This window comes from Acomys russatus, chromosome 20 (assembly GCF_903995435.1).
Source record: "Acomys russatus chromosome 20, mAcoRus1.1, whole genome shotgun sequence".
NCBI classification, from domain to species: domain Eukaryota; kingdom Metazoa; phylum Chordata; class Mammalia; order Rodentia; family Muridae; genus Acomys; species Acomys russatus.
Window position 1 is genome coordinate 2104516 of NC_067156.1, and position 132697 is coordinate 2237212.

Here is a 132697-nt window from a genome sequence, read left to right on the forward strand (position 1 = left end):
TGATTGACTGTTACTATGAACGAGTCACAACGTATCTTTACCCCAATAGCTTTGTACCTCTAAATAGAATGTGTGTTCTTAGAGCTTTGCTGTATGTGTGTCTTACTGATTTGTTCTCAGAATTATACATGATCCTCCCATGTATGAATGTCAGCCATCTGCCTGGTTTTACAACATGTGTGTTTGTGAATGACTGTAAAATCAGGAATGTTTCTAGTGTCTGGTTCAGTACAGTGCTGCATTTCATATCACTCCAAAAGCTAAAGCAATACTTTTTTTCCCCTCAGTGCTAGGGATTGAACCTAAGTTCTTGTACTTGCTCAGCAAACACTTCTTTTCTAAGCTACAACTCTTATTCCCTGCATACTTATCATTACTACACATGTATTTACTTACCATGTAAGTGAGTGTATGTGCTTATATCCCTGCATGTACATGTGGGAGTCAGAAGCCACCGTGTTGAAGCCAGCTCTTCCCCTCCTTCCCCTTCCAGGGATCAAGCTCAAGTTGTCAGGACTAGAGGCACTTCTACTTGCTGATCCGTCTTGCAGCCCCGCCCCCCCTTCCTTTCTTCTTCCTTCCTTCCCTTTTAGAAACAAGGTCTTGTTATATAGCCCAGGCTGGCCTTGAACTTGGGATCCTCCTCCATCTCTGGAGTGCTGGGATTATAAGTCTGTGCCAGTACAGCTGGCCAGTAATTTTACAAGGGTAAGTGAATACTGACTGGATGATTATAAACCTTTTAATATTACTAGAGCCCTTTTTACTTTAACATAAATCATGCAATTACTCCTTCTTGCATGGAAAAACTAAAAATCTGCCTGGAAATTTACCCCATATGACGGCCAAATAACTGACCCTCCTTTCCCCTCTGGATATAGGATCTCACTATGTAGTTCTGGCTCTTCCTGGAACTCACTGCGTAGACCAGGCTGGCTTTGAATTCTTAGAGATCCGCCCAATATGCACCTCCCACGTACTGAGTAAAGGAGTGCGCTGCTCTCTCCAGGATCTTCTTTCCTCACTCCTTCTCAACTTCAAGAAATTCTCTGAATGATTGCTTGTAAATAGATTCAGGAACCTTGGAAATAGCTGGGCTTCTGCTTTCATCCTAATTTCAAATTCTATAAAGGTGATTCCAGGAAATGACTTTATGTTGCAATCTGTCACTTCAGGTATTTCAGCAACCCCCCTATGTAAGGAAAGAAGAAAGGCCGACGAGAAGTGTGAAGCCCGGTGAGCAAGATGAGCGTCTCGGGAAGCAGCTGTGGAAGCCCTAACGCTGCAGATGTATCCGCTGACTTCAAGGAACTCTGGGTAAAACTCAAGGAGTATCACGATAAGGAAGTACAAGGTACAGTCTGCTTACGTGCTCAAGGCTATGATGGTAGAAACTAGCTTTGATTATTTTATATATTTTCAGAGAGAAATAACCTTATTTAGGGGCAAACGTCTCACCTTCAAGGAGCATTTACTATTGTAATGCTTTATGATTTGTTTTATTGATGAAACAGTTGCTTTGTAACTACAACTACTACAGAATAAAGGCTTTTTTAGCTTTTAAAATATTTTTTAAAAATTTGATGTGTGTGTGAGCCTGCATATTTATATACAGTGTGTTTTCAGGAGCCCATGGAGGCCAAAAGAAGCTGTCAGGTCCTGTGGAACTGGAGTTTAGGCAGTGAGCCACCATGTGGGCACTAGGAACTGAACCTTGGTCCTTTCAGGGGCAGTGAATGCTTTTAACTGCTGAGTCATCGCTCCAGCTGCTAGAACACAGTTCTTACACAATTTGTCATTTAAAGAAAGCAGTAGAATTTATTGACTGAAGACTTAGATTTGAATTGTAATTTCATCTTCCTGTTGGCTTTGTAATCTTAGCTGTTAAAAACCTTTTACCCTTTTTTCTACTGTTATTTGCAGGATTACCTAGAGATAGGAGTACTATGTCTGTAATCTGACAAGCCTTTCAGGATCTCTTTGTTTCCTTCCTTCCTTCCAGATTTATTTATTATGTATACAGTGTTTCACCTGCATGTACACCTGCATTCCTGAAGAGGGCATCAGGTCTCGTTATATAGATGGTTGTGAGCCACCATGTGGTTGCTGGGAATTGAACTCAGGACCTCTGGAAGAGCGGCCCATGCTCTTAACCTCTCAGCCATCTCTCCAGCCACAGGATCTGTTTTCTACTGAACACCCATACACAAAAGTGAATGGCAGTTTACTCTCAAAGTTCCTGTAGGCTGTCAGAGACAGTCATGGAGACAAACAGTCATGCACAGTGCAGTGAAATAAGAGCTAAAAAAGATGTGTATGAAGTGCAGTGGATGCTGCACAGATTACGTAGTTGTATTTAGAATGAGTATATAAATATTTGTATCAGAGATACTTTAGGGATGTAGCTCTTTTTGTTTTGTTTTGTTTTTGAGACAGAGTTTCTTTGCGTAACAGTCAGTGGCTGTCCTGGACTCACTTTTTGTAGACCAGGCTGGCCTTGAACTCACAGTGATCCACCTGCCTCTGCCTCTCAAGCGCTGGGATTAAAGGCGTGCGCCACCATGCCCGGCTTTGCTTCCCTGGCTTCTACAGAGCCTTGAGTTTAATCCCCCAGCCCCACATAAAACATGCTGTGTCACTCACTTGGAATCCCAGCTTCTGGGATGGGAGGCAGGAGGATCAGAAGTTAGGCTGTTTTGTTTTTTCAGATCTTTAGTGCGTGATAGATTGTCCTCATAATGTGAGAAATGTTTCCTATTGCAAATTTGTTCTTTGCACTGATGCAAAGGAAGGATGCCAAGGCCTCCTGTATGTTGAGTGAGTGCCCTCCCAGAGAGTCAGACTTGGTTGCCTACTGCGACCATGTGTTCCCATTACAGTGCACCTCAGCTTTAACATACACTGCAGTACATTACAATCTGATCCACCTGATTCAGCTCTCGCCTTAATTGTGGGGATGTATTGAGTCTTTTCCATGGGAAATTTAGTTTCTTGCAAAACCTTATGGTAATAGCCTGAATAGATTCTAAAGTAGGAACTTCAAAATAGTCCTGTAAGTCCTAGTGTACATAGAGATACTTGCTCAAAGCATTGCTGTACGACAGAATTTTAATGCAATGTATTATGTTTGGGAAGATAAAGGAAGGACCAGTATGTGTGTGTGTGTGTGTGTGTGTGTGTGTGTGTTTTCCTCTCAGACCAGGCATTACAGTTGTGTACATCTAGGCAATATGGGTGGTAGGAGGATGCGGGAGATTCCCTGAAAAGAATAAATTGGAGATAAAAGCTTGAATTTCCTCCCCACCCCCAAAGAATTATAGACAATGGATATATTTCTAGGTGGAAATGTGATGACAGTCCATTAGGTAATATACAGTGCTAGGAAAGCAGACAGGCTCAGGTTAGCAGTGTGTATATACTGAGGAGATTCTCACCAGCTTTAATCTTTAGGATTTTTTTTTTTTTTTTTTTTTTTTTGGTGGTGGCATTGAGACAAGGTTTCTCTGTGTAGCTCTGAGTATCTTGGAATTCACTCTGTAGACTTGAATTCAGAATCCTCCTACCTCTGCCTCCCATTGGGATTAAAAGCGTGGACCAACATGTGTAGCTAGGATTAGCTCTTGAGTTCCAGTTGTTGATTACGAATTGATTATTCAAATGGTGCCATATTGAGAAAGAGGCCCGAGATATAGTGGTGCAGTCTGTAAGTTATAGATGGAACTACAGATGTCTAGAAGCTATCTGCTTCATCAGATTTGAGGAGATGGCGACTATAGCTGGTCTTTGTTACTCTTGGGTTCTTTTCCCACCCTTTATTCCCCCCCCCCCCACCCCATCACTAGATAGGAGAGAAAGGAGGATAGAAAAAAGGGAAAGATAGAACCCTTGTATCTGATTTCTTTCTTCTTGTTTCTTTGAGCATGATTACTAACAAACTGCAACCAACTCCCTGTATGACCGACAACCACCCACCTCACCTATTGGGACTCTAGCATTTATGTACCCTCTGAAAGTTCCCAGAGTTCCAAATGTCACACAATCGCAGAAACTATCTGCAGTTGCCAAAACCATGCCCCTGCTAGAGAGCATGAGGCAAATCATAGTCAAGCCTGGCCCAGATTCCTTATGTAGCCCAGGCTGACCATGAACATGAAATATCTTTGACGTTCTATAATGCTTTTTCAGGAAGATTTTATAATTTTTAGTGTATTAGTCTTTTGTCTCCTAAGCGTTTTCCTTCCATGTTGTATCACATAGAATCATTGCCTCATAAACATTTGAGACCGTGTATGATGATGCGCCCTAGGCCTGGCCTGATGCTCCCGCCTCTGTCTCCCAAGTGCTGTTTAAGGCTGATTTGCTTTCTTTGTCTATAATTTATTTATGTACCTTGTTAACCTTTTTCTGAGGTTGTTGGTTTGTTGGGGGTGAGGATGGGCAGTTGGAGCAGGTGTCACTTAGCTCAAGCTGATTTTGACCTTGCTGTGTAGTTATGGTAAACTTGAACTCCTGCTCCTCCTGCCTCCACCTACGTAAGTGCTGGTGTTATGGGTATACAGCCATGCCCTGCAGTTGTTAGCCTTTTTCCTATCTCTGTTCAGGAGGTACTTACATATAAAGCACCTAGATTAGTTGAGGTCAGAGACAGCTTTGGGAGATGGTGTTCTCATCCCCCATGTGAATTCGAGGGATTGAACTCTGGTCATTAGACTTGGCGACAAGCACTTGCACTTGTTGACCCATCTTGCCAATCTAATCTCTGCTTTTTCTAATTTCAAGTATTTTATTATTAACCCTAGAGAGTTGAATAACACACCTGTTTAAAGTTTTAATTCTTGTCTTATTCTAACAGTGAAATATATTTTGACAGGTTTCTTTTTTTATGTTCTTCTGTAAACAGGGTTGTCAGGAGACCTCTATTTTATAATGAAGTAGCATTAAAAAAATAAATAGGACTAGAGAGGTGGATCAGTGGTTAAGAGTACTGGCTGCTCTTCCACAGGTCCTGAGTTCAGTTCCCAGCAACCACATAGTGACTCACAACCATCTAGAATGGGATCTGGTGCCCTCCTCTGATATGCAGGCATACATGGAGGCAGAACAATATATATGTAATAAATAAATGAATCTTAAAAAAAAAAAAGGATGCTCTGTTGTAGAATAGAGAGCTAACTTATATAAAAAAGAAAATAAAAAATATATTATTTGAGAGCAAAACTATATGTTTATTATAAAATCTGACAAATACTACATAGTAGATAGCTTACCCTTATTTTGTAGTAGATAATTCTTTTATATTGTGCGATCCATCCTTGTTGCTGTTTCCTAATAGGATTCATGGTCCCAGGAATGTTAGTGTGCTATAAAAGCATTAAGAAGGTGGAGCATAAGAAGCAGACTTGTGGCCTACTTACACAGTTTTTGAAGGCCTTAAATGATTGTTGTTTTTTTTGTGTGTAAGACTATTTTAAAAAGCTTGCAGTTTACCAGCTGCGTTGTTTGCACGGGGTGATTGTAGAGGTATTTGCACTAAGTTTTTAACCTTAGCATAGTTGTATCCTCTAAACACATGTGCAGCACAGGCTGGTCTAGAAATTGTAACGTAGTGCCAGCTGGCCCCAAAACCCAGCCCTCCAGCTTCAGCCTCCTAGTCTGGGATTACAGGTGTGTACCACGCTTAGCACAGTGAACACTGTTTGTAGAAAATTGATGTTATTTAAAAATTAGTTTGGGTTACTGAATATTTTCCAAACAAAAGAGGGCTTTTGTCTTATTAGTCCTTTGTCAGTGTTCACATAGTTCCATATAGAACTAGACCCTCTGACTATGTAGTATCAAAGACCTGCCTGGAGGGGACTTACTTTTAAAAAGATGGCTGAGGAATCTATTTAGAAAAACCAATACAAGAGACTCTTTGCAAGACATCAGTATAGGCTTGTCTGGACAGTGCAGGTATTGAAGCATATGTAGGAATCAAAATTGACTCATTATTTCTTAAAGCTTCATGTCCGTAAAAGACAAAGGAGAAACGTTAGGAAGAGTAAGCAGTACTTGAGATGCATAATTTTTACATACATACATAGACAGCCAAGGAAATCTACCATAAGAAATTAGTGCAGCTGTGCATCCTGCTATATATAGCATTTGGGTTTCTTGTTTGCTTCATTTGACCAAAACATAATGAAACGATAGCAATAATATGCCATACACAAAACAGCGTGCGCACTGACCATACTATAACACGCTAGCCACATGCATTTCTTTTAAAACTAAGAAAGAATAAATGGTCTCCCATCATAGGCTGAATATCAGCAGTTTATAAATTACATTGTTTGCAAGGGGATAATTGTGGAGATATTTGTCGCTAAGCTTTTAGTCTTAGTATAATTGTATCCTTTCATTGACAGTTTTTATGCTTTGAGTTCAGAATAAGAGGATTTAACTTGGGCAGTGGTAGCACTTGCCTTTGATTCTAGAACTTGGGGAGGCAGGGACAGATGGATCTCTGAGTTTGAGGCCAGCCTGGTCTATAAAGCAAGTCCAAGACAGTCAAGGCTACACAAAAAAACCCTGTCTTGAAAGAAAGAAAATAAACAAACAAAAAGCATAACAGATTTTAATAGAATTTTTAGAATTTTAATAGAAGTTTCACAATTCTTTATATTTCAAAAGTCGTAAGGGTATATTGGGTAGGATTTTTATTTTTGTTTTTGTTTTTAATCTCAGCATCAGGTTTATTATTAAAAGCACTGGTAATAAAATAGAATTTAGAATATTTGTTTTCATACCATTTTACACAGTTCACTGTCGACATTAGGTTCTGTTATATCTCAGCTAATGAAATCTCTGTGTTTCATAAATCTGAACCATTTTCATAGAGAGCTAGGAGGCAGCTTTGGGGGCATCATTGCAACTGCTTTAGAGACCCGGGACAGTGCGGAGGCTCTAACATGACATCCCCACTGCCCCTTCAGTTCGCTTTTTGATTGTTCCAGATGTCTATTATTCGGCTTATTCTCACGTGTTTCGTCAATATTACAAAAAAATACTTATGTGAAGACTACAAAATCAACAGTTTTGGTTCATAGTACCTGTGCCTATTCATGAAGAGCTCTCTAAGTGGCTCTCATTTATTATTTTATTACTTAGATTCATAACTATTATAAATTCAGAGAAATTCACCACACTTATTTTATTTCGAAATAATTAAATATTAAGCAGAGTACATATACATTAGGTATAACTGATTTCATAAGTATAAAGTTTTAGTTTAGAGTAGAAATAATTCATTGTATAGTTAGAGATAGTAAGATTGCTTTTTGGTAAAGTCAAATTACTTGCTCTATAGATAAAGTTCTACTTGTCAAGAAAAGTGATACTAGTTTAATCATTTCTAGTTCAAAAACACAAGCAACTGAAGCAACAGTAGTTACTATACGTGGCTTTTATCTGAATAAAGAACTGAAACATGAATTAGTAGCAACAATTACTGTTTATACATCATAAATTGAACTCTCGCCTCATTTATGAACTAAACTTGTTTAGTGTAATATAGGAGCATGTACCTGCCCTTGATTCCCTCCAAAATCCGTAGAGTAAATAGACGTGGTTAATTGATGTCCTGTAGCGCTTAATCTTTTGTGCACGGTTTCCTCAGTAGGTTCTCAGGTTGCCGCTGTTACAGTGGCCAACACTGTGAGCAGGCTGCCTGTTCATACAGGAGCTGCGGTGTTGTACAGCCTCATTCCTTCAGATGGGTGTGGAGCAGGATTAAAGCACATTTATAGGGGTTCTAATTGCAGACACCTAATTGACTTGCTGAATAGCAAATACTAAAATTTAAACATACACATATGCTCGGGCAAACCCGTTTCAGGGCTGATCTACGTGACAGGACGAATGCCTCACAGGTGTCGAACGCTTATAAAAGAGTACTTTTTCCATATTTCCCAAGACTTTTCTTTTGAAGTCTATGTGGATTTTCCACTTCATTGTTTCTTTTCTAAAAAATTAAGAATCTTTATTTCATGGCAAGAATCCATTTCACCTTTGGCTGCTTTTCGCTTGTAGAAGCAGACCTGAGTTTTAGAAGTCAGCCAAAATTAAAAACAAGAAAATCTGTCAGCAAGTAAAATTCCCCACATTTTGAGAAGAGACAAAAACTGCTGACTCTAGTCTTTATTCTAGTGGGGTCATAAGTTCTGAATTCTGCCAGAACAATGCTTCGCCGAGTGCTTGCAAGGACTCTTCAGTTTGTCATCATTACCCAAAGAGAAAGAAGCCGCTGGGCTTAGGAATTTGGCAGCTTCAAAGGGTTATTATTATTTTTAACCAAATGCACGCCCGTTTACTTTTACCAGCTGTAACACAAGCTTTCCCATTTTATTGTTTTGCAAATATTTTGAAGTAAATTGTTATTTTCTTGTTATTGCCTTTTATTTTAAGCTAATCGTAGAGTTACATGTAATTGTAAGAAAAAGCGCAAAAGGGTTCTCATGTAGGTTTTCCTATTCATAAAATATTGTATATTTTTTTTTCCTTTGGGGGGTGTCGTTGAGACAGGGTTTCTCTGTGTAGCCTTGGCTGTCCTAGACTTACTTTGTAGACGAAGCTGCCCTCAAACTCTCAAGGATCCACCTGCCTATGCCTCCCGAGTGCTGGGATTAAAGTTGTGTGCCACCACCGCCCGGCTTAATTTTTGTTTTCTTGTTTTTGAGCTAGGAGCTCTAACCAGGTTGGCCTTAACTTATGGCAGTCCTCTAGCCTCAGCCTCCTAATGCTAGGCTTAGGAGTTGAGCCGCCATATCTGGTTACACTTTATTTTATTTTATACATATTTATACATTATCACAACAGAAATTTTTATGGGTATAATCTATTATACCCATCACATCAATTTTATATGCATACTTGTGTATGTGTGAAACCTAGACTTGTGTGTTTGGTTCTGTACAATTTAGTTATGTATACATTGTGTCTACCACTAAAGATTCTATGCCACTAATGTAAGTCCTTAGCCTCCTTTGTCCCATCCTGCCCCTCCAGTCTCTTACCATCAATAATGTGTTCTTTATCTCTAATCTTTTCATTTCAGGAATGTCATAAGTCATACAAAAATGTAACCCTTTGAAATTGGCAAATTTTACTCAACTGTATCCTCTCTGTGATCTGTCCAAATGGTGCGTGTGTCAGTAGTTAACTGCTAAGGAGAGGCTCTTGCTGTGCAGCACAAGGTAGCTTCAACTTTGCCATGCTGTCTCTGCCTGAAGTGCTCGAGCTGTCGCTGCACCTCTCCACCTGGCCTAGGTCACTTCTTTTTGTTGCTCAGCAGTGTGTGTGATGATGCTTCCACTACAGGTTTTTATTGTTTCTAGATTTTTATTGTTGTTAGATGTTACTTATGCCAAAGCATATTGGGTGGTTTCTAATGTGTACCTGCTACATTAAAGCTACTGTAATGTCTATGATGTTTTGTGTTTTCTTATTAATAATACTTTATTTATTTAATAGGTTGTATGTAGAGCCAAGGGTAAAATATATCGTATTAGTTAAACATGTCCTGGGGCAAATTCAAGAGAGAGCAAGACGATAACACTACCACCCCCCAAACACATCGGAGAATTCATTTTGGGTTTTTGTTGTTGTTGTTTTTGGTTTTACTTTCCAAGACAGGGTTTGTCTGTGTAGCCCTGGTTGTCCTGGATTTGCTTTATAGACCAGGCTGGCCTTGAACTCACAGAGATCAGCCTGTCTCTGCCTCCCTGAGTGCTGGAATTACAGGTGTGCACCACCATGCCCAGGTTCATTTTTTATTTCCTGCATCATTGGGGGCAGTAAGCAGAATAGACAGCCTTCCCCAGTGATGTCTAATGACAGTGATTAGGAAATATGAGGAGATTTTAAAAGTTTCTTTTTTTGTTTTTTTGAGACAGGGTTTCTCTTTGTAGCTTTGGCTGTCCTGGACTCACCTTGTAGACCAGGCTGGCCTTGAATTTACAGCTGTCCACCTCCCTCCTCTGCTTCCTGTGTGCTGGGATTAAAGGTGTGTGCCACCACCATCCAACGTAGATAATCTTTATCTAGATTATGTTATCTAAGATTGTAGTGAATTATAGATGCTAAAAAAAAATATCCTGTTTTCAGAGGTAAGTGCATTAGCGTTTCTAGATATACCATGTTGGTGTAAATATGTAACTTATTAGTGTCTGCAAACTACCAAAGGCAGATAGTAAATAATGTTTTATTAAGAAGTCTCTGATGGGGTTGAAGACCAGATATTTTAGTCTTAAAATTAAACTTAATTGTTAGTGGTTAAGATGTTATTAGGTCTAGATAGATGTTTCAAATTAATAAAGATGAGATATGATAGATACTGATTTTCATTCAGCATTTTAGACTCACCGAGATAGGAAAGATATTTTTTTCAGGTTTGCCAAATACAAATAGCCACATCACGGATAATGTAACATTTATGTAATTCCTGATTATTTTGTGGTTCTTTATGTTGTATGTAGTTTATTTTATTTATGTGAAATAATATGTGTATGTAAGAAAAAGAAATAAAATAAAAAAGGAAGTCATTCAACTGATAACTATTTCTTCAGGACTAATTCTGTCTAATAAAAGATAATCTTAGCCAGACATGGTGGAACACACTTGTATTCTCAGCAGTTAACAGGCTGAGACAGGAGGGTTGAATCTGAGACCAACCTGGGCTATCTACAGAGTGAGTTTGAGGCCAGCCTGGCAACACAGGGCCATGCTGCTTTGTTTTAAATTTTTAAGTATATTTTATTTTATGTATATGAGTGCTTTACCTTAATGTATCTGTGCCTGCTGCCCATAGAAACAGAAAAGCACATGAGCTCCCCTAAGAATGCAGTTATAGGCAGTTATAAGCAGCCATGTGGGTGCTCAGACTTGAACCTGGGTTAGAATAACCACTGCTCTTAAACACTCATCCGTCTCTCTAAACACAGTTGTTTTTTTTAAACATGAGTGTTTTGCCTGCATGCATGCATATATGTGGTATCATGCCTGGTGCCCATAGACGTTAGAAGAAGGCATCAGATCCCCTGGACCAGGAGTTACAGTGTCTGTGAGCCACCATGCGGGTGCTGGGAATCTAACCCTGCTCCTCTGAAGAGCAGCCAGTGATCTTAGCCTCCTGAGCCATCGCTCCAGTCTGGGAGACCCAATTTTTAAAAGAAACGAAATGAAACTCTTAGAGAACATTAACAATTTCTAGGCAATTTATTTTTAAAGTATTTATAATATTTGTAGTTGAAGAATTACAGAATAGTATAAACTTAACTAGGAATCAAAATAAATGGAAAGTCCTTTTACTCTTATGTTAATCAGGTTTGCAGAGGATGAAGAGAAAAGCCATGTTCAACTGGAAAAATTCAACTGTACGTTTTTTGTTTTTGTTTTATTTATTTTTATTTTTTTGGAGATAGACTCAGCTATGTAAGTCCAGGATGGTCTCAAACTCGTGAGCCTCCTGCGTCAGCCATCTAAGTGCTGATATTACAGGTGTGCATCACAGGGTCCAGGTCAGTGTATGTTCTAAGAGAGTTTGGAGGACTGTGAAGATTGTGTAATATACTCAGATAGTGTGGTTTGTTAAACAGGCTATTATTCCATCAAATGGCACTTTATATTTTATGTAGACATCTCTACTTTACATACTTTTAACATTGCTAAACATTAAATATTTTTGTTGTTGTGCATTTCTACATAAGTTAGAATCCAAGAAATCAGATACTAATGAGAACAACTTTTTTTTTTTTTTTTTTTTTTTTTTTTGGAGACAGTGTTTCTCTGTGTTATCCTTGGCTATCCTGGACTCGCTCTGTAGACCAGGCTGGCCTCGAACTCACAGTGATCCACCTGCCTCTGCCTCCCGAGTGCTGGGATTAAAGGCGTGCGCCAGAGAACAGCTTTTATACATTGCTAAGTTGTTTTCCAAAGGCTACACTAGTTTCAGAAAAGTATGGGTGTATAGTTTCACAACCCCCAACCAGCGCCCAGCACTATAATTTTTATAATAAGTAATTGATTCTTTCAGTTTACAATTATATTTAGTTGCTAATTGTTGTGGGCATTGTTTTGTGCATTTTAGTCATTATTTTTCTATTAGTTCCATGAAAATTAGAACTACCCTACTAGTTTATATGTATTTCTCCTTGCTATTTTGGTTTGTATCAGACTTAATTAAAATAGATAATTACATATGTCTAGAGATAAAAATCCTAGTGCCCTTTGTTAAGTATTTAACCCAGGGCTGCCTGCCACAATCTGGCTTAATCCCCAGAGACTTGAGCCTACAAAAGCACTGTTTCTGTTACAAATATATGGGCCGTGTCAGAACACAGACCTGTGTTTATAGTGAACTGCTAATTATATGTTTGCCCTCACTATTAGAAAGGAAATAACTCACTTTTAATCTACTTGGCTGTCATATAATAGACTAAAAGAATAATGCTGCAGATTTATTTTTGTAGCCTGAGGGTACAAGTAAGGGGAATGCACTGTACATCAAATGGGACCTGGTTCATTATTCAGAAGCCAGTCTAAATTGGCTTAACGGTATAGTATTTGCCTCATAAAGGAATTTAGATAACTGCTTTAGCATTGGTACAACATGTAACAAAATACTGTGCTTTTTTCTTTGTTACTTTGCAGGTTTACAAATAAAAGTAACCAAATTGAAAAAGGAACGAATTTTGTAAGTATCAGTATGTAATGCCAATTTCTTACTTATTAAGTAATTGATACTGATAGCCAGTCTCATTAAAAACAAAACAAAACAAAACAAAAAACCCCCAAACTTCATGTCTTATGTAATAATGAATTAGCTTTGGGCTAATTAACTGTGATTTTTTTTTTTTTAATATTTTAAAGTAAGAAAGCTGATTTCTAAGTACAGCTTTAGTTAACACACGTGTATAGGTATATTTTACTGTATAGTATAATGTAAAATCATCTTTTCATAGAATATTTAATTGAGAACTCTGTGTGTGTGCCAGCCTTTTCTCTGGTATATTAATTCTTGGTACTCAAAGTATTATAAAAAGGGGAGAATAATAATTGTGAGATTTCTAAACTTATAAAAATAGAATCCAGACATGGTAGCAGACACCTGTAATCTCAGCACTTGAGCGTAGGGGCAGGAGGATCATGAGTTCAAGACTAGTTTCTACTACATAGTAAGCTTGAGTCCAGCCTAAGCTACATAAAAATTCTGTCTTAACCAGAGCGAGGTGGGGGTACGGTGGCAGTTCTGTAGTCTCAGCACTTGGGAGATAGATGTAAGAAAATCAGGAGCTCAGGCCAGCCTCATATTTAGAGCCAGAGCCACATGAGAACTTGTCTTAAAAACAACAAAGCCGAGCCTAGAGCTGCACCTATGACCCCAGTACTTGGGAGGTAGAAGCTAGGAAGAGCAGGAGCTGCAGGCAGGTGTGAGCTACATGAGACTTTATTATGTATGTGTATGTATTTGAATATGCACATACATAAAAGAATGAATGCTAATGGGTATTCTGACACTGTCTCTAAGAAGCTTAGAATGACCAGAAGGCCCCTGAATAGCTTTATTATTCAACCAGGAGTTATTTGTGACTTTCCAAGTTTGGAGTAGATTTTACTCGTGGTTATTTAGAGTTTGCATGTTTGAGACTATGAAATAGACAATGCCATAATAGAATGTCAGTCTACATAACAAGAAGCAATGTCCTCATGACAAGTGGCTTTACATTCGCTTTACAGTGTGTGAGCCTAACTTATCTCATGTTTCTAATATTTCTAGACTGTAGCTGAAAGCTAGAATCACTTGCCGTTTATATTTCTCTAAAAAAAAAAAATAGGGACTTTTCTTTACGCCTGGAAAACTATATTAGATAGCAGAGATAGATTAAGAAATGGGAAGAACACAACAACTTTAAGCCTGGGGCTGGAGAGATGTCTTAGTCACTAAACCGTAGTGTTTCAAGAACACTTGTTGCAGCTGGACATGGTGGTGCACGCCTTTAATCTCAGCACTCAGGGAGGCAGAGGCAGGTGGATTGCTGTGAGTTTTGAGGACAGCCTGGTCTACAAGTCAGGTACAGCTAAGGCTACACAGAGAAACTCTGTCTCAAACAACCTCCTTTTCCCCCCAAAATCCAAAACATTTGTTGTTCTTGCAGAGGACCTGGGGTTCAATTCCCAACACCCATGTCATGGTGTATAATCCTAAGTCCAGTTGCAGGGGATCTGATGGCCTCCTCTGACCTCCACAGGCACCAGAGACCCACACTGGTGCATATACAATCATCTAGGCAAATGACTCATACGTATATATGATATAAGTCTAAAATAATATTTTTAAAAACATTAAGTGTTTTGTAATAGATAGTTGTTTGCTGATAACACTTGTAAGTGGTTTGCATTGTTGAAAGGGAGTGTGTTACTTTTTGTTTGTTTTGTTTTGTTGTAACTATGTCACCTTGGCTGGCTTTGACTGCTTCTTTATCTGCCTCCTGAGTGTATACCATGACACCCCGCCCGTATATTCCTTTTTAAGGATGTTGTTTTAAATTGCACACAGTTTAAACTAACCATACAATAAATCATTTCTGTTTCTGTGATGAAAGAGTGTTCAGTTTTCACAGTGGATAGATGCTTACATTAGAAGTTAGTGGGCTTTTTCAGAGTAGATATTTTCTTACTATGCACAGGACAGGCAAGGAAACAGCCAGAAATTACTTTCATATTAAGGAAATTATGTTCTTCCTCATAGAATGCCTTAAAAGGGATATTTTATCATTATATAATCAATGACTCATAAGTCACTAAGGACTCAGACCTTTTTTATTTTTCTTTCTTTGTCCTCTATCATTGTTCGTGTTTCCCTTTCCCTCTTAGACTTGACAAAATGGCAAGATGGCCATGTCATTGTAATCACCTCTTAGAGAGCTTTTTATTATAACATTTGCCAGGACAGACTTCAGCCGACTTACTTTAACTTACTGACAGTAATTTTCCCATCGTTCCTGAATAACTACAGATACGTTAACATGGCTGGTTAAATAAGAGACTTGACACTACTTTATCTGTATTCCAGAATGGTTCAAATAAGTAAGCACAGCATGGACAGTTAGTTAATGCTGCAATTGTCATGCTTGCTATGGTTTTAAGAGAAAGGAGTTAAAAGCCCAGAAAGGGAAAGAATTAAATGAAACTTGGAGTTATCAGTAGGCACTAAATGATATTAACAGAGCTAAGTAGTACAGACGTTGGCATTTCTGTTCATATGGATGAGGACATAGGTCGGTGTTCTAAGATGGCCTACGAAAGCCCTAAAAGCAGGCCCCTCAGTAACCACGAGCACTTCTGTATCTACCTCAGATCCTGATTTCTAAGCAGTGTTTCCCAGTGAAGTAGCCTGTGTGGGCTGATAGATGACTTAGTGTTTACGATCACTTGGCTGCTCTTCCAGAGGACCTGACTTGACTTTTGTAACTATGTCACCTTGGCTGGCTTTGAAGTCTATGTAGATGATGCTTGCAGAGATGGGCTTCTGAGTGCTATCATCAGATGATGGCTTACAACTGTGAACTCCAGGCCCAGAGCATTTGATGCCCTATTTGGCCTCAGAACACAGTGGCACACAGACATATAAGTAGACAAAATCATCACACACATAAAATGAATAAGTAAAAAATATTTTTAAAGGAATCTATATGTTCTTTGGAGAAATGATAATATCCATTTGAGGTTTTTAGAATGGAAGATGTGGTGCCAGAAAAGAAGGACATAGTGAAAGTTAATAAAACGTTGGTCGTGTAGCTCACGTGGTAGAGTGCTTGCTTAACATGTGCAAAGCCCTGAGGTTGATTCCAAGTACCAAATACAAACCAAGCATGGTGATACCTGCTTATAGTCAGCACTTGGGAGGCGGAGGCAGTTCGTAAGCCTTGACTCCATAGTAGTTTGAGGCCAGCTTGGGCTACATGAGACTTTGTCACACACACACACAAAAAAAATTAAAACAAAGGAACAAAGTGAAAAAAACTCACAATAGTAAGTCTAAGACAACTTGAACAAATAAATAATGATAAATTATATTGCCATTAAAATAAAGGGATGATTCTTTATCAGTGGAACTCCAGTTAGTAAAAGTAGAAAGAGTTGTAGACATTGAAAAAGCGTTATTTGGAAAGCTTTACAGTATAAATTGTTAAAGGCAATAGCCATCTATTAGGCCTACAATAAGTATGATACAGTATTCATGAGAAACAGTGTTTGTTCTTCCTGCATGGTGAGAAGGTAGAGAGCACACCGACTGCTCTCCCATAGGACTCAGGCTTGGTTCCCATCACCTACATGGCTGCTCACAATAGCCTGTAATTTCAGTTCCAAGGGATCTCTTCTGGTCTCTGGGGTTATCAGGCATACACATAGTGCACATTAATATACACGTACGCAAAACACTCATTACCTAAAAAATACTATATATGGACTTTTAAAAGAAGCCATATTTGTATATTTTATAAACTCAAGTGTCTGCCTACATGATTCTAAATACAAAGGATCATTACAACTGAGAAACCCAGCAGACTTCACAAATCAAATTATCAAAGTTAATATCACTAATATTGAGATGTATTTGCCTCAAGTATCTATTAATGTAGTGCATTAAGAAGGGTACAATAAACTGGGCTTGGTGGCACACACCTTTAATCCCAGCACTCGGGAAGTAGACACAGGGGGAACTCTGAGTTCAAGGCCAGCCTGGTCTACAAAGTGAGGCCAGGACAGCCAGGGCTACACAGGGGGAAACCTGTCTCAAAAAACAAAACAAAACAAAACAAAGAGCCACAATATTGCTTTTCTCATATTCTTAAGACAAAACATGAGGAAGCATAGTCAACAAAATACCTGCAGGGTACTTGGCAATGATGTCAGTCTTGTAAAAGACATGACAGAGAAAGTTACCAAACTGGGGGAGACATGACAAATACAGTGTAGGATCCTGGACCAGAGATAGCATATTAAAGGAACAGATGGTAAAATTTAAATAGGGTTTGTAATTAGTTACCACTTACCAGTGTTATTGGTTAATTATTTTTATTTCAATGATTGGGTCTGTATTTACAACTTATTTGTGATTCTGAAATTGTTTCCAAAATGAAACATTAGAAAAGATCAACTTCTCTCCCCAAAACTACTAAGTATTAAAGAAATGAAGATTAATCTTAGCAATAAGTAAACTGGGAAAGTAACTATTGAGTAGGCAACTGCAAATGTTGCTACAGTTAGTGTCGCCAATTCTTAAAGAGGCATTACCAGTGCAGCTCCTGGAGCACGATGCTCCTTATGTGACACATTTTATAGAATTTCATAAACTGACTCTCCCAGAAAAGCCTTTAGTCCCAGCACTCAAGAAGCAGAACCAGGCGGATCTCTGAGTTCGAGGCCAGCCTCGTCTGCAGAGAGACTTCCAGGATAGCCAAGGCTATACAGAGAATCTCTGTCTTGAACCCTGCCCTCTCCTTGCCCCCAAAATTTCATAGTGTCCGGTCTTTTAATGTACTTTAATATAATGGTATTGCCTTATATTTATGCATCATATATATTATAAGTTTAATGATTTATATTTGTGACCTAAGAGAAATGTGTGTAAGTTCTTCCTATGATATACATTACTCCAAAGTTAAATTGCATCATTTTATTGGATGAGACAGAAAAATAGAATCATTTTCTTAATATGTAAAATTCATTTTTCTGTCCTCTTGAAATATAATGTAAATATCTGTTTTACTTAAGAATAAACAAACTTTTCCTGGCTGCTAAAATTTTTTGTTACTTGAATTTTAAAATTATGAAATGCATTTAATACAGTGATTTTTAGTTCCACTTTTGTTTGTGTTGATGCCCTTTATAAACATTGTCAACTAGAATATGAATATGTCAGTAACATATAGTGATTTAATGCAAACCAAATGAAATATCTATATGATTGTGTACTGGAGTTACTTTATACTTCTTTCTTGTGTAATATAGACAAAACTCTATGAGAGTTTTTGTTTGCTTTTACTGTTTTGTTTCATTTTTCTTTCTCTTTTTAAAAAAAAAAGATTTATTTATTTATTAAATATACAGTGTTTTGCTTGCATGCACACCAGAAGAGGGCACCAGATCTCATTATAGGTGGTTGTGAGCCACCATGTGGTTGCTGGGCATTGAACTCAGGACCTTTGAAAGAGCAGGCAGTGCCTCACTCCAGCCCCTTGTTTCGTTTTTCAAGACAGAGTTTCCCTGTGGGGCTCTGGCTGACCTGGAACTCACTTTGTAAACCCAGCTCACCTGGAACTCACAGATCTTCCTGCCTCTGTCTCCCAAGTGCTGGGATTAAAGCTGTGTACCACCCCTGCACAGCTCACTTTTAATTTTTAAAAAGAATTTTATTATTATTATCATTATTTGTATGTGCATTTGTGTTTGGCTTGTGTATATGCCTGTGCACCATGTGTGTGTATGCCTGTGCACCATGTGTGTGTATGCCTGTGCACCATGTGTGTGTGTGCCTGTGCACCATGTATGTGGAAGCCTGTGCACCATGTGTGTGTATGCCTGTGCACCATGTGTGTGTATGCCTGTGCACCATGTGTGTGTATGCCTGTGCACCATGTGTGTGGAAGCCTGTGTACCATGTGTGTGTATGCCTGTGCACCGTGTGTGTGTATGCCTGTGCACCATGTGTGTGTATGCCTGTGCACCATGTGTGTGTATGCCTGTGCACCATGTGTGTGTAAGCCTGTGCACCATGTGTGTGTATGCCTGTGCACCATGTGTGTGTATGCCTGTGCACCATGTGTGTGTATGCCTGTGCACCATGTGTGTGTATGCCTGTGCACCATGTGTGTGGAAGCCTGTGCACCATGTGTGTGTATGCCTGTGCACCATGTGTGTGGAAGCCTGTGCACCATGTGTGTGTATGCCTGTGCACCATGTGTGTGTATGCCTGTGCACCGTGTGTGTGTAAGCCTGTGCACCATGTGTGTGTATGCCTGTGCACCATGTGTGTGTAAGCCTGTGTACCATGTGTGTGTATGCCTGTGCACCGTGTGTGTGTATGCCTGTGCACCGTGTGTGTGTATGCCTGTGCACCGTGTGTGTATGCCTGTGCACCGTGTGTGTGTATGCCTGTGCACCATGTGTGTGTATGCCTGTGCACCATGTGTGTGTATGCCTGTGCACCATGTGTGTGCCTGGTGTACGTGGAGGTCAGAAGAAGGCCTGGATCTTGAAGCTGGAGTTACAGGTGGTTGTGGGTGGTCATATGGGTGCTAGGAATCGAACCGAGTCTTCTAGAAGAGCAGCCAGTGCTCTTAGCCAGAGCGGTCTCTCCAGCTTCAGTGTTTGGCTTTTTCTAATGGTTCAGTGTTTCAGAGTTGATTGTTACAGGATAAAATCTTTTATGTTTCTCTGTGGGTTAGTGTTACAGTTACAAATGTTGCAAATCCTAAAATAACAACCACTATTTCAAAATGCCATCCTTAAAAGTCAAAACGTTGATCATTTTTAAGAAACAGTGCTAAGACCTAGAGATTACTGTGCTTACTATTTAATTATACATTTTAAATTACTTTCATTCACTACATGTTTTTAAAAGAACTTAATTTCATTAAAGTGAATCCTTCCTGGAAACCTATTAATTTTTCTTTGAAACCTATTAATTTTATTTTCTAAAACATTACTATTTTAAACCATAGTTTTAAAGCTATAAAGCAGCATTTTAAAATATATTTTATTAATTTATTCATAAAAGTAGCATTTTTATCTTTTCTTGAATCAAAATAATTTTCCCTGAAAATTGAATTAGAGTTGTAAAATTGGTCTAGATTTGTCTATTTTTAAATGTACTTTTTACTAAAGTATTACTTCTTACTCCAAATTAAACAGCCATATAAAGATGCTTCTTAAATATGTAAATTAGTAATTAAGAGTTTATAGAAATCTGAATAGTAAAGAATGGAAACACAGCTGGTTGTTCAGTAAGGGATAACAACATTTTACTTTGGCTTATAGCTCACAGACATTTGGTCTTTTTTAATGCTTGTGGACTTCAGGTGGATTAGTGTGATAGTGGTTTAGAAGCAAAAATGAGCAGCTAAAATCAAAGGAAAGTTACCCTTTTATTACCTTCTCCAGAGTGTTAGATGGGACAAAGACTTTGTGTTTATCTCCTTTATATCTGTTACTTACCAGAAGAAATAATTGTCATAATGGCCAATTAGTCAATCTGATAATCTTATTACTCTGCCATTACTTAATGAAAGGAAAAAACCCCAAAGAGTGTCCAACCTAATCAGCTGTCTGTCTACCTTTTTCTTTTGGCGCAAGGTGATGTGTGTTCACATGTGGGTGGAGACTGGAGCCTGATGCTGGTGTCTTCTTCAGTTGCCTTCACCGTAGTTTTTAGACTGGGTCTCAAAGGTTTTACTAGTGCGACTGGCCAGCAAGCCCCAGAGATTGTCTGTGTGCCTCCCCGTGCTGTGGTTACAGTGCAAGCTGCCCAGCTTCCCCCAGAAATTCTGCTCTTGATTGCTGTGAATGTGAGCGAGCACTTTACTGTCTGAACCATTTCCCCAACACAGTCTTGTTTTTAAGACCAAATTTTGAATTTATAACATCAGAATTATCTTTACTTTTCCATGGAATTTTTGTTTGTTTTCTAACTTTAGAGATGCACAAAGACTAGAAGAATTCTTCACCAAAAATCAGCAGTTGAGAGACCAACAGAAAGTCCTTCAGGAAACCATTAAAATTTTAGAAGATAGGTAAGTATGAAACTTGAATGAGAAATTACTCTTGTCCCTCAATGGGCGTCGGTTGAGCTTACTTTTACTCATTTCTGGGATTGGAGGTAGTTTTCTCTTACTTAGCCTACTGACACTGAGGATATTCTGTGTATTTTTCCTACTATTTTTAGCAATCATAACTTAACCTATAGATGTTGTCTTTAATGCTAGATGTAGGGGACTCAGGGAAGCAATGCTCTGGCATCCAGTGCTTACAGTTCATTTTATCTCCAAGTATATGGAAACTAATGCATTCTATTTCTGCCATCATTTCTTACTCCGATATCTTTTCTTTTACAGTTCTCTGTCAATGTAGGGATTTTTCCATTTGAATATTCCTGAGATAACATAATCAACCTTCATACATTGACCTTCTTTTACCCACTCAGATGAGTTCAATACTCAGGAATAAAAAACACTTCTAGAATTGGTACTTGCCATTTTTATATAAGTTACCAAAAGGCTGATTTGAGGTAGCACTTTTTCCTTAATGGTGAGATAACGTCTTATTTTGTTTATTTTGTGTGCATGTGTGTGTCTGTCTTGATGTGCATGTGGAGGTCAAAGAGCAGCTGTGGGATCCCGGGAACCAGATTCCTGCTATCACATTTGGCAGCATGTGTGATCTCGTCATTCCAAGATCATGCAGTATGCAAACTGAAGTTGAATGTCTCTTATATGGTAGCTTTGAGGATATCCATCTGCTTGAGTAGACAGCATCTTGTGGGAAAGATACACAAGCTTTGAGATCACATACATATCTTAATTCGAGCTTCACACTGTGTCTTTAAGACTTATCTTAGGTGTTGCTTTAGCGACTTGTAGGAATTCTTTCCTTAGTATATAATGGACCATATATTTAATTGTCAAATTCTGGAAGTAACTCATACAACTAACAATAAAAGGATTTCACATACGAAGTGCAATGGAGAAAATGTAGTGAGGTGGTGTATTTGAGTGACTGTAGGAAGGATGCTTACAGATGGTCAGCGGGTGGCCTTTCTGAGGCAGTGCTATTGAGGTTAAGCCTGGAATACAGGAGTGTAGGAGAGACAGTTATCTGAGGAAGTCAGAGACTATGAGAGACAGCATACATGATTTTTAAGGCAGGCCAGGTGTGATGGATGGCACATGCCCTTAATTCCAGCACTTGGAGGAGGCAGAGGCCCGTAGATCTCTGAGTTTGATGTCAACGTGGACTGTGCATTGAGTTCCAGGCCAGCCAGGGCTGCATATTGATCCTTGTCTCCAAACAAAACTTTAAAAAGATGGAAATTATTTTCAAGTATATGAACATATAAAATCTACTATGGTTGTAACTTAAAGGCTGAGTCATAGTAGGTAAGACTGAACATCTTAATTACATTATCTGTACATGTAGGCAACAAGTTTCGATTTCATTATGATGGAAGCTATTGGAGTGTTTGAGCAGGGGAGTGACAAAGGGTGGGCGGTTGGGTACCAGTGGCACGCACGTGGACATGCCTAGTACAGCACTGTATGTGTATTTCGAGCTCGGTGAATCTCTGAGGATGTTGAACACGTGTGGGAAGAGAATAGATGTGCTCTCAAATTCAGTCCTTTAGCACTAAGTGGTTTAATAAAAAGTAAGAATTTAGCAGAAGATTTTGAGGGAAAACATGCTATTAAAGTGGAGGAAAGCTAGACCTACAGGGGTAATTGGAAAATTAAATGACATAATGAAACCAACATTATATAACAAGTTTAATAAGATTTCTGTTATATCTCAGCTAGTGACTATAACTCCAACCTTGGCATTCTGGTATACTATATAGTACACCCAGATTTAAGCCTGTTTAAAAATTACATAAACCAGTCATTAGTCAGCAGTTCATTAGGAGTGCTGTGGCTTTCTGACAGACCCCTTTTCCCTGTAATGTATTTTTTTTTAAAGATTTGTTTATTTTTTATTATATACACAGTGCTTTGCATATACACCTGCAGGCCAGAAGAGGGCGTCAGATCACACTATAGATTGTTGTGAGCCACTGTGTGGTTGCTGGAAATTGAACTCGGGACCTCCAGAAGAGTAGTAGGACCTCTGGAAAAACAGTCAGTGCTCTTAGCCTCTGAGCCATCTCCCCAACCCCCTGTAATCTATTTGTAACACCATTCATAACCTCTCTGAAATGCTCTAGTAGAGCCTATGGAGTGAAATCCAGCATCAATATCTAAGTCTAACTTTCCTGAGTTTTTTTTTTCAGTGGTACAACTGATGCTATCTTGCAGTCACATTGTCTACAGATGCAAGGCAGCACAACATTTCTTAACAGTTATATCAAAACAAATGACATTTACATTTTAAATACATAAAAGCAATGAGATGAGGAGGAGTTCTACTTTTTAAAGCACTGGCCATCTGGGCTACAGAAGTAATCCTGCTATTACTACATTTATATAACCCAAAGCTCCAGCTTCACCCCCATTTCCTCCCACGGTGCCACAGGCTCCCTTCTCCCCTCTACACCTCTATCCTAAAGGTGGGCTTGCCCTTGGCTTGGACTCAGGCCTTTTAGCCAGTATCAGAGGTGATTTGCAAAAGCTGCATCACTGTGGAAGTTTGGAGAGAATGGTGGATTTAAAACTTCCTATAGGGGCTGGAGAGATGGCTCAGAGGTTAAGAGCACTGACTGTTCTTCCAGAGGTCCTGAGTTCAATTCCCAGCAGCCACATGATGGCTCACAACCATCTATAATGTGATCTGATGTCCTCTTCTGTCCTGTAGGTGTACATGCAGACAGAGTATTGTATACATAAAAGTAAATAAATAAATCTTTTTTTAAAACTTCCTATAGAATAGCTCAGAATGCAATAAAAATTGGCAAATGGGATTGCATGAAATGAGAACATTTCTACACAGCAAAAGAAAATTAGTGAAGAGACAACCTACAGTAGAAGAAATATTTGCCAGTTATTCATCTGACATGGGATTAATATCCATAATATATGGAGTATTCAAATACCAAGAGAGCAAATAACTAATAAACAGACAAGTGAATTGAATGGATACTTTCAAAAAAAGGTAAAATAGCCAATATAGAAATGGAGAAAAAAAGTATTCAACAGTTTTATCTATCAAGGAAATGTAAATCAAGACTACACTGTGGTTCTATTGAAGCCTCAGCCAGAATGGTTATCATCAAGCAGACAGTGAATCCTGGCAAGACTGGAGGGAGGGAAGCCGTTTGCTCTGTTGGATGGCATGGGAACTGATAGGGTCTAAGTGAAAGCCAGGATTGAAGTTCCTTGACAGTGCAGAATAGGGCTGCCATGTAATCCAGTAATACCTTTCCTGGGTCTGTACACAAAATAGCCAAGTCAATATTGAATAAATATAACTACATTTCCACATTTATTATGTGACTATTTGCAGTAGCCACGTTAGGACTTGGGAAGTGGCTCAGTGGCTAAAGTTTCCCTTTGCATGCTAGTGTGGGCTCAGGATCCTCAGAGCAAGCTGACTAGGGAGATTAGCCATATTGTTGGGCTCCGTGTTTGATTGAGAGACCCTGCCTCAATACATATAGATGGAAGAACTGTTGAGAACGATTCCCCACATCAGAATGAGGACACCTGCGCCCCCACACATGCCCACACACATATGCAACATGCACATCTCCCACAGGAAACATGAAAAAGGCAATTTTTAAAGGTCAAATTATGGAATTAACATATATACCCTCTTTTTAAAAAAATTATGGATACAATGTTCTGCCTGCATGTCTGCCTGCAGGCCAGAAGAGGGAGCACACCAGATCTCATTATAGATGGTTGTCAGCCCTTTAACAAATGCATTGTTAGAGAAAATATGTTCTATATACATAGGGGAGTTTTACTCAGCAAAAGAATGAAATTGAATTTTTGCAAGAGAATACATAGGTCCGGAGAAGATCATGTAAAGTAAAGTAGACAAACTCAGGAAAAAAAATAGGCTTTCTCATGTGGAATTTTGCTTTTTTTTTTTTTTCTTAAAGGAGATGCAAGTTGGACGGATAGGAATGGAAATGAAGAGTGAATATTATCATTATACAGTGTATACATGTAGAGAGTGTCATGAAAGTCATTCTGCACAGTGCTAGTAAAATGTTCTCATTTCAAGGCCACACTTGGTGATTCACACCTTTAATCCAAGCACTAAGGAGGCAGAGGCAGGCAGCTCTCTGTGAGTTCACTACATGTGAGATATTGTCTCAAAAAAAGTTGATAATCTTATATAGTTCATTTGTGTTTTGCTATTATACATATAAAAGTTAAAGGATTTATAGTATTTCACTAAATCTAACAGCCATTGTGGTAGAAAAGCAAATAGGATGCAGTTTTAATGTTATATTATTTATGTGTCCATACATGACTCATGTATGTGTGAGCTGTGTCACGAGAGGCGGTCCTGTCCTACCGAGAGTTCTGGGGATCCAACTCAGGTCATCGGGCTACAGGACAAGCACTTGGTACCTGTGTGCTGTCCTACCAGCCCTAGAATGCACCTTAATAAGCACGTAAGAGCCTGGGGATCGCGTCCACAGTAGGTAAGCGCACCTGCTCTGTAAGCATGAGGATCTCAACTTGAATCCTCAGCACCCACTGAACAGTCAGGTGTAGTGCACACTGCTGTACCCCAGCCCCGGGGGCGGGTACCAGGTGGATCCTGAGAGCTCAGTGGCCAGCCAGCTTAGCCAGAACCGAGAGCCTTCAGTTCAGTGAGCCTGGTTCAGATGTAAGCTGAAGGCCATAGAGAAGCACTAGCTTGTTAGTTGGTTGCTTGGTTTAATGCCCAGGCTGGACTCAATTCACTATTCTCCTCACTAGCCTGGGTTTTTTGTTGCTGTTGTTGTTGTTTGTTTGTTTGTTTGTTTTGTTTTTTGTTTTGTTTTTGTTTTTCGAGACAAGGTTTCTCTGTGTAGCCTTGACTATACTGGACTTGCTTTGTAGACCAGGCTGGCCTCGAATTTACAGCAATCCGCCTGCCTCTGCCTCCCAAGTGCTGGGATTAAAGGCGTGCGCCCCAACACTTGGCTTATATTTGGTATCTTAAAAACCATTTTGGCAGTGGTAGAAAACCAAACATTTCAGTTGTAGTTAGGAGGAACATTGACACAAGTAACTAGGTGTTGTATAGTTTTGTATTGTCCTTGTTTGTCTTGCTGTTTGCTCCTCAGGAGACTTTCTCTAACTTGTGAAGCTAGGTTGTCTTGATGCTCCTCTATATTTCTGCTGTCACAGTGTGGGTCAAGGTACTGCGCTGCATAACTGTTTACTGCATGCCGTTCTCTAGTAAACAATGAGTTATGTAAAAATGCGACATTGGTTACCGAATACATTAAAGTAGTATTTATTGAAACCTTATTGAAAAAAAATGACTAAATTTTAACTCATTGGGGGAGTATAACAATTGGGCATAGTTGTTAATGTGCTCAATTTCAATATGTCAACTTAAATACAACATAGACTAAAATCTATAGACAGTCAAGAGTTGACCTCTTTCCTAAGAGTGGCACTTGTTGAGAAGAACTAGATATAATGGACAAGCTAGACAGCGTTGCTGTATTTTGTAACTAACCAGTGGCACTATTTAAACTCCCTTCCGTCTTTTAAAGATTTACTTTTGTTTTCTTTTGAACCACACTACGTATTTTCACATCTTTGTCTTATAATCCTTTCCTTTAAAAGATGTGAAAAGGACTCATGGTGTATTACAGGAAGACACTAATATTTTGCCCTCCTTTTACCTGTCCTAGAGTCACGGTCTGCTTCAACTTACCCTTTAAAACGGAAGTGCTTTTAAGACTGTTACCAGATCTCGCTCTTGAATTGTGTTGATAAGAGATTGTTTGTCTCTGTCCCCTTGTTTTTTAGAGCATATGTTATAGGGTGTGCTAGGCTCATCCCCTAGGTTTTTTGTTTTGTTTTGTTGTGTTTTTATACTACTTTGGGAGATTTCTCACTTGTTTTCCCCTGCTGTTATTTTTAATTTCCAGGATCTGTTACACACCTTTGATATTTCGAGATAAGTCTTGTTGCGTAGCCTAGCTGGCCTGCAACTATAAATGCGGATGAGGCTGTCTTAGACTTCCCTTCTGCCTCACAATTACTAGAAAGTCGTCCGCCTCCACTCCATCGTGTGCTCTTGTTTTGCTTTCATTTCAGTCTTTGTTTGCTTTTTTTTTTTTTTTTTTTTTTGCTTGTTTTTTTTTTTTTTAATCTTTTGTCTCTGTGATCGTTTCTTTCTTTTTCTCTTTCTTCACATAGTTTATATTTCTTCCTAGTTACCCCCATGCCCAGTCTCTCCCATTGCCTTTTTTAATGCCCTATTTTGGTCTCTTCCTAAGCTTGTTTTTGTTTTTTTTTTTTTTTTTTTTTTTTTCCCTAAGCTTGTTTTTAATGCCCTAACAATCGTTTACTCTGTAAGAGTCATGGGTGTGTACATGACACAACATATGTGTGAAGGTCAGGCGACACCTTGCAGCAGTGACTTCTCTGCTTCCACCATGTAGGAACTCAGACTGTCAGGCTTGTCTGTTGAAACTTGCTTATCTGTTTATATCGGAGCAAAATCTGTTGGAGGCTCTGAGTACATGAACAGTGCTGTGGGTAGGGGGCTTTACCACAGCGAGGTCTGGCCAGTCATTTCCTTAATGATGTCTTCGAGTGGTCAGTAGCTTTAGGTCTTAATGCTGCTCAGATTTCTTAGAGACTTAACTTCTTAAGATGTGTTTGTCTTTATTCGTTGTTTATTCATTTATTGCGTGTTTGCATGTGTATATGGATACAAGCATGACCATGCCCAGTGTGAAAGTCAGAGGACAGCTTGTGGCCATTGGCTTTCTCCTTCCACCATGTGGATCCTAGAGATCCAATGCATGGGGTGGAACTTCGCTGCAAGTACATGTGCCAGATGAGCTCTCACTGCTCCTGCTAGAGTGTCGAATGAGGCTTGCTAGTGATGTTGTATCAGGGCCACGGAGATGGCACACACTTAGGCTTGTTTCATTATAGCAATCTTGCCGTTCACTATACCCAAACCAACAGTCATGTACTGCAGAGATAAGTCCACATTTTGTTTCTAGGGATGCAGTGAGTGAGTTACGTGACAACTCAGAATATAGTAAAGAATATGTTGGATGGTATGGTAGTTCATTTCGTTTTCTTTCTTTCCTTATTTTCCTTTCTTTTTTCTCTTTTTCTTTTTCTTTTTTTGGCAGGTTATCTCTAGTTGTCCTGGAACTCACTATATAGACCAAGTTGGTCTCAAACAAAAATCCTTCTGCCTTTACCTCTTGAATGCTGAGATTAAAGGCATACACCATGATACCTGGTGTGGTAATTTCTTAAAACATATTTAAATCAATTCAGTGTTGGCACATTTTTTACGCTTTTGAGGAATGTTTTTTAATTTATTTATTTTTATTTTATGTGCATTGGTATTTTGCTTGCATGTATGTCTGTGTGAGAGTGTCAGATCTTGGGGTTACAGACAGTTGTAAACTGCCATGTGGGTGCTGAGAATTGAACCCTCATCTTCTGGAAGAGCAGTCAGTGCTCTTAACTGCTGAGCTATTTTACTGAGCAAATAGGTTAGGTCAGAGAGGTGCTGCTGTCTGTTAGACGCTGGAGACCCGGCCTGGTCTACAGAGTTAAGTTTCAGGATGGCCAGGGCTACAAAGAGAAACCCTGCTTGGAAAACAAGCCTAAACAAACAAACAAATAAATCTTTAAAAATTTCAAAATTCAGAACACTCTGAAATTCCAGAACTTCTCAATGTTGTGCCAGTATTACAAAAATGTTAGATTTAGGGGCTTTTCAGATTTTAGACTTTGGGTAAAAAAATTTTTTTTCTTTAAGATTTTGGATTAAGTATCTGCAAATAGTGCGAAAGCCAGGAAACTAAAATCTGAAACAGCAGCGAGCGACAGAGGAGGCTTCACTGTGTGTAAGGCAGTGGGTTCGGGCGGTGACAGCATTGCTTGTGTCCGCAGGTTGCGCGCAGGGCTGTGTGACCGCTGCGCGGTGACGGAGGAGCACATGCACAAGAAGCAGCAGGAGTTCGAGAACATCCGGCAGCAGAACCTGAGGCTCATCACAGAGCTCAGTGAGTGCCTTCACTGCCACGTAATTAAAGCACAGTAGCCAGGGAACTGCCTGTAATTACATTAATTGCTAACTTTTTTTTACGTAGGTGTCTTTTATAGATTTAATTTTATTTTAATCGGAAATGAGGTGCAAAGGTGTTCTATATACTGTTTACATTATCCTTTAAAATTTCACCAAGTTTAAGACAAGAAGCATATTTCTAGGCATATCTGTAATTTTTGATTTTTTTGAGTCGGTATTTCTTTCTAGGCCTGGCTGTCCTGGAACTTGCTTTGTAGATCTGGCTGGCCTCGAACTCACAGAGATCTGCCTACCTCTGCCTCCCCAGTACAGGGATTAAAGGTGTGTGCCACCACCGCCCAGCCTCTAATGAGATATTTAAAGTCTTCTTTGACTTTGGTCACCCCTAAAAATCCTAGTTGCCACTCCTACTGGTTCTATATGGAATTCTATTTGTCTCTGTACCACCTGCCCAATGCTGGGATTAAAGGTGTGCACCACCATCGCCATGTTGATTTCATGTTTTTTATGGCTAAGTAATTTACAATTGTGTAAATGTACCACATTTTCACCAGTATTTTAGGTTACTGCTCATTTTTTAAGTTACTGCTTACCTTTTTTTTTTTTTTTTTAAGTTCTAGATTCTCCTCAGAAGGTAATTGATGTACCATAAGAAAATAAGTTTGATCCAAGCTTGGTGGCCCACGCCTGGAATCCCAGCACTGGGGAGGCAGAGGCAGGCAGATCTCTGTGAGTTCAAGGCCAGCCTGGTCTACAGAGTGAGTCTAGGACAGCCAGGGATACACAGAGAAACCCTGTCTCGAAAGAAAAGAAGATCTGTTCAGGTTTATAAGCTGCTCTTGTTTAACAGACTTCTAGGATATGATTGAGCTCTCTTGGTGGAGGCGATTTTGCTGTAACATCCTTTCTTAGATCTAGTCCTCCTAGTCTAGTGGTGCTTGCTTAGCCCATAGTAACATTAAAAAAAATCACTGATAGGACCCTGGGGCTGTCTCCAGTGGAAATTATATCCTATAGTTATTTTTTTGCTTTATAAAAATTAAGTAAGGACAGGAGGACTTGGTAGAGATAGGTTCTAACAGTTAGTACTTATAGTGGGATATATTTAAATTATTCATGAAAGGTATGATAAAGAAGAAAGATTTATTTATAGATGTGCTTTTAAGTATTTTATTAATATTCAGCATTAGTAGTAGTAGTTCAGGCCATCGAACCCAGAGCATTGCGAACACTAGGAAATGCTGTTTTTGTAATTAAATTTATTTCAAGATAAGTATCTCACATAATATTTGAAAATAGGACTGAATAGCTCAGATGGAATTCTTTCTTGTCCCCAGCATGAATAATTAGACTGTACTCCTTAATATTCTTTTGTCCACAAGCATTATATAAAGTTATCAGTTAATCAGTTACACAGAATTGGCAAAATATGAAATGCAGAAATCACTACCCAGGGGCAAGTTAGTTTTGCATAGTAACACTGACCTTGCATAACATTATGTTTAGGATTGGGATGCCAGGTGGCATGGCTCATATCCGAATAGTCCCTTTGAATCTCAAGGTGTTGAAACAGGAAAATTTCTGTGATTTTTGAGGTTATCCTGGCCCTTATACTGAGTTCCAAATCAGCCTGAGCTGCAAAGTAAACCTTGTCTCAAAAAAAAAGAAAGTAAATGTTGACATTTTAAAAGCCTGACCTTGATATTAATATGCTTTTTCTTTCATGTTATTTTTAAGTGAATGAAAAGAATACTCTTCAGGAAGAAAACAAAAAGCTTTCTGAGCAACTGCAGCAGAAAATTGAGTAAGTATTTCCTTTCAGTCATAGCAGAAACATTCCTGTTTTTCCTGCTTTTATTATATTTTCATTGTACAAGCTGAAAGTGCAGTCACAAGTTTCATTTTTTTAAGTATTATGAAGTGCTCTACGTAAGAAATACAAAGAAAATCACTGCATTTCACTGCAGGTTTGTCTATCAGCTTCTTAAAACATTTAAGGTTTTATAATGAAATAAACAGTAGAAAAATTACTTAAATATTTTATATTTCAAATAAATACTTAAGATTTTTTACCTTTTTCCAGTGTTCTAGAGGTTTTATAAGTACTACCTCTTGCAGAATTCTTTGGCAACTTCCCTCTTCTATTTTTGTTTTTTTTTTTGTTTGTTTTGTTTTCTTTCCCTCTCTGTAGAAATAAAAATGCCTTCTACTTTCTGCACCCTTTTCCCCTGGTCTTCTGCTCTGTATTATTTCTAACTTGCAGAGTAGTTTATTGTCCATACTGTACAGGTGAGAGAACCACAGCTCACTAAGGCAAATGACCTCCCTAGGACTTCATCACTAGGGCATAGTATGAGCGTCAGTCAAACTGTGCCTCTGGATTAAAAACAGTGCTCTCTCCACCACGCAGCACCATCTCAAAAATGAAAGATTTTATTTTCTAAAGTGGTCTGACAAAATTGAGAGTAGAAATAGGACTTACTTCTTAGTTCCTACTTTCTGATATAGGCTAGAGTCATCTGGGAGGAAAAAACCTTAGTTGAGAAAGTGTCTCGCCAAATTGGTCTGTACAGAAGCCTGTGGGGCATCTTCTCAGAAAATCAGGATGGAACCTAATGTCTAAAAAAATTAAATTGAGAAGCCGGACAGTGGCACACACTTGTAATCTCAACACTCGGGAGGCAGAGGCAGAGGCAGGTGGATCTCTGAGTTTGATGCCAACCTGATCTACAAAGTGAGTCCAGGACAGCCAAGGCTACACAGAGAAACCCTGTCTCAGAAAACCAAAATAATAATAATAATAATAATAATAATATAACAATAAAATAAATAAATTGGGTAAAACAGAAATTATGCTTCCCCTTGGTGAAGCATAGTTATAGTTGTTTACTTAGCCAGGCACTGCTAGATAGGACTGGTTTGTGTTTGTTTGGGTGATTTTTTTTTTTTTTTTTTTTTTTTTTTTCTCGTGCAATTTCCAACCCCTTATAAATAAACCCTGCCAGGGAATAATTTTCTTCTTGTGAGCCATTTATGTTTCAGGTTGATTTATAGAATAGGAGCACTATTAAGTTATTAAAAATTACATGTTAAATATATTGCACAGAATGGTGACTAAAACAACAACACATTATATATTTAAAGTTTGGTAGAAACGTAGGTTTTCAATGTTTTACTTTATAAAATATGTTTATCAAACGAATTTATTAATTAGCTTAATTTAATCTTTCCACAGTATAAAAATATGATATACACATACATATGTGCGTGTGTGTATATATACACAGTCATTAACTCAATTTAACTAGATATTAGCTCTAAGGTTGTCCTTTATCATATGTTATAGAATTATAAATAATGATATTGATAATTGAGGAAGTTAAAGTATAAATATTAGGAAACATTTTTCTTTGTCTTGGATTGATTTTTATTTTTAAAAATTTAGTGTGTCTGTGTGTGTGTATGAGTACATGTGACATGGTGCACCTGTGGAGGCCAAGAGACAGCTTTGTGTGGTCATTTCTTTCATCTTCACATGGGTTCCGCAGGTCAGAGCAGTTTGCCGTGTTTACATAAGCACCTTTACTTACTGAATCGTCTTGCCAGCCTTCCATCAATCTCTGCTGATCGTAGTTTATAAAATCCTTATGAAGTTGTTTGAAATCATATGAGAAATTATTTTTTAATATATTGAAAATATATGTAATTATTGTAGCCTTATAAAAAATTAGTGAATAAGATCAACAATGGTTTGCCATAGGTCAGTAAGTAACACCGTTGTATCCGAATTTTTGATCAGTGTCATTGGTCTTGAATCAAGTTAGGCAAGAAGAGTTGCTGAGACCAGCACAAATTTCTTTCTTTTGGTGAAACCTGAATATCACATTCATTTACTCATGAAGTCTTTGTGCAGTACCTGTTACACACTTGCTCTTTTAGACGCTTGGGATTCCTCAGTAAGTCAGAGGCCCTTGCCCTTTTAGATCGTGCGTTGTAATTGGCCGTCAGTAACATCACTTGAGTTACACACTTGGTTAAAAGCATTTTTACAGTCGATAAAATGAATAGAACAGAGGAACCAGAAGGAGACTAAGTTGTGGGGCTTTATATACATAAAGTCCTATATACAGCACTTTGGATGCTTCCTGGAGATGTGAACACCCAACAGCGTTGGCAGTTAGCATAACAGCATACCATCCTGTGTGTCATTTGCTGAGTCATGCTGATTCTACTACCGCATTGTTGAACATTGGTCATTTCCTTTCCATCATGGATATTACAGTTCAAACCCTAGGATCTTGCCTGCTCCTTTACAGCCACTGTCTGATTGGCTTCCCTCCTCTCTTCCTAGTCCAGTCAGGCTTGTACACTCTTGTTAAATTAGCATATTCCTTTTTTGCTCTGAAACCTTAATTCTTTTTCTCTTCACTTACGGACCCATTCACTTGAGGTGTTCAGTGTTCCAGCTTACTCGTACACAACACAAGTTTCATATACCTTTCCCATGGTGTGTACAGCACTTTGTATACCTTTCCTCAAGCTGTGTGGATTCTTTGCCATTTGAAATACCTTTAATTTTACTTTTGCTGCAGTATGTACATTCCGTTTCCATCCCAAACATTTCCAGTAGTTCGGGTTAAGAATTGTATTAATATCCCTGCTTTGCTCTGACTGGTTTGCTCACTTCTAGTCCCCGAGTTCGTAACAGTAGATGCAAAGGATAACAGCTCTTACGGCTTTGTGTCTATGTCCTACCATAGCTACACATTATCAAGTAGATACGTTCACACATACTTACAGTAGTCATCTTTTCATTGTCGTTTTGCTTTAGAAATGACCAGCAGGATCAAGTAGCTGAGCTTGAATGTGAGGAAAACGTTATTCCAGACTCACCAGTAACATCCTTTTCATTTTCTGGCATTAACCGGCTACGAAGAAAGGAGAATCTCCATGTTCGATACATAGAGCAAACACATACTAAACTGGAGCACTCTGTGTGTACAAATGGTAAGGATCAAAGTTGTGTTTAGTTACTGGTTCTGTAAAGTATTCACTTATTTGTATGTAACCCAGCTTGGTGAAGGAAGATGGACATTGTTCAGATAAGTAAGGGTGTCACTGTGACTGTGAATTTAAGATCCTTTAGTAAAATGACTAATAAGGTTTTGTTGTTGTTGCTGCTGTTGCTGTTGTTGGCATTATATACAGACATGAACAATAGTTCATCTAAATTTGTGTGTATAGTTTTGTGCATATGTGCCTGTGGATATATGTATGCGCTTGGAGCACACAGAATAGAGTGTTGAGTCCCCTGGAGCTAGAATCATAGGAAGTTGTGAGCTTCCCGCCCTGTGGATGCAGGTAACCAAGCCCAGGGACTGTGCAAAAGCAGCAACTGCTCTTAATGGTTGAGCCATCTCTCCAGCCCCCTATGTGCATTTTTTAATATATATACTTTATGGACTCTTATTTCTTTTCTTTTTGAGACAGAGTCTCTCTGTGTCCTTGGCACTATCCTGGAACTTACTATGTCAACCAGGCTAGCTTTGAACTCATAAAAATCCTCCTACCTCTGATGCAGGAATTGAAGGTGTGTGCCACTATGCCCTGCTTAATGTATCCCTTTTGTTTGTCTTGTTTTGCTTTGTGTTTCTCAAGACAGGGTTCTCTGTCCTGGACCTTGCCTTGTAGACCAGGCTGGCCTCAAACTCAGATCACCTGCCTCTGCAGCACGTGCTCCACCATGCCTGGCTTGTGGAACCTATTCCAGTTTACTCTTTTGGCTTACTGCTTCAAAAACTACTATTTTAGATGGTCTTGTACTTGTAGCATATGTGACATGATATTGTGTGTTTTTTTTTTTTTTAATTGGTGTTTAAAGTAAAGGGCAAAGACTAATTCTTAACCCAACATATTTGAAACATTTGCAAAAAGAAAGTTTGCTAAATTAGCTCTTAAAAATTAAGTAGATCTGTGCAGCTGGAGAAATGGCTTGGCAGTTCAGAGCACTGGCTGCTCTTTCAGAGAGCCCAGGATTCAGTTCCCTCCAAACATGGCATCATACAACTGTCTAACTCCACTTCCAAGAATGCAATGCCGTTTCCTGGCCTCCATAGATACCAGGCACATAGTACACAGACAGTACAGTTACAGGCAGGCAAACACCCATTTTCATAAAGTACAAATAAATCTAGGATCTTTGAGAGATGGCTTAGTGGCTGAGAGCACTTGTTCTTGCATAGGGTCTGGGTTCAGTTCCAGCACCCATATGGTGGTTCACATCCATCCATATGGTCATTTCCAGGGATCTGATTCTAACATGGTGGGCATGTGGTATAAATAGGTATATGCAGGCAATACACGCATACACATAAACTAACATGTAAAATAAATACATGGTTTTTGTTTGTTTGTTTATTTGTTTTTCAAGACAGGGTTTCTCTGTGTAGCCTTGGCTGTTCTGGACTTGCTTTATAGACTAGCCTGGCCTCAAATTCACAGAGATCCACCTGCCTCTGCTCCCTGGGTGCTGGGATCACAGGTGTGCACCACTGTGCGTGACTAAAACAAATATTAAAAATTAATTAGATCTTTATTCTTTGGAAGTGTAAATAATTCTTATAACACTTACACTGGAAGCAAAAGTATAATAGTTAAAAAGAGACGAAGGGGAATTTAGAAGAGGTGAATTAAGCGGGGGAGGGTGGTAAGAGGGCAAGCTAAAGGAGGAAATACAGGGAGGAACAACTAACAGTAAAGGCCTTCTAAAAGACCGTATGGAAATCTACTACTGTAGAAGTTTTCTAAAATATATAAATATGTTAAAGGAAACTAAGAGTCACTTTATAATGAGAGAGACAATGCCTCTAAGTAAAGCTTCCAGTGCTAGGAATGGGTGACATCTAGTTGATTTATTGGCCAAAGGGGTCCCATAGACTACCACCTCACAAAAGTCACAGAGGGTTCACAAGGATATTGTTTTATTTCCCCCCCCCCCCCATAGCCTGGTAAGGCTCTGCTGCTGACAATGCAAGCTTACTTTATCACTGAACATGAAGAAATTGAGATAGTGCTCAACTAGAAGCCTCGCCACTATTGACTAGCATTCATGGTTCTGGAAAGTTCTGCACACTAACAGAGGAGAGAAGTAATTAAATAATTTCACCCATCTACAAGCCCTGTGACGTACAAAAGACACCTACCCACAAAATAGACTGCTGCAATAGTGGCACAGTGTTATGGAAATAACCAACCACTTTTTAGTTGGATTTAAGGCCCACTTCATGTGATGAAGCCACTACCTGATGCTACTAACATAGCCAAGAACCTGTAACTACACAGGCTATGGGCCTAGGGGAAAGCCTACTACTATTATCCTGCTAAAGGAACATAGCAGTAAAATTATTCCTAATGACATATTGCTATACCCATAGAGCAGAGCATTGTTCAGTTCTCTTCAGAGAGTATCTTGGAGTAGGTGATAATTAACAAAGAGCTGTACAACCGAACTACATATAGAGAATGAAGACTTTGAGGCCCTTAGCCCCACATGGATGCCTTCATCAAACCAGTCCATCCCATGGAGGCTCAGGGATATGAACTAAAGAGGAGGAGGAAAGGTGGCAAGGGTCAGGTGGTAGATGGCTCCAAGAAACCGCTTCTTCCAGACACAACAGGACTGATACACATGAACTCAGACTATGACAGTTCACTTAAGACCTGCAGAGGTTAAACCAAGCAAAATCCAAGCCCAGCGCTGAGAGTGGAAAGTGGACACAAAGTTTCACCCCTAATTAAGAAGTTATTTGCAGTTGATACCTGCTAGGAAGGTGTCACAGGATTTATCAACCACACTCCAGGCAGGCCTCATGCCCAGAAGTGTGTGTGACCGCGGGCACACGTGTGGGCGCGCACACATACCTTTTTTTGGTTATGTGAGGAGGCTTTCTTTTTTTTAGTCTTTGGTTTGGCATTTTAAAAGTAATTTTCCTGGTTTTGTTTTTGAGAAAATATGAAGTTGAAATGGTAGGGAGGATTTGGGAGGAGAAAGAATATAGTGTATAAAAAATTTTAATAAAGATTAAAATAAAAAAGAAACTAATCACATCTTTATTTGAAAATATGAAGGTTGGCAGGTTTCTTCATTTTGTATATTTTATCACCATCTAGTGGAGAACAGAAAAAATGTTTTTAAAGCCTTCATCTAAATGGAGCTAAATTAAAGTATAAGATCCTAGATCTTAAATGAACATTTATTGATCTTTAAGTTGCAGATAGTTAGCTATGTATATAAAGTAAATCATGATTAAATCCATCCATATGAATATCCAGAAAAGAACTGCCATGATTTTATTAGTAGTTATTTGTATCCGTAAAGGCTTCTGGCTTATTTCCTAATTGTAGAAAACAAACATAATAATACTTTAAAACTTGGTTTTAATCTTATTCAATTTTTTAATTAAAAAGTAAAAAAAGAAAAAAATTAATGATTCAGTGACTTAACTAGTGTTATTCTCTTTGCCATATATACTTGTCTAAAAGTTTTTAGCACTTTTTAATTTCCAAGTTATAATTAAACTACAACTCTATTCCTTTACCTTATCTTTTGGCTGTCTCTGAACTGTGTATTTAAGCAGTAGAGATATTTCCAATAAAGCCCATTCCAGAATTTCCTTTCAAGACAGATTTTAGAGAAACATGAACCAGTAACATTTTCAGTAAGCTTAGTGCTTTGTCCCAGATAAGAAAAGTGACTGAGTGGTCACTACCTAGGTAACTGAGGTCATAAGAAGCTAACCTGTTCTAGTCTGCTCTCTTCCACTGTGAAACTAAAGAACTGTGAGAATTGTGTCCATAAAATAATGGTTATTAGGCACTAAAGGCTAATTTATATTGACTTGTCAGAATAACTTGATAGCATCTTTTATCATTACTTATTATGTAACCTCTTTTCAGCTCCTGCACCACATAACTCTGAGGAACATGAAATTCTGGTAGCTGACACATGTGATCAGAGTCACTCACCAGTATCTAGTAAGTAAGACAATGAGGCCGTAAGTTTAAAAGTGTGGGTGTTTTGTTAGGCGAAAATGACCACCACTCAGAGTGAGCCAGTATTCTAAAGGTATGTATAATACGAGAAAGTGATGGTATGCCAGAATTAGTTTATGTTAATATCTAATGTAAAATGCTAGTGACTTAAGTAAGAAAGACTGTCATTCAGCATCTGGCTGGGTGGCCTGGTTCTGAGCCCGGTGGGCTGGTCCAGGCGCAGCTTGCTTCCAGACAAGAACAGGGGCCTTGAGATTAAAGGTCCCAAGGCTCCACTTCCTGCTCAGGGGCAGGTCAGAGTGCCCACGATGAGGCTCCCAGCCTTACCATGGGAAGTGGAAAGTGAATGTCCACTGGGTGTGATAGTTTAGCTCTTTTAAAATGAGACTGCAGGTCTCAGAAGGTAGTGGAGACTCATAGCCCCCAAGCTGGTGATGGTACCAAACGTGTCACAGCTCCTTGTTTGCGCTGCTGGACTAAGCACAGCAGAGGAAGCAGTTGGATATCTGAAACTGGCAGACAGGCAGGTCTGGGGAGCTGCAGGCCTGGCAGTACGTCACCAGGGCTCAGCGCTGAGCCTGTAGTGGCAGTGGAGCAGGCCCCAGTGGCTGCAAAGGCAGTTCTACCCTGGAATAAATGGAGTCTCAGCCGGTCATGGTGGAAGAATGGCGCTCGTCAGCCAGTCTTTATTGATAAACCTTGGCAGTGAGGAGGGGTGTTGAGGGCGAATGTGTCTGATTCACTAGGGCTAAGGGTGCTAGGACACTTCATCTACATGTACATGTGCAGAACCTCATTTACACGTAGTAACTCATGGTCCTATCACAAGAAGGGAAGACAGTGAGGCGATGACTTCTAGGTACAGTTAAGGGTCACTTGCTGGAGGCTAGGATCTCCATAAGGTTGGGTACCTCAGGAATTCCCTGAGCTGGCTGAGCAAGTTCCTTATCAGGAAAGGATCAGGTCTATAATCTTCCATGAGGGCTATGTGACAGTCCTTACAAGAACCGGGGTTACCCCACATGAGAACCCCACAGGACAAAAGGGAGTCCACCTTCATACCCCAAGTACCAGTCAGACTTCAACTTTGTCCAGCAGAGTCCCTTAAAAGACTTTATTGTGATTTGTTCCTTCATTCAACAAACGTTTAAGGGTCTGCTATTTCAGACACTGAACAAAGAAAGCCTTTGCCCTTTTGGAACGTTCAGTCTGGTTATGGGAGAAAGAAAACAAATTTATGTCGGTAGAGGCAAGTACTCTGAAGACCATGCAAGGTGACAGGACAGCAGAGAGTCTTCCTAACGTGACACATGAGCAGAGGCTAACGGAACGAGGGACATCCAGGAACAGCACCCTAGACAAAGCACAGTTCTTAGTCTGTGCGGATCACTACGGCAGTCTGTGCCTAGAGCAGCGTACGTGAAGGGAAAGGGAACGTGGCAGAAGGAATAGTAGAGTTGCGTCTTGACAGAAGAGACTGGGAGAGGCAAGCAGGTTGGCATGGTGTGAAGAAGCTTTAAATTCAGGAGTTTGGCTCTGAAACTATTGTTTGAAATTTAAAATAGACGTTCAGATAAGGGAGTTAATTTAAGATTTGGAGTAGGGATGTATATATGAGTCCGTATCTAGAGGAGAAGGTTAGCGAACTAAGATGCAGCTGGAAGTTGCTAACATAGTACCCAAACCATAGGGTTACTGAGCAAGTGTACGTGGAAGAGACAGCTGCAGGCACCAAGGCCTGGGCAGGCCTGCCATTGGGTTAAGCAGTGATTTTTCTTATCTCCTCTATTCTCTTTCTGTTATAGTCAGAATTACCTTTTTATCTAAGTATTTACATCTAGCCTTTCAAAAATATTGGATCTTTCTCTTTTTTTTTTTTTTTTCTTTTTTTCTTTTTTTTTTTTTTTGTTTTTTTTTTTTTTTTGTTTTTTTGTTTTGTTTTTTGAGACAGGGTTTCTCTGTGCAGCCTTGGCTGTCCTGGACTCGCTTTGTAGACCAGGCTGGCCTCGAACTCACAGTGATCCACCTGCCTCTGCCTCCCGAGTGCTGGGATTAAAAGCATGCGCCACTATGCCCAGCTTGGATCTTTTTCTTGTTCACAAGAGAAATTCTTAACTCTTCTAAATTCTTAAGCATAATTTGACCCCCAGTTCATAGGTTTGGCCTCTTGTCCTTCTACTCTCATCTTTCACAATTCAGTTTCTAGCTATTAAATATAGTTCTCTGAAAAGCACTTTTGTTCTGTATATCTGTATCCTTTTAAAGATACCTAAAATCTTACTTCTGCCCCTAATCTCATTTAAATGGCCAGACTTCCCTATTGCAGGATATTTGATCCCATTGTGAACTCTGAGATTGTGAACTGTAAAAACCCCTTATTGTTTGTTGTGGCTGGGCCCTAGCACACACCTTTAATCCAAGAGCTTTCTGTTTGCTTGGTGGGTTTTTGTCTTGTGTTTGTCTTGGGTTTTCAAGACAGGGTTTCCCAAGAGCTTTCTGTGCATGGGATTTAATAAAGTTAACCCTAGGTCAAGAGCAGGAAACCAGCTGACAGGGAGTAATTAGATAGGAGGACTCTGAGAGAGGGGTATTTACGACAGCATGGAGAAGAAGGAGCTCTTTAGCTTTTTGGCTTTTAGCTTTTCCTCCTGGGCTGTCAGCTGAGCTAGCTAACAAGCTTTTAGGTTTTTAACTTTTGGGGTTTTCCTTCCCGACGTGAGCTGAGTAGAAAGGTCAGCTGGGTGCTTTCTGTGACTCTGAGCTAACAGATTTCCACCCTGGCATCTGGCTCCTGAGCAATCTCAGCACTAGGGAGGCAGTTCAAGGCCATCCTGGTCTACAGAGTGATTTTCTTCTTTAAAACAACACTTCCCTTTTCTTAAAGGGTCATGTTAGGCATTAATTTATGTAGTTTGTCTTGATTTCCCAAAGCAGATTTAGGATCCTGCTGTAATTAAACCTTCATTGTGTTTGTTGTTGTTGTTTTCATTCTTCTACAAATTCTTTTTTCCCTCCCTAGAAAATAGTTCTGTTCTTAACCTTTCAGTATAGTGACTAGGCTCTTGAGAAGAAGACATAACTTAAGTGTTATACTCAGTTCATTAAGGAACAGTAGAAAACTTGGATGAATTAAAAAGTTTAACAATTTGGATGCTAAAATATCCGTAACCTATTGCTATTTATTGAAAATATTTTGGACCTTTTGAACAGTTTAAAATTTGTCCACTGTCCTCTTCAAAGTGGTACCTTGGTTTTTTTTTTTTTTAACTAATCTCTGTGGTATGTATAATCTTGATTCTTCTCCTAATCTTTGTGGGGTTTTTAAATATATATCTACTCTCTAAAAGTGTGTAATGAGTGGTTTTTTTCTTCTTTAGAAATATGTGGAACAAGCAGTTACCCCATTGATAAGTCATCTTATAATTTGGATGGTGTTGTTGCTGAAACACTTGGACTTAATGTTCCAGAAGAATCTGTAAGTAATCACTTAGTTTCATGATTATATGAATTATTAATAATTGATAGTCTTCTTGGATCTATTCTTAAAGAATTAAGCAGGAGCCGGTTATGATGGCACAGGCTGGTGGGATACGCTAACGAAGCAGGGCAGAGGACCATGGGGATGAGCAGGAGGAAAACGCTTTTATCCAGTCATGGTGGAAAAGGCCTAGAACAGAACTAGGAAGGCCCATTTACACATCTTTCAGTGCAGTCACAGCAACAGGTTCTTAGCATAGGAATGGAAGGACTTTTGCCAGCTGTCTTTCATGCCTCTTCTTTCATGCTTCCTTCCCATAGTCATTCTAGGAAAACATGCTTTAGATTGAATTCAGAGGTTATTGGGTCTGTCTGACAGCCATTACATTTTCATTGGATTTGAAAAATGACCTGAATTTTAAGAACTACCAATTCACCTAAACATAATCCTTAGAGGTTAAGTCAGAGACTGACCCTACAATTTTGTTTTAATTATTTTAATACTATCCTATGTCTAATTTACTTTTTCCCCCTTAATCTTATAACATAAAACATTGGAATTCCCCAATCTTAAATTCTTGGTATTTGGGGTTTTTATTTTTAGATTTATTTATTTTTATCTATGTATATGCTTATATGTTGGGTGTGTGTGTGTGTGTGTGTGTGTGTGTGTGTGTGTGTGTGTGTGTGTCCCCATAGAGGCTAGGAGAGGTCATCAGATATCCCTGAAACTGAGATGAGTACTGGGAATTGAATCCCAGTCCTCTGCATCACTAACCTGTTTCTCCAGCCCAACATTTTAGGTTTTAAGGCCTCACAAATGCTAGGTTAAGTTCTGTTTCGATACAACTTTAACGAGTGGGGATTTAAATTGGCTCAGAGGCACAGCACTTGTGTAATGTATACCAGGCCCTGAATTTGACCGCTAGTACTACAAAAACAAACAAATGACAGATTTAAAATAGCCCTCCTTTGCTTTTACCAGTAAATATGTATGTGCTCATAGAAAATCCTCTCTCTGCTGAAATTCTAAAATTGAGTTAGTTTTTCATTACCTTTCAATTTTTACTCTTAAAATTCACCCTAAAGTGATAGTGGATAATTTTTATTAGCGTCTGAACATTTAAGTGTGTTTAATAGTTTCTACAGTCTTACTAGCCACAAATGTAGCAAGTTCAGATATGAACTGTATTATAGGAGGAGGGTTTCTTACAGCCTTATTCATATGTCAACAGCATCTTTGTGGGTTATAGACACGGGAATCGCAGATCTGCTGAACTTGTGTTTTAGTGATTCCCAGTTGACTTGTATGCACATTAAATCTTGAGAATTCCCTCTAAAGGGAATTTTATAAAGTATTAAATTATACTTATATAAAGTATTAAAAATAAGTAAATTATACTTATAAAGTATTGGGTTTTTCTCTTCATATTTTCATTATGATAAAATTTAGATAACAAAGTTGGCCATTTTAAAATCTAGAGTACAGAGATATTTATACATTCACAATATTATACAGTTCCCTTCTCTTCTAATTATATAGCTCTTCATTCTGGTTCCTTTTAATTTATTTAGTTTTGAGATTTGTTTGCATTGTAGCATTTATCAACTTTAAGTTTACTTTACTATTGAAGGAACCCCAAGGTCCTACAAGCCCTCTTGGAGATGAGCTCTACCACTGTCTCAAAGAAGATCACAAACAACAGCCTATTGGGGAATCTGCAAGAAGTAGTGAAGATAGTTTAAGGTAATTTTGAACATATAGCTTTTTTGTTTGTTTGTTTGTTTTTTAAATGTAGCTCCATTAACCCTACAAGGCTGAATTTCAGTAATGCTGCACTCCCCCCAAAGTAGCTGCAGGTATTATTTCTAGATCCTGTTCCTGCATTAAGTAGCATTAAGCGCTCTCAGTCTTGCTTTATCCCATTAAAGACACAGTCATTTCTTTGTATCTCTAAAGACTAAATATGTGGATGATGCATTTTATGTTATGTTTTGTGTGTGAGCCTGTGTGTATGTATGTGCACCATGTATTCCCAGGGGTCAGAAGAGCATGTCGGATCCCCCGGAACTGGAGTTCAAGATGCTTGTGAGCCTCCATGTGGGTGCTGGGACTCAACCTGGATCTTCTGCAAGAGTTGTTAGTCCTTTTAACCACGAAGCCACCTTTCTATCTCAATTTTTGGTTTTGTTTTGTTTTTCTCTAATTTCATAGTATTTACTAACTACTTATGGTGATAAAGCATTTTGCTTGCTTGGTTTTCTTAGATGTGTTTCTTACATTTACTTTACATTATGATAATAATGTGTCAAGTGAGTTTTATTACCCTTATCTTGTTTAAGATAGTATAGTTACTGAGAGCATTTACTGAGCTCTGAATTTAGTTCTATGGTTTAAATTGTTTTCATTGGAATTGCTCATAAGATTTAATAAAAGCAAAAGACTTTTGAGTCCTCAGTGGACTTTATTTCCATCTTCATCTTCTATTCTACCAAGTGGGAAGAAACCAACATTTGTGTTAATCATCTGTGTCTAATTAGTAGATAATGCCTTACTGTTCTGTATATTTTTTAATACCGTTTTTACAGTTTTTAAAAATTACTATATATTCTTTCTTTAGATTTTCAAACTCTGCTTCAAAGACACCTCCCCAAGAATTTACTGCTCGGGGGTCATCCCCTGTGTTTGGAGCTACCTCTGCTGTGAAAACCCATTTGGGTTTGAATACAAGTTTCTCCCCTTCTCTTTTAGACATTGGGAAGAAAAACCTTCTGAAGACAGGTCCCTTTAGCAACAATTCTGTTTCTAGATCAGAGAAAGTTAGATCAAAATCTGAGGATAATTCCCTTTTCGCACAACATGGTCTTGGGTCTGAAGTAAACAAGGTCATTAGCCAGTCCTTTCCTAATAAGCAGATACTTACAAATAAAAATGTAAGTGACTCTGTAGATGAGCAGGGTGGTGCTGATCACCTTAAAGATGTTACCACTGATAAATATTTGGTGCCTTTAAAGTCACTTGGAGGCAAAGCATCCAAAAGGAAGAGGACTGAGGAAGAGACTGAGCATGCAGTAAACTGCCCCCAGACTTGTCTGGGTAAGGAGAATGCTCTTCCTTTCCCGCTGGAGAGTCAGTTCTCCATGAATGGAGGCCATATGATGGATAAGCCTCTGGACCTGTCAGATCGCTTCGCAGCCTCTCAGCGTCATGAGAAGAGCCATGGAAATGAAGCTTCTAAAAACAGACTTAAGCAAGCCACCATGTATGATGCTTTGAAGCCTACTCCAAAGGGCTCTTCCTCAGGCCATAAAGCTGTGAGTGGGACCTGCACATCAACCAAAGACTCTTCAGAGACATATTGTGTACAACAGTGTGTACTCCAGTCCTCCAGTAAAGTCTCTCCAGACCATAAAACACCATTACAGATAAAAGAAGAAAACCCTGTCTTCAAAACCCCTCTGTGTTCACAGCAAAGTTTGGAGACAGAGAATCTTTTTGGTGACGTGAAGGTTTGTGTTAAATGCTCAGAGATTTTGATTAATATTGTTTGTGATTTCATCTAGGGGCTAATAATTATTTCTGTTTAGGGCGCTGGTTCTCTTGTGCCAACGAAAGTAAAAAGCAGATCAGTCCATGGAGGATGTGAGCTTGCATCAGTTCTTCAGTTAAATCCCTGTAGAGTTATTAAAGCCAAGTCTCTGCCAGACAACCAAGGTGTGTGCTCCTCTTTTAAACTGGGCAACGTTTAGTTTAGTCTTTAGACAAAAAGTTAGGGGGAAGATCTTATTTATTCCTGCATATATCTGTGCTTGTAGCATTTTTCTTACTGGTTTTATTTTACCTTGGATTTTTCTGCTCTTATTCTTTTTCAAAAATTATTTTAAATATTTTAATACATATTTCTAGATGTTTTTTGTTTTTGTTTTTTATTTTTAGTTTTTTGGTGTTTTGAGACAGGGTTTCTATGTGTAGCCTTGGCTGTTTTGTAGACCAGGCTGGCTTCGAAGTCACAGTGATCCACCTGCCTCTTGCCTCCTGAGTGCTGGGATTAAAGGCGTGCGCCACCACTGCCTGGCGTGTATTGGTTTTGTATATTTATCTATATAGTTCTTTCTTTTTTTTTTTAAAGACTTATTTATTATTATGTATACAGTGCTCTGCCTGCATGTATACCTGCATGTCAGAAGAGGGTGTCAGATCACATTATAGATGGTTATGAGCCCACCTTGTGGTTACTGGGAATTGAACTCAGGACCTCCAGAACAACAGTCAGTGTACTTAACCTCTGAGCCATTTCTCCAACCCGTATAGTTATTTCTTACTTCCTTTGCAAAAGTTTTTTTTTTCCGTGTAAAATATGTTTTATTGTTTTTAAAAGAGCTTAGGATTTGGTTTTAGATTAGGCTGCACGTCATCCATCAGTGCGGCATCTCTCTCACATCTCAACCGGCTTCAGCCAGCAAGACTTCATTAAATCCAAAAGAAAAGGAATAGCTTTAATTTTGAAGGAAAAGGTCCAGTTCTGAGAATAATTAACATTAGTCTTATTTAAGACAAAATGAGGGCTGTTTTATGATGCTTTATATACCTTTCTCCTCACACAGAACCAGGCATGTAATTCTATCTCAGCCAGACACTGATACTGATGGACACCTGCATGCACATAGCCTCACAGGAGCCCTTGGGCTGACACACAAATGCACACACGCACGCTTGCGCGCACCCCCCCCCCCCCCAATTCTGGCATATCAAATGGAAAGGTTTTGCTGGTACTGATCAAAACCCCAGGACGTCAGTCAGTCTAAACCTAGAGGGTAAGGTATTTTGATCTATGCTAAAGCAATCTATTGTCATGTTATTTTATGCATGCAGTGCTACATCCGCATGTGCACTGCCTGCCAGAAGAGGGCATCAGGTTCCTGTGTGCATGCCTGTAAGCCTCCATGTGGTTGCTGGGAATTGAACTCTGGACCTCTGGAAGAACAAACAGTGCTCTTATCTACTGAGCTGTCTGTCCAGTCCTGCAAAAACTTTTTAAAATGTATTTTAACTGTTCAGTTGGTTTTTTGTTTGATTGGTTTTTGTTTTTTAGTGCTTTAGAGGGAGGCAGTACTAGGGATCGAACCCAGGGCCTAGGTAAGCAGCCTACCACTAAGCTCGATCCACAGACCTAAACTATACAGAATGTTTAAAAAATAATTCATTATTCAAAATTTGTTCTTTACCCCTTAGATAGCCTACCTTTTTTTCTTTGCATTGAACGTTTTGTCGGTAAACTTATACAAATTAATAGGTTTTTAACTTCTTGTTTAAATCTTGTACACGTGAGTGTGTGCAACAAGCCCGCGTGCATGTATGTACATGTGCGTGTGCACATTTGTGCAGGTGTCTGTCCACCTTATTTTTAGGTGGTCTCATTGACCTGAAGCTCTCTGTAGGCTGGCTGCCAACAAGCCCCAGGGATCTGTCTGTCCCATGCCTGGTCTTATGTTTAGGGCCTCATGCTTGCTCAGCAAACACATTACCTTCTGAGGTCTCCCCAGCCCCTAAGTGTGTTGTTGAAAAGCAAATTGCCCCAATGTATGCTCTGTTTGCAGTATTTTTTTTTTTAAATCCTTGGGAGGTTAAGTTATGCTTTCATTATTGATTTATTTCCCTTTTTGCCTGAAGCACATCATTTAGTTGTTCCTCTTACAAAGGTTTCAGGCGCTAAGTGAAAATGTTGGGTTTGGGGGTGGTTTCTTTGTTGCTGTTTTCCCCACTGTTCCTATTTTCTTATCTCTTTGTTTGACTTTGTTTTCTTCGCTATTCCTTAGGGATCATACTATACCTGTTACCTTTGCAGCCTACTTGCAATTAGTAACATTTTTCTTCAAAGTCTTAAACTACAGTTTTGTAGTTGTCGTGTGTTATTTACATATAATACTACATTAAAATCCAAACAATTTTAACTTTCAAACAGTTACTTTATTGCAATACAGATCACCGACCATGAAAATGTCTCCTGTGTTCAGCCCATGGTTTGGGTGTGCTTACCAAGTTGTACTGCTTTCTGTACAATCTCAGCTTATCATCTGCTATACGTTTTCTTCCTTTCCAATTCTAGTTATCACTGTAGATTGAAATGTTGTAGAAGTTTTATATGAATAGACCTATTAAATGGGAAATCTGACTTCTTTCCCTTGGCACAATGACTTCTTTTTTTCTTTCTTTCTTTTTTTTTTTTTTTTTTTTTTCCGAGACAGGGTTTCTCTGTGTAGCCCTTGGCTGTCCTGGACTTTGTAGGTCAGGTTGGCCTCGAACTCGCAGCGATCCGCCTGCCTCTGCCTCCCGAGTGCTGGGATTACAGGTGTGCGCCACCACGCCTGGCTTTTTTTTTTTTTTTAAACAGTGATTTCTTTTATCTTTATTTTACTGTTACTATTACACATGTGATGTGTTTCTGTGGGTGTGTAGTGGCACAATATGTGTAGGCCAGGGCACAGCTTTGTGCGTTCTCTCTGTGCTTTCACACAGGTCCCCAGCTCCACACTCAGGTCACTATGCTCGCCTGGCAAGTGCCTTTGCCCTCTGAGCTATCTCTCCAGCACTGGCATTGTGTTTTCAGTTCCTAATCATATTGTAGTATATATCAATATTCCATCCCTATTTATTGCTGAGAAAATTTTATTATATGCCATCATATTTTCATCAGTTAATACCAATTTGCTGTCATTGTTACCTTTAAGAATAATACTGCTATGAGCATTTGCGTACAGATTTTTCTGAAATGGATGTTTTCTCTCTGCCACCCCTCCCTCACCCCACCCACAATTTACCTGGTACTAAAATTGCTGAACCACATATTAGCTCTTAGTTTGACCTTATAAGTATCTACCTATTTCCCAAAGCAGCTATGCCATTTCTCATTAACACTGATTGTGTGAAAGTTTCAAGTTTAGTGGGCATGGACAATCTCATTTTTGTCTTGCCTTTTTCTGATAGCTAGTCATATTGAGCACTTTTTTCATAATGATTATTGGCCATTTGAACTCTCCGGTAAGAATCTTTGCCCACTCTGAATTGGGATATTTATTTATTTTATAGGATTTAAATTTTTTTATGTGTATTTTGCCTGTATGCATATTTGTATCTTGTGTATTCCTTGTGCCTGCAGAGGTCAGAAGGGAATCAGATCTTCTGAACCTAGAGGGATAGACAGTTAAGAGCCACTATATAGATGCTAGGAACCAAACCTAAGCCGTCTGCAAGAAAAGTTAGTGCTTTTAATGGTCAAGCCATTTCTTCACCTCCTGGGGATATTTATTTTGTTTATTGGTTTTTTGAGACAGAGTTTTTTTTTTGTAGCGTTGGCTGTCCTAGACTCACTTTGTAGACCAAATTGGCCTCGAACTCAAAGAAATCTGCCTGCTTCTACCTCCCGAGTGCTGGCTCAGAATATTTATTTTTAGTATGTGCTGTGGTATTCTTTATATGTCCTAGGTGATTTGCAGAACATTTTCTATTCTGTGGGCCCCTAACATTTTAAAATTAAAATGGGTTTGTAACTTGTGCTTCTTCCTCCACCCACCCCTGTTTTCAAGATGTATCCTTTGAGAATATCCAGTGGAGTGTAGATCCAGGAGCAGACCTTTCTCAGTATAAGATGGATGTCACGGTAATAGATACAAAGGTAAGTTTGGAAAGTAGAACTTTCCCGCTTGTTTCTTATTGTATTGAATTATCAGTCCCCTTGAAATACTTTCTTACACGTGTCATTTATTGTGTATGTGTGCATGTACACATAGTGCACACCATGTGCATGTTATTTCATACATGTAGATGTCAGAGCACAGCCCTCAGGATTTGTTCCTCTCCTCCTCTCTTATAAGTCCTAGGGAATCAAACCCAGGTTGTCAGGCTTGTCGACAGGTGCACTTACCTACTGAGTCTTCTTGTCAGCCCAGGATAGCAACTCCTTAACACTTGCATGTGTTCTCTCTCCTTCCTTCTAACCAATGCTAATTTTGAAAGGTTAATAATACTTTCTGATGTTTTAAAGGCCTTTGATGTAAAACATTAGTATTTTTAAATGATAAAAATTATAGTTACATATTCCAAGTGATTTTGCCTTTATCATAAGTCATCCATCATATGCCCTTAGTTTTTTAGATAGGATCTCACTGTACAGCCCAGACTGGCCTCAAACTGACCCTCCTCCTGTATCAGCCCCACAAGTGCTGGAACTGTAGGTGTGTCCCACCATTCTAACAATTCCATCATATGTCTTGATTAGCTTTAATTTTTTTTAGATTGTTTTTATTTATTATATGTATTAGTTTTGCCTGAGGATACCGCAGAAGGTCAGAACATGGTGTGAGAATCCCTGGAATTGGAGTTACAAATGGTTGTGATCACCATATGAGTGATGGGAACTGAACCTGGCCCTCGGCAAAAGCACCCAGTACTTTAGACTAAGAAGCCATCTCTCTAGCCTTCTTGATTAGCCTTTAAAAAAAAAAAAGAAAGAAAGAAAGAAAAAGGAAGAAGAAAAATGTTAGGACATTGTTTTTTTTTTCCAGTTGACTTTTAAACATATAATTTGGGGTGTGTGTGTGTGTGTGTGTGTGTGTGTGTGTGTGTGTGTGAGAGAGAGAGAGAGAGAGAGAGAGAGAGAGAGAGAGAGAAAGTGTGTGTGACTATGTAGCTCTGTATGTCCTGGAACTCGCATGTGTTCCAGGCTGGCCTTGAACTCACAGAGACTGGCCTGCCTCTGCCTCCTGAGGGCTGAAATTAAAGATGTGTGTCACTACACCCAGCGGTGTTTTAGGGGTTTGTTGTTTGTTTTTCATTTGAACTGGTAATGTGTTTTTGCTTTGTGTTCAGGCTCCATATATTTACTAAAATTCTCCTACATGATGGCACATTAGGAAATTATCTAATTTATTAAAGTAACATCTGTCTATAAAAGAAATCACATTTGATTATTAAACTTGCTCTTCATGTGTATTAAAGTTTTTTCCTGCAACACAGATTGGAGAAGGTAGGTAAAGCACAAAGGACTTTAGTGGTAAATAAGTCTCCGTTTCCTTGGCCACAGTTCTCCTTTTCCTCAGATTGATATGAAGTGTTTATGTATTGAGGTAAAAGGTTCTACAGGCAAGAAAACCTAAATCTTTGTTTCTGAGATATAAAGGTAAATATAACTTAATGCTATAAAACTATAAAATTTGCTGGGCAGTGATGGCTCACACCTTTAATCCCGGCACTTAAGAGGCAAGCATATCTCTGAATTCAAGGCCAGTCTGGTCTACAGAGTCCAGGACATCCAGGGCTAAACAGAGAAACCCTGTTTAAATACAAAATAAAAATAAAATATTTTATAAAAATAAATAAAAAAGTAAGATTTTAATGAGTGCTTTAAATCCTTTTTGTGTTCAAAAGATGATGTAAGATTATGAAGGAATAATTGCTAAGCTTTTGGGTTTTTAATATATTTAGGATAGCAGTCACTCACGATTAGGAGGAGAAACAGTGGACATGGACTGTACGTTGGTCAGTGAAACCGTGCTTTTAAAAATGAAGAAACAAGAGCAAAAAGAAAAAAGCCCAAGTAAGACTTGTCTCGATTTTGGTTACTTTAATGAAATGTAGAATGAAATGTTTAGTTATATCATTATAGTGATACGTGCAGTAACTTTGTAAACTAGATTTTAGGACTTTTTTTTTTTTTAAGAATTTTTTTTTCATACATATATTCTAACCACACTTTTCCTCTCCCCCAACTCCTCCAAGATCCTCCCCACCCACCCCATTCCAAACCTTTTTTTTTTCCTCTTAAAAAAAAAAAAAAAAAGCAAAACAAAAAACAAAAAAGGAAAGAACCCACAAAAACAGAAACCAAAATATACAAGCAAAAAAACCAGTGAGACAAAAATTGCCCAAAGTTATATGAGACAAAAAAGTCTACAAAAATACCATTGAGTTCTGTTTATGTTGGCTGACTATTGCTGGGCATGGGGCCTACCCTGAAATGTGGTTAATATACCCAATGAAACTCTGTTAAAGAAAACCAATTTTTCCTTTGCTATTGATTGTCAATTGCAAATGGCTTCTTGATTCGATGTGGGAGCCTTTGTCCACTCGTTCTTTCAGTGCTGCGACCATCTCTGCAGGTTCATGTGTGCGTCTGTCCCTTAGTGTCTGAAAGACAACGTCTCCTTGCAGTCTCTTTGCCTCTGGCTTCTGCACTCTTTCACCTCTTCTCCACACAGCTCCCTGATCCCTGAGGGGAGGTGTTTGGTGAAGACATCTCCTGTAGGGCTGAGTGCTCCAAAGTCTCCCACTCTGCACATTGTTGGTCAGTATATTAGTTCCCATTTCCTGCAAGAAGAAACTGACGTGATGATGAGTCAGCAAGGCACTGACATGAGTGTAGCAAAATGCAGTAAACCATCATCTATTGTTCTTTCCTTTAACAAAACAATAGTATTTAGTTTTTCCCCAGGTCCATGGTATCCAGTCTCTTGGGCACCCTAGCGGTGTCAGGCATGGCTTCCCTCTCATGGATGGGTCCACCACCAGTGTTTAGGGCAGCGTATCTTGAAGGCAGGTCAGCACTGTAGGTCACAGGATCTGTAGCTGTGTGCTTAGGTACCAGCTTGATGTCTTCAGTCCCGTGAGGTACATGAGTGGTTTCCTTATCCGCGTTCACCAATAAGGCCTTCCATCAGCCTGTGGAGAGCCACCTGCAGCCTGGACAGCAGCCTGAGATGTCGAGTTCCATGGCACTCTGTGCCTAACAGCTCAACTGAATGTGCTCCATTCTTGGCACTGGGGGTTCACTTGGTGGTATACATGTCTGCTTGAGTATTGTCTCCCCCACTATTTGGTGACTCCATTTAGATTTTTTTCATATATATTTTAAAAGTCTTTACAGTAACAAGTTTCCAAATGGCCCACACTGTTCTCCTCACATTCCACTCTCCTCCCCACTTGGTCCCCTCACTCCAGTTCCCCTTGTGTGCCCCCAGCTCTGTCTTTCCATAACAACGTATTTCCCTTTCCCTGGAAGATCATGGCCTTGCTGATAATCCCTTACTTTGTACCTAACCTCTGGTTATATGGATGTAGCATGCATATTGAAGGCAAATGCTAACATCTAATCGGCGGGGCGGGGGTCTGAACTGCCTTATTCTAGAGCAGTGGTACTCAACCTGTGCGTTACAACCCCTATGAGGTCACATTTCCGATAATCCTACGTATCAGATATTTGCATTATGACTCATAACAGTAGCAAAGTTACAGCTATGAAGAAGCAAGGAAATAATTTTATGGCTAGACTCAGCACAACATGAGGAGCTGCATTAAAGGGTTTCAGCGTTAGGAGGGTTGGCACCACTGCTCGGAAAGATGATTTTCTAGCTCCATCCATTTACCTGTACATGTCATAATTTAAGTTTTGGTTTTTTGTTTCTTTCTTTGTTTGTTTTGTTTGTTGAGACAGGGTTTCTCTGTGTAACAGCCCTGGCTATCCTAGAACTCAGTCTGTAGACCAGGCTGGCCTTGAACTCAGAGTTCTGCCTCTGCCTCTGCCTCCCAAGTGCTGGGATTAAAGGTGTACACCACCAAGCCTGGCTCCATAATTTAATTTTTTAAAAATAGCTGAATAATATTCCATTGTCTAATTATACCAGTTTTCATTCTCCACTTATTTTTTAATTGGTGTGTTTGGTTTTTTCCCTTTTTGGTAATGTTAGGAGTGGTTTGGTTTTTAGTCTTTGCGACAGGGGTCTTGTTACATAGCTCAGGCTGGTCTTGAACTTGCAGTCTTTCTGTCTCACCCTCCTGAATTCTGACATTACAAGCTTGATCACCATGCCCAATTCCAGCTCTGTTAATGTTACGTTCTTGGTTATTTCAGAAAAAACATCCTTTAGCCATAACAATTTTATTTCAGAAATTCACTCTGTTTTCAGGGGTCAGTAAGGTCTACCCAGTAGTCAATTTGTAAACAGTCTTATTGTAGCGTGGCTTTGTTTGATTGTTGTATTTATTACCTGTGACTGCTCTCTACAAAGGCACAGTTGGTTAATTGATAGAGACGTTATGGCCCCATGAACCTAAAATATTTCCTGTCTAACTTTTTTTTTTTTTTTTAGAAAAATGTTTGCTTAACTCTGGTATAGACAACTTTTAGTATATATTACAGGTGAATCTTAAGAGCCTTTTTAGAATTACAGTTATTTTCTGAAGCAGTTTGATAAGAAGAGGGAATCTGTAGAAACGTATTGGCATAGATTTACAAATTACTACTAAGAAAAGGAAGTGTAGATAAGGAGTTAATCTGCCATATTCTGCCTCTACCAGGAAGAGGACTTAATCAAATCAGAGGCATCTACCTGTTTTGTAGTAAGAAAAATTTGTTAACTCTTTGCCAAAAGTTTTCCAAAAGACAAGGAGGCAACTAGGCCTGGTGGGCACTAACCAAGCATCTCTATCTAAGAGGCACACAGCATGAAGTGTCAGGAAACAAGTATATTATATAAAAGAGTGAGGGCCCACTCAGAAGATAAAGTACTGAAATCAAAGGGATTGCTTAATGATCTTCTGTTAGAAATTGTGAAGGCATTCCATCTGTGTGGCCAGTCTGCGTAATTGTCTACAGTCTACCTCCTTAAGCTGAGAACATTGAAATGTGCAGGTTTTTAAAAAATTAAGTTTATTTTATTTTTATGCGTGTTTTTTCTGAGTGTGAGTGTGTGTGTGTGTGTGTGTGTGTGGTGCCTATGGAGATAAGGATATGGTGTTAGATCCCTTGAAAGGTGAGTTAGAAATGGTTTGAACTACCATGTGGGTGCTGGGAAACAAGCCTTGGTCTTAACCCCTGAGCCATCTCTCTAATCCCTGAAGCACCTAGTCTTACATGTCTTACATGTCTAACTTTGAATCAAATACTCACTTAGTGCTCTAAATGTGGTGAGAAAACTTAGGAGTCCCTTTCTTAAAGTTGCTCCTTAGTAGTGAATAGCAAATTGTGTGGCCAAGCAGGTGCTATCACATCACCCTGCTAGAACAATGTGTGATACACTCACTGTATCTGTTGAAGCCATATTTGAAGAAAAGGACTCGGCCTCATTAAAGTAAGCCTCCTTAATGCAGAAATGAGGTACACCAATAAAATTCTCAACTACTGCTAATATCTTTGTATCCCTACTACATTAGACCTTGCAGGTGCTGTGATAGAAATAACAGAAAGTGTACAGGTATTTCACACTGGTAAGTTAGGCCAAACAGTAAGTCAGCACCTGAGCTCTGTGGTCACTGTAATAGGCACTGAATCTGTGTCTGGTTTTCCTAAATTGGTACTTTTTAAATTGATTGTATAATGGGTCATGTATTGAAATCTGTGAAAATGAATTCAGCACTTTGATGCAGTAGAGTGCGAATTCATTGTTTCTATCCATTTTTAATTACCAAGTGCTAACAGTGATTTTTATTGCTGTTTCGTTAGAAAAATAAGGAAGTAAGTTTAATGTCTGGTATTTATACACTTATTTATATTTAGCATTTTTCATCATATATTATGGTGTATTTTCTTGTTCTCAGTTTCCTTGATAAGAATTCTTTTGAACTTTGTGAATTATACATGAGTTGATAGAAGGGGAAAGTCTTCGGTATTTGTAAGAGATCCGGCTATGTGACAGTAACAAAAACTAGCTTTGTCATCGTAGGACAGCACCTGAAGTCACCATTAAACTTCTATAAATGAGCAGTAACTAACAACTAAGACTTAGGAGTTCATTCCTACCTCATTTGTCCTTGTGAGAATTAAGCCACACTGAAATAATGTTGGCCTAAAAGTCTCTAAATACTTTGGGAGAAAAAAAAATACACACACACACACACACACACACACACACACACAGAGTTTTAGTCACTGATTTCGACTCTTTTAACATTACAGCTTACAAGTAGTATTCTAGAATAATATTTTCAGCATGTCCAGGAATGCCCTTAACTCACTCCATATTCAATAAAACAGTCTTTACAACTAGACCTAAAGTCTATATTATAGTTGTGTTTTGTTTTAAGTATCTTTAAATACTCCATGTACTAAAGTTTTTTCCCACTTAACACTGTCTTTGAGAAGGTGTCATAAAACTGTGATGGTCTTAAAATCATTTTTCACACATGTATCTATGAGCATTTCATATATCCATCTATCTAAAAGAACACTCTTGAAGTTACAGCCTACAACCCACATGTAAGAATCTTCTCTAAAATAAATGCTCTCACAGATTGTATTACATTACTTTGTGGTGGTTACTATTAATCTGTGGTTCACACTGGACTGTATAGAAAGCCAAAGCTTACTTACTGCCTATCCTGTGCTTTTTTGTATAGATGGAGACATAAAAATGAATGACAGCTTGGAAGATATGTTTGATCGGACAACACATGAAGAGTATGAATCCTGTTTGGCAGATAGCTCTCCCCAGGTACCAGATGAGGAAGAATCGTCTGCTTCCACAAAGAAGCCAAGCAGTACGTATAGGCCTAATGTTACTGTGCACTATGTAAAGGTTCAGACGCTGATTTCTGTGCCCCTATATCTAGTTGCAGTCCTTGTTCTTGGAAATCTGCTGTCTAAACTTTGCTCCCCAGCTGTCCCAATATGTCATTTCAGTAAAGCAGTTTAACAGCTTAACTTTGCAGGAGAGAGAATAGGGCTGGACTTCCTGCCAGCCAGGGGAGGAGAAGAGAGGCAGAGGAAGTGGTGATTCGGCCACAGCAGGAGATGTCCAGGAGATACGAGGAGAGAGCAGGTTGAGCAGAGAAAGCCATAAGTGCAAGTATCTCAGGGATATGTGCTGGGAGGAAGCCTGATTGTCCTAGAGGATTAAGACTAGATTAATGCTGCTCAGTCTTGTGCTGGAAAGCTTGTTAAACAAGTATAATAGTTTGGTTTCAATTATTTGGGTGCTAGCTGGGTTAAGAAAGAAACTGCAATACACAATTTTAAAACAACCACTAACAAGTCTGTTTTCTCTTTAATTGTACATTTTCTATTATACTGAGTTCACTAAGTAATCAAGCTAATTAATAGAGGATTGATTAGAAACATTTCAAAAGTTATATGTTTCTTAAATAATGTTTTCAGTAATTAAAAAAATTACTTAGCTAGTGTTCTACAGGAAGTGTGGCAGTAGAGTACTCTGTCTATTTACTTATCTAGTATTTTGTAAGTAGTGTGACAGGAAAGGGTACTCTGTCCACTTAGAACTCCTAAGAAAATAATTGCAAGTTAAAATTCTTGCTAAGTATCTCATGTTACATTTAACACTGTCCATCTCAAAATTTCTTCTCATTAACTTTTTACATTTTTGGTTTCTAGAACTTCCATTTCTCAGAATATTCTTAAGACTTTCCGCCCCCCTCACATAGCATATTTGCTCACAGCTTTTATAGTCATTACTGAAAATTAGTACAAATGTGTATTTCTAGGTTTAGCATTAATGAATCCCAGTATTTGTGGATAATTGTTAAATACTTTTGTGTCACAGCCGGGTGTGGTGGCGCACACCTTTAATCCCAGCACTCGGGAGGCAGAGGCAGGCGGATCACTGTGAGTTTGAGGCCAGCCTGGTCTATAAAGTGAGTCCAGGATGGCCAAGGCTACACAGAGAAACCCTGTCTTGAAAAAAAAAAAAACCAAAAAAAAAAAAAAAAAAATACTTTTATGTCTCAGAAGTTTAAACTATAAATGTCTGAGCTAAGTTCCATATATTTCCTACCAAGTAACTTCTTATTTTTTCAACCACAAGCATAAATTTTAAGGTTTAACTTTTCATTTTCTCAACTCCCATACCAAAGTGCTTACTGATTTTTCTTCATAGAAAAAAGTAGGTTTGGGAAACAATATCAAAAGCTCATTCTGATATATTTTTATTTACTAGACAATTGAATGGTTCTGTTAGTAAACAGTCAGTGTATGTAGCGTTTGAGCAAGAAATCCTGAGTAAGAACCTGGGTGTGGTGGGGCATTCCTTTAATCCCAGCACTGGGGAGGCAGAGGCAGGCAGATTGCTATGAGTTCCAGACCAGCCAGGACTATTATAAAATAACTCTGTCGCGGGGGGGGTGAGGGGGAGGAAAGAAAGAAAAGAAATGAAATCCAGAGTAAGAAAATTTGAGGACAGGGAGTTAACAGCAAGTAGGCCATGGCACTGAGGACGCTCACCAAGGTGTGGAAGGAGCAGAAATGCACTCAGGCTCTAACCTGGCATAGAGCAGCATAAAGTGAGCAGCGTTGAGCCCAGCGGGGGCACAGTGGGGAGAGGCGCTGCGGCCGCTCCTGACCACTGACTTCAGTCCTGCGATCTACATGCTATGGAAGGAGGAGGCAACTCCCAGGATTTGTTCTCTGACCTCCACAGTCATGTGGCACCACAAACATGTACATGCACATTAAGTGAATAAATACAATTTAAAAATACAGGAGGAGAGAGAAAAACATGCACAGATTAACAGAAGCAGCAAAGGAAATTAACATGGTGCTCTGGACATGAGGTAGAAAGGAAATAGTTGTTCTGGAAACCAAGGGAAGATAATTTGTGAACTCATGGCACTCGTCTCCTTAGCACTGCACTAGAACCCTCCGTGGTATTGTTAGGACCAGCTAGACCCTGATACAATCCACTTACAAATTTTTGTTATTTTTCTTTTTTTGTTTTGTTTGGTTTTTGGTTCTGAAGACAGGGTTTCTCTGTATAGCTGTCTGTCCTAGAACTTACTCTGTAGACCAGGCTGGCCTTGAGCTCAGAGATCTGCCAGCCTCTGCCTCCCCAGTGCTGGAGCTAAAGGCATGCACTGCCGCCCAGTAGATTTTTGCTTTTCTACTCTGAGGGTCCGTGTCCTCCTGACTCTCTAGGTTTCATTATCTGCGCAGTGCCCATCTACCCAGTGGCTAAAATTAGAAATAGGAGAATCAATTTTTACATAGTTCATTTTTTATTACCAATCAAAATTAAATATCATATATTATTTATAGATATTATCATTGTTTTGTGATAATGATAAAAGCCCATGAAAGTCAAATTCAACAATGTCAGAATAAATCCCAGAAGCACAAAACTAAAACCTTAATGAAAACTGGAATTATTTGCTGTGGTAGTGGTGGCTTGCCTACCATGTGGAAAAAGTCTGTAAAGATTCTCCCTTACGTAGAAGGACAAATAAAGGTGGTATTGGGGTGAGATTTAGCCCAAGAACCAGAGGTTGGAATGAATGAGAAGTGAGGGTTATATTTGACTTTTTTTGGTTTTTCGAGACAAGGTTTCCCTGTGTAGCCTTGACTGTCTTAGACTTGCTTTGTAGACCAGGCTGGCCTCAAACTCATAACAATCCACTTGCCTCTGCCTCCCGAGTGCTGGGATTGAAGACATACGTCACCACACCCGGCTTGACTTTATTTTTCACCTTATTTTCATGCCCAGTCCAATGCCCTGGAGGTCCGGTCCAGAGCATACTGTACATTACCGTTTCTCTCTGTCCCTGTTCTATGGCCCTGCTATTTCACCTGTTCTAAAATTTCCACAGAATACTAGGATGGCCTTATTTTAAATATAAATTGGATTATTTTATGTTTTCAGCTAGAAATTTTTCAATGAAAAGCTATTTGAATAACCAATAAGCACATGAAGAAAGTGTTCATTATTATTGGGTATCAGGTATTGAATTCACATTTCCTGGGGTGATTAAAAAACACTGACAAACAAATATTAGGGTCCTACATATTGGTGACAAGAATTTAAAAAATTCAGAGGCTCATCATCAGTTCTGTACAGAATTAAGTATATGTCTATCACGGCATTTAACTCAGATAGACAGATAGACAGACAGATAGACAGACAGATAGATAGAGATATATGTTCTAAGAAAAGTGAAAACACTGTGCTTATGATTGTTCATAGCGTTAGGATTGTAGCAATGAAAAAATATTTATAACAGTATAATTTGTAGTAACTTAAAACTGAAAAAGCCTGCATAGCCATCAGCAAGCTAATACATCAAAACAACATAGATAAACCTCTAACTTGCTAAGATGGGAAAATAAAAATGATTTTTAATTGTAAATTATTTATTTATTTAGTATGTAATTGTAAAAGAAGCTATTTGGTGAAAGAATTCAAATTAGTGTTGAGGAAGAGGTGGAAGAGAACACTGCTATATATAAGAAACAAAAGAGTAATAAAGTCAGAAATGATGGGAATTTTTAAAATTTGTCAATTTTCTGATAAAATTATTTCTCTTTATTTTAAATCATGACCTATCTTAAAGATGCATTACACAAATTAATAGGACAAATAAGTGAGATATACTAAAAGATGTCTACTGATACCTCCTGCCAAATGATAGCAGACATCTGGATAGCTCTGTTAATCTGAAGTACTTCATGTGCCAGGTGTGGTGGCACACATGCCTTTACTCCCAGCACTGGGGGCAGGGGTAGGTAGATCTCTACCCCTTGCAGCCAGCCAAGTAGTAGGCCACATAGTGAGGCCCTATCTCAAAGCAAATAAATTAATTAAATATTTCCTGAAATGTAATTTTTAGTTTAGTAACTTTGAGGTAAATCACTACTACCTTTATGTAGGTGCAAAATAGAAAATTTAAATGAATTGCCCACCAGGACTCAAGTGTGAAGATCAGTAAAAAGGGAAATTTTGGTATGTGTTATAGTGCTTTCCAAGCAAACTGATTATTTTTCACCAAGTTCTATATGTGTGAAATTCTCTTGTTTACAGTACATGGTGATAAACATGATAGAGTCAAGCAGAAAGCATTTGTGGAGCCATATTTTACAGATGAAAAGAGGTAAGTGGTCTTACTTAAATTACTATTGTGATTGGAAATAGAGCTGTCTTTGTCATTCTGTAAGCTATTCCATTGTTGCTTTTATTAAAATAAATAATTTATAAGGAGACTGGGACCATCAAAAACTATATAGTTAAAAAAACAAACAAACAAAAAATCCTGCCTCAAAAAAAAAAAAAAAAAAAAAGGGAAACCAGTCCATGGTCATCAATGCTTGTAATGGAGGCAGAGGCAGGTAGATTTCTGAGAGTTCAAAGCCACCTGGTCTACAGAGTAAGTCCAGGACAGCCAGGGCTACACAGAGAGAGACCCTGTCTCAAAAACGAAAAAAGGAGGAAGAGGAGGGAGGAGGAAGAATAAATCACTTAGAGCCAGACTCACATCTCTAATGCCAGCACTGGGAGACTAAGGCAGAACAGTTGCACATTTGAGACCACCCTGGCTATACAGTCTTTGTTTTGTTTTGTTTTGTTTTGTTTTGTTTAACAAAACAAAAACAACAATAAAACATCATCTATGGGGCATGGAGGCTAGGAATAAGCCCAGTGAGTAACAGGCTTGCCTAGCAGACACAAGGGCCTGAGTTCAAATCCCCAGCACCCTCATGAAAGGCCAACCCTGATCAGTGCGAAGGTGGGCCTGGGGGCTTGCTGGGCAGCCAGGGAACTAGCTGAGGTCCAGTTAGAGACCCTGCTGGAGAAAGCCGAGGACACTGTTGGATGAGTAGGAAAGAGGGACACTTAGATCAAAATACACTGCGAAATTTTCAAAGAACAATTGTTGGCTCTGTTTTTTTATAATAAAACTTTATTATACAACCCAACTAGTTTACACAAGAAGGAAAAAAGAGTTAAAGGGACAAAAGAGTGAACCTTCTGGTATCCGTTCCCCGGGACGGGTCTTAGGTGTCTCTCTGGCCCGCCTGCTGGTCCAGCCGGTCAGCTGCTCCCCTCGCTCTCTCGCCCAGCTGACTTTGTTGTTCTCTCCTCCCCAACTGCCTGAGTCAAGTGGGAAGGACCGGCTCCTTCTCCCAGTGAGGGTCAATTAGAAAGACAATAGTCCAGGTGGGGTTCCTAGGTCTGTTTTTTTGAATTTTAGACCTGGGATGGCTCCACTCAGTCTGTCACAAGGTATTCATGGGGTGCCCCAAGGGTAAAGCCCACCAAGACTGCTCCCACCTGTGACAAGGCTTATTCTTTCCCACAAACAATAAAAAGTTTGTTTGAAGGCATGCTGATGTCCACCTGTGACCGCCACATGTGCTCTCATGGGCAAGCGCATGCACGCACATTGCCTTTTACTTGTAAACAAAGAGGCTGGACAAATTCTTGTTACAAGCCTCCTGGGACAAACAGTTCCCTGGATATTTTTTTTTTTACAACTTCTTTGTGTCTGATAGAAATACCTGGGGCTGGGCTGGAGAGATGGCTCAGTGGTTAAGAGCACTGCCTGCTCTTCCAAAGGATCTGGGTTCAATTCCCAGCACCCACATGGCAGCTCACAACTGTCTGTAACTCCAAGATCTGACACCCCTACACCAAGGCACATGAATTAAAATTTAAATAAAATGTATTTTTTTTAAAAAGAAAGAAATCCCTAGGGCTAAGAAGAAGAGCATTTCTCCATGGGACCTGAGTTTGGTTCCCAGCAGCCACATCAGATGGCTCACAGTTGACTGTAACTATAGCTCCAGGGGATCCACCCCCCTGTAGTGGCCTGGGAGAGGCACAGCAAAACACACCTGTGTGTGTGGGTACTCTTCGGCAAGTGATACATGTTATATGAGCCTTTTTCTACTTTACCAATTTTTATTTAATTGTATATCCTAGAAATTAGTTGACTTGTAAATAATGATAGGTTTGTGGGGTTTTTAGCTGTGTTAGGTGACTGTACTGTGACTTCTTCTCCAGCAGTAAACACTGGGTCATCAGTGAGCACCTTGGCTCTTCATCTTTGAGATGTCTAGCTTAATGTGAGGTTACAAAGTAGGAGCTTCTATTTTAGTTGTTTCTAGACATTCACTAATTTTTCAAATATGAGTTGTTTCATCTCTGAAGTTACTGGCTACGGTAAGTGCGTTCAGGTAGCAGGATGGTAAAGGTCTCAGTTATCTTGATTGCTGCTGCTGCTCCTCCTCCTCCTCCTCCTCCTCCTCCTCCTCCTCCTCCTCCTCCTCCTCCTCCTCCTCCTCCTGGTGAACTAATTACTTGTCTCGTTGCTGTGACAAGATACCTAAGAGTAACATGGAAAAAGACAGGGTTTGTTTTGGCTCACAGTTCTAACATGCAGGTCATGGTGGGGTGTCAGAGCAGCAGGAGCGGAGGCAGCTGCAGAGCATGATGGATGCTAGTGCTCAGCTCTCTTCCCTCTGGGCCCCATGGACGGCATCACCCACAGCTACTCAGTACTCCAAGGCACACAGAGGCTACGCTGACTTAGTCCCTCAGAGACGTGCCTGGAAACTGTCTTGAGTGAGTCTAGCCACTGTCAAATTGACAGAATTATACATCAAACCTGGGGCCTAAGCTTTTAAGTAATGCCTTGCTTCTAGTCTTCTAGAGAATTTCTTCTGCCTATATTATAGTCAGAGGGAAGGATATGGTAAAAATGGGCTCTCCATAAACCTGGATTTCATGAAGTCTTTGAAAAAATACTGTGTAGCAATATGTTTACCCATCCTCTCATGCTCTCCCTTCTTTAATTCACACATTACCCTAGAGTTGGGGAGTTCTTAAAAGTTAAAACCCAGAAGGCACCTATAGCTTAGTGTAGTTAGTTAGAAATAGTGTAATTACAGTTTGTTTTGAAGAAAAATGCTTTCCAAGTAAAGGGAGTTAATAATCAAATATTCAGAAGAGTAGGTGTGTCTCCAAGAAAAATCATTTCAAAAGTCATCTTTTATGTTTCTGAGTGTTTATAACTCATCATGTAGTTGTCTTCTATGAACTTAGATTTAAATATGTATGCATGTATGTATGTATGTATGTATGTATACAAAGCACTAAACTAAGAAGGGAACCATTAAGAGGAGATTTTTAAGGGAAGGAGTAGGGAAGTAGAGTAAGCACCTGTGACAGCATAGTGGACAGGGCGCCTGACAGAGAAGACGGCCCAGCAAGCACGGGAAGTGAGGGTGGAGGAGCACTAGAGGAAGGGGGCGAATGAGAGTGTGTGGGAGGTGGCACCGTGAACCTGTTACTCTGTGTGCTGACCTGGTACTAGTATAAAAATTCTTGGAATATAGTAGGCATTTAATAAATACTTGAAAGGAATCATTTGTTTAACTAATATATAGAAGGACATCTCAAGTAAAATGAGTGTTTTGGGGGGATTATTTCTCTTCTGAGTTTTTACAGTTTTAATTCCTATTTTAAACCAAAAATCCTTCTAGTAACAAGTAGGTTAACTTTCATTTCCTTTTTTTTCCTCCAGAGACACTAGCATACAGAATTTTCCTCATATTGAGGTAGTTCGGAAAAAAGAAGAGAGAAGGAAATTGCTTGGGCACACGTGTAAGGAGTGTGAAATTGTAAGTGTTAATGGAGGTGCTTCTTTTGAAGTATGATTTTATAGATTACAAGTGCATGACTTAAAAATCACAGATACAGATCTTATTTATATTCAGAAACCTTGTTTGATTTAGCTAGGACCAGCATATATTAGTTAGATAGGAATAACTGAAAGTGAGTGCCCCCAACTGAGGCCTAACCTAATTCTTTTTAAAGTTGCATTTACTTAGGTAGTATGGAGTGGGGCACATGGACCACAGTGGTCAGAGCTCACCTGTGGGAGCTGGCTTTCTCTTCCCATCACGTGGGTGCTGGGGACTGAGCTCAGGCTCTCGGGCATGGTGGGCAACAATAACTTGCTGAGCCATCCTGCAGAGATCCTAAACATTAATTCTTATGACTGTCTCAAGACATTATGTGCCACTTTCCTTTTCTATAGTTACTTGCAAATGCTGATGTACCTGTACCATTTAGAGAAATTGATACTTGTGCAGCAAACTAACGTTCTTTTCACGGTCAGGAAATAAGGTGTGCCCATGACTTTAAAGAATCAGTACAACTATAAGCCCTGTTTTCCTGAGTTACTTTTTATCTCAAAAATAGTAAAAATAAGCTTTCTTTCATCCTTAGAGCACATATTTTTTTTCCTTTTTTACACTGGCTTCTTATGCTGAAAATGTCAATACTAATTATCCTATTAATATATTGTCTCAGACAGTTTTTTTTATCTTAAAATGTGCTGTTTTTATTTTTTGTCTCACTATCTATCAGCTGTCAGATGCCTCCTTCAACATCTAAGTTTCTCATCTATATTTTCGTATTAACTATAATCAAAGCACATTAAAATAGCATGCATTGGTTACAGTAAGGACTTGGTGAAAACGTGCTCTTACTCACAGCAGGAGTATAGACTAGGACCCTGTTTTGAAAAACAATTTGGCAGTTGTTGTAGTTACTTTCTGTAGCTGTGATGAATCATGATGAAAAGCAGCTGGGGAGGAAAGGGCGTGTTTGGCTCACACTTGAACGCCACAGTTCCTTCACGGAAGGAAATCAGGACAGGAACTCACACTGGCAGGAGCCTGGAGGCCATGGAGGAGTGCTGCTCACTGGCTTGCTCCACCTGCTTTCTAATAGCAGCCAGGACCACACACCCTGGGATGGCCCCTCTCCCGTGGATCACTAATTGAGAAAGTGCCCCAAGGGGTTGCCCGCAGGCAGTCTGATGGGCACATTTCCTCAGTTGACGCTCCTCTTCCACGTGTATTAGCTTGCATCAAGTTAATAAAACAACCAGCTCATCGGTACAAATCTTGTACTTATATCTTGAAATTTCATAGCACAAACATTGTTGATCTGCTTTCCTTCTCAATAATCACTTCCTTTCTTGCTGTTCAGCCATTGAAAATGATTGTTTCTTTCATTTTATGTAGTTCTGCTAGTTATTTACTGTAAAATAGTTTTTTAAATGCTACAAATAAATTAATCAAGGTACAGATATTATGTACTTAAATGTAATCTGTATTTGCTGTTTGTAAATGTATCCCAATGTCTATTCAAAGTGTATTATTAAAAGTGCAGGGTAGTGACCACATACCACATGTGTAAAAACACATGTGTTTCCTACATTCAGTTCTTATGCTTCAGGACACAGTCTCTTACATGTCTGGTTTGGGTTTGCTTTGGTTTTGGTTTTGTTTTTTTTTTTTAAGACTTATTTATTATTTAATACATATTCTGCCTGCATGTGTGACTGTCCGCCAGAAGAGGGCACCAGATCTCATTGTAGGTGGCTGTGAGCCACCATGTGGTTGCTGGGAATTGAACTCAGGACCTTTGAAAGAACAGTCAGTGTCCTTAACCTCTGAGCCATGTCTCCAGCCCCTGGTTTTGTTTTGTTTTTAAGGAAAGATTTTAGTTGCTCTCTATGCTCTTTGCACATATCAGTAACTTATCTTTCAGCACATCCCACTGATTTACCTTCAGAACATTGCCGTCAGAGTCACTTGCTGCTCTCCACACCCACTGCATGTGCAGACCCATCCCAGCCTGCTCTGCCCTTCACCTTTCAGAGCCTGGCAGAACGTGAGCAAGAAGACAGTCCTCATACGCTCACCTCCGTATTTCCCCTTCTTTTCTTTTCTTTTTCTCTTTTTTTTTAATCTCCTATATACAGTGACGGTCTTGTCCATTTTTTCCTACTTTTAGAATAAAAGTTAAATTGGGCCAGTAGTCTGCCAGTACCTTTGACTGTCTTCTCAGCTAAGTAGAACCCAGGCCTAGGGCAGTTTCCTGTCGCTGTGCCAGCAAGGGATGGTGACTGTTAGTCAGGGTTAAGATACAAGCTGCGTCTCACTTATGAATCAAGCAAGCATTTCACATTATCAGCATGGAATGTTTTATTATTATTGTTGTTGTTGTTATTGTTATTATTATCATCATCAGTTACTAAAATACCATCAGTAAGCATTATTTCCTTAGGGTCTTTAATTTAAATACTTTCTTAGCTTCTAGTCTATAGTAAGTAAACAAGCACTCTGTTATTTCTAAATGGAAATTTTTACCTGTTTTTATTGTTAGTATTATGCAGATTTGCCAGCAGAGGAGAGAGAAAAGAAGTTGGCTTCCTGCTCAAGACACCGATTTCGCTACATTCCACCCAACACACCAGAACATTTCTGGGAAGTTGGTTTTCCTTCTACTCAGACGTGTCTGGAAAGGGGTAGGAATATAGATTTCAGTATTTTAGATTTTTAAAAAAAGAAATGTTGTATAGACCTAACTTTGAATATAAACCTATAACTCTCTTTGTCTTGAGCTGTACGTTGGGAGCTGCTTCTGCAGCTTGCAGGTGAGCTCCTGACTAGGAAAGAGGGTCTTTCCCCTGCTCTGTTCGTTTACTTGTCATTGACACTGGTGATAACCACTTTGCTGTGACTTGGCTTGGTTTGTCATCAGATTTCAAAAGCAGTTTCATCCTGAGGTTCGAATGTTGACATGCCGCCAGTTCCTTCAGTTTGGCACTTACATTTAATATGCATCATCAAAGCTAATTTTTGGAGTAGTGATTTTTGCTCCTCACTGTCACCAGTGTCACTGTGTTAAAAATAAATGGCTATACTGAAGTTTTATGAAAAGGGATGTATTTTCCCGAGATATGACTGGCAAGTATAATAATGTTCAGATTATAATTTGACTATGAGGAATATGGCATTTAATTTATTTGTAGACTTTTGGACTTAGGCCAATATTTTAAGTGACATATATCTAAAACCTTTACCCAGAGAAAGATATAACAGTGAACGCGTATCAAATGATAAAATGACCACTAGACTTTCAGTTCAGCTTCACCCTGTTACATTGTTTTCAAATTTACTAAAGATTTACTTGTGACTAGCACCTGAAGGTCACCCTCGCTTTTAAAAAAGCTGCAAATATTTAACTATAAGAAAACTACACAATCAGCTAGGCACTGTGACACACACCTGTAATCCCAGCCCTTGGGAAGTAGACACAGGTGGATCTCTGTGAGTTCAAGGCCAGCCTGGTCTACAGAGTGAGTCCAGGACAGCCAGAAAGAAGTACACAGAGAACGCTGTCTCAAAAAACAAAAAGCAGACCAACCAACAAAAAAACCCAAGTTAATTATGTAATGGATATATGCTGAAAGAAATGTTGTTTTTGTTGTTTGGTGTTTTAAGATAGGGTCTCATGAAGCCCAGGCTGGTTTTGAATTCCTAACCCTCCTGCCTACACTTCTCAAGTGATGGGATTACAGACATGTGCCACCATGCTCATCTGTGCTGAAAGAAATGCATGTTGATAATGTACTGTTCTAAAGTCATAATTTGTTTTTCAGGATACATCAAAGAAGAGTTTGATCTTTGCCCTCGTCCCAAAAGACGGCAGCCTTACAACGCAGTGTTTTCTCCGAAAGGCAAGGAACAGAGGACCTAGATGTTGGAGTAAAAGCATGACAGAAGACCACCTTTCTATTTTTCATTTTAGTTATTTATAGTTAAAGTTGTAATAAATATTGATCTTTGATTTTTTTTTTGATTTATAAATTGATTTATAAATGAGTTTTCTATTAAAAATATTTTAAATGGCATTTACCTACCACACAGTAACTATTTAATATGAGGATGTGTTGTTTTGGGATTGTTTGTTTGTTTGTTTGTTTGTTTGTTTTTCTTTAACACCTTTAAGCAATAAGGCATTTCATTTTGCACTCTAACTTAAGGGTTATTTACTTTATTTGGTAATTGCTTTTGAGATATGGATATGCTACCTATAATTTGTTCTTTATGGGTCTCCTTATCCTGTCTCCTTTGGTGTGTACCTGCAGCGTGCCCTCCTGGGATTCTTCATGGGTTTTCAGTTGTGCATTAACCTGCAGTAGATCATACCAGTTTTTGACATTCAAGTACATTTGGTGTTTTTTGTTTTGGTTGTTGTTGTTGTTTTGGTTTTTTGAAACAGTGTTTCTCTGTGTAGCCTTGGCTGTCTTAGACTCAGTTTGTAGACCAGGCTGGCCTTGAACTTACAGAGATCCATCTGCCTCTGCCTCCGAGAATGCTGGGATTACAGGCGTGCGCTACTGCTCCCAGCTTGAAGTGTTTCTTGTTTTAAAGGCGTGGGCGCTAACTTTCAGTAGTTCTTCTAGCTGTCCAACATCTTCTGTTTCGAGATTATCACAAGTATCAATAGCTGTAAGTAAGCGTATCGTCTGGCCTAATCATAACACTTGTCCAGCAAGTGAGTCTAGCTTGTCACTTGTTCTTTTCACCGTATTTTTTCTATTAGTTTTTCAGGCTATTGGGTGCCTGTTTGCCTGATGCCTCAAATGCACTGTCTGACCTTGCTGGACTGACTAATGTTGTAAAGGAACAACAGTTTGGCCTCAGAGTTTTTTGTAGCTTTATGTTCCTGTAGGTCTAGTGGTGTCTTGAGTTAACTGGCTACGTTCTGTGCCACCTATTCTAGTGGCAGCTACTTTACCTGTGTCTTTTTCTACATTACTGTAACCATATCTTGCTGGTATTTTATGTAAACCAGAGTACAAAAGACTAAAGAGAATGCCGTGTTAAGAGCTAGGTAACCTTGGACATAAACTCTTCTCAGATTTGTGAAAATCTTCTTACTTAGTCTAGGACTGTTAACTCATTGTTTGGCTCTCATATTTTTACGTCACTACGGTGGCTCCTGTTCATCACTTCTTCAACAACTCTGTCCTGTGTTTGCCTTTTTTCCTGTATTAACAGTTAACCATCTTTTTGGTTGATATATTCTAGGACCTATGAGCTTTGCATTAGATTTTCTTTTTTAATTATGTTTGATTGTTTGTGTCTGGTTTTGGTTGGTTGGTTGGTTTTTCAAGACAGGGTTTTTCTTTGTAGCCCTGGCTGTCCTATAATTCACTCTGTAGACCAGGTTGGCCTCAACCTTAGAGATCCACCTGTCTCTGTCTCCCAAGTGCTGGGATTAAAAGTGTCACCACCGCTAGCTTCTCTTTTCATTCTTAAATAACCTGTGAATTTAATAATAATGTTATACTATGGTAAGTAGATCCCCAGACAGCAGTTTAAACAAATGACTAGCTTTTGTCTCTCACCTTTAAAACAATGTCTAAAGAAGGCATGGTCCTTTATGACTCCTGAGCCTGTTAGCCAAAGGCATGGTCCTTTATGACTCCTGAGCCTGTTAGCCAAATTATTTTTCTCAATTTTGAGTCATCTTCAAAACTGATAAAACCCTGCTTCAAACTGTTGATCTTAAAATATTGAACAATTTGGAGTCAGGAACGGAATGATCCCAAAGTCCCATAAAGGTTAAGTCTGGTTAGTATGAAGAGGTGCTACTGTTGATGCAGTCATTGCTCTGAGAGGGCAGCCAGCTAGACACACTACACGCATCTCCTCATGTAACTGCTCACTCTCCAAGTTGAGTCTGTTGGTCCCTTCTAGACATGATACAACTGCAGGCGGTGGTGGTGCACACCTTAATCCCAGCACCCAGGAGACAGAGGCAGGTGGATCTCTGTGAGTTCCAGGACAGCCTGGTCTACAAAGTGAGTCTAGGACAGCCAAGACTACACAGAAACCCTGTCTCGAAAAACCAGAATAAATAAATAAATAGATAAGCAAATGAATAAATGTTGAGAACGCGTCAGTCAGGCTGCTTGAAGTTCTGTAGCACCCTGGAGACTCAGATCTCTTATGGTTTTCTACTTTGTCGTTGTGGCTGTTAAATAGCTCTATGGTATCTAGGATCTTGTTTATGTTCTGTGCAAAAAGAAAAGAAAAAAATATAGGCTATTCGTTTTTGTCCCCTTTTAAAAGTTTTGTAAAGGGCTGGAGAGATGGCTCAGGGGTTAAGAGCACTGCCTGCTCTTCAAGAGGCTCTGAGTTCAATTTCAGCAACCACAACCATCTGTAGTGAGATATGGTGCCCTCTTCTGACCTGCAGGCATACGTGCAAGCAGAACACGATATACATAATAAATAATAATTCTTTAAAGTTTTGTAAGTTACCCATGCCTTTAATCCCAGAAGAGAGGTAGAGGCAGGGGGAGGCCATTCTAGTCTATATAGTGAGTTCCAGAACAGCCAGGACTACCTAAAGAGACCTTGTCTCAACCACAAATAAGTAAATACTAAAACAAAGACTTTTACAGAAAGCCCTATTGTTTGTCAGTGGGCAGAATTGTCACATGTACATGAGACTCCATGGTTGCCTTCTTCCAGAAGCAGAGACATCCGCAGGCTAGGAGTTTGATCTTTGGGTGTAAACAGGGTGCAACAGAAGTGTAGTATCTAGTAGACTTTTCTTTTTAAAAAGCAGCCTTAGCAGAGGAAGGTTATCTGTATGATAACAATGTGACAGCTGTCTAACCCATTAGCAGTTAACTTCTTTAAATTTTGTTGGCTCACCCTGTGTAAGGTTAGGGAAACAGATGTCACTATTCCTTTTATCTATTATCAACCAGCCCTATCTTGAAGTTATCAAGTAAACACTTTTTCCAAAACCACTTGAGCTAAAAGACACCTATTAAGTGCAAGTGAAGTTCATGACACAGTACTCTCTCAGGCTTTTGAAAGATAATGTGAGCCGGGCGTGGTGACGCATGCTTTCAATCCCAGCAGTTAAGAACACTGCTTGCTCTTCCAGAAGACCTGGTTCAGTTCCCAGCACCCACATGGCAGTCCAGAACCATCTGTAACTCCAGTCCCAGGGCATCTGAATCCTCCTGGCCTCCATGGGCACAGGGCACATGGTACACAGACATATATTCGGGCAAACACCTGTATTTTTAAAAAATAAAATTGGGCTTTATATATTTGTAAATGACTTGTGTCTATCAGGTGCTAGGTGGTATTTCTATATAAATATGTTCATCACTCACTGACTCGTAGTTATAGGTAACTTCAGGTTGCCTAGAAGCTTTTTAAAGTTGAAGGACTCTGCTTCAGATGCTGGAAATATGCAGAACCTATTTATGAACACTTAACATTTGAGCAACTTCTGCCTTTGATAAACATATTCTGATTAAACCCCTTGAAACTTAAGATTTTCTATAGCAACTATTTAAATGAGTTAATCAGGAGTACCTAAATATATATAGAAGATAATATTACAGTGATGGGGCAGTGTGTAAAACAGAAAATATTTTTAAAACTACCTGAGCAGTTTAAAAAAAAACTTGTTCTTCAACGACCATCTGCACAGGTTGCTGCTTGAGAGGTCTAAACTTGGTTACGGAGTTAGCACATGAGGCATTCACAGAAAATTTAGTTAAACATCCCCATCCTCCCCCAGTAGTGCACAGAGACACCTTGTTGATAATGTTGTTCAATCAGAGTCAGAGCAGGTGGCAGGCAGTCCTTTGTTCATCCTAGCTTGAGGCCTGGCATGGTGACCAAAGCTGCTTTATAGCTAGAATTCATAAGAATTAAATGCAAGCAATGCAGGAGGGGAAGGGCAGACCTGCAGACCACCATGCCACTCACAGACTTGCCCTCCTGTGAACATGGCACAGTGGGCCATAGACAACCACTTGCCACCAAGCCACACAGCAGGGGCACAGAATGGTACCCAGTGGCCTGCCAGCTGTGTGACCAGCCTGCAGCAGGAGCCACCATAGTGCACAAATGTGTGGTGGACAGATGGGAGAGAAAGAGAAATGGAGCAACTTGAGCATTATGAGGAGAGATGGAACTGGGGACTTGAGGGTGTGGAGCTATTGCGTGTAGCCAGCCCACTCAGCCCGGACCTTGAGGTTCCACCTGAGCTGCTGCTGAGGACCATATCTGGGCCCATGGCTATGCAGCAGCAGGGGTTGGTGTTGATGTCCTATGAGGGCAACCGCCAGGAGGTCCAGGGGATGTGCAGAACTGGCCTCACCCCTCACTAGCTGTGACTCTCTGGGGAGCTGGCCCTGTGCCTCAACCAGACAGCCCAGTGGAGCTGGCCATAGTGGCAATTGTGGATGAGCCAGCCTCAGACTGTGAGAGGAGAGCTGACCCCACCACTCAACTGCCATAGGGTGGCATGGGCACGGAAGTGATGCCCCCCCACCCCACCTCCAGCAGTCGAAGAGCTAGCCCTGCCCTCAACAGCTGTAGCACTGGGGAGACTAGACCCTGCGTCTTACCTGGACAGCACAGCAGAGCTGACACTGGGGTGGGGTGTGTGTGTGTGCAGGTGAGCCAGCCGCAAGGGGTAGAGCTGGCCTTGCTACTCTTCTGCTGTTAGGTGGTGGGGGTGATGTCCTTCCCCACCCTTGCCCCTCACCACCTGTAGCAGTTGGGAGAGCTGGCCCTGGGGTCATGAGAGAGGGTGAGCTGCTCCTGTCAATGGTTGCAGCATTCAGGAAGAGGGGGTAAGTCATCCCCAAGGGCAAGAGCACAGGAGTTGTCCCTACCAGTCATCTACCACAAGGTGACATTGGTGCAGAGTGGTGCTCTCCACACCACCTTGCTACCTGTAGTAGGCAGGAAAGCTGGCCCCAAGAGGAGGAGAGCTAGTCCTGCCCCTTCATTGGCTGTAGCACTTGGGGGAGAGGGCCCTGCATCTCATCTGTGCAACTGGTGGAACTGGCAAAATCAGCTGTGAGCCAACCAACCGCAAGGATGAGTGGCAAGAGAGCTGGCCCAAACCTTACCCAGGCTGTAGCACCTTGCCTGGGCAGCACAGTGACCTTGGCTCTAGAGGCAAGGGTGCAGGTGAGCCGATCCTAACAGAATGAGAGCCAAGAGAGCTGACCCTGCCTCCTGCTAATGGCAGCATGGGGTGCTCTATCTAGTCAGCATTGCTGGAGAACTTACTCTGGTGGTGTGGATAAGGGAGAGCCAGTGTACTGACCAGCTCAGCTACCACCCAGGCCCAGACCCAGAGCCCTGAGTTGGCTCACCCCAAAATCTGTGTCTGCAGACAGTTGGGATGTGTGAAAGGGCCTGTCTTGCTGATCCAGAGCTTCAGGCTCTCCATGACACGGGATAACCAGGAGGAGTCCCAATGAAGATCCAATATTGATGGTGCCAATGATCTCAAACCAGGCCAGTGACTCACTGCAGTGACCATTTGCAAGTGAGGATGTGCGGACAGAGGGACATACTGTGGGACACACTGTGACATGCTAAGTTTCCATGATGAGATGTTTTCTATGCTTTGGGTTTTTTATTCTGTGGAGTTTTGTTTTTTTGTTTTTTTGTTCGTGTGTGTGTGTGTGTGTGTGTGTGTGTGTGTGTGTGTGTTTTGGAAGGGAGGTTGCAGGGATGAAGGGCAGAAATGAGGCGATGGGGAGATGAGTGGGACCGGGGTACATGATGTGAAACTCAAAAATAATAAAAACTTTTTTTTTTAATCAGTTGTGGGGGGCCTGGAGAGATGGCTCAGAGGTTAAGAGCACTGGCTGCTCTTCCAAAAGTCCTGAGTTCAGTTCCCAGCAACCACATGATGGCCCATAACCATCTACAATGAGATCTGATGTCCCCTTCTGGCAGGCAGGCACACTGTATACATAATAAAAAAATAATAATAATTCTTTAAAAAATTCATCTAAGGCAGAAAAAAAATCAGTTGTAGAAAGAAAAATGTTACATAAACCAAATGACACCCCTTCATTCATTTGACAAGTATTTACCAAGGGCTTTATCCTTACCCAACATAGTGCAGTGTCAAAACACAGCCAGGCTTAGTGGCATATGCCTTTAATCCCAGCACCCAGGTGTGAAACCCTGCTGGTAAAGTTGAAGTCTGACATTTCCAGATAGTCTCTGAGCCCAGTCTGTAATGGTGGCTTCCCTTTCTCCAGAGTTCTCTCTTAACCCTGATAAGAGGAGCCCCAGATCTTGTAAGGAGCATCACGAAGCCCACAGGGAGATGACAGGCTCTCCTGATAGAACCTGTTCGGCAAGCACCAGGGAATTCCTGGAAGTACCCCCACCCTATGCTAAGGAGATCCTAGGCTTCAGCAAATGACTTTTAACTGTACCTAGCAGTTCTACCCTCACGCATAGAATAATTAAGTACTGTGTTCTTCAAGTCACAGGACGCCGTGTTATTGCATGTAAATGAGGTACTGTACCACTGCATGTAGATTAAGTATCCTGGCACCTCTAGCCCCAGTGAATCAGACACAGTCACCCTCAAACTCCTCCCCACTGCCTAAGGTTTGTAAGTAAAGGCTTGCTGGCTTGCTCTCGTGCTCCCACCACTCCTCCACCATGGCCATCTGAACCCCATTTATTCTGGGAAAGAATTGACACTAAACACCCAGGACTTGACAGTGAAGGCAGCGATGGCAGAGCTGCCGTGGCAGTGGCTGGAACCTGCTCTGTAACCCCCAGCTATGTGCTGATTGATTGTGAAACGCCGCCGGGCCAGGATCTCAGCAGACCTGCCTTCTGACTGGTCTCAGCCTTCTGCTCAGCACGGCACAAATAACTGTGACATTTTTGGTATTGGCACTGGCATGTGGAGCTCCTCGGTCTCCATTGCTGTCAGATGGCAGCAGTCTCATTCTAAAAGAGCTAAACTGTAACACCCAGGGATTTTCCACCTCCCCCAGTGAGACCCGGAGCCTTGGTGGGCACTGAAGGACATCCAGGAAGCAGAGGCAGGTGGATCTCTTGGCTTCCAGCCCAGTCTGGTCTATAGAATGAATTTCAGGACAACCAGGGCTACAATAGAGAAACCCTCTCTCAGGAAAACAACCAAACAACAACAAAAATACAAAGCTTTCTTTTTTTCTTTCAAAAAAGCAAAGTTTTAAGAAATATGTCCACCCCTACCCAGATCTAGCCAATGGTCAGAACATTCTCCACAGTTGAGTGGAGAGTGGGATATGACTTTCTCGCGTACTCTTGCGCCTCACATTTGACCATGTCCCCTGGAGGGGGACTCAGAGGAAGGACAGCAGGTTACCGAGAAGAGACTTGATACCCTATGAGCATATACAGGGGGAGGAAATCCCCCTCAGGAACAGTCATAGGGGAGGGGAATAAGGGGAAAATGGGAGGGAGGGGAAAATGGGAGGATACAAGGGATGGGATAACCATTGAGATGTAACAAGAATAAATTTTTTTAAAAATTAAAAAAAAAAAGAAAGAAATGTGTCCACTACACAGACCCTGTCTCCAAAAACAGAAAAGAAACGTGTCTGAATATTCTATTTCATTGTTCCTAGCACCTTAACAAGCATGAATTTAATCTGGGAGAAAAAAAAAATGTCACTTGTAAACTAAACATGTGAATTATAACTTATATTTTACATTCAGCTGTGTGTGTTTTTTTCCTTACAAAAGACAACATTTAATTGGGGCTGGCTTACAGTTTGAGAGGGGCAGTCCATTATCATCATGGCAATGTCCAGGCAGAGAATTCTGCATCTTGATCTGAAGGCAGCAGGAAGAAACTAGAACACCCACCGAGCATAGAGACCTCAAAGCCCGCCCCCACAGTGACACACTTCCTCCAACAAAAGGCAAAACCTGATAGTGCCACCCCCACAAAGAGCCAAGCATTCAAACACATAAGTCTATGGGGCCAAACCTATTCAAACCACCACATTCCACTCCCTGGCCCCCACAGGTTTGTAGCCATAACATAATACAAGATGCATTCTGTCCAACTTCAAAAGTTGAACCAAAGCAAGACCGAAAACCAGCTGGGTAAACTCCAAACTGTGCATCTCCATGTCTGATGTCAAAGTGCTCTTCAGATCTCCTACTCCTTTTATCTTTGTTGACTGTTAAAGTGTGTTTTATTTACTTAGTGTAATTGTTGTCTCAGAGACTACTTTCTCTGTCTGCTAACCTAGGCCTAGTCCTGGAGCCTCCATACAATCTAATCTAGGCCTAGAATGTTCTCAGCCTTAGAACAGCTAAGAGTTCAGAAAGGCTCCCCTCCACGCTCACTGATTAAATCTGGCTTCTCTTAGATTCTGACTGAATTGCTCTGCTTGACCTCAAACTAACTCTAGAAAATCTGTTCTGACCTTCTGGCTCCTCACTCTCTGGCTCTTCTGTCTTCACTTGTGATTAGCTTTTTTTTTTTTTTTCCTCTTCAACTTATCTCTGTAAAACTGTGTGCTCTCTCTCTCTCTCTCTCTCTCTCTCTCTCTCTCACTCTCGGTCTCTCTCTCCTCCCCACTCCCTCTCCTCTTTCCCTCCCTTCCTCTCCTCTCCTCTTCCTCCCTCTCTACCTCTCTTTCTGTCTCTCCCTCTTCCTCCTTTCTCTTCCTTTTCCTGTCCCTCCCTCGCTCTCCTCTCCTCTCCTCTTCCTCCCTCTGTCTCTGTTTGTCTCTCTCTCTCTCCTTCCCTCCCTCCTCTTCTCTGCACTGCTCCCTCCTAACTTGCCTTTCTCCTGTCTCCTGAGAGTTAGGTGTCTCCTATTTAGTCAACTCTTTCTCTAATTTGTCACTTTGTCTGCCTCTCACTTAGTCATCACTTTCAAGCATGGATCCTTCTTTCTACAAACTAACCTTATTTTCATTGTTTGGGGTTAAAGGTGTGTGCTAAAGGCATGTCTGTATTCCATCCAGAGTAGCCATGTTGCTGGATTAAAGTCCCACTACAGTTGGCTGCAACACAGTTCTTTCTCTTGGGCTGGCTCCACTCCCTGTTAGCAGCCTTTCTCAGCAGGTATCCCATAGGCCTGACATCTGTAACATCGTGGGGTCTCAAGGACAACCCAGGCTTCACCTTCACAGCTGCTGCTGCTGCCGCTCTTGGTGCTCATCCTCCCATGCTACTGACATCTCCAAAACAGTGGGATTCTCTGATGCAACTAGGCTGCACTTTCACCTGTAGCCTTTCCTAGGCTCTCTTCATGGTGCCAAGCCTGAGCTTCTTCCCATGGCCCGGTCAGTCCTGGGCCTTCAACTGCCACTAAGGCTGGCTGCGCCTTCGCCTTTCTTAGACTCTCATGGTGCCAAGTCTCAGCTGCTCTCCATGACTCCATGCCTTCAAAACCAGTACCACCCGGGGGACTCTATCAAGTCCAACTGCCAGCACAGGGCACAACTTGTGCCACTTCACACACTGGTCTTTCTGGGTCTCCATGCAGGAACACTCACCCCTGCATATTCCTGCCTTCGGTGGCTTCAGTGGAATTTCAGAGGGAAATTCCATCCTTTAATCTATAGCCAGAACCACATGGCCAAAGCTGCCAAGCTAGGGCTGGAACATGGTCCCCCTGTCCCATTACATCTTTGCCAGCTTTCTGTTTTCCATGATTTCCTTCACTGCCTAAGCTTGGCTGTCCTGGAACTTGCTCTGTAGACCAGGAAGGATTTGAACTCAGAGATCTGCCTGCCTCTTTACCCTGGGTGCTGAGGTTAAAGTTGTGTACCACCATGCCTGGACCTAAGCTTTTCTTCCATTCCTTTTCATTATAGATCTTTGTAAGCAAGGCCACTATGCCTCACAATCTGGAGTAAAGGTTCATCCACATCAAAAGCACGTGCCATCCCACCTCAAGATCTGGGCCACAGCTGTGCCCTCCATTTCTGGATTGTAGTTCATGCCAGATACAGTCAAGTTGACAGCTGAGAGCAGCCACCACAATCCACTCCTTGCCCACTTGACACATATTTCCTTATGTCCAAATGAAAACAACAACCAGTCATAGGAAGTCCTATCATGATATACCTATCCCTCATATAACTGCAAATGCAGTACATGTAGAATGGGGGAATGTTTCCCCTTTCAACATCCCTTTCACAAGGTGGAAGCTTAGCTGGGTGGGATCTTGCCCAAGGTCACCACTCCGTTAATTCCATTTAATATCTTTAATCTCTTTATCTCTGTGGACACAGGATTTAGCTCCATTTCACTTTCTGGAGCCCCTTTAACCCTTGAATCATACATTTTGTATTTTTCCTTACTCATTTTGCTATGTTTGATCAAAATGCTGCTCATAAGAGTGAACCACAGGACAGAGTCTATACTAGCCTTTTCTGAGGTTTTCTTTTGCCAGTGCAATTAATCTAAATCTTTTCACCTTAGTCTTAGGCAGACTCTTCAGACAAGGACAAAAAGAGCAGCCACATTTCACCAAAATAACACGAGAACAATTCTCCTCCTCTGAAACCTCTTGAGCCAGGCCCCCACAGTTCAAATCTCATTCGATACCACTGTCTGCCGTGCTTCTACTAGATGGCCCACTTAAAGCGTTCCAGTGCTTTCCTAATCCAAAGTCCCAAAATCCACATTCCTCCAAAACATGGTCAGGCCTATCACCACACCACCCCATCTTTGGTACCAACTGAGGTTTTTATTGGGCGCTCATAGGCAGACATAGTGATGGAGGAGTTGAGAGTTCTACATCTCCAGTTGTATGTGTGTATATGTGTCTGATGTATGCATGATATACATACATAATTTATTTTAATTTCATGTGCATTAGTGTTTTGCCCGCATGTATGTCTGTGTGAGGGTGTTGGATCCTGGAGTTACAGACAGTTGTGAGCTGCTGTGTGGGTGCTGATAATTGAACCCTGCCTGGGTTCTCTGGAAGAGCAGTCAGTGCTTTTCATGGCCTAGCCATCTCTCCAACCCAAAATCTTTTTTGTGGTTGTTATGTTTTTGTTTTCCCAAAATGGAGTGTAAGACTCGTGTTGGGAGAGTCTTTTCCTGGAAGTCCCAATGAGAGACAGAGTACGATATCGATGCAAACGCAAGAGGCTTTTATTGATCTCTACCGGCCTTCGGGAAGGAGGAGACCCCGAGCAGCAAGGGCTGTGGGTTTTTATACCCTTTATAGAAGCCGACTTTAGCAATAGCGATTAGTATAAACTTGATTGGCTAACAGGGTGACTTTAAGCTGACTGGTTGCGTGACCAGGGCTAAGCAAGGGGACCAGGGCCAGACTGCAAGTGGGAATTTTTCTGTTTGTTCTGGTCACTGTGACTTGTAGCTCTGATTGGTTGGTCCTGGGTGCAAGCTCCCAGGAACGGTTGCTAGCTGTGTGTTTGTGGCTTTCCCTGGAACCACCTGGGTCGGGGGTGGGGTGGGGGTGGGGGATGGGGGTAAGGGGTGGAGGTGGGGTTCAGGTGCTCAGGACCTGAACACAAAATTGTGTTGATTTGATCTCTACAGGGGTTTCTCTGTAACAGCTCTGGCTGACCTGGAAGTTACTTTGTAGACCAGGCTGGCCTTGAACTCATAGAGATCTACCTGCCTCTGTCTCTCAAGTACTGGGATTAAAGGCGTGAGCCGCCATGCTCAGCTTCAGTTATCTCTTTTCGACTTACCTACCAATTTAAAAGACTCCACATCTTTTGCTATCTCATTAGAAATTCCCGAGTACATTTTTAACATGAAGAATTTAAATTTAGCAGAATTCATGAAACGGTTGTCTGCTGTCATACCAGCAGAGGTCAGAAGAGAGCTGTTTCTAGAGAAATAAGTTGGAAAGTAGATGGGCAACCGCAAAAGAAAATGTCTAGGGTAAACAGAATCGGTGTGTTTGATACAGTAATGAAAACTTATTGAGCCAAAAGAGATTTCAGTATAGCTATTATTATAATAAAACAAATGAGAAAAGTATGAATTTATGGTCTTGAGAGGAAACTATGTCAGCAAACATATATGTTTGGTGTTTGGAGATATAAAGAAATACAAGAGGTCTAAATACCCAGGGTGAGGAAAGAGTTCAAAGGAATTCACACTGAGTGCCTAAGAAATTGAAAAAAAAAATAATTAGAATTCAGACTGTATCTTGTTAGCTACCCTGGAGAAACAGAGGAAAGGGCAGCACACTCTGTTAAGAGATGAATGTCAAACCTCTCGAGTCAGAAACACCGTTAGGAACAATATAGTTACAGCCTCTCACCTTCTAATAAACTAACAGTAGCCTAAAGAGTTAGTGATGCCAAGGTTCTGAAAAGCTAGAACTAGAATGTGGTACATTTGGGGCCTCCATTGATTCTTTTCTTTTCATAGGTATCAGTACTAGAGTGGAATTCCTAGAACATATTGGTAAGAGAAGTCCTAAGTGTGGGCTTGTGGTGTGAGAGGAGTTCAGACAGAAGTCTGCCAAGTCCACGCTTTCCTTTTTTTGCATGAAATGTATGAAGAACCTCAATATGCAGGTTTTCGGTCTTGAACACTGCGTAGCTGCAGCTGGCCTCACCTCGTCCTCCTTCCTCCATGCTAAGTTCCAAACCCAGGACAAGCACCTCGAAGCCGACCTGGCCTCTCCCAGCATCCTCAGTCCCTACCTGTTACAGGGAATGGCCGGCATACTCCACCCTAACCCTACAGCCCAGGGATTGGGCTGCCCTTCCACCAGAGGCTCGTCCCTATGTAATCCAGACATTTTGGTAACACCCCCTCCTTTTTTTCATCTTTGGCTTCCTGGCTGCTGCACTTGGCTCCCCTCTCTCCCTTCCCTCCCTTCGCTCCTCCTACATGGTCCAGGGTCATGACCACTGTGGACTCTCCCAGATGCGTCTGCCTCTGGCTAGGCTCTCCCACATATCTACAATAAACTTTCTCCTCAACTGTACCTAGGAGCAATCATGTTCTTTCTGTTCCTCTTTGTTTCTTCTTTTCATTGACTCTGTCTCCAAAGTGCTTGGATTAGAGGCATTCACCACCATACCCAGTTGGCACAATGGTACTTTGATGGTATTATTTCATTCGTGTACCCCTGTCACCTAATAAACCCAATTAGAAAGGTTAGATAAATATATAAAAGTGGCAGGTCATCTCTACATTAGCTTCACCATCTAATTTTTTTTCATGTGTTTTGGATGCATATACGTAAATCCACCATATTATACATTGTCCTTGGAAGCCAGATTTGCAATGGGTTGTGAAATCACCATGTGGGTGCTGGAAATTGAGCCCAGGTCCTCTGTACAAGCAGCCAGTGCTCTTAACTGCTGAGCGGTTTCTCCAGCCCCAAGCTTCATTGTCCTTGATAGTCCAGTCAAATGTTTGTTGCACTCCAAACCAATTAAGTCAGAATAGCTAAGAGAAAGACCCAGACATCTGTATTGTTTTCAAGTTTGTAGGTGGTTCTAGAGTGCAGTCAAACTTGAAAACAATCCTAAGACACTGTTACTAGCACAGTGGCATTCGGCCTTTAGCCTAGAATCACCTAAACGGTGTGTTGAATTAAACATTGCATGCCCCCACCTCAAAGTTTCTGATTACATTAGTTCAGGTTTGAGCCCTAACATTATATTATTTACATTTCCAGCTGATGCTGATGCTGCTAATATGAAGGCCACAAGTCAAATTATGGCCAAATATCACCCAGGTATAGCTTCTCAGGCCCCTCCCAAAGGAATTCTGATTCTGGTATATCCAGCATGTCTGTGTGTGTGTGTGTGTGTGTGTATGCATATACACATGTATATACACATATATTTGTATGTGTCTATATATTAGGGTGTATATGAGTTTTTTTTGTTTTGTTTTGTTTTGTTTTCAAGATAGGGTTTCTCTGTGTAGCCCTGGCTGTCCTGGAACTCACTCTATAGCCCAGACTGGTCTGAAACTCAGAGATCCACCTGCCTCTGCCTTCTGAGTGCTGGGATTAAAGGAATGCTCCACCACCGCCCAGCAAGCATTTTATATTTTTAAATAAATCTCCAAATCATTTGTGTGAAGCAAGCTGAGAAATATTTCTATAACAAGAGGGAATGACAGAAAAATAAATATCTTCTGCAATAAGAGACCTAAGCAAAGATGGAAGACTGCTAGGGGACCCTGAATGGAAGCTTTAATAACTGATTATGTACATGAAAGATAAAATTAGTGAATTGAAACATTAGGAAATACCTAGAATGAAGCTAAGAGTTTGGAGAAAGGGAATAGGAAATACATAAGACAATGGAAAAGTTTACTTTGTAAAACTGGAGTCTTAGAAAATGGGCAGATGGGCTGGAGAGATGGCTCAGAGGTTAAGAGCACTGTCTGCTCTTCCAGAGGTCCTGAGTTCAATTCCTAGCAACCACATGGTGGCTCACAACCATCTACAGTGAGATCTGGTGCCCTCTTCTGGGGTGCAGGCATACACGCACATGTGGGCCAAATACTGTATAAAAAGTAAATAAATAAATCTTTAAAAGAAAATGGAGATAAGCAATATTGGAAGCTATATGGAAAAAATTTCAAAACAAAATATAACAACCTGAAAATTCAAGAGGCACTTCAAACCCCAGTCAGCAGAAATGAAAACCAAATCAGTCTAGACACTTAACTCTAAGATGGTGAAAAAATCTTAACAAGAAAGTGAAGCAATGCATTTTAGTCTCTGAAGGGCAGTGTCTGCCAACCCAGACTACTGCGCCTACGTGTAGAAGAACAAAACTAGATCCCTATTTCTCATTCTGGGCAAAAATCAATTGAAAATGGACCAAGTACCTTAATGTAATATTCAAAACCCTGAAACTGTAAAAGGGAAACACCTCAAAATAACAGGCAGACTCTCTGAAATGCAGCAATAGCTCAGGAAATAACACCAAGAATTGATAAATGGAATTTCATAAAATTCAAAATCTGTTGCACAGCAAAGGAAAAAGTTTAGTGAAGCCATAGCCTACAGAATGGGAGAATTCTTACTAACTATATACATCTAACAAAGAACTAACATATAATACAAACAGGGAACTAACAAAAAAGCCTATCAAAATAGTCAATAAGTGGGCCAATGAAATGGACAGTTGCCAAAAATGAAGTACAAACTGCTAATAAGCATGGAAAAATATTTAACGTCCTTAGCTGTTCATGAGTGGAATGCAAATTAAAACTACATTAAAAAAAAAAAAAAAAAAGATTGCTTAAGTGCATTTTCTTCTCTTGCAGAGGACCCAGGTTCAGTTCCCAGCACCCACATTAGGTGTCTCTTAACCATCTGTAACTCCAGTTCCAGAACATCCAACACCTTCTTCTGACCTCCACAGGCACCAGGATCCACAGCAAGCACACAAAACGTCAGGTTCTGCAGCGTGTACTGGAGAGGCAGAGACAGAAAGATCTTTGGCCAGCTAGCCTACGCAAATAAGTCACTGCTAGGCTCAGTGAAAGAACCTATCTCAAAAAAGCAAAGACACTCAACATCAGCATCAAACTCTGGCCCCTACATGCGTGTGCAACACATATACACTACTGTGAAACTCCATCTGTCCCCAGTCAGAATGGTTATCATGAAGAAAACAAAAAAAACCCTCCAAGGATGTAGGGAATATAAACCCTCAGACACTGTTGGCTGGAGTGTAAATCAGTCTGGCCACTATAGAAATCAATTTGGAGATTTCTAAAAAAAAAACTGAAAATGAACACATAACATAGTTACACCACTTCTGGTGCACAGGTTCAGTCAACATCCCACAGAGATGCTCACGCAGTCACTTTTATTGCAGCACTAGTCACTACAACCAAGTTACAGAACCAACCTGCCATAACAAAGGATGAAATTATGTTGTTTGCTGGAAAACGAATGCAATGTGAGATGATCATTAAGCAAAATAAGGCAAACTCAAAAAGGGAAATACCATGTTTTCTTTGTGGAAATAAGATTTTTATATAGACACAAATGGTATGAAAAGAAAGGGTAGCTCGGGGAAAGCAGGGAGACTATCAGCAGTGGAGACAGGAAAGAAAGAGGAAAGCATGCAGGGGGATGTGGCCAAAGCACATGGTACACTTGAAAATAAATTGATGTAATGAAATTCATTATTATGTACAATTATTCTAATAAGTAAATAATTCTCTTACATCAACTAGAAAACAATTATCCTCAAATAATTATTAATAACATTAAGATAGTTGGTTTCTTAAAGTACAGGTAACAATGTAATGATACCTTTAAGTTACTGAAAGACAGATAGATCATGGGTCTTTCTTTCTGGTTTTTCAAGATAGGCTTTCTCTCTGTAGCCTTGGCTGTCCTGGAGCTCGCTCTGTAGACCAAGCTGGCCTCGAACTCAGAGAGATCCATCCGCCTCTGCCTCCCGAGGGCAGAAGTTAAAGGTATGCACCACCACCACTGCCCGGCCAGGTAAAGAAAGTGCTTTCTGTTCACTCATGAGGACCTGAGTTTAGATCAACAGCAGTCACATAGAAATGGGGCACATGAGTCAGTAAGTGTCTGTAACACCAGCACTGGGGAAGGGAAGTCAGGCTCTAGTTTCAGTCAGAAACCCTGTCTCAAAAGAGTAAGGGGAATGAGATAAAGGAAGGACATATGACACCAACCTCTGGCGTCTATATGCACATAAATGTGTGTGCACACGTGTACACTCATACCATACACATGCAAAAACATCGCTTGGAAATAAAATAATTAACAATATAGAATTCTATACACAAAGGATCTTACAAATTGAAATAAAAGTATTTTCAAAGAAAAGCTAATTCCCAAATTTAAACAATATGTATGCTCAAACCCAGTACTACAGAAGATACTAGAAGAAAACTCCTACCAGAAGAGGTTAACTACACTCTAAAAAACACAGGATGTAAATAACTTCACTACAGCAAAACTAAAAGCAGACAAACACATAAACACCAAAATAAAAGGGTCCAACAGTCACTGGGTCATTACTGTCTCTCAACATCAATGGTCTCAGCTCTTCAATAAACAGCACAGGTTATCAGAGTGGATTTGTAAATAGGACCCACATTCTGCTGCATACAAAAAACACACCTCAGCCACAAAAATAGACATTACCTGAGAGTAAAGGGCTTTAAAAAGGTTTTCCAAGCAAACTGACCAAAGAGGCAAGCTGGAGTAGCCATTCTAATATCTAATAAAATAGAATTTCAACTAAAATTAATCAAAAGAGATGAAGAAGGACACTTCATACTCACCAAAGGAAAAATCCACCAAGATGACATCTCAATTCTGAACATCTATGCCCCAAATACAAGAGCACTCACATTTGTAAAAGAAACATTACTAAAGCTTAAATCACACATCGAACCCCACACATTAATAGTGGGATACTTCAACACCCTACTCTCACCAGTCAATAGATCATCAAGACAGAAACTAAATGAAAAAATAATGAAACTAACAGATTTCATGACTCAAATGGACCTAACAGACATCTACAGAATGTCTAACTCAAACACTCAGCACCTCACAGAACCTTCTCCATAACTGATCATATAGTCAGCCACAATGCAAGCCTCAACAGATATGAAAAAACTGAAATAATCCTTTGTATCTTATCAGACCACCATGGGCTAAAGCTGAGCTTCAACAACAACAGAAGTAACAAAAAGCCTACATACGCATGGAAACTGAACAGTTCTCTACTCAATGACAACTGCTCAGGGACAAAATAAAGAAAGAAATTAAAGACTTTCTAGAATTCAATGAAAATTAAGCCACAACGTATGTGAGGAGCCGTGACATACGGCCTACTCATGGATAGCACAACTGCCTCAAGGTGTCACATAATCTTAGCTACAGCAAGCATCTGCAATTTTCCACTGTTGGACCAGAATTGCTGTTTTTCTAATGTTTACCCAATTTCCTCTCCTATCTTGGCTTAGAATAGCTTCAAAATACCCTGCAGCTGGCTAAACATCCTGTTTTTGCGGTTTTACCCAGAACTTGGCTTTCTCCCTATATAAGCTGTCCCAATATGCTCAATAAACAGAGACTTGATCGGACTGCCATCTTGTCTTCATTTCTGGTGTCTCTTGTCTCTCTCCATTCTTATTTCCTCTTCCAAGGTCTTCATTGACAGTCCTGCAGCAGGGACAAACATACCCAAACCTATGGGGCACAATGAAAGCAGAGCTAATAGGAAAGTTTATAGCACTAAGTGCCCTCATAAAGAAATGGAGACACCAAAGCCAGGCGTGGTGGCGCACGCCTTTAATCCCAGCACTCGGGAGGCAGAGGCAGGCGGATCGCTGTGAGTTCAAGGCCAGCCTGGTCTACAAAGTGAGTCCAGGATGGCCAAGGCTACACAGAGAAACCCTGTCTCGAAAAACAAAAAAAAAGAAAGAAAGAAAGAAAGAAAGAAATGGAGACACCTCATACAAGCAACTAAACAGCACACCTGAAATCCCAAGAAAGAAAAGAAGCAGATACACCCGAGAGGAGTAGACAGGTGGAAATAATCAAACTCAAGGTGGAAATCAATAAATTAGAAACAAAGAAAACAATTCAAAGAATCAATGAAACCAAGAGCTGGTTGTTTGAGAAAAATCAACAAGACAGACAAACCCTTAGCCAAATGAACTAAAAGGCAAAGGAAGAGTACCCAAATCAGCAAAATTAGAAATGAAAACACGATGACAGACACTGAGGAAATCCAAAGAATGATTAGGTATTGCTTCAAAAGCCTATATGCCTCAAAATGTGAAAATCTAAATGATATGGGCAATTTTCTTGACAAATTCCACTTACCAAAGCTGAATCAAGATCAGGTAAACAAATTAAATAGTCCTATTTCTCCTACAGAATTTGAAGCAGTCATCAAAAGTATCCCAACCAAAAAAAAACCCAGGGCCAGATGGTTTCAGGACAGAACTCTACTGGATTTCAAAGAAGAGCTACTACCAATACTCCTCAAACTATTCCACAAAATAAAAACAGAAGGATCATTACCAAACCAACTCTATGAAGCTACAATTACCTTGATACGTAAAACACACAAAGACCCAACAAAGAAAAAGGATTTTAGACCTTTTTCCCTTATGAACATTGATGCAAAAAATACTCAATAAAACACTTGCAAACTAAATCCAAGAACACATCAAAAAATATCATTCTCCTTGACCAAATAGGTGTCAACCCAGGCATGCAGGGGTGGTTCAATATATGGAAATCCATCAATGTAATCTATCATATAAACAAACTGAAAGAAAAAATCCACATGATCATCTCCTTAGATGCTGAAAACGTGTTTGACAAAATCCAACACTCATTCATGTAAAAATCTTGGAGAGATCAAGCACATAACTAAACATAGTGAAGCAGTATACTCAAGCCTGTAGCCAATACCAAACTAATAGAGAGAAAGTTAAATCAATTCTACTGAAATCAGGGTCAAGACAAAGCTGTCTACTCTCTCTGTATCTCTTGAATACAGTACTTGAAGTCCTAGCTAGAGCAATAAGACAACTGAAGGAGATCAAGGGGATAGACGTTGGAAAGAAAGAAGTATCACTATTTGAAGGTGACATGGTAGTATGCATATGCCACCCCAAAACTTCTACCAGCGAACTCATACAGCTGATAAACACCTTTAGCAAAGAGGCTGGATACAAAATTAACTAAAAAAAAATCAGTAGCCCTTCTGTATACAAAAGACAAAAGACCTGAGAAAGAAATTTGGGGAACAACACCCTTCACAATAGCCACAAAAACATAAACTATCTGAAAGACTTGTATGAAAAAAAATTTCAAGTCTCTGAAGAAAATATCAGAAGATGAGAAGATATCAGGAGGATAAAAAATAGTAGAAATAGCCATCTTACCAAAAGCAATCTATAGATTCAATGCAATTCCCATCAAAATGCCAACACAATTCTGTACAGACCTTGAAAGAGCAGTTCTCAACTTCATATGGAAAACAAAAAATGCTGGATAGCCAAAACAATCTCGTACAATAAGAGATGCTCTGGAGGTATCTCCATCCCTGATCTGTACTATAGAGCAACAGTAATAAAAACTGCTTGGTACTGTCATAGAAAAAGACTGGTGGATCAATGGAATCAAATTGGAGACCCAGAAATAAACCCACACAGTTACGGATACTTGATCTTTGACAAAGAAGCCAAAACCATACAATGGAAAAAAGACAGCATCTTTAACAAATGGTGCTGGTCTAACTAGATGTCTACATGTAGAAAAATGCAAATAGATCCATATTTATCACCCTGCACAAAACTCAAGACCAAGTGGATTAAAGACCTCAACATAAAGGCTGGAGAGATGACTCAAAGGTTAAGAGCACTGTTTGCCCTTCTAGAGGTCCTGAGTTCAATTCGCAGCAACCACATGGTGGCTCACAACCAACTATAATGAGATCTGGTGCCCTCTTCTGGTGGGGAGGCACACATGCAGGCAGAACATTGTATACATAGTAAGTAGAAAAAAAATCCTAACATAAAGCCAGACACACTAAATCTGTTAGAAGAGAAAGCAGGGGAAAGTCTTGAATTTATTGGCACTGGAGACAACTTCCTGAACAGAACCCCAGCAGCCTAGGTCCTAAGATAAACAATTAATAAATGGGACCTCATGAAACCGTAAGGCAATGGACACTGTCAACAGAACAAAGAGACAGCCTACAGGCTGGAAAAAGAGTTTCACCAACCCTACATCAGACAGAAGGTTAATATCCAAAATATATACAAACCAAACAATCCAACTAAAATATGGAGTACAGAGCTAAACAGAGAACTCTCAACAGAAGAATATCGAATGGCTGAGAAACACCTAAAGAAATGTTCAATATCCTTAGTCATCAGGGAAATGCAAACCAAAACAACTCTGAGATTCCATCTTACAACTGTCAGAATGGCTAAGATTAAAAACTCAAGTGACAGCGCATACTGGCCAGGATGTGGAAAAAGGGGAACACTCCTCCATTGCTGGTGGGAATGCAAAATTGTACAACCACTTTGGAAATCAATCTGGCACTTTCTCAGAAAATTGGGAATAGTTCTACCTCAAGACTCAGCTATACCACTCCTGGGCATGTACCTGAAAGATGCTCCACCACACAACAAGGACATTTGCCCAACTATGTTCATAGCAGCCTTATTCATAATATCCAGAATCTGGAAGCAAACTAGATGTCCCTCAACCGAAGAATGGATAAAGAAACTGGTACTTTTACACAATGGAATACTACTCAGCTATTAAAAACAAAGAAATCTTGAAATTTATAAGCAAATGGAAGGAACTAGAAAAGATCATCCTGAGTGAGGTAGCCCAGACCCGGATATTCGCCAAATAATACAGGATAACCACAGTACAATACACAGACCTAAAGAAGCCAAATAACAAGGAGACCCCAGGGAGGATGCTTAAATCTCATTCAGAGAAGGGCAACTAGAATAGACACCAGACATGCTTGAACAGGACGGGAGCCTACCATAGAGATCCTCTGAAAGATATCATCTGGCAGGGCAGAGAAGCAGATGCTGAGACTCACAGCCAAAGTTTGGGGCAGAGCACAGGGTGAGTTAGCGAAGAGTTGGAGGATAGAAGAACACAAGGAGAACAGCAGAGCCAACACATCTGGGCCCAAGGGCACCTGCAGAGACTGATGCACCAAGCAAGGACCATGCATGGTGAGGACCTAGAACCCCTGCTCAGTTGCGGTCGATAGGCAGCTCGGTCTTCCTGTGAGCCCCATAATATAGGGAGTAGGGGCTGCCTCTGACAAGGACCCTGTTGCTCACTCAATGATCACTTCCCCTTGGTGGGGCAGCCATGCCAGTCCACAGAGGAAGAGGATGCAGACAGTCCTGATGAGACTGGATAGGCTGGGTCAGATGGTAGGGGACAAGGGCTCTCCCCTTCTGAGGACTAGGGGAAGTGGGGAGGGGGAAGAGGAAGGGAGGATGGGACTGGGAGGAGATATGAGAGGCTACAATTGGGTTGTAAAGTGAATAAGTTTAAAATAAACAAACTTAATAAAAATGCTAATTATCAACAGCATGCTTGTACTTTAATACTTTTGTAATTTCTTAATGGGTAAAAACTGTCATAATGAAACCCATTCATTTTTTTTTTACAATTAATAGAAGCTAATAAAAATAAGATAAAATTATTCCAAACAAAATTTCAGAGTTACAGAAGAAAAAACAAGAGCACTGGAGACAGTAAATATTATTGTCAGAAATTTTACTGAATGGATTTTATAAAAATTAGGATTATGCTCAAGGAAGTCACAAACAGGAAGCTATCAGAAGCTACAAAATAGCCTCCTAGCGTGCATTTGATTGACAGATTCACAGTATCAAAGATTACATTTTTTAATGCTAGAACTAATGTAATACATAATAAATAAACAGTTTGGGAGTGCAGGAATGATTGTCATTTCTTTTGTGTACTCTCTTAAATTAGAAATGTGCAGTTACAAATGACAGCCACAGAGTCATGTCAACTTCAGTAGCTGTTTCAATATGTTGGTTGCTTAGCATCGAGTACCTTGATTGATACGGGTAGGTTCTTGCCAGTGAAAGGGTTGTTTGTTCGCTTAGTCTATATTGCGTCACAAAATCCTTATCTAAAGACTTACCTCAAAATCTTGAAGAAAAGCAAGAACAATTACAAGACCAAGTTGAATCATTTGCCATGTGCAGTATCATGTAAGTAGGGCAAGCCTCCAAGTAGACCCATTAATCTCGACTAATATGCATCTCCGTGATAGCAAATGCAATTGGGTTTTGGTTGCTATTTCACTAACTATACTAAGTATATATAGTGTATTAGGTGCACAGTTCTACAAATAGACATGGGTAGACTAAATTTCATCACATACTACCCAGATGAGCCGGGAAGGCAGAGACTGGCAGGTCGCCGGCTGTGAGTTTGATTAACAAGCTCCAGGCCAGACAGGATTGCATACTGAGACCCTATTTCAAAAAGGGAGCAACAAAAGCCCGCAAATTTATGCAAAGATACAATCTTTCTGAGTGATTTCACATTAATGAGAATTTGCCCTGGGATAGCCGGGAAGGCCTTTGTATGAGTTGCCACAAAATCTGAGTCAACTGGGCAGCACAATCTTAATGTGTGATATCCAAATTAAAGAATTTTACTCATGTTCATGATACATTTTAAACTGAAAGAACTCCTAGAGGAGGTGTTGGCAGGCCAGCAGAGTGCTTGACTGTCTCAGGACATAGCATATCTTGTTGCATGAGAGCCAGAAGGATGTGTATTTGCCCAGAGCAGCCGATACTTTCCCATGTTACTTTGGACAAGGTTGTTTTGTACCTTTAGGCAATCTTAGAGATGGGATGCTCTGACCTGTGGTCCTGTCCAGCATCACCCCGCATTTACATAGCAGCACCTCTGTGGAAGAAGACTCGGAAGTGGTTAACAAGACTAGAGCTCCACTTCCAACACCAAAGAGTGCTATGACCGGTGCACTTGCAGTCTGTGAGCGTGTCAAGCTTACACGCAGTAAGGCCATTGTGAGAAGTTAATGAGGTGATACAGGGTCTCTCTACAGTGCCTGGAACATAATAACCTCAGCAGTTAGGTTGTTTGTTCTCAAATCATTGTCACTATTGCAGAGATGTGGGTGCTGGGTCAGAAAGACGCGGAGTCTGAATAGCAGATGGACCTTGACGACCAGATGAAATTTGGGGTGGTTAGGAAGATGTGTCATACATGGTAAGGGGTCACAGGAGCAGAGGCCAGAGGGCCCCAGGAGAGGTGTCATGGGTTGTGGTGGGGGCTGTAGGAACACAGCTCTCTGAGCAGGAGAACCCAGCAGGGTGACCACATATCCTCAGGTTGCACATGCAGAGGTAAGCGCAGCTTTACATTACACAAAGCCACTGTCCCATCAAGACCTTCTTAAGGCCTGCGTCCCCTCCTGCTTTCTGGATGGTCACTCCAGGGGCAGGATGTAGAGCGTTTGCCTTCCTACGGCAGGGTGATGCTAAATGCTGTCGTTTCTGAAGGGCAGATTTTATTCCACATTAACTGACCACTTCTTACTTGCTCATGACGAAGTCAGCAGACTAGAGGCAGGTGTTGAAATCTTCTTGTGCCTGTTTGGAAACTGAAAGGCCAGACTCACACTTGTAGAAAAATACACCTACCCACAAGCACAGGCCTGTTCCGTGTCTCTTGGTGTCTGATACCCTGTGCCACTCAGGACCCTGCCAAGGAGAGAGCCACCTTCAGGAACACTCCCTAGACCCTTCAGTTCCAGAGCCGTGAGGCAAAACAAAACTGTCTACCAACAACAGCAAAGCAATTAGAAAGGCACCTGCGGTGAGAATGTTCCAGCATGCAGAGCCCTGCTTCATAATTCAGGGCCTGAAAGCAGAGCCCGACTGACCCTCTGCACACACTCAGGGCCCTGGGAGCCCTGCTAATGGGCAGGTGTGCATTTCAGGTACAAGGTGTCCCCTGAGCAGAACCACCTGTTCCCCCAAATGTTCCTTTCTGTGCACCCATTTGTTCCACACAGGGTGGAGGGGACTCCAGGTCAAATGACAGAGCTGCTGAATTATCTAAAGATGTTCCCTGGTGCAAGCCTCCTCTGTCCTTGCTCGGCACATGGGGACACCTTCTTCATCAGAAGAACAGCCCAGTAGAGGGCTAGGGACGTGTCCCTCAAATGTTAAAACATGCCCTAAATATGATTAAATGTCGCAAGGAAGAATAATATGGACATGTTAAAAATACCATCTATGACATCAGCTGTATAAACCAAGACAGCTATCGTGATCCTAGTTGTCCTTTGACAATGAATTTTTTCACTCATGAAAAATTAAAAAACCCACAACTTTCGTCTCACAAGGAGAGAGATTACTGACACATACATTTTTATTTCTTTCCTCAGACCATTCAGTTCCTTGGACTTGGCCGTAGCTGAGTAAGCACCTGAGGCAATTTCAGGGGCTCCAGAGTCACCCCATTTGCCTCTAACCCTCACCCAAAACAGTCCTGGTAGAGACTGTTTTCTTTTTAATTCATTCTACCTTAAGAGTCTCTTATTGAAACATGAACACTCCTGTATAACACAAGTATTTTTTTAACATCCTAATGCATGTTCATGTGTGTGTGTTGTGTGTGTGTGTGTGTGTGTGTGTGATATGTGATATGTGTGTGGGCTATGTGTGTGTGTGTGGTGTGTGTGAGATATGTGGGGTATGTGTGAGATATATGGTGTGTGTGTGTGGCCTGGTGTGTGTATATGTGTGTGTGTGTTATGTCATGTGTGTGTGGTATGTGTGGGCTGTGTATGTATGTGGTATGTGTGAGATATGTGGTGTGTGTGTTATGTGTTATGTGTGTGTGTGTGTGTGTGTGTGTGATATGTGGTGTGTGTGTGTACCCATGCGTGTGTGCGTGTGTAGCTCAGAGGACAGTGTGAGGAAACGTGGCTCTCTCCTACCATGTGGGTCCTAGGCACTGAGCTGGAGTGGGCCAGGCTTTGTAATACGCCCCTTTACCCGATCAGTCATCTCACATTCAACAGTCACTTATCTTGGTGGTGGATCCATTGCCCACGTAATTGGTAACCATGGAGAGCAGAGTCTCAAGGAAAGGTTTTCTTGAGGGTGCAGTGTTGGAGAGAAGAAGAAGAAAATGTCTGACATCCGAGTCTCGAGCTTTGCCGGACAGGCAGCAGCATAGCCTGGGGGCACCCACAGTTTACCCTTTAGCCTCCTCCAGTTGCGGATGAGCACAGCACTAGTGGTTACAGGGTCATCCTGAAAGCCGGACACAGCCGCTCTGCACAACTGGGTTCTCTACCATGTGATTCCAGGCAGCTGGAAGCTCTGGGCTCCTGGCGTTGGTGGGAAGAAGCTTCCCAGGGAGGTGCCATGGCCGATGAGGCCAGTCCTGGCTCTTCCTGCAGGCAGAAGTCGTGCCCCTCACAGGGAAGGCGGCGATGCTGCCCAGGGTCTAACAGGGCTGACGCTATAGAGCAGAACCTCAGAGGAGCTGCTGTGCCGGGAGTTTACAGAGTGTCCCTCTGGCTCCCGGAAGCCCGTGCACCCTTTCAGACGGTCTTGCGGGCTAACATGCTCTCTTCCACTGTGTTAACACGTCTGCCGATGACACAGAAGCAATGCTGGGTAGTTCTTGTGCCTAAATCAAAATTAGTGGCCGTTGCATTCCCATTACTAAACACTGCCACCATGGGGAAGGCCGGCTTTTTTTTTTTTTAAACACAGTTACCAAAGTTATCCTAGACTAGGGGAAGCTGATAAGATGTAGCAATTCTGGACATTAGCAGGAAATGATGACATTTGAATAATTACATTTTTGCTGTTTTGTTCATAATGTTTTATAGTGCTAAAGGCCTGGTTTCCCCAGATGATCAAGGCAAGACTTTAAATAGTTACATTTAGGCTAGAGAACTGGCTCAGCACTTGCGTACTTATTGCTCTTGAAGAAAGAGGACCTAGTTCAGTTCCCAGTACCCACATGGCAGCTCACAAGCATGTGGACTCCGCTTCCAGGAGAAATGACAGCTACCTTGTCATAGTCTCTGGATGAGCCTGCATGGTGCAAATACAGAGTCAGGCACTTATACACATACTTTTTTGTTTTTCGAGACAGGGTTTCTCTGTGTAGCCTTCGCTGTCCTGGACGCGCTTCGTAGACCAGGCTGGCCTTGAACTCATAGCAATCCGCCTGCCTCTACCTCCCAAATGCTGGGATTAAAGATGTGTACCACCAAGCCCGGCACACATAGATTAAAAAAAAAAAATCTTTTAAAAAACTTTGTTATACTTTAAGATTCCACATTCCAACTAGCCTTTATAAAAACGGTACTCATTGAATATTACCTTATATTTACGTGAAAATCTGCTCGTTTTTATCACTAAGAAGCTTCTCTGCATTCCTGCAAGTGTTATTCTTGGAATTGCTATGGAATAAAGTCAGCCCTATTCCACAGGCTGTGTCTAGTCACCTGGTGAGATCCTCCCTTCTCTCTCTCTCTCTCTCTCTCTCTCTCTCTCTCTCTCTCTCTCTCTCTCTCTCTCTCTCGTGTGTGTGTATCTGTGGTGTGTCTGTGTGTGTGTCTGTGGTGTCTGTGTGTGTCTGTGGTGTGTCTGTGTGTGTGTGTGTGTCTGTGTGTGTGTGTTTGTGGTGTGTGTGTGTGTGTATGTCTGTGGTGTGTCTGTGTGTGTGTGTCTGTGGTGTGTCTGTCTGTGGTGTGTCTGTGGTGTGTCTGTGTGTGTGTGTGTGGTGTGTCTGTGTGTGTGTGTCTGTAGTGTGTCTGTGTGTGTGTGTGTGTGGTGTGTCTGTGTGTGTGTGTGTGGTGTGTGTGTGTGTGTGTGTCTGTGGTGTGTCTGTGTGTGTGTGTCTGTGGTGTGTCTGTGTGTGTCTGTGGTGTGTCTGTGTGTGTGTGTCTGTGGTGTGTCTGTGGTGTCTGTGTGTGTCTGTGGTATGTCTGTGTGTGTGTGTGTGTGTCTGTGTGTGTCTGTGGTGTGTGTGTGTGTGTGTGTGTGTGTGTCTGTGTGTGTCTGTGGTGTGTGTGTGTGTGTGTGTCTGCGGTGTGTCTATGTGTGTGTGTGTCTGTGGTGTGTGTGTGTCTGTGGTGTGTGTGTGTGTGTGTGTGTGTGTCTGTGTACATCTATTACAACAGCTCCTTCACCTGTGCAATTTGGGACAATAGATATACGAACATCTAGTGACCAGGAAGAACAAGACATCTTTGAGGGCTTAGAGCTGTCAGCCTCACAATTCTGATGAGAGTAGTTGGAGATTTGATTAATTATCAATGATCAATGCTTTAATTGATCATGCTTACCTAATAATCCCTCAACAGAAGTCTTAAAAACAGAGTTCTGAGGGTTTGGGCACTGGCGAGCACATTCCGGGACCCCAAATCCACAGGGACAGAAGTCCATGCGCACGGAGCTTCTGGATCTCACTCACACGCCACACCACTGGCCACTTATTTGTGTCCTTCAATGTCTCTCATAATAAACTGATAAAAATAAGTAAAATGTGTCCCTGTGCTCGGTGAACTTTTAGAGAAAATGGCGAAATCTGGGAAATTTGTAAACACCTGATTATTTTAGTCAAGTAGATGTTTGGGTCTCCTGAGCCCTCAGCCGAGCAGGGGGCAGTAAGTCAAGGGCACAGTTCCATAGGAACATCCATGAGCAGGTTGTGTCTTTACATGGTGTCAGAATTTAGTGAGCAGCTTTAATGATAGCATTTCGTAATAAAGTCCACCAACCTTGGCAGCCTGGCCAAGTCAAATGCATGTTTATTCTGCCCTGGCTTACTGATATTGACTCTCACACCACACGCACACAGTAGACATACCTATATCATCACTGTGCACACATGTGGGCTACAGAATGAAGGCAAGGTAAGGAGGCTGCTGCAGAGCTCAGGAGGTTTCGGATGTGGACTGAGTCGGCCCTGATGAGCTAATGGAGCAGCCGGGTGGGGGAGAGGGATGGAGAATCACTGCTGCTGCCGCTGGTGTCTGGGGTGAGAGGGAAGCTTCAGAGCTCAGCTGGAAGGTAAGAGGCGGGACTAGATCCACATAGCAAATGAGCAGGCTGCGTTGACACAGGGCATGAGCTGTAGAGAGAGTCTCTTGTGTACCTGTCAATAAAAAGCTGATGGCCTCTTAGCTGAGGCAGGAAATCGGAGGTGGGAGTTCAGCAAGGAAGATGAAGTCTGGGATAGAGTCAGAGGGAGATTTCACCCTGGACTCTGAGGAGGACAGACGCATGAAAGTGAGGAGAGGCACACATAGACTAGAATAAAAGGGACCAAGCCAAAGCCTGTGACCCTGACACGTATTCATAGATAACAAGGTCTCGGAGTCATTATTTCTGGAGCTGGGGCAAGGGTGGAAAACTCAGGGCCATGTTGAGAGTGCTCAGTCCTTGTGCACACACCAGGTTTCAGGTGACAGATGAGGTGGGGACTGTTAGGTGCCCATCACTTTGTGGGTGTCAGAGGAAGGAATTTCACCCTTTCCTCAGTCTGACATGTCCACTTAACTCTTGGGCCCCACAATTTAAATTCACCTCAATAAACTTACAGGGTGGCTCCCTCTCTACTTCCAGGAGGACTAAGTCATTGACCATTCTGTGCTGAGTGGGTGATTGACAGGTGGTGCAGTTTCTCAGCCCATGTGGGAGCTGCAGTAACCCTTCTCCCTCAAAACAGAGTGAAAGCTGCTTGTAAAGTCAAGTCTCCTAGGGCAAGAAAGCCACTGTTTTATATAATACGGAGCAGGGCATAGGCTGAGCTCTCAACTGTCCAAAGTCCTGCAACTCCACGTTCTTCCAAAATTGAAGTAAGTTATAGACACCAGTTGGTATTTAGAGAGAACTGGAGACTTGTGTGGTATCGAAAACCTGAATATTTGTAAGTGGAGAGATGGTTTTCCTTTCCCTCTTCTTTGGGGCCTAACACTCTGAGGCCTTGTTGGCTCATATCCGTCTCACTGATCAAAGGTGTCAGCTACAGGTAGGAGCTGCACCATGTGAAGATATGGACTGAGCTGGACAGTTTCTGCCCAGAGAACCTGTTTGTGTTTTGTAGCGACAGACTTAGCAATCAGCTGGGCACAACTGAGAGTGAGTGTCCCTCAGGGATTATTATAGACTCTATAACAGGTGGTAGCTGTGTCCAGAGTATACTCAGATTTCAGATCTCCCAGGAGGCCCCGTGGCTAGGAGGTACAGGAAGGAATTAAGTGGCAGAATTTTGAGTGTCTATGAACGGAAGTCGTGGTAAGTAGACATGGCGAAGGGCAGTGCAGAGGTGGCTGCAGCCCTGGCAATCTTAACATTTCAGCTCCCTGTCCTTACCGTATCAGCAGAGGCCAGCCCTCTACAACTTAGGAAGCTTTCCTAAGCCTGACAAAAGATTTAAAAGTAATTATAAAAGTGTTGTTCATCTCAAGGCCTTTGATTCCATTTCAAGCTTTGATATCACCTAAAAACATTTGCTACAGTGACCTTGCCCTGGTGAACACAGCTCTACCATTTGTTCAAAAGAGCCAAAATTATCTATTTTTCTCGTTAAGAAACTGTGCCTCCCTCACAACTTTTCTCATGATCTGTTTTATTTTCAGCTGTTTTAGGAGATTAAAAAAAACTGACAAAGAAACATGGTGATAGGCCTGTTATTTAAAAATAAATTTTTAATAGCAAATAGTTTTTCCATCTGGGAAAGACTAATCGCTTTCTCAGCAACTAGGCACAAATCAAGATAATTTATTTTCAGCATTTAAAAAAAAAAAAAAAGAGCTTATTCAGACCTATATCACTGCAGCCTCTCAGTTAGAGTGGTATTTCCTGTGCTGAAGGCTAAGCCCTTGGTTGTGTCCTTCATCCTCTGAGGCCACTGTCTCCCAGTGTCAGAGACACTTGGCTTACTAGACCCTGCTCCCACGGTACCTATCACCCCAATCACCCCAGCGCAGGAGGCTATTGTAGCTGGTGGTTTGGCGTCCAGAAGATGCTTTATCAGCAAAACAGCATTCAGTGTCATATCTCAAGAGCCGAGTTTGGGTCCTGGGTCCTATTTCCACAACACACAACCTCTTGTTTAAGAACAAAGAGAAGTCAGGTAGTGATGGAGCACACCTTTAATCCAGCAAGCAGATCTCTGAGTTCAAGGCCAGCCTGCTCTACAGTGAGTTCTAGGACAGCCAGGGCTCTGCAGAGAAATCCTGTCTTGGAAAAGCAAACAAAAGGTGGGGAGAAGAGAGGAGGAGGAAAGGGGAGGAGGAGGGGAGGGGAGGAGGAGGGGAGGGGAGGGGAGGAGGAAAGAGGAGAAACAGGCTGCTTGTTTAGTGAAATCAACAGTTTGGGCTTTCGCTAAACAGCAGGGTCCCATTTTAATCCATTTTGCTCTTGTTTGTCCTACAGAAGAAGAAAAGAACTCTTAGTTAGGAAACATTACTCACAATAACAAACAGGGAGAAGCAGCCCAAATGTCCGTAGGAGCACAGATGGACGAACCAAATGTGGACAGACCCGGTCCAGGGAGTATTATCCAGCTTTAAAAACAGAATGGGAGCTGGGCGTGGTGGTACACGCCTTTAATCCCAGCACTCAGGAGGCAGAGGCAGGTGGATCACTGCAAGTTCGAGGGCAACCTGGTCTACAAAGCAAGTCTAGGACAGCCAAGATAACTTAGAGAAACCCTGTCTGGAAAAACTACCACCGCCACCACCACCAACAACAACAAACAGAATGGGATTTTGACGCGTTCTAAAGTAGATAAGTTTTGAGGCATCAGGCTAAGTGAAATAAACCAGTCATAGACACGTTTTCATTCAAATGAGATACCTGGAATATGGAAATTGAGAGAGAAAGAAACCAGAACAAAGCAGAAGGTTTGCTAGGTGCTGAGGGAATCCGCAGGGGCTTACTGTAGACCGGACACACAGCTTCTAGAAGAGATGCTAGACCGCCCTGAAGACGGATGGCGATGCTGCTGCACAGAAACACGAACGTTGCTAATGCCAGAATGCGTTTTAAGTGGATCGAATAATAAACTTTATTTTAAGTACATTTTACCATAATGTTTGTAATTTTTCCCATTTTTTAAAAAATGTGTACAGATGTGCTGCCTGGATGTAAACGCAGTGCCTGAAGAGAAAGAACAGGGTGTCAGATCCCCTGGGTGACAGAGTCACAAATGGTTGTGAGCAGCCAGGTGGTTGCTAGGAACTTAACCCATTACCTGCTAACGCTTTTCTAGTCTTTTCTCTTTTGTTTTCTTTTGAGGCAGTGTTTGTCTGTGTAGCCCTGACTGTAGCCCCCGTCGAGGGGGGCGGGGCGAGGGGGAGGGGCGGGGCAAAAATGGTTGGCTGTGAATGGAAAGTCTAAGAATGCAGTGTAAGCTCGGTCCACAAGGCTGCATGTCTTGGCTGGTCATCAGCAGACGATGGAATCCCACAGAAGTGGGCTCTAGCGCCCCCGAAGGGGAGACGAGTTAGCAAGGCGAGAGCAAGTAGGCGAAGAGCAAAGGCTTCCTTCGTCCATGTCTTTTTACAGGCTTCCGACCTCAAAGATCTGGATAGAAGTGGATCTACTGACTTCAGATTAAGCAAAAGTCCCTCACTGACATGCCCTCCACTTTTGGATTTTAGTTAACTCTACTTGTAGTCAAATTGACAATCAAGATTAGCCTTCACAGTAACTGATGGAAAAGCGTAGTTCTGACGTGAATTCAGTTAATATTTTTCGAAAACGAGAGAGAAACCATGAAACAGCAAAGACGTCTGCTAAGACATAGCTTTTCTGCAATGATGTGAGTGATCTGTTGGTGTATTAATAATTCCTTTTGAATAACAGAAGACGTGTTCCTTAGTTCTTGGACTATCCACGGTATAGGCTCAATTAAAAACCGTAGTGTGAAGACTTCCATCACCGTGCTGCCACATTTACACAATTAACAAAGTAGTTTAAGCCTTGATTTATATCATTTGCTGATTCCAGCCAATCAGTGTGGCCCACTATTCCCACCTTAGCTGATTCCAGCCAATCAGTGTGGAGGCAGGCTTAGGAAGAAAAACGCAGTTATACACATGTATTTGCTTCTATTGCTGTGATAAGCATCATAACTAAAAGCGACTTGGGGAGGAAAGGGTTTGTTTCAACTTATAGTTTACAGTCTATCATGAAGAAAAACAAGGGTACAGATCAAGACACATATCCAGAGGAAGGAATCAGTGCACAGGCCATGGAGGACTCTATTTACTGGCTTTGCTCTGTTTGCTTTCTTATTATACTCAGCATCTTCTACCCAGAGATTGCCCCGGCCTGCCGGGGTTCGACTAACGCTCAGGAGGAAATTTTTCCTGTATAGGGACAGAACACAAGACACAAAGGGGGCAAGTCTGCATTCTGATCAAACCCCATTTATTGAAAAATTTCACAGAGTTTATATAGGCACAGAGGCATGGGTATTTGCATAAGCAAGGGTTGCTATGGATACCTAACTCTGGAATGCTCCAGCAGGTAGGTATCTACCTTTACAGCTGCTAATTGCTGGAGAGAAATTCCAGGAAAGTCGTGAAGGATCTGGTTAGTCAGGAAAAAGCTCCCGGAACTGCTGCTCACAGGCAGCTGGCCTTTAATCTGATCTTATCAGTAGTCCCAGCGGAAAAGGAGTAGCTCAGGGGTCTGGAATGACCACAATAAATCACAACAGGTGTCTAACTGCTGACCTACAACAAGGTCAGCTAGTTTCTGGTAAATGGCAGACTTCTGGAGAAATAGGAATCTAGGTTCTGACAAGATGGCTGAACATTGGCCATGTAGCCCGTCCCCAACAAGAGATGACATCACCCATAGAGAGTTGGGCCCTTCTCCATCAATCACAGGCTTTCCTCCAGGCCAATCTGTCAGGAGTATTTTCTTAATTAGGCTTCTCTCTTCCAAGAATACCCTAATTTGAATCAAGTTGACAACAAAACAAAACAAAACAAAACAAAAACAAAACAAAAAACCCCAACTAACATTTATGTCTTCTTTGTTTTTGTTTTTATTTTCAGTTATGAACTAGATTTTAATAGTCTCCATTATTTTTTCATAGTTCTTGAGCTTCAGATGGAAATTCTTTTTTTCCTCTCCATTTATTTATTTGTATAATCACTTTATAACCTAATGGTTGCCACCTCTACCCTCTCCTCCCAGACTCACAATCATGCACCCCTCTCCCCATTCTCTTTCCCCTTCTCCTCAGAGAAGTGGAGGCCCACCAAGGGTACCAACCCACCCTGGCACATTAATTCATACTAGGTCAAGGCACATCCTTTCCCACTGAGGCCTGACAAGGCAGCCCAGCCAGGAGAAAGGGATCCAAAGTCTGGCCACGAGTCAGAGACACCCTCTGTGCCCATTGTTGGGAGACCCACATGATGACCGAGCTGCACATCTGCTACATATAGGTACGGGTCTAGGTCCAGCCCATGCATGCTCTTTGGTTGGTAGTTCTGTCTCTGTGAGCCCCATGGGCCCAGGTTAGCTGACTCGGTAGGTCTCCTTGTGGTGTCCTTGACCCCTCAAGCTCCCTCAATCTTTCCTCCCGCTCTTCTACAAGACTCCCCAAGTTTTGCCGATTGTTTGGCTGCGGGTCTCTGCATTTGTTTCCATCAGCTGCTGGATGAAGCCTCTCAGAATATAATTATGCTAGGCTCCTGTCTGCAAGCATAGCAGAGTATCATTAATAGTGTCAGAAGTTAGCTCTCTCCTGTGGGGTGACACTCAAGTTGGGTCAGTCATTGGTTGGCCATTCCCTCAATCTCTGCTCCATCTTCATGCCTACATTTCTTATAGGCAGGACAAATTTTGGGTGGAAGGTTTTATGGGTGGGTTGGTGTTCACCTCCCTGGGCTGGAAGTCACACCTGGCTACAGGAAGTGGTAACTTCAGCCTTCATATCCCTTGCTGCTAAGAGTCTCAGCTAGAGTCAACCCCATAGACTCCCAAGAGCCTCCCTTATCCCAGAGATGCTCCTGCTATCAATTTCCTCTCTTTCTCCCAGTCCTCCCACACGCCCACCCCACCCCCACTCTTCCCTCACCTGATCCACACCCCTGTTACCCACCCACCCCCACTCTTCCCACACCTGATCCACACCCTGTTACCCACCCCACCCCCACTCTTCCCACACCTGATCCACACCCATGTTACCCACCCCACCCCCACTCTTCCCACACCTGATCCACACCCTGTTACCCACCCCACCCCCACTCTTCCCACGCCTGATCCACACCCCTGTGACTCACCCCACCCCCACTCTTCCCACACCTGATCCACACCCTGTTACCCACCCCACCCCCACTCTTCCCACACCTGATCCACACCCATGTTACCCACACCACCCCCACTCTTCCACACCTGATCCACACCCTGCTACCCACCCACCCACTCTTCCCACACCTGATCCACATCCCTGTTACCCACCCCCACTCTTCCCTCACCTGACCCACACCCCTGTTACCTACCCACTCCCACTCTTCCCACACCTGATCCACACCCTGTTACCCACCCCCCCCCCCACTCTTCCCTCACCTGATCCACACCCCTGTTACCCACCCACCCCTACTGTTCCCACACCTGATCCACACCCCTGTTACCCACCCCACCCCCACTCTTCCCACACCTGATCCACACCCCTGTTACCCACTCCACCCCTACTCTTCCCACACCTGATCCACACCCCTGTTACTCACCCCACCCCTACTGTTCCCACACCTGATCCACACCCCTGTTACCCACCCCATATCTTCTTCCACTCAGTTCCCTCCCTCCTTCTACTTTAGATGTTTATTTTATTTCTCCTTCTGAGTGAGATTCAAGCACCCTTCCTTGGGCCCTCCGTGTTACTTAGCTTCTTTGTGTCTGTGAATTGTAGCCTGGTTATCTTGTATTATTATAGCTACTAGCCACTTATAAGTGAGTACATACTACATGTGTCTTTCTGAGCCTGGTGATCTTTTCCTGTTCCATCACTTTGCCTGCAAATTGCATGATTTCCTTGTTTCTAATAGCTGAGTAGTATTCCATTATATAAATGTACACTTTCTTTATCCATTCTTCAGTTGAGGGACATCTAGGTTGTTTCCAGATTCTGGCTATAATGGATAAAGCAGCTACAAACATAGCTGAGCAAGTGTCCTTGTGGTATGTTGGAGCATCTTATGGGTATATGCCCAGGAGTGGTAGAGCTAGGTCTTGAGGTAGAACTATAACCAATTTTCTAAAAGAAATGGCCAGATTGATTTCCAAAGTGGCTGTACAAGTTTGCACTCCCACCAGCAATGAAGGAGTGTTCCCCTTTCTCCACACCTTTGCCAGCATGAGTTGTTGCTTGAGTTTTTCATCTCAAAGTTATCTTGGTTTTCATTTCCCTGATGACTAAGGACGCTGAGCATTTCTTTAAGTGTTTCTCAGCCATTCAATGTTCCTCTGTTGAGAATTCTCCGTTTAGTTCTGAGCCCTATTTCTCAATTGGGTTATTTGGTTTGGTGGTATTTAGTTTCTTGAGTTCTTTATATATTTTGGATATTAGCCCTTTGTCAGATGTAGGGTTGGTGAAGATCTTTTCCCAGTCTATAGGTTGTTTTTTGTTTTTGTTTTTGTTTGTTTCTTCTGTTGACAGTGTCTTTTGCCTTGCAGAAGGTATTCAGTTTCATGAGGTCCCATTTATTAGTTGTTGATCTTAGTGCCTGAGCTGTTAGTGTTCTGTTCAGGATGTTGTCTCCTGTATCAATGCATTCAAAGCTGTTCCCCACTTTCTATTCTATTCTATTTAATATATCTGTATATCTAGCTTTATGTTGAGGTCTTTGATCCACTTGGACTTGAGTTTTGTGCAGGGTGATAAATGTGGATCTATTTGCATTCTTCTACATTCAGTAAGATCAGCACCATTTGTTGAAGATGCTTTCTTTTTTCCATTGTCTGATTTTGGCTTCTTTGTCAAAAATCAAATGTACTTAGGTGTATGGGTTTATTTCTGGATCTTCAATTTTATTCCATTGCTCAACCTGTCTGTTTTTATGCCAGTACCATGTGGTTTTTATTGCTATTGCTCTGTAGTACTGAAATCAGGCATGGTGACACCTCCAGTTCTTTTGTTATTTAGGATTGTTTTAGCTATTCTGGATTTAAATTTTTTTCCACATGAAGTTTAGGATTGCTCTTTCAAAGTCTGGAAAGAATTGGGTTGGAATTTTGATGAGAATTGTGTTGAATCTGTAGATTGCTTTTGGTAAGACGACCATTTTTACTGTTAATCTTACCGATCTATGGGAGCAGGGGACATCTTTCTATCTTCTGATATCTTCTTCAGTTTCTTTCTTCAAAGACTGAAGTTCTTGTCACAGAGTTTTTTCACTTACTTGGTTACAATTACACCAAGATATTTTATAATATTTGTGGCTATGGTGAAGGGTGTTATTTCCCTAATTTCTTTTTCAGCCCCTTTATTGTTTGTATAAAGGAAGGTTACTGATTTTTTTTTTTTTTTAGTTAATTTTGTATCTAGCTACTTTGCTGAGGTGCTTATCAGCTGTAGGAGTTCTCGAGTAGAATTTTGGGAGTCATTTATGTACACTATCATATCATCTGTGAATAGCAATACTTTGACTTCTTCCTTTCCTATCTGCATCTCTTTGGTCTCCTTTAGTTGTCTTATTGCTCTAGCTAGAACTTCAAGTACTATATTGAATAGATATGGAGAGAGTGGGCAGTGTTGTTTTGTCCCCAATTTTAGTAGAATTGTGTTAAGTTTCTCTCCATTTAACTTGACGTTGGTTATGGGCTTGTGGTATATTGTCTTTATTGTGTTTAGTATGGGCCTTGTACCCCTCATCTCTTCAAGATTTTTTAACTTGAAGGAATGTTGGATTTTGTCAATGGCTTTTTTAGTATCTAATGAAATGATCATGTGATTTTTAAATTTCAGTTTGTTTATATAGTGGGTTACAGTGTTGAATTTTCATGTGTTGAACCATCCCTGCGTTCCTGGAACAAAGCCTACTTGATCATGCTGGATAATGTTTTTGATGTGCTCTTGGAATCAGTTTGCGAGTATTTTATTGAGTATTTTTGTATGATGTTCTAAGGAAGACTGGTATGAAGTTCTCTTTTTTGGTTGAGTCTTTGTGTGGTTTAGGTATCAGGTAACTGTGGCCTCATAGGATGAATCTGGAAATGCTCCTTCTGTTTTCCACTTTGTGGAATAGTTTGAGGAGTATTAGTATTAGCTCTTTTTTGAAAGTCTGGTAGAATTCTGTGCTAAAACCATCTGGCTCAGGGCTTTTTTTTTTTTTTTTTGGGGGGGAGACTTTTAATGATTGCTTCTTTTTCCTTGCAGGTTTTAGGTCTATTTAAATTGTTTACCTGAGGCACTCAGGAGGCAGAGGCAGGCAAATCTCTGAGTTGAAGGCCAGCTTGGTCTACAGAGTGAGTTCCAGGATAGCCAAAGCTACACAGAGAAACCCTGTCTGGAAAAACTAGAAACCAACCAACCAACCAACAACAACAACAAAGACAAAAACAAAAAACCTTGCTTACCTGATCTTGATTTAGCACTGGTAGGTGGCATCTATTTAAAAAAAACATCTATTTTGTTTAGATTTTCCAGTTTTGTGACATACAGGCTTTTGAAGTAAGAACTAATGAGTCTTTTGATTCCTTTAGTCTCTGTTATTATGTCACTTTTTAGTTTCTGATTATGTTAATTTGGATACTGTCTCTCTGCCTTTTAGTTAGTTTGGCTAAGGGTTTGTCTATCTTGTTGATTTTCTCAAAGAACCAGCTTTTGGTTTGGTTGATTGTTTGCACTGTTCTCTTTGTTTCTAAGTTATTAATTTCAGCCCTGAGTTTGTTTATTTTCTGCCATCTATTCCTCTTGGGTGTGTTTGCTTCTTTTTGTTTTAGAGCTTTCAGGTGTGCTATTAAATTGCTAGTATAAGATCTCTCCAATTTCACTAAGAAGGCACTTAGTAGCAGGGCATGGTGGCTCGTGCCTTTCATCCCAGCACTCCGGAGGCAGAGGTAGGCGTATTGCTGTGAGTTCGAGGCCAGCCTGGTCTACAAAGTGAGTACAGAACAGCCAAGATAACATAGAGAAACTCTGTCTCAAAAAACAAACGAAAAAAAAAAAAAAAACAAACAAAAGAAGGCACTTGGTGCTATGAACTTTCCTCTTAGCACTGCTTCCATTGGGTCCCATAAGTTTGCATGTATTGTGCCTTAATTTTCACTGAATTCTAAAAAAGTCTCTCATTTCTTTCTTTATTTCTTTCTTTCTTTTTTTTTTTTTTTTTTTTTTTTTTTTTGGTTTTTCGAGACAGGGTTTCCTCTGTGTAGCCTTGGCCATTCTGGACTCACTTTGTAGACCAGTCTGGCCTCGAACTCACAGCGATCCGCCTGCCTCTGCCTCCCGAGTGCTGGGATTAAAGGCGTGCGCCACCACCCCGGCTCTTTCTTTATTTCTTCCCTGGCCCAGTGGTCATTGAGTAGAGAGTTGTTTAGTTTCTGAGTTTGTAGGATTTTTTTGTTTGTTTGTTTGTTTGTTTCCATTGTTGTTGAAGGCCAGCTTTAATCCATGGTGGTCTGATAAGATACAAGGAGTTATTTCAATTTTCTTGTGTCTGTTTAGGCTTACTTTGTGACTTACTATGTGGTCAAGTATAGAAAAGGTTCCATGAGGTGCTGAGAAGAATATATATTCTTTTGTGTTTAGATGGAATATTTTGTAGATATCTGTTCGGCCCATTTGATTCATAATGTCGGTTATTTTCATTGGTTCTCTGTTGAGTTTCTGTTTGGATTACCTGTCACTGCTAAGAGTGGGATGTTCAAGTCTCTGTCTATTAATGTGAGGGGTTCGATGTGTGATTTAAGCTGTAGTAGTAATGTTTCTTTTACAAATGTGGATGCCCTTGCATTTGGGGCATATATGTTCAGAACTGAGATGTCATCTTGGTGGATTTTCCCACTGATGAATGTAAAGTGTCCTTCCCTATCCCTTTTGATTAATTTTGATTGAATGCTATCTTTCTAGATATTAGAATGACTACTCCAGCTTGCTTCTTGGGATCATTTTCTTGGAAAAACCTTTTCCAGCCCTTTACTCTGAGGTAATGTATCTTTGTTGCTGAGGTGAGTTTCTTATATGCAGCAGAATGATGGGTCCTGTTTTCATATTCATTCTATTAGTCTGTGTCTTTTTTATTGGGCGATCGATTCCATTGGTATTGAGAGATACTAATGACCAACAACTGTTAATCCTTGTTATTTTGGTGTTGGTGCTAGCAGTGGTGCATGCGCACCTGTGTGTGCACTCTTCTTTTTTTGGTTTTGCTAGTGTGGGGTTATTTGTTTCTTGTGTTATTGAGTGTGGTTAACCTACTTGAGTTGGAGTTTTCCTTCTAGTATCTTTTTGTAGGCCTTAATTTGTGAATAGATATTCTTTAAATTTGATTTTGTCAGGGAATATCTTGTTTTCTCCATCTACAACGACTAAAAGTTTTGCTCAGTATGATTGCTCGTCTGAATTGGCGTCTGTGGTCTCTTACGGCTTTCAAGACATCTGCCCAGGCCCTTCTGGGTTGAGAAGTTGGTAAAATTCTAATAGCTTTGTCTTTATATGTCACTTGGCCTTTTTCCCTTGCTGTTTTTAATATTCTTCCTTTGTTTTGTACATTTAGTGTTTTGATTTTTATAGAGAGGATTTTCTTTTCTAGTTCAATCTATTTGGTGTTCTGTAAGCTTCTTGTATTTTTATAGGCATCTCTTTCTTTAGGTTGGGGACGTTTTCTTTTGTGATTTTTTTTTTTTAATTATTTTCTGGGTCTTAGAGCTGAGAGTCTTCTCTTTTGTCTATTCCTATTATTCCTATGTTACAACGGTCCAAAAATCACTGAAGGAAGGCCCCGGACTCAAAAAGTATGTGAAAACAAAGAATGTTTATTTTATAGAAACAGCCTGTATGTGGAGGTCAACCATCATTGTAAAATGGCACTAACCCCAACAAGGAGCTTACCGATCTTTTAAAGGCCTCTGTGGGAATCCTATCTGTGGATACATGACTCTAACTGGGATTGGCCAGTGCCTGTGGAGGCAGACCCGTGTTCATTGAGGCTACATGGCTCTAGTTATGGGCCTTTTATCAATATCCAGTCCCCCGAATGTTTAGTGTTTTCATAGTGTTCCAGATTTTTTGGATGTTTTGTGTCAGGAACTTTTTAGATTTATTTTCTTTGACTGGTGTATCAATTTTTTCTTTTTCTTTTCTTCTTCTTCTTCTTTTCTTTTTTTTTTTTTTCCCCCAAGACAGAATCTCTCTCGGTGTAGCCTTGACTGTCCTGGACTCGCTTTGTAGACCAGGCTGTCCTCAAACTCACAGTGATCCGCCTGCCTCGACCTCCCAAGTGCTGGGATTAAAGACGTGCGCCACCAGCAGCTGGCTTTTCATGCCTGAGATTCTCTTCCATCTCTTATATTCTGTTGGTGATGCTTGTGTCTGTAGTTCCTGTTCTCTTCCCTAGGTGTTCCATCTCCAGGATTCACTCAGTTTGTGGGTTTTTTTTTGTTTTGTTTTGTTTTGTTTTGTTTTTAATTGCTTCTATTTCTGTTTCTGGCATATCTGGATAGCCAGCTGAGGTTGGTCTATTATGATAGACTCCCCTTCTCAGCAGAATTCCCTTTCTGAACCCTAGAAACTCTAATGAGTGCCACATAGCCAGCAGGGAAGACTGCAGGCCCAATCCTTTCCTGAGAAGAAACCAATTCAAACAAGCACCTGGAGATTCCTGGAAGACCCCACCCTATGCTAAGGAGATCCTAGCCTTAAGGAAATGACCTTTAATCATACCTAGAAGTTCTTCTGCCACCCATAGAAATAATTAAGTACTGTGTTTTCCTTCTTATTATAGGACCCCGTGTTACTGCATGTAAATGAGGTACTGCACTGCTGCATGTAGATTAAGCATCCTGGCACCCCTAACCCCAGCAAATTAGACACATTCACCCACAAAGCCCTCCCCACTGCCCAAGGCTTATAAATCAAGGCTGGCTGGCTTGTGCTCTGGTGTTCCCACCATTCCTTCACCGTGACCATCTGAGACTCCATTTATTCTTGGGGAAGAACCGCTGTTGGACACCCAGGGCTTGACTGCTGGCCAAGCTCAGTGCTGACCCCTGGTGAACCACCCACAGCGCTACCAGGCCCACATCTCACAGGACCTGACTTCTGGCCAGTTTCACATATCCACCTGCTTCCTCTGCCATGTTTAGCACAGCAATTTGGCAAAGGGTTGTAACACTTTTGGAATCATCACTGGATTGTAGAGTTCCTGAGTCTGTACTGCCATCTAATACCAGTTAATTTTATTCTAAAAGAGCTAATCTGTAACACCCAGTGGAAAAATCATTTCTACCTCCCATAGTGAGATGGGAGCCTTGCTGAGTGTACAGGCTTCACCCTAAAGAGCTGTAGCCATTCCTGAGAGAAACAGGACTTTTGACCTCAAGCTCTATCCATTCTCATCTGGGAGCAAGCCGATCAGATGGCCAGAAGTGGAACCAAGGCCACTTGCTAGATGCCAAACAACACATTTTATTAATTTTCTTCACCTGTTTGATTGGTTTTTTTCCTGTGTTTCTTTAAGAAATTTATTCATTTCCTCTTCACAGACCTCTATCACCTTTGTAAGGTTGGATTTCAGGTCATCTTATGCTTTGGTTGTGCTAGGATATCCAAGGCTTGCGGTAGTAGGATAGCTGGGCTCTGGTGGTGCCATATTGCCCTGGCTCTTGTTAATTGTTCTTACCCTGGCCGTTGGCCTTCTGGTTGTCCCTGGTGATGGCTGGATGTTCCTGATGCCAGCAGGACTCCTTGGGAGGCATTTAGAGCCTTGGGTCCGACAATGGGGCTCAGGGAACAGCCTGATGCTAAGCTATGTTCGATGTGGTCTTGAATGTTCCTGGGGTCCCTCGGGAAGGGGGTCAGAGCTGTGGGCCTGACAATGGAGCTTAGGAGACAGAGCGCAGTTCACCTCTGCTGGCTGTGCCCCAGGTGAACCCTACCGTGTATGTCTTAATCAGTGTTTTATTGCTGTGAAGAGACACAATGACTTGGCAACTCTTATAAAAGAAAAGCATCTAGTTGAGACATGCTTACAGCTTCAGAGGTTTATTTCATTACTGTCATAGTGGAAATCATGGCGGCATGCAGGCAGACATGGTGCTGGAGTAGGAGTTGAGAGTTCGACTTCTGGATCCACAGGCAGCGGGAAGAGACAGACACTGGGCGTGGCTTGGGCTCTTGAAACTTCAAAGCCCACCCTCAGTGACACACTTCCTAGAATAATGGCACAACTACTCCAACAAGGCCATACCTCCTAATCCTTATCAAACAGTTCCACGCCTTATAACCAAGCATTCAAATCTACGAGCCTATGGGAGCCATTTCTATTTAAGCCAACACACTGCACAGCATCTTCGTATGGAGTTTCTTCCTAGAGATGTGAACAACTTTCAGAATTCAGAGACATAGACAGAAATGTAATTAACATAGTTACAAAGTGATGGCCTTTTATACTCTGGTTTCTCTTTAGATTATATAAAACTTTTGCCTTTCACAAAGTGATGAGTTTTGAATATTGTTTTTAATATTTGTGTCATGATAAGTTCATATAATTTAAATCTAAAAGTAATCATATCTAACAATTTGCTTACAAAATTCCTAAGAATTTAATAATTGGGTTTCAGAGGCCAGTGCATATCTAGTTTAGCAAATCATGAAGCCTTATTTCTTCATGGGAATTAAAGGGTCTTGGAAAAGCTTGCCGTGGCAATCCCACAAAGCAGAAAAATTGGGAGATTCCTGTCACATGGGACTCACAATGTACTCTCAGCTCTTCTGGCTTCATTTTCTTCACAGCAGACTCAGCACTCAGAACTGCATTGCCCATAGGCTCTGCTTTCTACATTGTGTCCCTTGCTATGTCTCTTTGCATTACCATTTGTGAGTTACTTCCTCTCCCTTTCACTCCCACTGCACTCCTAGCTCTCCCTCCACTGTGCACTCCTGGCTCTCCCTCCACTGTGCACTCCTGGTTCTCCCTCCTCTGTGCACTCCTGGTTCTCCCTCCTCTGTGCACTCCTGGCTCTCCCTCCTCTGTGCACTCCTGACTCTCCCTCCACTGTGCACTCCTGACTCTCCCTCCACTGTTCATGTTCCCAGTTTCCACCAACCAGACCAACTTCTCTGCTGGCATTTTCCATGGTTTTCTCCAATCCTCCCTTTCTTCTTTTGGCACAAAAGTTTACAGGAATCCTCGTCTACAGAGGATTAAGATGAAATCTGCAGCAAATTCAGCTTCAGGGCATTTTCTTCTGCTTTCCTCACTCAGTGCCGAGGATTCTTATGCATTCAGCCAGCAGAAGAGAGAGATGAACACTATGGGGTATTATTTCATTCTTGTTTACTGGCGTGTTTGTATAGTGCTGGGGATGGAGCCAGGACCTCATGCATGCGAGGCACATGCCTGTCCCGGAAGCATCTTGAGATGCGTCCTTGAAATACCCTTGAAGTGCCTGACCAACAACTGTGCTCTCATCAATAAGAAAAGCGTAAGATAGAGGAATTGGTAGAAAAGCTAGCAAGCCCTATAATAAAATGAAGTATTAAAAACAGATCTCTAAAAGGCTGATTATCAAATAATCTCATTTGAAAGCCCTGATAATATATGGTTATCAAATATTAAGTAATTCATAAATGCTTTTAAAGCAAGATATTGTACAGAGCCTTCCAAGGGAAAGAAGATTCTCATGAACCAGTGGTGGAGATTTGTTGTTTTTATTATGTTCTTAATGACTATAAATATAAAGTAGGCATAAATATAGCCCTCATGTAATCATAAAAACAAATGTAAAAATACCATAGCATTTTAATGAGAAGTATTAATTCTACCTGATGAATGTTGTTTTTAAAAACAAGTTGCCATTTTTAAAATAGTGTGTTAAAAAAAAAGAAGTGTTTTGAAAAAATAATTGATTAAACAATGATTTAATAAATCTCATCCTCATTCACTGCTGGCAACAAATGGCAGTTATGGCATCTCTGTTTTCTCCACCCACAAAATATTGCCACACAAACATCTTCATTGTCATACAAACATTAAAAAATAATGTTTCTTCTCTTCTGGATTCTTTCAGATCTACCACTGTTAATAAACAAAAGAAAAAAAACCAATAAAACATATTTTCTAAATAGCTCATAGATGTCTTCAGTATTTAATTTATAGTTGCCCAAGAGAATTTTTAACTTTCTTTTTTATCTAGTGATTTTTTATTTTTTATTTTATTATTACTATTTTTTTCTTTTTTTCTTTTTTTTTGGTTTTTTGAGACAGGGTTTCTCTGTGTAGCCCCGGCTGTCCTGGACTCACTTTGTAGACCAGGCTGGCTTCAAACTCACAGTGACTGGCCTGCCTCTGCCTCCCAAGTGCTGGGATTAAAGGCCTGTGCCACCACACCCGGCTTATTTAGTGATTTTTATCTCTTAAACCCTACTGTTTTTTTCTGCTCTCTGTCTCTCCAGCTGTCAGTCCTGGGTGGGAGGTGGAGGCAGAGACATGCGTATGATGCTCACACCTTTCCCCGGCCACTTGACCTAGTGACTTCAAAGAAATCATTTAGAGTAGAGCAGTGGCTCTCCACTTTCCTAATTCTGCGGCCCTTTAATACAGTTCCTGGTGGTGTGGTGACCCCAACCATAAAATTATCTGATTGCTTCTTCATAACTGTAAATATGCTCCTGTTATGAATCATAATGCAGATGTCTGATATGCAGGATATCTGCTATGCAACCCCTGGCTCTGCATCTTGAGACCCACTGCAGTAGAAGTTTTGGAATGGGGTAAAGCACAAAGGGTGGTAACAGGAGACACAGCTCTCATACCTGGGCCTGGGGGAAGCAGGAGCAGGCTGACATTGCTGGGTGCTGGGGCTGAAGGACACCTGGCTAAGGCTGTGGTGCCTGAGGTTGGCTGGTGTCGTAAAAGCTGTGAATCTGCTATTATTACTACCAAGGTAATTGGTTACCACTGTGGCAAAAATGGCAGCAAGCACCATACATGCATAAAGGAGATAGTCCCTCCTCCACAAATTCCTGCTAGCATCCTCTGTAGGCAAACCCAAGAGGGATTCAGTTGAAAGAGGAGGACGTGCAGTGATTCCCTGTATTCACATGTGCTATGTTATACCATCCTTTGCCCTCACTCATTCCATTTCCAGTGGATGTCTGGAACAGGAGAAATATCTGCCACTTGTGGGACATACTATGCCTTTCTCTTATATGCAAATATGGGTGATAAAATTTGATTTATAAATTGTGCACACTAAAAGGTTGACAATAAGCTAATAATAACATGAGACAATTATGACAATAGGCTGAACTAAAAATTACACGGCACGCAGTCTTTCTCATAATATTATATTGTACTGTGCATTGACTCTCTGACTGCAGGTGACTGAGAGCATGGGGGGTAAGACTTTGACTGAGAGGAGATGATGGTGCCACGGTGCCTGGGCTCAGTACTGTGGCAGTATATACATGGGTGGGCTGAGCTGATAGACAACTGAGAAACCATGGTACGTACCAGCACTTAGTCGGTGCAGGTGGATGAAGATGCCAAGGAGTTTTTTAGTGGCTTCCTCTGAGGAAGGGAGAGATCAGAGTTTCGGTGAGCTTTGTCAGAGGTGCACCCAGCCTTGACTTTCAGCATCACCCTTAGTTCTGGAGATAACCCTGTTGTTACTGACAGCTCACAACCACGCATCCAGAGAACAGTGTTACCATTTCATGGAGGTAAAAGCAATCAGGATCACAAACTGGTCTTAGCTCGGGCAACACCCTTGTGTGGCAGAGAAGGTATCTGTGGACTAGGAAGCATGCCAGTGGCCACAGATGTTCCCAGAAAGACTGACAATGGGCAGGAGCAGATGGTCTTGGCTGATTTCTGCTGCTTCCAGCACATTCAGTTGTTGATCTGACGTGACTCTCTAGGACAAACACACAAATACAAAGGAAAAGTGGGGCATCTTTGGTGACATCTTTCCCACACCCCAATCTTTCTCCAAAGATAACGGACTGCACTGAGGCTGTGAAAAGACTGTCCTGATGATAAAGGCTATGGTCTCCCAGCCTCAGGGGATCCCTCTTCAGCAAACAGTCAGTGTTTTGCATGGCTCTGCAAACAACTTGAAGGAATGATGATCCATGCACCTTTCCCATGACTAATGACAGTGCAAAGCCACATTGCCCTGTGGCTCAGCAAAAAAGGACGAATTCTTCACAGCCACACAAGGTACCCACCTGCAGACACCAGCTCTGATTCCCCACCCCGTTTCCCTGTGGCATGGGTGGATGAAGCTGAAGTGGTTCTCCAAGCATTGTCTTCCACACGGTGGCACTCCTCTCATCCAGGAAAGGAGACTCCCCGAGCCTCATTAATAGACTCCACCATCCCTCTCTAGTCATGGAGGAAGGACTGCAGCCATTTTGCTCCTTCTCCATGGTCTACCTCTTTCTACAGCCCTGTTTCCCCCCAGTCTGCTGGTAAGACAGGCTTTCCTGTTAGGCCTGGCTGCCCTAGAATCATGCTCCTCCATGCTCGTTCCTTCTGCACAGAGCTTTGGCTGTTAGCCTTTCCTTCACTCTGTGTGCATGCTGAAACCAGCCAGTCTTATAACTCATTTCATGGGCCTCGGTTCTCTGTTTTCCTGGGGTTGATTACTTATCTCAACAGGCAGGGCAGGATGAGGCATTGCAATGCAAACAGGGGAAGCATGTCTTCAGACCATGGTCATAGCTTCATGTTAGGTACGTATGCATGCAGAAGCAAATTCCACGTGGCCAACCCAGCATGTGACTGGCCCTGGAGTCCAGCCATCAAGGGCTTATTGGCAGGTACTGTGCATCTGTTAGCTGATACAGCACACAGAGAATGAACGTCTCCAACCATTGCCATAGTGTAGGCTAATGAGAACCAACACCAAATGGCTAAGGGCAGCCAGCTGCAGCAGCTAAGCATCTCAAGACAGCTTCATAACATGGCCCAAACATAATCTGCAGACAAAAGCACCTGTCCAGTTTATGAAGTAACCCGTGTCTCCAGAGTGTGTGCCGGTCCCATCCTTAGGCCCGAAAGAGTTTGTTAAGGTGACTTATTTAATCACATAGTGAATGGCTGACTCGTGGTTGGCGCTGTGCTTGGATCCTGGACTCTGCAGAGGAAGGAAGCACCCAGACATGATAGTTTCTGGTGTTGGTTACTGTGCTGCAATGTTATATTGGACATACCAGTAGATTAAAAAAAAAAAAAAACACCTAGCATTTCCAGGACACTTGATGCACAACAGAGGTGGATAACCTTTGCGCCCGCTCTCACCTAATTGTCACAGGCATGCGACATTAAGTGTGGTCATTTGCCTTTGGTGAGTTTGGTTCCTGAGAATTCTCCCCTCAAGCCTCGTTTTCTCTGGGGAGTCTGGGTTTGGAACACGGTGATCCTGCCAAAGGTGCCAAACTGAAACAGACAGTTTGACTTTCCTATGCCATCCTGATTACAACAGAGTTCATCCGATCCAGACCTTAGGTGACCCGGGCAGCTTCTCAAAGTTGTGATTCATGTACAAGATGCAAGGCTCCAAATATGAAAACTCATATCTGATCAGAATGTGAGATGGAGGTTCAAGTCTCCGAGGAAACTCCAGCAATGTCGATCGGGGATGGCTTACTTTCGAGGACACTAAAGGTGGCATGCCTTGGACAGCCTGGAAGAGGACAAGCAGCTCGATTGTCAAGGGTTCCGGTTGTCCCAAGGAGGACATGAATCCACCCCCAGAAAGTCTTATCAATCAACAATTTAAACTTGAGCTATTGACATAGTAATAACTTTTACCACAAAGTGTCACTATGCTAATAATGATCCTGATACTGTGCGGCTTTTAGCTTCATTTCAGCCAGAGATGATGACCCATGATTGCTGACTATGGCTTACGTGACATTCACCCAATGCCCTCCCATGTCTTAAACAGCAGAGCAGAAAGGGGCTGGCATGCTGCCACTGCTCTAAGAAAAAAGGGAGGACCAAAAGGGCCTGACTCGGTACTTAGACAGTTGTAATAGCTCTGAGCAGTCAAGTTCAGCAACTTGCTGTAATGGCAGAGTGTCCCTGCTACCTTCCAGACATCGGCAGACGTCAGTGTAAAAATCAGGTTTGCGGATGAGAGACAACTAGTAAAACAGCGTGGGCCCCCAATCTGAAAGGCACTGAGGGAAGCCGCCAAATTTTACCTCTGATGGGGTCAACGGAGACCTCAGGATGCAACATCAAGACGGGCTTCAGTGAAATGAAGCACTTAAAACATTTTTCGATCGCACACATTTGTTCAGCCTCTTGTAGAGCTGTGCACGTGTGTAAACTGCACTCAAAACACCCATTACTTTTCCATCCAGGTCTCATGGAACTCCACGTGGATGTGATCTTCTGAGGTCTGTTGTCATTCTTTATCTACCACTGGCATCGTAACAGGAAGACACCACATTCCTCCTCTCCTGCCAATGCATAAACTATCAACAGTGAGCACAGCGTGTGTGTCTGTGTGTCTGTGTGCGTCAATCACGGGTATGGTGAATGGTACAGAAGGACAGCCACTTAAGTCGTCTCCACACAGGGATAAAACGCCACCAAGAGTGATTCTAACCATCTCTTTCAGTCAGGCAAGCTCTCCCTGCTGTGAGTGGCACAGCTGACCCTTCACACTCTCCGTGGCTTTGCAGACAGAGACCATTGACTATCTAAAAGCCACAGGCAGAGTAACTTTCAGGATGTTCCTACTGCAACTATTTCCACAAGCAGTTTCAGGAGGGTGGTAGTAATGAGGTGAGCAGAAATCTGGATGCAGCCATGAAAATAACTTGTAGGCATAACATTACTTGTTGATTTTTACATTCTTTAGGTTTTCTTTTCTTTTATCCTTTTTTATTTAATTATTTTATTCAGATTACATCTCAGTTGTTATCCCCTCACTTGTATCTTCTTGTTCCTCCTTCCCTCCCTCTTTCACCCTATTCCCCTCCGCTAGGTCTGTGACAGAAGGGGACCTCCTCCCTCACTGTAGGTCACAGCCTATCAAGTCTCCTTCTGATAGTCTGCTTATCCTTTCTCTGAGTGCCACCAGGCCTCCCCACCAAGGGGAAGTGGTCAAATATGGGGCACTAGAGTTCATGTCAGAGTCAGTCCCCACTCTCCACTCAACTGTGGAGAATGTCCTGTCCATTGGCTAGATCTGAACAGGGGGTTCAATGTTTACTGAATGTATTGTCCTTGGTTGGTGCAGTAGGTTGAGCAGACACCCCTAGATCCAGATTTGCCTGTCATGATGTTCTTTTTATAGGTTTCTAGGACCCTCTGGATCCTTCTATTTCCCCATTCTCCAATACTTCTCTCACCTAGAGTCCCAATAGGAAGTCCCCACGTCTATCTCAATCTCCTGGTAAGTGAAGACTTTCATAGGATATTTGGGCTAGTGTCCAATTATAAGTGAGTATATATCATGTGAGTCTTTCTGGGTCTGGGTTAACTCACTAAGGATGATTATTTCCAGTTCTATCCATTTGCCCTCAAATTTGAGGATTTCCTTGTTTTTAATAGCTGAGTAGTATTCCATAGTGTAAATGTGCCACAGTTTCTTTATCCATTCTTCTACTGAGGGACACTTAGGCTGTTTCCATGTTCTGGCTATTATGAATAAGGCCGTTATGAACATGGTTGAGTGTATGTCCCTGTTGTATGCTTGAGAATCTTCTGGGTATATTCCAAGGACTGGAATAGCTGGGTCTTGAGGAAGCCCTGTTCTCAGTTTTCTGAGATAGTGCCAGACAGATTTCCAAAGTAGCTGCACTGGTCTGCATTCCCACCAGCAATGAAGGAGTGTTTCTCTTTCTCCACATCCTTGCCAGCATATGGTGTCACTTGAATTTTTGATCTTAGCCATTCTGATGGGTGTAAGATAGAATCTCAGAGTTCTTTTGATTTGTAGTTCTCTGATGATTAAAGATGTTGAGCATTTCTTTAAGTGTTTCTCAGCCATTTGATATTCCTCTGTTGAGAATTTTCTGTTTAATTCTGACCCCCATTTCTCAATTGGATTATTTGGTTTAATTTCTTGAGTTCTTTATGTATTTTGGATATTAGACCTTTGTCAGATGTAGGGTTGGTGATGATCTTTTCCCAGTCTGTAGACTTCTTATTTTTTTTAATTCAATTACCTTTATTAGCTTATCAATGTTACATTTTATACATAATATTTAGTCATCTTCTCAAAGGGCTCTAATTTTAGTACATCATGTTAATAGTAAATAGCCACTTGTGATGGCTATAACATGGCCAAGCTTTTTTAATATCCTCTGGGAAACTAGAAAGCCAATCATTTCACATGCATGTTGAGTAGTGTTCCAAAATAGCTAGGAAGCTGCTGCAATTTTAAGCAGAGGAGGAAACAATGTTTATTTTGGTCTTTTTGTGTTTGTAGTCCAGCAAATTATATTTTCAATTAACAGCAGCAATGAAAACATAAAAAAAAAAAGTGCTCTGCTTCTTAACTTTTGAACTTCAATGCAAATTGAAACAAAATAGTATTGTAGTCTTTTGGGAATCAATTAGCCATCATTAGTACAGCTGAACATTCTTATCGATAACCAGGCTCAGGTCCAGGCTCAGCCCTGCCCAACAGGAAGACTGCTACCAGCACAAGGTTTAGCCCCACAAGAAGGAGGCGTCATGGTACTTGCAGGAAATGGTGTAGTAAGCACCAGGTTGGCTTAAAGCAATTCTGTCAGCCCGCTTCCTCATAGAAGCCAGGACCACAGCCCAGGCATGGCCCAACTGTAATGGGCTTTGCCCTCCCCCATCAATCACTAATTGAGAAAACGCCTTATAGCTGGATCTCATGGAGGCATTGCCTTAACTGAGGCTCCTTCCTCTCTGATGACTCTAACTAGTACGTGTTCCTTTCGAGAACGCTGACTAATTCGTCTGTATATGAAGCAAAATTTGTATATCAAAGCTGATGATGCCCGAAGAGACCCCTTTCCTTCCTGGAGATGCTGGGTACACTGTATGGTGTTGGCCTGCATTTGCTACCACTCTTCATTAAGGGAGCAAAATTTCTTTCTATGTCTGGTGTTAATGCTCAAAAAAGTTGGGATCTTGGAGCATTTTAGACGTTGGAACATTTGGACTGAGGTGCTAAGCTGTAACTACCATTTTGTAGTTTTCCTGGAAAACCGGCTAAAGGGGTTTCCACACACAGGGTTCTGGGTGTCTAGGCCAAGAAATGACAGCTCTGGGTCAGAAGGAGCCTTCTCCCACCAGGCAGCCCTTCTTGATACTAATTTTTTTTCCTTCGAGACAGAGTTTCTCTGTGTAGCCCTGGCTGTCCTGGACTCACTTTATAGTCCAGGCTGGCCTCAAACTCACAGAGATATGCCTGCCTCTGCCTCCCGAGTGCTGGGATTAAAGGCATGCGCCAAGCTGATACCGATTCTTATAAGGTCTCTAACTTAAAACATGGCCATTTTCATTGCTGTCCAGTGTTTTGGTCCTGTGCACTCTGTGACTTCCCGAGAGAGCTGACTCGGGACCAAAATGCCATATGACAGAATCAGCTATTTTCTGCCCTTCTTTTTTTTGAAAAGTCTTTTCTTTCAGGGTTCCCAACTATTGTGGTTAAACTCGACGGTGAGTGTGCCAAGCTGAGCTGAGTGGGTTCCCCTGGCATTTCCTCTCCCCCTTGTTCACCCCGGGCCGCCTCACAATCTGCCCGTATAGCCCACTTAGCCATGGTTCTGGGCCCACTGCACCACAAGCTAAGTGTTTGGAACTGTCTTTAGGAAGGGCCATCCTGCGCTTACTAGAAAGAATTAGGCAGTATTTTCCAGATTCCTGCGCAGTAGACCAATCCCTGATTTTTGGTTTTGTTTTTTAATTCTTTGATGTCTCCAAAGCTTCTGGAACATTTTTCATGAGACATTTTAAGGATTCTTCTTCCTTAGAAATGGGAAGTTGACAAAAACTTGCAAACTTTTGTTTTAGTTACTCATAGTGGGACAGGAGATGTCAGAAGGATGGCAAATAGAGTAAAAGTCCCTCAACACCGGGTGTTCGCCTCAGAAAGGCCACGACTTTAACTGAGTACGAAATTTGCTCAAAACTCACCTGACTAAGCTTGTTGGAAGAATCTTATTCTTACTAATATTTTTGCTCTGTTTATATTTCTTAATGAGATGAAGACTAACAAGAGTAAGTATCTATGGCAATTAAAAGTCTGCCACCCTTCAAATCATAAATAGAATTGACATGCTGCAGTCTATGGTCCATAGCCTCATTGCTACCTGCTGTTTTGTGTTGGATTGTGTTTTGTTTTATGACAGAATTTCTCTCTCTGGCACTGACTGACTTGGGTCACTATTTAGACCAACTGGTTTTAAACAGGGACCCTCCAGGCACAGGATCCCATGCTCTGAGACTAAATGCATGGGCCATCTTTTTATTTATTTATTTATTTATTATAATTTATTCAGATTACATCCCTATTGTTATCCCCTCACTTGTATCTTCCCGTTCCCACTCTCCAGCATGGGCCAGCTTCACACCTGGCTTTAGTTTTTCTTTTTGATGATTTATTGAGATGAAATGTATAAAGCTACTATAAAAGGAACAATTCTGTGGCGCTTAGCACATCCACAGTGTGTCCAATCACCACCACTATCTAGGTCTAAAACATTTCCAAGATAAAATGTCTACCAGTAAACAATCTGTTGTCCCACCACCTCTGCTATTTGTCTCTATAGAGTTATCTATTCTGTGTACTTTTTTTTTTTTTATTCTGTGTACTTTATAAAAATGAAATCATACACTACACAGCCTTTCGTGTCTGCCTTTTTACACATAACATAATGGTTTGGATGTTCTTCAGTACTTTGTCTCTTGGGATAGCTAAAAACATGTATGTGTGTGTGTCTGTGTGGGTACATGTCTTGAGTGTGTGTTCATGTGTATGTGATTGTGTATGTTTCTCTGTGTATATGTATCTCTGTGTCTGTGTGTATCTATATGTGTGTCTATCTATGTGTGTGTGTCTGTGTGTGCCTGTGTGTGTGTGTGTGTGTGTGTGTGTGTGTGTGTGTGTGTGTATGATAGAAAACATGTGTGTGTCCGTATATGTGCGCCTTTATGTCTGTATCTGTATCTGCGTGTCTGTGTATGTGTGTGAGTGCATATGTGTGTGACTCTGTGTGTATATATGTGTATCTCTCTCTGTGTATATGTATGTGTCTCTCTGTGTGTGACTCTGTGTGTTTGTCTTTGTGTGTGCCTATATGTGTATGTGTGTGACTGTGTGTGTGTGTCTCTGTGAGTGTGTGTCTGTATATGTCTGTGTGTGTCTGTATGTCTATGTCTATGTATGCATGTGTTTTTGCGTCTATGTGTGTGTTTTGTGTGTATGTGTGTGTGTGTGTGTGTATTGTATGTTGTTATGGTTAGTTTTTTAATGATTTGATGCAAGCCTAGACTTATCTGGGAACCTCAACTGAGAAAATGCCTCCATCAGGTTGCCTGTAGGTAAGTCTGTAGGATATTTTCTTAACTAATGATTAGTGAGGAAGGGCTCAGCCCACTGTGGGTAGTGGCCCCCGGGGCAGGAGTCCTGTGTGGTGTAAGAAGCAGGCTGACCAAGGCAGGAGCACTTACTCCATCAAGCCACGAAACAGCATTCCTCCAGGTTCCCGCATATCGGTTCCTGCCATGGCTTCCCTCCGTGATGGTCTGCGACACAGAAGAGTGAGCCACATAACCCCATCGCTCCTCGGGTTGTTTTGGTCATGGTGTTTTTATCCCAGCCATTGAACCCCACCTGGGACATATATCTGCTCATCTACTGACGGACCTTCCAGCTACCATGAATAGTGCCGCAGTGAACATGCGTGTGTGTAAACTTGCTTGAGTCTCTGTAGTCAATTATTTTTGAATTAAAACATAATTACATAATTCCCTTTTCCTCCTGCCACTCCTTCTTCCCATGCCTGACCACGCCCTACTCCCCGCTCAGAGTTATGGGCTCTTTTTCTTTAATTGAGATATGTATGTACAACTACATAACTACAACTTGCCCGCTCTGTTTGGTGTTCCTGGACTTAGGATTACAGGGCTGACCACTGGTGTTGGATAATCAGCTGTGGGGCTCAGCCTTCCTTAGGTGCCTGCAGTCCTTTGTTTACGGCTGGGCCCTATGAGATTTCCCCTTCCATATTAGCATGTCTATTGCTGTTGTGCTTGCTCAGGCAGCCATATAGCTGAGGCATCATGGGTAAAGTTCCAGGATGTGGCAGTTTTTTTGCTTTCATCCTAAGAATTGCCTCAGGCCAAATTGAAAGGTTTTTGGACTAATTTCATCGGCAGTGGAGATTTTAAGACAACCTAATATTTACCCCATCGCACAGTTATCTTATCTGTGATCTTCATAATCACTCTTATGAAGATCTACAATAAAAAAGAACGAGTGAGGAAAAAAGAAATAGAAAATGTAAAGTGTGAGGAGAAACACCAGGGTTCCAACAGTCAATTCCTCACTCGTTCTTGCTCAAGGTTGTTGTGCTTGCTCAGGCAGCCGTATTGTTGAGGCATCATGGGTGAAGTTCCAGGATGTGGCCTGATGGGAAATGGAGTAAAGGGAGTGGCTGCTGGCCTTGCTCCCTCTGAAACCTCTTGAGCTGGGCCTCCACAGTCCAAACTCCTGTCCTCCAACTCCTTCCTAGTTACAGCATCCACTGCTTTCCTAGTCCAAAGTCCCAAAGCCTTCTGTAGTATATGCCTCCCCCACCCCCAATAAAAAGCCCAGCATGGTCAGGCAATAGTTGTTACCAACTTCTGCCTTAGTTCTTTGTCTACTGCTGTGACAACACCGTAACCAAGGCAACTTTAAAATTACAGCATTTAATTGGGGCCTCATAAAGCCCACGGCCACCATGGCAGAGAGCATGGCAATAGACGGGCAGGCGTGGAGGTGAGAGGGCACATGCACCCACAACACGAGGCAGGTGTGGAGCTGAGAATGCACATCCACCCCACAGCATGAAGCAGGCATGAGAGTGCATACCCAACCCACAGTATGAGGCAGGTAATGACAGCACACACCCACCCACAGCACGAGGCAGAGAAGCAGCAAGCCAGGAATGGCCTGGGCTACTGAAACCTCAACACCCACCCTCAGTGGCACATCTCCTCCAACAAGGCCACACCTAAAGTCCTTCCCAAACACTTCCACCAACTGGGGATGGAGACCAAGGTTTCAAATATACGAGTCTAGGGAGGGGGGGCACTCTCATTCAAAGAACCACACCAAAAAAATCGCGAAGAAGAAAAACTGAGTTTGTGCTGATTTTCTATTGCACCTCAAACTATGGAAGTTATATGGCCATCTGCATGTCGTAACAGGTTGGTTAAGATGGAAAAGAGATTGAATGTGTTTATTTTTGTCATGGAGTGGAGAGAGAATACCATATATGGAGTTTGGTACTACCTGCAGTTTCAGGCATTTGTCGGGAGGTTGGGAATACATTGCCTACAAGGAGGAGAGACTAGCTGCACAGAGCACTCTGCCTCAGAGCTAAAGCTAGACTCCACACTGGTGACGCTCGTCCTCTCCTCATACTCAACATCCATTAGAACAGGGTGAAGAGGCATGAGGAGGAAGAAACCCAACTCAGGAAATGTTTTCACCCAGACGAAGGGATGTTCTGGCCTCTAGAAGGTTTGTAGAAGATGCTAACTAGTTCACAAGGGAGCCTAGCATCCCTGCCCCTGTATTGTGAGGAGGAGACATCCCAGACCGAATCCTGGAGGACGTGTGACCCTGGGGGAGCACTGATTGCACAGGGTACAGTGCAGACATTTGCATGGAGTTCCCCTGCCCCACCCCCACCCCCAGACAAAACATAACTTGCTGTTTTCCATTGTGTGTCCAGTTCAGCAGACACTGTGTACTCTGCCAAGGAGAGCCCCAGGGGACAAGTTGGCAGAAAAACTCCCCTAGCTCTGGGCTAAGGGAAAGAGCACTGGATGAGGAGGCGCAGAGGGTAGCATGCTGAAGTCAGGTGTGTGTCCCCTGCACCCCCAGATCTTGTTACTAAAGACACTGCCTTAACTCCCGAAGTAACCATAGCTCCCTGGATTATCCCAGTAACCAAGTGATCCCTTCTTTTACTCACAGTCAATCTTTAAAATCATTTTTAGTTACATTTATTTACGGGGGTGGGTGCCAGGGTACACCTGTGGGAGTCGGTTTCTCCTTCCTCCGGACGGGCTCCAGGATGGAGCTCAGCTGCACAGGCTTAGTGGCAAGCACCTCTCCCTGACGGTCCATCTCATCGACCCTGCTGACATCATTTTGAAAGGATTTTTTTTCTTATGTCGCCATTCAGTTTTTAGTTCTGGTGGCCCCAATGGATTTTAAGTCTTTTATATTCCAGTGCTTCGCCATAAACCCCTACTTCCACCACCAGCATCTCAGAGCCCTGCTCCGTCCATCTTCCCCTTTCTGTCCATCCAGGCAAACCTTGGCTCACCTCTAGAGCCCACTCACAGTGCCTTCCTTATCTCAGCAAAGCAAGGGCCAGCACAGGAAGCAGAAGTCTGGCTGCCAACGCAAGCTGACTGCTGTTTTGTCCTTTCAAAAGAAAGCCCTTTTGAAACTAAATCTCAGCAGATTTTTTTTTTCCAAGTAGAATTAAAACAGGAAGTGAGAGTTGAAAGCAGGCCCCACGGTGACAAATGTCACATTACAAAACTAAAGCGTCTTCACCCCCTCAGGATGCAAAATTCTACTGGGGGCAGAGGGTCGCTTCCATGTCAGAGTCAGCAGAAGCACACTCAAGAGCTTCTGAGGCAGCGACAAGTGTTCTGTGGCTTTGAAAGGTAAAGAAAGCCCGGCAGTGTCAGTCAGAGCAGGGAGAAAGGGCTTGCAGGGAGCCAGGCAGAGGGCCAGTGGGAACCTAGCGAGGACACAGTGTTTCCTTCATTCAGGAAAAAAAAACCCAAAAAACAAAAAAACAGCTTTGTAGAGCAAGTCCTGGGTCTCCAAGCAAATTCTAACTTCATTAAAAAATGCAGAGCCAAGCTGTGCCAGCCAGTTCAGTGCTCTTCCAGAAGGGCTGAGAAGACAGGTGGCTGTGTCCTCCTGGGCCCTAGGATGGAGGGAGGTAACAGTGAATTCATCTGTCTCATCTATAATACGCCAAACGGGACTCACTTTTACCCCGTTTGTCCACTAATGCCAGCGTGTCGGCACATCCCCCATAGCTTCTCCTGTCCCCTGTCTCTTTCCTTGTTGCGCGCTTGGTTCCTTCCCACAACTCTCAATAAACCAGTGAACAAAACCAGGAACCAACAAGCCATCTAGACTTACACAGCCGTCCCCAGCGCTACAACTCTCATCCTCACCTTGTAATTCACTCATTCAATCATCTTTGCGTATTGAGCAGTCATAGGGGACATTATATTATATTTTGTTGTTGTTGTTTTGAGACAGGGTTTCTCTGTGTAGCCCTAGCTGTCCTGTAGACCAGGCCGGCCTAGAATTTAGAGATCCACCTGCCTCTGCCTCCAAAGTGCTGGGATAGAAATGGCATGTGCCACTACATCCTGCTGAGACATTATATGAAAACCATCCCTTAATATGTTAAAAAAAATGACTCAAACTTTACTACACTGGGTCACCTGAATGACTTCTTAAGAAAGAAAGAAAGAAAGAAAGAAAGAAAGAAAGAAAGAAAGAAAGAAAGGAAGGACTGGCCGAGCACCACTTCTGTTCTATAGCTCGATTGTATTCTCTGATTCTGAATGTCTCTCAAGCTGTGCTGATGACTTGGCCCCCAGGGTAGTCAGGGCCTAGCAGGAGGTCCTGCAGGGAGTGGACCAGCTGTGTCACATGCTCCTTTACACTGGGCTGCCTTGTGACAGATGCAAAACAATGGGGCCAATCAATAATAGATTGAAGGCTTCAAAACTGCGGGTTAAAATAACCTCTTTCTCTTTATAATTTAATCATCACAGGTATTTGAATATAGTGTTGGAACGTTGTGACTAATGGTAGCCCTGGGGGTGAGGAGTTTGTTTCTTCAAAGGTCCCAGTAAATTAGGTTTAGTGCTGCACCTCTGCAACCCTCTCACCCGGGAGGAAGTAGGAGCATCAGCAGTTCAAGGTCATCTTTGACTGCATAGACCAGCTCGGGCTACCTAAGCTTCTGTCAAAAAAAAAAAAAAAAAAAAATCTAGGTAATACAGATGTACCAGCCCTTGGTTCACACAGTAAGAACCACTGTATTAATATACCCACTGCCAAATCCCTAGAATGCCCAAAATTTAGAAGATACTCAATAAATATTTATTACACTGAATGAAAGCAGACTTGAGAAAATCCTGTAGTCTGAGATAACAGATCAGCTTGTACAAATATTTATGCTTTTCCCTCACTGAGACAAACTCAAGATTACAAAGACAACTTCATAGGGCAGGGCACGCTGATTTATGCATTAAATATGAGAGCAAGCACAGTGTTTTGCAGCTGCCTTGCTTGTTTGGTGAGTGGACACAGAGGTGGGTGATGGAGATTGAGAAAAATGTGTGCACTGGGGGAGAGCTCAGTGGTTAGGCCATAGCTTAGTCTGCATGAGGCTCTGACTTAATACCCAGCACCAAATGGGAGGGATGCGGGGACAGAAGATAGCTGCCATCTTTACCGCCTTCCTGCCGCCTCCTTCATCTCTCTTCCTTCCCTTCTTTCTTTCTTTCTTTTTTTTTTAAGAGATTTTATTTATTTATTATGTATACAATGTGTTGCCTGCGTGTATAACTGCAGGCCAGAAGAGAGCACCACAGATCACATTATAGATGGTTGTGAGCCACCATGTGGTTGCTGGGGATTGAACTCATGACCTTTGGAAGAGCAGTCAGTGCTCTTAACCACTGAGCCATCTCTCCAGCCCCACTTTTTTCTTTACTTCTACTCTGTCACCATGATATAACTTCATACACATACACAGAGACACACACACAAAGACACACACATAGATGCACACACATACAGATAAACACACAGACACACACACAGACACACAGACACATACACAGATGCACACACATACACACAGACAGACATGCACAGACACACACAGACATACACAGAGACACACACACAGACACACACACACACACACACAGACATACACAGAGACACACACACAGACACACACACACAACACACACAGACATACACACAGAGACACACACACAGACACACATATACACAGAGACACACGTAGACACACACATAGACACATATGCACAGACATACACAGAGACACAGACACACACACACACACACACAGACACACACACACATTGAGTTCTTTGAAAGACAGAAACTATGTTGCTTCCAAATGAAATCTCTCCCTCTCAGAAAACAAGGGGTACAGGATCCTGGAGAGGTGGCTTAGCAGTTAAGCACTGGCTGCCCTTCTAGATCAGAGTCTTAGGCCAGCACCCACACTGCAGCTCACAGCCTCAGTAGCTCTAGTTCTTGGGAACCGTACATCCTGTTCAGGCCGCTACAGGCACCTTGTGCCACAGTGTACATACACACGTCAGGCGAAACACACGGGCACATTAAAAAAATAATAAAAAAACGACAAGATTACAAAGCATCTTTTAAAACCAGCTGCCATTTATGGAACACTTGATGCATGCCAGCACTGAGGTAATTGTCAAAAGGATACTTTTTTTTTTTTGTTTTGTTTTTTTGTTTTTCGAGACAGGGTTTCTCTGTGTAGTTTTGGCCATCCTGGACTCACTTTGTAGACCAGGCTGGCCTCTAACTCACAGCGATCCGCCTGCCTCTGGCTCCCGAGTGCTGGGATTAAAGGCGTGCGCCACCACGCCCCGCTCAAAAGGATACTTTTAAGAATAGACATAATGCTGGGCGGCCTTTAATCCCAGCACTTGGGAGGCAGAGGCAGGTGGATCTCTGAGAGTTCAATACCAGCCTGGTCTACAAAGTGAGTCCAGAACAGCTACACAGAGAAACCCTGTCTAAAGCCAGGCATGGTGGCACACGCCTTTAATCCCAGCACTTGGAAGGCAGAGGCAGGCAGATCTCTGTGTGTTGGAGGCCAGCCTGGTCTACAAAGTGAGTCCAGGAGAGCCACACAGAGAAACCATGACTCAAAAAACCAAAAACAAACAAACAAACAAACAACAACCCCAAAAAAAACCCCCAAAAAACAAAAAAGAAAGAAAGAAAGAAAAAGAATGGACACAATAATTCACAGATGTAAATTTCATCCTTTCAAAATGTACAGTTCAGGAGTTTGAAAACATTCACAGAGTGGTATGTCCAACACCGTTGTCTAATTCTGCACCGTGTCCACCTCCTCCAGGGAGCTGCTGGCCCATCACCAGTCGGCACATCAGATACTGAGAATCAACTTCCTAAACAACAATATGACATGGCATAAAACTTATTTCTAGGGAGACTCTTTCTAGTTTTTTCTCAGCTTGACAGAAGTTAGAGTGATCTGGGTGGAGAAAGCGCACGTGAAAAAAATGCCTCCATTAAATTGCACGTCTTCAGTTGTGTAGATAGCACCTTGCTTTCCAATGTTCACCAGTTTACGGCATCAGCACTGTTTTGTTCCCATAGTTCCATGTCATCTTCAGTGTTTGTAATCCTTTCTTAATGAAAATGAAGTGTTGCCCCATTCTGGTTTTAATTTACCTTTCTCTGCTTTCTGGTGGGATTAGGTAGTTGGCGGGAATTTACTTGTGATTCTGAGTCTCTCTTCTCTGCATTCTCTTCACATTCCCAGCCATGGTCAGTAGGTGTGGCACACCTCTGCTGACGTGCAGGAACTCTTTGTATATGTTGAGTTAAGATTTTGCTTGGAGCTCCTGCTCAGAGTGTCTTCTGCTCTTAGCTGGATTATTTTATTTTCCTTATGTCTTTTGGTACACTAAAACGATGTAAAAGCTTTTAAAAAACATATTAGTATACAAGAATTTAGTGGAGTTTTGGTGTCTTTAAAAACTCAGTTATGTTATGTAAACATGTTTCTGTTTTAATCCCAAGTGTGGGATATGGAGCTGCCTTAGTTGATCCATTGCTGTAACAGCCTCATGCAACTCCGACAGGGGCATTGCCCTTGCCAGCTGATAACAGTCTTGTGTAGGGTGTCAGCTTTGCCAACTGCAGATTGTTTAGTTCTGAGGACGCCGAGAGGGTATAAATATCAGAGTCCAGAGAGAGAAAGGGACATTTTGAGGAGCTGGTCAGAGGAGGAAGAAGGCTGCTGGCTCACCCTGCTGCTGCACTCACTGTTTGCTGCCCTGTTCACCCTGCTGCTGCACTCAGTGTTTGCTGTTTGCTGCCCTGTTCACCCTGCTGCTGCACTCAGTGTTTGCTGTTTGCTGCACTGTTCACCCTGCTGCTGCACTCACTGTTTGCTGTTTGCAGCAGTGCACTGCTGGGCATTCTGATGACTGAGATTGGTTTTGTTCCAGAGAACCTGATAACCCTAATAAGCAGGAAGTAGTCTAAAGAGGTCTGCCCCCGCCCCACCCTCCTTTCCCCTCTAACCTTCTTTCTCTCCTACTTAGAGTTAGGGGCTCCTGGAAGGGAGGCAGAGGCATGAGAAACCAAAATAAAGTTAAAAAGTAGCCAGCATAAGAACATTTGGATTAAACAGAAAAGGTAAGTACTGTCTCCAGTAGAAAGCCATCGAGGGCTTAGTCCTAGCTATTTAGACTGAGTCAGAGTCAGAAACGGCTGATTTCTTCGGACCAGATAGACACTGTTTTCTGTCTCTAATGAGAATCAGGTTTTTGCATCCTGAGGTAATCTTCTGTAAGTGACCTGCTTCCTACAGAGCTACAGAGTGACCTACCTGAAGGCTTTGCCCAGGTGATACGTCCTTCCTGGGGTGAGCACTGTGCAAACCCCGCCATCTTTCAGAGCTGCACAAATGAACCGGGAATCAGAGCCTGAAGCAGATTCCTGGGCCGCTTGGGGTGCTGAAAGTCAAAGACCAGGTGAGGCGCAGTAGCCTGTCAGCCTGAATGAGCCTCCCCTCTGCTTCTGCCACTGGGGGCCAGGATAGGCATTCTGTCTGTGCATTGTCTTCCCGCTGCTGAGCCTAAGTGGTAATAATGTCATTCTGCTGATGCTGTTCGACTGTGATTTCTTTCCAAAATGGAACACAAGAACTCCAGGCTGGGCTGATATCAAGATTATCCAGTTCCAGCTAGCTATCGATTCGATTTGAGCTGCTTTATAATCTTTTACTTGCAGACAACGTAAATAACAGTACAAAATAATTCTCGTCTCCAGATATGAAAATAAATTCTGACTGGTGGTAGCTACAGAATTGGCTCCTTTTGTCTACACGTTTCCATTTCGACCCAACCCTCCTCACAGACACAGCCAGTTCCACTCGTACTTATGAGTTTATTTCCACATTTCTTCATTCTGCCGTGTGATGTGGTGTGGATCTCAACTGTCTCCTTGTAACAGCTGCCTGCTCTGAGTGCCCTAATGATGCCCTATTAAAAGGTGGGGCTGAAAGAGCAGAGGGGCCACAGGGCCCCACCTACTGGAGTGGGCTTGGGTGCCTTGATGAAAAGGCTTTGCCTGGGGGGGGGGGTTGTTTTCTCCTCTACTGCCCTACTATCTCCTCCGTGAGTAGATACAGTTCTTGAAGTATCATCCTAGAAGGACCTAGCGCTTGGGAGACAGTAGACAAGCAACCTGCCAGTGCCTTACTTAATCTTGGGCTTTCCACTTCACGGAACCATAGACTGTCTTCCCATCCTTTAGAATGACTCCAGTCTCGAGTGTTTGTCTCAGCAGTACAAATGGACTATAATACCTTATTGGTGTGACGCCTAATGTAATGTTGAGGGATGTTAAGGGTTAATTTATCCCTGCTGTTTCTGCTTCTGTAAACAAGCTTGTTTTGCACAAAGGTCCTTCTGACTGGGTGAGAACAAATTGTAACTTTGTGTACTTTGCCTTTATAAACCCTGACTGAGGTGGGGACTTCTTCCAAGAGTCCTGAGTGTACACCTGGTGCCAGTATCTGAGCAAAAACTTCTTCTTTGCTAAAATTTATTACCTATCTGTCTGTCTGTCTATCTATCTATCTATCTATCTATCTATCTATCTATCTATCTGTGTTTTTCCAGACAGGGTTTCTTTGAGTACCCTTGGCTGTCCTGGACTTACTTTGTACACCAGGCTGGCCTGCAACTCACAGAGATCTCACCTGCCTCTGCTTCCCTGTGTGCTGGGATTACAGGCCTGTGCCACCATGTCCGACTGTTAAAGTGTATTAACAGTCAGACTTGTGAGAACGACCCCTGCCCCATAACAATTGGGCTGAGGTAAATAAAACCTTTAACACGTTAATTTTATATTAGTGTGAATTTATGAAATTGCTCTTTAACAAATGTGTCACTATTTTCCATTGCTTGTGTTTTTGAGTCTTAGGGAATAATGCCGTTCCTCACTGCAAGATCCAGAAGGTTCTCTCGTGTATATTCTTTTGGTCTTTTACACTTTAACTTTTATTCCATAAAGCTCTCTGGAATGTAACTTTGCTTGTGATGTAGAGATGACATTGATATTGCTTTACCCCCACGGAGAGCCTGTTTGCCAGGATCAATTACTAGAGTGTCACTGATCAAGGCTCCTGCAAGCATCAGTGTCTTGCGGGAGTCCCCTGTTCCACTGCAGGGGGCTGCTTGTCCATGCCTGTGCCCCTACCACACTGCCTGAATTCCTGCAGATTCACAGGAAACCCCAGTATCTGGGCAAACCTCCTGTCATATGCTCTGTACTTAAAATCACCAATGCTATCACTGACCCTTTACCTCTCTGCATAGTATTTTGGAAAAGATAACAACAAGACTCAAAATACCCAGTAGGATTTAACCTAAGTTTTTATCCAATTCATAAACTATCATGGAGAGAAGTTTTTGGAGTGAGGATTT

At 41.5% G+C, this 132697-nt stretch overlaps 1 protein-coding gene across 1 annotated transcript; it reads left to right on the top strand.

Annotated features, from left to right (window-relative positions):
- The first annotated feature begins 1245 nt into the window (after positions 1-1245).
- On the top strand, positions 1246-68055 carry Rbbp8 (RB binding protein 8, endonuclease). The gene is made up of 18 exons (XM_051163086.1): positions 1246-1354; positions 12688-12730; positions 20736-20831; positions 28848-28960; positions 30721-30787; positions 33815-33990; positions 37939-38016; positions 41412-41509; positions 43146-43258; positions 44133-45021; positions 45100-45226; positions 49096-49184; positions 50993-51104; positions 55898-56038; positions 60301-60370; positions 63803-63899; positions 66460-66601; positions 67739-68055. Exons 1-18 carry the CDS (start codon positions 1246-1248, stop codon positions 67834-67836), a joined length of 2658 nt encoding a protein of 885 aa, XP_051019043.1. The 3' UTR covers positions 67837-68055.
- Positions 68056-132697: the final 64642 nt, after the last annotated feature.

Excerpts from the sequence above, each read along its gene's own strand:
- Rbbp8 (XM_051163086.1), top strand. The coding sequence starts at position 1,246 with ATGAGCGTCTCGGGAAGCAGCTGTGGAAGCCCTAACGCTGCAGATGTA. Across the intron at positions 43,259-44,132 it reads AGTAGTGAAGATAGTTTAAG|ATTTTCAAACTCTGCTTCAA; the intron begins GTAATTTTGAAC and ends TTCTTTCTTTAG. Across the intron at positions 66,602-67,738 it reads TCAGACGTGTCTGGAAAGGG|GATACATCAAAGAAGAGTTT; the intron begins GTAGGAATATAG and ends TTTGTTTTTCAG.